At 43.6% G+C, this 118,145-nt stretch overlaps 2 protein-coding genes and 1 long non-coding RNA gene across 18 annotated transcripts; 1 reads left to right on the top strand and 2 right to left on the bottom strand.

Moving 5' to 3' along the window:
* Positions 1-10,912: 10,912 nt before the first annotated feature.
* C2CD5 (C2 calcium dependent domain containing 5) lies at positions 10,913-66,388 on the bottom strand. Of its 15 annotated transcripts, XM_059472278.1 has the most exons (28): positions 66,292-66,388; positions 62,401-62,487; positions 60,681-60,852; positions 58,606-58,701; positions 57,995-58,150; positions 57,074-57,272; positions 54,421-54,572; positions 51,395-51,589; positions 48,848-48,933; positions 43,900-44,008; positions 41,779-41,844; positions 31,911-32,025; positions 30,057-30,245; positions 28,294-28,485; positions 27,173-27,359; positions 26,030-26,194; positions 25,568-25,708; positions 23,812-23,875; positions 21,710-21,771; positions 21,154-21,252; positions 20,658-20,747; positions 19,839-19,926; positions 18,750-18,836; positions 17,101-17,151; positions 15,990-16,091; positions 14,998-15,188; positions 13,583-13,729; positions 10,913-12,327 (listed from the first exon to the last, which is right to left on the bottom strand). In XM_059472278.1, exons 1-28 carry the CDS (start codon positions 66,379-66,381, stop codon positions 12,196-12,198), a joined length of 3,510 nt encoding a protein of 1,169 aa, XP_059328261.1. In that variant the 5' UTR covers positions 66,382-66,388; the 3' UTR covers positions 10,913-12,195. The 15 variants fall into 15 exon arrangements, with proteins under 15 accessions (XP_059328261.1, XP_059328264.1, XP_059328267.1 ...); XM_059472281.1 differs by lacking the exons at positions 51,395-51,589; positions 54,421-54,572 and adding an exon at positions 55,482-55,606; XM_059472284.1 differs by lacking the exons at positions 51,395-51,589; positions 54,421-54,572 and adding an exon at positions 55,482-55,606 and having other exon boundaries at positions 30,150-30,245.
* A 6,883-nt stretch (positions 66,389-73,271) lies between these two features.
* LOC132073557 (uncharacterized) lies at positions 73,272-83,065 on the bottom strand. Of its 2 annotated transcripts, none has more exons than XR_009418503.1 (3): positions 82,756-83,065; positions 80,431-80,696; positions 73,272-76,314 (listed from the first exon to the last, which is right to left on the bottom strand). It is a non-coding gene; the product is annotated as an uncharacterized LOC132073557 (long non-coding RNA). The 2 variants fall into 2 exon arrangements; XR_009418502.1 differs by lacking the exon at positions 82,756-83,065 and adding an exon at positions 81,191-81,675.
* Positions 83,066-89,382: 6,317 nt separating this feature from the next.
* Positions 89,383-117,137, top strand: ETNK1 (ethanolamine kinase 1). Its single transcript, XM_059473361.1, has 8 exons — positions 89,383-89,598; positions 97,424-97,683; positions 98,378-98,518; positions 99,206-99,348; positions 105,056-105,139; positions 106,568-106,728; positions 108,647-108,720; positions 110,423-117,137. The coding sequence occupies exons 1-8, from the start codon at positions 89,443-89,445 to the stop codon at positions 110,493-110,495; spliced, it is 1,092 nt and encodes a 363-aa protein (XP_059329344.1). The 5' UTR covers positions 89,383-89,442; the 3' UTR covers positions 110,496-117,137.
* The last annotated feature ends 1,008 nt before the right edge of the window (positions 117,138-118,145 follow it).

Raw genomic sequence — 118,145 nt, 5'->3', positions numbered from 1 at the left:
GGAGCAAAGCGGGGCACGGCAGAGCCATGGGCAGAGCGAGCCCGTCCCTCAGCGCCCGTCCCTCAGGGCCCGTCCCTCAGGGCCCCTGCACGGAGCGCTGAGGGCGCTGGCTCTCGGCAGGCTGGAGCTGAGGGGGCTGGAGGACACCTCGCAGCTCCCTGTGAGGGGAAGCACAGGGACAAGCACCGCTCTCTTCCCCGCGGTGCCCCTGAAGGAGCCGAAGGAAGGACACGGAGCTGTGTCCGTGTCTGTGTCACCACCCAGAGGGAGCTGGGCCCTGCAAGAGGCTCCCCGGGATGTGCTCATGGGATCAAACCCGACACAGCTCAAGAAGCGTTTGGACAGCACTCTCCGGCACACGGTGGGTTCTTGGGGCTGTCCTGTGCAGGAGCAGGATTTCGATGATCCTTTTGGGTTTCTTCCAGTTGGGGATATTCTCTGGTTTTCTGCCCACTGGGGCGGTTGGGTCTGTGAGGGGAGCGCGGTGAGGGGCTGGTGGTGCCCCAGCACTCTGGGGCTGTGCTGCCGTGCTCAGAGAGAGGGAGAGGAGGCAGGGAAGCCACCCACAAACCGAGGAGCAGCAGCGTGACCCTGCACAGCTGTGGCAGTGCCCAGCTCAGGCTTCCCTCTGGGAATCCCTCTGCACACCAGTGCACAGCCCTCCTAAATCCCAGTGCCATGGTTTCATGCCAGCAGAGCCACCCCAGCCACAGAAAGCGCCTCTCTGATAATCAGGCTGAAACATGGGAGGCACGCTCAGCTCCTCTCAGGGCCTCAGTGGCAGATCCCACCTTCAGAGCCACTCTAGTCCCTGCACGAAAGGCAGATCCATCTGGGCTCACCATGTCAGCCACACCTTGCAGAGCCCCCGGGGAACGCTGCAGCCTGCCACGGACCCTGAGTGAGCAGCCAGTGCTCTCCAGGCCCTCAGCACACGGAGCCATGGCTCTTCTGGGGCAGCTTTCAGGGCTGAGCAGTAATTTAGGGAATTAGGGAGTGATGGGGTGAAGGAAGGAAATCACAAAGAAAGTTCGATATGGTTAGTTTGATATCTCCTGGCTCTAAGGCAGCTGTACAATACCATAAATACCAGCTGGGTGTTTCGACAGTGTTTTCAGGTAGAGATCCCAACATGCTGAGTTCTCTGTGCAAAAATAAACCTGGACATCTCAATGCACTTTCAGTGCTTGAGAGAAGGAACAACATTCTCATTCACAGGGTGTTGCTGTGCAGAAACACACACTGACAAACAGAACACTTCATAATGTCTGATGAACATAAAAATGCCAGAAATGTGTAATTGCAGAAGAAATATTGTTTTCATTCATATTTAACATGCTACAGTTTCTGGAGTGTTATAGGTGTTCTCTAATGATAAAAAATGGGAAAAGAAACTGAGCAAGGCATTTTGGTTAGCCTCTAGGAAAAAATATTTAGAACCAGGTAAATATTTTCATTTTGGTGAGCAAATTATTTACAAACAGCAGAATAAACCAGAATCTGTTCAGTCATGTCTGTTAAAAACAAACAGAACCATTCAGTCTCTGGAGACTAATTCAAAACATAGTGAGCTAGAGCCATTAAAAGTAAAACAGAAAAAGTGATTGAAAATAAGGTGAACAGAACTGTATCCCAGATTAGATCCTGACTGTTTGCTCACCTTTGGTTGAGAGGAGACAGACTGGAGGCTCTGTGCTGCTTGAGAAAGTGGAAAAGAGCAAGAGAAAGCAGGAATGACTTATTCTTTCAGCGTGCAAATGAATTAAGTTAAAGTACACCCAATATACACAAGACTTTGGGATATCTTTTGTTGGTGATCCTGTGAGACGTCCCTGAGCGTTTCCTGCCCTGTTTACAAGCAAACAGCCTGAAACACTGCAGTGACACTCCGCAGCTATTGAGGAGATACAGATATGCCGTGATCAACAATCCACATCTTTAAACTGAAGCGGAAAGTTGATATTCAGGCAAGATTGCACTCTTTTGAACTCCATTTTAGTGAGATTGACGGTGAGTTTAAGCTCATGTCCGTCACTTGGTTCCAAGTAAGAGCCCAGCCAGAAGGGCCAGGTAATTCTGGGCAGGGCCTGTCCACAGCAGGAAAAAGAAAAAAAAAAGATAAAAAAAAGATAAAAAAAAGTTGTTCTGAGAGGTGCCTTTAAGAAGCAGCACAGCGGCAGCATGGAATAAACGCCTTTTAAACGCTCGGGTGACACAGCGTGGCTGTTCTCGGTGGGAAGGAAAGCGCCGTGCTAGGAGGATTTCCCGGGTCACCCCCAAACGCGGCAGCGGCAGCGGCAGCAGCATCCCCTGCGGTCCCTGCCGCGTTCCTGCGCTGACACTCTGCTCTGCCATCGCCTTTCCAGCCACAGAATCCAGCTTTCCTTCCTGCCCTCGCTCCCGGCCCTGAACCCTGGCGAGGGTCAGAACCGCATCCTCCAGAAGATGCAGCTTTGCCTGCTTTCATTCGAGGCATCGTGCACTCCCACAGGCATCCCCTGTACCTCGTCTTTGCACTCCCTCAGCTCTCTCACTCCCAGAATAACAGGGAATTTCCCTCCACTGCAGCATCCCACACACTTTCTGCTCTGCAGAATTTAGCAGGGGAGTTGCACTGGAATCAGTTTTCAGGGGATGGCTTCCTTTTAGTGATGAGAATGTCACCATGGCCTGTTCCTGGCAGATCCAGTACCTTCCCAATGCATCCATTACCACCTGGCTAAAATCCCTTGCTCTGTGCTGTGCCCTCTGTTCTGCAAGGATTTCATGCTGTGTTAGTAGAGTCTGTGTGAAATTTGGATGTTATTTTTCAGGGGAAAACGAAGCTGAAACCAAAGTAAGCTCTCTGTGGAACCCCAGCCCTTATTTCCCACTGCCACAAATAACCAGTGCTCCTCTGGTACAGGGGTTTTTTTACCCAATGTACAACACAAAAATAATCAGAAATCATCACTGCCTGAACTGTCATTGTAGGACAGCTTTGGTGTGGTGTCACCTGTGAACAGGCTGATTTCTCTGAACTCCTTCTGCTCACACAGATCTGAAGGTGGCACCTGAATCTCACTCTGTAAGAGCAGCACAAACACTGAACTGTGTGAATGGGTGCACAGCTGCCCTGTTGGCAAAATCCCACTGTGCCTCTCCCTATCAGAAGTGACTCAGCAGCTCTGTTGAAAACACTCACAAATGTATGTTCTCACTGATAAAAATGTATGTTCTCACTGATAAAGCATTTTAAGCCCCTGATTTGACAGACAGTTTATATATAGTCCTGTGAAAGGGGAGAATTGCAACTATGATATCAAATTAATTCCTGCAAAGTCCTGGTGTCCAGAGGCTGATCAGTTTTTACCTGGCTTGTACCAGTTGTACCAGTCCTCTGAGAAAACATGACCAGTTTTGCCACATGTTTTCCCCCCAGCTGTCATGCTGTGACAGTGCCATTGCTGTGGCAGCATCTGCAGTCACCCTTCCAGCTGCACACAGGAGTCAGAATGCACAAGAGTGAAGCACAAAATGGGGGAAAACACTTACTGATGAAAGACAGAGCTCATTCTCTAAAACTCAGAACCTCTTCTACAAGAGCATGGAAAGCACTTTCAAAACACCTTTTTATGCCAACAGTGATGCTGCCTGGTAAAAAGGTGGAACGAGAATGAGTGAAAACATGCAGGAGTAATGACAAGGAATGTGTCAAGGCATTAGCCACAGGTACTTTGCTTTTTGGTTCTGCATGGAAAGAAGGCTTTCTCATAAAATGGAATTTTATGTGTTTCTACACAGGCAATTTTCACAACCTTTCCATCACTGCTGTACATTATTGAAGTAAGGCATAACACCCAGACTTCTGTTCCACAGCTCTGGCTTCAGGATGCCTCTTTAGCAAGTTTTAATGCAGGTGAAAGTGCCCATGTAGGATGTGGGTGGGCAGGAGCACCAGTAAGGTGAAGACAAGCAAGCACAGGGAAATTCTGGGTGAAATTCCTGCCTGTGCAGCTCCATGGGTTTGTGCTCACTGTTAGCAGGAGGGAGCTGTGCTGCAATAATGAGATTACTCACAGAAACAGCTCCTCAGAAGGGTAAGGGACTTGCTGGGGGAGTACCAATCCAGTTCTGTTCAGCCTAGAGAACAGGAGGTTGCATGAACGCCTCATGGCAGCCTTCCTGCATCTGAAAAGGCTGAAGAGGAAGCTGAGAGGGACTTGGATGAGGAGCTGCAGTGGTGGGAGAAGGGGGAATGGGTTCAGACTCAAGCAGGGGCAGAACTGGGTTAGGTTTACAGAAGAAATCCTTCCCTGTGAGGGTGGGCAGGCCCTGGCACAGGCTGCCCAGAGCAGCATCCCTAGAAGTTCCAGGCCAGGCTGGATGGGCTCTGAGCACCTGGGATGGTGGAACTGGATGATCCTTTAGGCTCTTCCAGCCCAAACTATTCTCTGACTTTGTGCATTAGAACTGACATGCCAAAGATTGTGGCTGGAAGGTCCTGTGGTACAATGCACAATTTGTGAAGGCAATACAATGCACATAAAAGGCACAATGGAACATGCACACCCACATGCACAGAGACTGCAAACACATCTCTGAAGCACACAGGCTCTTCCCTTGTGAGCACAGCTCCTTTTCCTTAGGAGCTCAGACAGACCCTGACCTCAGTCTGACATTTGCTGAGGTTTCAATTTGAGCAGTTGCTGTCAGGAAGCCATCCTTCACCTCTCAGTGTTGGTTAAGAATCCTGTTTGTGAGAAGGTTGTGTCTGATGTAGAGAGGAACATCATAAATTTGGTCTCACAATGAGTAATCCCTCTAGACCAGGAGGAAGTGGGTAGAAGAAAAGCAGAAGAGAGGAAAAAGCTTGTTAGCGTTGTTGCTGTATCTTCTCTTCTTATCACAAATGATCCTTAGTTCTGACACTTAGTGAAGTACTTCAAGATCATCATGATTTTTTTTATGACTCCAAATTTAGGCACATCACTTCATTGGGACCCAGGCAGAAAATTTAAAGTTTGGTTAATGGGCAAACAATAGTGAAAATGTATTCTGTCTCTTCACAAATACAATTAAGATGGAAGCAAGGCTCGACACAGACATTGTCCATCGAAGGACAACTGAAAACTGAATGGAAGTGAATGAAACTGAAAACAGCTGAGTATGTTTTTCACGCTGGGTGGCAATACAAACTGCGAGGGAGGGAGGAGGGAGGCACCCGGGCCTGTGTGGTTTCCAGGGGAAAGCAGCCTCCTACAGGGATCTGCGGTTATTGCACAGACACAGCAGCGACACCGCGGCTAAAGCCCCAGGAAAGCAGCCAGGGACCAACCCGCACATCGCTCCGCTGAGCCGGAGCCGTGCTTTGCCTCCCAGCCCACAGCAGCCCTTTCCCCGCTGCCAGATACCGCGGTCCCGCCCCGGGCTGCAGACACACGGGCATCTTCAGCCGGGGGCTTCGCCATTCCTGTTTATCTCAAGGTGCTCGCTCACATGTGGATCCCTTGGAAAGATCTGAGGGGCTGTGCTTCGCCTCTGTTTTGAGATTAGTCCTGTAAACCATTTGAGAGGCAGGGAAATAAGAGTTTTCTCTCTGGAGAGGAGACCCGGGAGATGGATGGCTTTGTCTCACAAAATGTCACCCTGCCAGGCGTGCCAGGCAGGACAGGAGGTTTCACAAGTCATTAGTTCATCCAGCTGGTGGGAGAGAGCCTAAGAGATAGCATAAACTGCTTGGGAAGATAAATATCAACAAAGCCCTTTTACTTGGAGACTCAGCATACTTTTCAAACTGCCTGGTCACTTTGTGGGGAATATGACATGATAAGTTTACAGTATTTTAGCAGTGTTGCACAAAGAATAACCTTTGGAGAGGGTAACAGAAAATTGCCAGTGTATCAGCAATTGAGCAAAGAACAAAATCTTTGATGTGCAAATAATCAGTCATCTGGTAGGCGTAATTCTGCCATCATTAACATGATTTCTACTGAACTGGAGGGATCAAAATACACATTGCTGTGTAAAATAACCAGTCTGAATTAACACATTATTGGGTGCCATTCAAAAATCAATTATTAAAATAAAGCCCTTACTTGCATAGCACGATGACTTTTGCAGACCTGAAGATTCAGACATGAAAAAAAATGCTGGGAAAAAAGCATAGTGAAGTGCCTTGAAACAGCTTTGGGATGTAGGCCACTCAACCAAACTACATGAAACCCCCGAGCTCCTTCCTGTCAGGGTATGGAAAGCTGTAAATTGTGGCAAAAGCTATTGTTTTAGTCACTGTCATCACAAATTGAGGGAAAAGAAAGCTCCAGAAAGGGATATCCATGTCTGCCTTCAGAGAGGAAACGGAGATGCAATCATTCCCTGTGGATCCGCAGGCTGGGTCAGGGCACAGCAGGGCTGGGGGGCTCGGTGCCCACACCCAGGGCTGGGCAGTGCAGGGGGTGAGGGAGCCTCAGTGTGCTCCCAGTGCCAGCTGTGCCACAGCTTTGGGACAGGAGGCTGGAGCTGGCATGGGGTGTCCCGCCAGGAGCAGGCAGCATTTCCAGAGGGTGACAGTGCCCAGTTTGGTGCCAGCTGTGCCACAGCTTTGGGACAGGAGGCTGGAGCTGGCATGGGGGGTCCCGCCAGGAGCGGGCAGCATTCCCAGAGGGTGACAGTGCCCAGTTTGGTGCCACAGCTTTGGGACAGGAGGCTGGAGCTGGCATGGGTGTCCCGCCAGGAGCAGGCAGCATTTCCAGAGGGTGACAGTGCCCAGTTTGGTGCCAGCTGTGCCACAGCTTTGGGACAGGAGGCTGGAGCTGGCATGGGTGTCCCGCCAGGAGCGGGCAGCATTCCCAGAGGGTGACAGTGCCCAGTTTGGTGCCACAGCTTTGGGACAGGAGGCTGGAGCTGGCATGGGGGGTCCCGCCAGGAGCGGGCAGCATTTCCAGAGGGTGACAGTGCCCAGCCCCAGCGAGGATCAGCTTCCCTCCCTTGGCAGTGAGTGGCAGTGTAAGGAGGTGTTTCAGCAGGAACGTGCTCACATGCCTGGGGTTTGTGGCAAGCTGGAAAGGCTCTCCTCAGCAGCAACCAGAAAACACAGCTCTGCCCACGTGGAGTTCCACACCGTGGATGGAGCTGTCAAAACACTTCCCACAGCTGAGACCTGGAGGACAGAGAAACTCTGCTGCTCTGAGAGCCTTTACTGGAGCAAACAATGCTGTGTGCTGCACTTACAGTAACTACAAACATCTTGCCTTTCTTCTCCTTCCACCGATTTTCCAAACTGCAAATGTTGAATCAGCAGATAACTCCTCAGATGGAAATCTGGCAGCGTTGTTGCATCTGTGTGTAGCTTTACAAGGATAAGTTTGCTCATGGAGGCTGAGGAGGTGAATGTGGAAGGACAGCTGGGTCACTCTGCCAGTGATGCTGGTGGAACAGAGGGTGTTCTGTCACTGGGCTCAGAGGATTTGAGATTGCTGGGTTTGGAGCAGGGATCAGGGCTACACTCAGGCAAAATTCCAGCCCTGGGATTTAGCTATATCCTTGTGCTGCTCTGCCTTGGGTGCCATCTACATTAATTCAAAACCTGTTTTTTGTCCCGCATGACACAGATTGCAGGAGCAGTTTCCCTTGGGTTTTCAGTCACTGTGTGTCCAAACAGCGTCTCCAGATTTTTGGGTGATGAGTTCAAAATAATCCAAGCCTAATTCCAGTGATTCATTTTGTGGTTATTCAACATGAAATGCCCTCAGGTGTCAGATTTCCAGAGGGGTTAAACACTCCCAACTCAAACGATTCAGTAGCTCTAAAATACTGTTACAAAACCATGGGAAGATCATATTTAACCTAGAGAAATTCAGCAAGACATTTCTGAGCTAACTACCCATCATCCCTTCTAATAAAGGAAGGATCTGTTAGACCAACTTCAACCAAATGTATTACCCAATTTCACAGGGAACTGAAACATTGGTCACAATGTGGGGAAAAAAATGGGGAGCATTTAGAGGTTAAGCTGATTTTCAGTGTGTCTGTTCAGATTTTCTTTCCCTGATTGTTAACTGAAGAGCACTTCAGCACTGTACAGCAGTGTCTTAATTCACTTAACTCTACTTTCTCATAGGATAGAAATGAACCCAAACATAACTTTCAATATTCCAAAAATAACACAGTTACCATTATATCAGCCACTCACTGTTTTATTGGCTTCTGTGTTACCTCTGTGTCCGACCTGAGCTTGATTCCCGATGTCTCCAGTTCTGTGCCCTGGTTTCCAGCGATACATACTTCTATTCTCTGCATGGCTGCATTTTTTTCACTAATTCTGGCTGTTCTGAGGCTTCAGGTGCCTTCAGTCCCCTCATTTTAGCAACTGAGGAATTATTTTGGACATGATTCCAGAGAGCAGTCAAAAAATATTTGAATTCCCTGTCATTAAGGTAGTCAGGGCTAATATAATATGAGATTTTCTTATGGGAAAAGTAAGCATAGCTGGTAAAATGCATAGAAGTAAAATTTAATTTGATTTATTTCTTGTCATCTCCATATATCATACTTTCCTTTTCTCTTGCTGCTTCACTCCCACCTATTCTCATAATCTGCAAATTACTTTAGTCTGAGATATTTCCTGTGTGTTAACTGCATTTCATTGGCTGCCAATTCAGTTTTCTGTTTCTGCACTTGCATTTGTATTTAGGAAACATGATGAAAATTAATATCATAATTATAGCATTCAAGCAAATCATATGAATTAGATCTGTGTCTAGCCAGCCAAAAATATCTGTGGTTGTCATCGGAGTGTGCATTTTTCCCTCCCAGCAGCATCATCAGGCAGTGCTGTGGTTTAAGGGCAGCCAGGAGCTGAGAAACAGAGTGCCCCATCCCAGATGGAACCCGGGCAGGCAGAGGGAAAAACTGCTCCCCGTGTTACTCCACGGCAAGGACTGCAGAGAGGAAGAAAAAAACCAAACTCTTTTCCTTTTTAAGTACCTTTTAACTTGCTCCCAAAATATTTATTCTGATTTCCTCACAGCTCTTGCAGAACTGTGGCGCTGTTCATCCTGAACAAACTCCTAACCAAACAAGGCACTAAAGCCACACGCCTTTTGTACTTGCCCAGCTGCAATGTCCTTTTTACCCAAACCTGGATAGGAGGGCAGCTGCTGCTCCCTCGGCGGGCCCGTGTGCTGCTGCTGTGGCTCCTGCACTGGTGTTTCCTGGGCCGTGCTCGCCGTTCTGCCCCAAGCCAGCCCCCCACACTCACCCACCCAGCAGCACCTGGAGCCACTTGGCTGTGCAACGGAATGAGCTGCAGGGAAATCCATGGAACCCTGCTGGAACCTTCCCCAGAGCAGCTGCTTGATGTCAAACAGATCCTGCGTAACCCACCCAAGCCATTCATCGCTCCCAGCTCCCGGGTCAGGCCTCCTAATGGCCTGGGCAGCTGCTTTGAGACATCTCACATCATTTCGTGTCAGGTTTGTCTCCAAAGTACAGCCAGGCTGCCTGAGAGATCAGCTCTGTAATTGCAGAAACTCTGGACTGTGTGCTTCTTTAAATTCAATGAGACAATGTAGCTGTTTTATTGCACAATATCAGGGAAAATCAACCAGGTGAAATTTGAATTATTGCTTGTGCTGGGATCTGAGCAGATTTCTGTCGAGGCTATTTTCACATTCCCATTTAGTTTGGACTCGGATTTAATTGCTGGAGCACAGACCCCTTTTATTTCAGAGGGGCCTGCTTGCATTTTTTAAAGTCTAAAGTCTATGATGAGTTAAGACAAATCGTAACTAACCTTTCTTCCAGGGAAGTAAACAACAACTTCATTGAATTTGATGCCACACTAATTACGTTATTAAAATAATGTCAGACTGTAAAAAGCAATGTCCATGTGGTGGAGGTTAGGATTTTTCCTTTGTCATTGCACAACTGACAAAGAAAGTAGAAGTGACAATTTTTTGACTCAGTTAAAAACTGAATCTGTCACTTGTGGAGTAATAATTGGAGAAGAATTAAAATTTCTAGAAAAGAAAGCTCGTGTGTGTCTGCAGAAACCCACTAGAGGAAGCTGTGACATTTTCACAGCCAGAAGAGAAAAGATGGCATAGAAGCAACCAGCACCCTCAGAAGGGAAAGAATCAAAGCCAGCTACTGCAGTGTGCTCCTGCAGATACCTCATGCTCAATGCTCATGCTGCACACAACTTTTTGTGCCACTCCAAGACCTTTTGAAGTTACTCACATTCTGCCATTAGCTTCAAAGGGAAACAAGATTTGCCTCGCAAAACAAACAAGAGCTGCAACTATTTACTGGCAAATTAATTCAGGGCAGCTTTGGTTGCAACAGCTACAGAATTTAGCAAGATGATTTAACTGTGTCAGTGATGTGTTCTGCAAAGGGCCAAATTCACACACTTCAAACACAAAGGATAATGAACCCCCGACCTATCAGAATCACAGATCTTGAATGGGTTGGGTTGGAACAGATTTAAAAGTTCATCTGTTGGGAGGAGAGGGGAGGTGCGGAGGAGGTTGTTGGTGCATGTTGGGAGTGGACACCCTCACTGTCCCAGGTTGTTCTGAGCCCATCCAACCTCACTTAAACCCTTCCAGGGATGCAGGGGCAGCCCCAGCTGCTCTGGGCCCCTGTGCCAGGGCCTGCCCACCCTCACAGGCAGGAATTCCTTCCCAATATCCCACCCAAACCCCCTCCTGTCAGTGTGAAGCCACTGCCCTTGTCCTTCACCCCAGGCCCTTGGTGAATAGTCCCTCCCACCTTTCCTGTAGGCTCTCTTTGCAGCCCAGCACACAATTTGCAGCCCAGGCTGTAACATGCTGTACAGAACAGATTCCTCTGAGGTGAATGGGGCTGGGACACCTTTTGTACATCCAGCTTACACACTTACCTCATGCACATACATTAAGACAGCGAATTTTATAAAGATATTTATTGTGCAAGAATGATCTTCATGCTCATTTACAATGAAATAATTAGTTTTAACAAATAATCATGCCATTGCTTAATTTCAACTCTAAACAGAATATTTACATTCAAGTTTACATCTTTGTTCAAGTTCCATGTACAATGTTGTCAGAATTAAGCAAGAATGCATCTTCAAATCAATGGTTTTCTGTTGTTTTTTTTTTACAATAGACTATCATCACCTTTCAGACTTTTACTGGAAATGACAAATTTCCTGTCTGTGCAGTACCCTTATTTCCCAGCTACAGCACTGGAAAAGAACAAAAAGACCCCAGTGGAACCAGTGTCAGACACATAAATCAATCTCCAATTAGCCAGGCACTCAAACAGGAAGAGGCTGCAGGATAACCTCTGCACAACTGATTTTTGGGGGACTGTTTGTGTCATCCTTGAAACAGATCCTGCCTCAGGAAAATGAACCTCAGGACAATTCTTTCTCAAAGTCTTAAATAACGAAAAGATCTGCTTTGTCAATACCGAAGGGAACCTCTTGTGTTAGCACCAGACACACTCTGAACTCTTGGTTGTGTTCTGGGGTTTTTTGTCCCACCACAGGGATGCCCAGGATCACAGCATTGTGGTCTGGCAGCTTTTAAAAAACAATTAAAGAAACAAACAACAGCCCCCAGCTCCCAAATATAAAAACAACAACGAGGTAAGAAAACATACTTTCAATGAGCAGAAATTCAAGCTGTAACTTTTTGGTACTGCTTTTTCTCTCCACACTCTATGATGTAAAGGAATTCCAGAGTCCAGCCCACGTTTCCTTGGCCTGCACACAAATCTCTCCCTTGTTCATCAAAGGTTTCCAGCCCAGCCTTCTCAGGCACCTCCCTCCCACCCTGACCTGAGACAGACAGACAGACAGACAACACTCACACTCAGATACGGTTCCAAATGACAACTCAGCATGGTCCCACTGAACAGCTCAAAATGGAACAGAATTTTTCCTTCCTTCCTTCCACAGTTCCATGAGATGCCTGCTGTTCTAATCCATGTTCTCCTGTGAGCGCTTCACGTGCTGCCTGGTTTCACAGAAGCCAGAACAGGAATGAAGGAGCAGAGCTCAGCTGCCAGCTCCTGCTCTGACTCGTCTCAGTCGTACGACAACAAAAAGAGTGATTGTCCTGGGGTCGGGCTGTGAATCCGTGGACAGACACTGACTTTGAAGATGCAAACGTAGCGATTCCCATTGCGAGTGGCCTTGGTGCTGGGCAGGGCAGCGCTGTGCCCTCACGTGGTGACGTCCCCAGCAGAGCCCGCGGGCTGGGCCGCGGCCGCAGGAGCCGGCACGGGCAGCGCCTCCAGCTCCGACTCGCGCACGAAGATCACGGCGTCGCCGCTGACATTGATCAGACACTGCGCCTGCAGAGGACAGCACACAGTCACCCAACGCCAACCCGTCACAGGCACCCAACAGCCACAGTCACCCAACACCAACCTGCCACAGGCGCCAACCTGCCACAGTCACCCAACACCAACCTGCCACAGGCGCCCAACGCCAACCTGCCACAGGCGCCCAACGCCAACCTGCCACAGGCGCCCAACGCCAACCTGCCACAGGCGCCAACCTGCCACAGGCACCCAACACCAACCCGTCACAGGCACCCAACGCCAACCCGTCACAGGCACCAACCCGCCACAGGCGCCAACCTGCCACAGGCACCCAACACCAACCTGCCACAGTCACCCAACGCCAACCTGTCACAGGCACCAACCCATCACAGGCACCAACCTGCCACAGGCGCCCAACGCCAACCTGCCACAGGCGCCCAACGCCAACCTGCCACAGGCGCCAACCTGCCACAGGCACCCAACGCCAACCTGCCACAGGCACCCAACGCCAACCTGCCACAGGCACCCAACGCCAACCTGCCACAGGCACCCAACGCCAACCTGCCACAGGCGCCAACCTGCCACAGGCACCCAACAGCCACAGGCACCCAACAGCCACAGGCACCCAACAGCCACAGGCACCCAACAGCCACAGACCGTGCTCGCTTACAGCTGCTAATGCACCTGCACAGAAAAATCAACACAGATCCAGAGCAGGACAAATTACTGCAATTCATTGCTGAGAGAACCTGTGCCAGCTCCTTTTCTATGTGCTCCCTTGTGTGCTACCAAACATGCAGATGGATTCCTGGGAGACCAGCACAGTGAAATATCTGCACATCTGTACCTGCTTTCCTTACTGTTCTGAATAAATTTAATTTACTGAATATTCTGCTATTGTCTTCACAAATCAAGGTTTGTCCCTTTATGCACAAAATGGAGCATTTTACATCACCAACTCCAGGTACTTTACATGGAGTTAGGATGGAAATCCTACACTGCAACATCAGAAATATCAAGAAAGCTCTGCACTACTGTGCAACTGTCTCCTGCAATTCACTTATTCTAGCAAGCTTGGTTCTTTTATCTATCTGGGTATTTATGAAACATCCTCATAATTTTGTGTTAATACAAGAACACTCTTGGATTCTTCAAACGTAATCCAAGATATCAAGAAATGTTGTGCAGCTCTGGCTTTACAGCACTACTAGTTTTTTAAGACATAAAATGCACGTTTGTATCATACTGACCACAAGAGCACTTGTTATTTCACACCCCAGTGTACCTGATTTTTGTTTGGGTTCTCCATGAAAACACACTGCTTCATTATGTAGGACACAACTGCATTCCCTCCCAGAGCTGCAACGTGGGCTCTCACCATGGCAAACACTTCAGCAATGAAAGCGTGCAGGAAGCCACTGACACCACCCTCCTGCAATGGAAAAAAGACACATCACAGATGGCACTGGGCCTGGCTACAAGATGCTGGGTACTTCTCTTACACATCTATCGGCTGAAAAACTCAGTGAGTCCCTCATGGTGGGGAGAGCTTTAAAGCCACTCCCTGTTTGAAGGGTCAGTCCCCAATCAGATGGAGAGAGACCATTCACAGGGGCCTGGAGTGACAGACTGGATGGGATCCTTGCTGGGATCTGCTGTCACAGACACCGAAGCTCATCAGCTACTGAATCTGTACCTACACAATCTGCACTCAGTCCAGGAATGTCCTGTGACCATTTCCCTGCTGACATCCTTTTGAAAACACTGTCCTTTTCACGCATGGATTTCTCAAGTTAGAAGGGGAAGGTAAAAGTAACTTGCAAGATCTAAACAAAATGTTTGTCTGATCCAAGTTTCTCTACAGAGTTCCCAGCCTATTTTCAGGAAGACTGATCATTTTTATTAACATCTGCTGTGTAATTTCAGCAATGTGTAATTGGGAAAAACCAGCAAACTCTTCAGCTCTGACAAGCCAGGCAAGAAGTACACTCTTCTTCTGTGGCCAAAAGCAAAGACACAGCTACTTCCCAAAAGGACAGGAAAATTAAAAGGAACATGGCTTGCATTTTGACATGCTCAGAGATTATCTGTTTTCCCAATGCAGAATGGAGCTCAGGGATTGAACCTCACCTCTAAGCTGGTTGCATGGTCACAGGCTCATGGTGTAATTTTTGATGCTCAAAACACAAAGTTTAGTTACAGAGAATGCACAGAATGTAATGTTAAAAGTCAGCATAACATTATCTATGATATGGGCAATGATGTATTAACCAAAGAATTAACCAAATACACTGTGAACCTTCCTCACTGAGCTTGTTAAATGAGAGAAGAATAGATGACTTATGTTTTTCTTTAGCATTTAATTTGGGCTCAAATGATCCTAACTTCTGCCACTGCTGGTCAAAGACACATTTTTTCCATACAGTTCTGTTTAAGAACTCACTGGTTTAGTGTTCTACCCAAATCAGCAGCAGTGGCAATTGTTAACTAACCCCTTCCTAACAGTGCCAGACGGAAAATGGCTTCACGTGCTCTGTGACAAGAGCAGCACAAAGGAACTCGTTCTGCACTCAGCACCTTCCCCCAAGTGACACAAGCTCTACTCCCCGGCTGTGCCACAGCTCAACTCAAACCTCTGATTCCCACAAGTAACACAAACTTGCTCCCTGGCACAACAGGCAGCCCTGCCACGCAGCTCACCTCGCGCAAAGAAGTGGTTTCTCGAATAAAAAACATGTTGATTATCCCAAGGTATTTGGTTATTTTCGCCCCAGGGAGGAAGGAAAGAGGAGTCATCTTAACAACTGAGACAGTGGAATTGGTGCCCGACGGGACAGAACGGTGCCTCAAGTACCCCTCAGCCAACGGACTCGCCTTTTCAAGGGAAGTAGCTGAAAAACGGGAAAAAACGGCAGGAAATAACTATCGAGATCCATCAGTGCTCCTCAAAACACAAAAACTCTTCTTTATGGTTTTCCAAATAGCTTGGTGACAACATTCAGCTGCCTGTGATGCTCAGCCACATACGTGAGAAAGGAAATCATCATGCAAAGCATGCAAAAGGAGACAAGAAGCTGGAATGGCATTTATTGAGAGAGTGGCATTCCTGCGAAAGGAAAACATTGAGGCGAGCAGCTGCACACACAACCGTCAGTTATAATGTGAAGGTAAAGGAAAAAGTGCCAACATTTTGAAACATGTATTCTGCTGGAAGAACAAATTATAGGAAGTGTGAAAGTTGTTGTGTTTCCCCAGTGCAGCATTTTCCATTAAAACAGGTATTAATCTCTGCTAATTTAAGCAAGATAGTCAGACCTGTGGCCAAAGAACTGCTGAAAACCAACTCACCACTTGCTAATTTAGTGATCATTGCCTTGACTGTCCCCTTGGTGATTGCTTCCTGTTTCTCACCCCCAATTTTCCAAGATCATACATACACCTACATCCATGCAGTGGATGTTATACAATTAGTAGGCGTACACACATATGGAGAACTAATTACAGCAAGACTTCATTTGGCTTTTTATGCTACGGTTCATCAACCCTACGTGAGGTTACAGAACAATGCCAGCAGTTTTCACCCTCACACGAGATCTGCAGTGCTCCTGCCGGGCAGGGCACTCCCCTAGTCACCACTGGGAAATCAGAGATATGTCTGAGATTATCAGAACGGGGTAGAAACAGCCGCCTACTTGTCTTAATTGATCCGCGCCTTATGGTCTGAGCTTTCAGTTTAATGAGCTCTATCCAGCTGTTGCATCTGTCTGCAAAGGAACTGTAATCAACTGACGTTGCTGGAAACACAGACAGAAAAACAAAAGAAAAAAAAACAGAAAAAAATATATGGATGATGTCTCTTGCTCTTCTCAGCGCTCCTTTTTGAGGAGGCAATGCTTCCTGCCTAAGAGAGAACAACCATCCGTGTGCAGCTCTGGCTAAGAGCAAAAGTTACAGGCTGGGCTTGGACTGCTCCAAACCAAAGTACCAAAGAACCCATTTCTGGTGGTGTCCCAGCTCTGAACCACTGCCTGAGTGGGACTTCAGCACTGAAAAAACATGCAAATACAGTCAGTAAGGACTTATGCTAGATTAGGTTTTTTTATAATCTCAATTTAGGATATAAGTTATGGCTTTTTAAACTTGATTTAAGCCTTTTTTAATTTTCATTGCTTTTTTTCCCTTACAAAGAGCTGCTGATCAGGATTTAAATTTCCCAAATGTCTTTATCAATAACTAACCTACAGAGTGAAAAAAGAAGAACCTTTGGTGATGAGGATAAGAGTCACAAACTGAAACAACACCTCTGTTTAAACACAAATGAGTTTGCCTTAGAGAACACTCTCCCTTGCCCCACATCCTCCCTCCAACACCCCTCCCACGAGCATTACAATAAGAGTAAGAGTTGTTTCTGCTATGACTTTTGGTATTAGTTGCAGGGGTGTTTGCACATCTTTAAAAAAAGGGGGGGTTGCAAACACCGTTTCTTCATTACCCTGAAGAAACGGGAGGAACACATGCTAACTTCAAATCAACACAGGCAAAACAGCTCTCTGCCCAGGGACTCATTGTCTGTCACATCAAGTTACATCAATGTACCCGACAGAGAGGCTGTCATTACCACAAATCTAACTTTATAATGAAAAACCACACCAAAATATTAGGATCTCATTAAGCCACACCAGAGCATGCACTCTCAGTTAAGTAGTAAACACTTCCTGGAATAAGACTCGTCCAAAAAGAGTATACCAATATCCCAAGAATGCTCATTGTGTTCTGGCAGATGGCTACATTAAGGAAACTCACCTCTCTGAGCAGCAGGAATACCTGTGTGGGAACTTGCACCCTCCAGGGCTTCTAACAAAACAAAATTAATTGCATTCAGATCATCTGTTAGGCACAGTCACAGGACAACAGCTTCCAAGAAAGATGGCAGGGACTATTTCCAAGGGCCTGGAGCGAAGGGCAGGGGGAATGGCCTCACACTGCCAGAGGGCAGGGCTGGATGGGATATTGGGAATTGTTCCCTGCAGGGTGGGCAGCCCTGGCGCAGCTGGGGCTGCCCTGCATCCCTGGCAGTGCCCAAGGCCAGGCTGGGCACTGGGGCTGGAGCAGCTGGGACAGTGGCAGTGTCCCTGCCATGGCACGGGTGGGATGGGATGGGATTTAAAGGTCCCTTCCAACCCAAACTGCTCCACGATTCTGTGACACTTCTAAAAGATTCTAAAGTCAAGTATGAAAAAATCCCACCTTCTACATAGTATCCTGTGTACTTTGATAACAGAGTTAGTGTAAATAATTCACTTTACTAAATCTACCTTGCAATTTTAATATGTTTATTCATCAAAGGTCACTACTGTATAAGACTGTAAACCAGTATTTCTAAAACAACAATCCTACAGAAAAGTAGAGATATGTTAAATAACCTGTTAAGCAAATGTAACTACAACGAGGTTGTGAAGAAATGACAGATGGAATAATTTCCAGGCTGAACTGCTCTGCCTGCTGCCCGATACGGGATGTGGAGAGCAGAGGAAAAGGGGTGCATGGGAACAGGCTGCCCTCCTCTGGTCACTGCCCAGCAATGGCCACAGGCACCAGCAGCAATCTCTGGAGAGCTTCTCGTTTTGAGAATAAAAAGTGCAGCAAATTAAAAGGTAAGCATTAAAAAAAAATCAGTAAGAATCTTTTTGCTGAAACTAATCTGGCCTCTGAAAATACAAGTAAGTGTGGAAGGCACTCTTCTTTACACAAAAAAAGTAACAGGCAATAAAGGGAGCTCAGACATTTACAGTAATTCCCAGATATTTAATTTCCTCCCAGTAACCATTTTGGTAGATAATCCAACAAGGGAGAAGGAATTAAAGACAGCTGATTTCAATGAACTGAATTTTTAATGCAGCCATAGAAGAACTGTGACAGCCATTCTTGAACTGCAGCTCTATCTCAGGAAAAATAAAGCAGCTGTTTAACAGCTGCAGTGTGCTGCACTGGACAGATTATTTACTGTACAAGGTTAGGCTCCTTTCACTCAAAGGAAATTTGCATGCAATCAGTATCTGGCAGATAAAGTATTTCCCAGCATGAAAACAATGAGATTAATTCTGAGAGGCTAAGAAAACATGAGGTACTTTATATGGCCATTTCAATATGGGACAAGGCTAATTATCAGGTAATTGATAGTTCTGTCAGATGACACCCAACACGCAATGCCTTGCAGCACCTTCAATATTCTAAATGCAAAGACAGAAAATATAGACAGAATGATCAGCCAAGCCATCTTCTGTGACTCTCAAAAAACTCCACAACAGGAGTAAATGTACCCATTATGCTGAGGCAGCAAAGCACATTTAAAGCCTGTGAAGTACAGATATTTTAAAGCCTCTACAACTATGAAAGAGCAGAACTCAAAACCCATAAAAAACAACAGTTCAATATTCTTCCCCTTAACTGACCTTTAGCTGGAGAGAATGATTGAGAAGAAAGGGGATCAGAGGAAAGTTCCAAGGGAAACTGGAGCTGTTCTTCATTGTCTGTAGATGCTTCAAGAAATAAAACATGGCCAACTGATAATTAACCCCAAAATAAGATTTGCCAGTAATTACAAGCAAAGTCAGTTTAGCCAGGTCTGACTTGAGCAGGTATTTTCAGCATGTGCATGAAGCGATGCAGTTCTGCAAAAACAAATCCAGCTGCAACACTGAACAGAGCCTGTGTTCCACTGAACAGGATTTGAAGTTTTTAGGAGAAAAATGAAGGCCATTCATGCATGTTATTTTGATTCTGCAGTTGGATCTATGTCAGCTATTAGAATAAAGGTTACCACTTATTTCACATGAAAGGAAACCCCCCACTCTACTGAAGAAGTCAGCTGTAACTAATGTTTTAGAAACATGTGGCTCTGTTGCAGTATTTAATTCCAGTCTGAAGACTGAGTGTGCTCAGAGCTCTGCCTGAAGCCCCACTGCACACTTGCATTTCCAGCAGGAGCTGCTGCTTCACTGGCAAGGTGACATACGCCCACCACAGCAGTCTATTCCACGTGCTCCACTGAACTCCAAAACTATTTCTGGCCTGCCTAAGGGTTTGCAGAAAGCTGGGGTTTTTTAAAAGTATTGCAAATAATTTATTTTCCACCTTCTTCAAGTACAGACAAAATTTATACTTATAAGAACAAGTATTCCCTGATGAGTTACACATGTTCCAAAATACAACAGAAATATCATCATCTGTTACACCAACCTTTTAATCAAAGTAGTATCATAGAATAAGAAAGTATTAGAAATTTGCTGATTATTGAAAATAAATACATAATACTTGATAAGTAAGTAATTCTGCTGGAGGTCAAGTACATGAACTCTAAAAAACCTCTATGTGTTGAAAGACCCTCTCTGAAAAATATGTATATTTGAACTTGATGATCCTTGTGGGTCCCTTCCAGCTCAAAATATTCTGTAGTCTGTGACCTGTACATGTAACTGAAATCGCAATCCAGACTCATTAGGCACTGGGGATAAAAAGGAAAGATTCCTCACAATATTTACCTCTTTGCTGTGATTTTTCTGTAGGTGCTTTGTTGGCTTGTAGTGCTTGGTTTTTGTCATATGTAATGGCAACAGCTGTAACTGCAATCTGCAAATCAGGAATATTTGGCATATTAGCTAAGTTGATCTCTTGTGCAATCTAAAAAATAATTTTGCAAACAAGCAGTTCTTTGCAGAGAAACATAATAAAGAAAAACCATCTAAGAATTCAGGAGCCATTTTTTGCTGAAATTAGGAGGCAGCAGTAAATCAAACCCTGGCCCACGTTACCCTGAGCAGCAAACACTGCCCAGGGCTGTGCCTGGAGGCAGCAATTCCCTCAGCTGAACCCGTTCATCCTAAATCCCTCACCTGAACCAGTCCACCTGAACCCGTTCCCAATCCCTCACCTGAACCAGCTCCCCCCAATGCCACACCTGAACCAGTCCACCCCAATCCCTCACCTGAACCCCAGTTCCCCCCAATGCCACACCTGAACCAGCCCATCCCAATCCTCACCTGAACCCCAGTTCCCCCCAATCCTCACCTGAACCAGCCCATCCCAATTCCCTTACCTGAACCAGCTCCCCCCAATCCTCACCTGAACCAGCTCCCCCCAATCCTCACCTGAACCCCAGCTCCCCCAATCCTCACCTGAACCCCAGCTCCCCCCAATCCTCACCTGAACCAGCTCCCCCAATCCTCACCTGAACCCCAGCTCCCCCAATCCTCACCTGAACCAGCTCCCCCAATCCTCACCTGAACCCCAGCTCCCCTAATCCTCACCTGAACCCCAGCTCCCCCAATCCTCACCTGAACCCCAGCTCCCCCAATCCTCACCTGAACCAGCTCATCCTCGGGCAGAGCCACGGTGAAGTTGACGTGGCAGAGGCAGCAGGGCACCATGGAGCGCAGCTTGAAATACAAACTCTGATGGAGACAGGAGAGCATTTGTGTTACTCAGGGAAAAAGGGGGGTTTATGTCAGGGAAATTAGGGATCACAACTCTCTTCATAGCAGAAGTCATCTAAGGATATTAATCTGTTCTTGAAGAAGAACTACATTTGTGAAGTCAGGGCAGAATGCCATTTACTGTCGAGCTGTCTATTTCTAGAGTATCCTGCTGGTCAAAGGACTCCTTCAGGTTCCACAAGCTCTGGAACTCCCTAATATACTGAAACAGGCTGAACCTATCTTTACAGAAACCCATGAGCTAATTACAGACACTCTGCAGTCTATTTCCAAAATTATGAGGCACATGTTAATTTCAGTGCAGCTGAATTTTCCTTGGCCCCCATTTGAACACATAAAAAAGTATTTGAAATAAGATTCTTACCTTCAGCAGATTCTCACAGAGATCATTAAAGTTCTTATTGAGTGTTTGATTTGTTGGGTTAATGTTGCTTAATCTGGACACTCTAACTGCTGTGAACATCTGAATTAGAAACAAACATGGAGATTTTTGGCCAACATATGCAAATATATTTTATCCACTGTCTTAAACCCACATTCATAAAGAAGGAAAATAATGTAAAATATGTTAACATTTATGTTCAATAAGTATCAAAATAAGTTAGCTAAGCAACACAATCAACAATCTGTTCCCTTTAAAGGGCTTCAGACTCAGCCAAACATTTCAAAAAGCCAAATTCATGAAGTTCAAATTTACTGTAATTACTTGCGTATTTCCATATTAGATTATTTGTTACATGACAGCATTTAAAAAAATCAACAAAAGCCCAGGTTCTCATACCTTATTGTTCTTACCAAAATACTACTTTTATTTCTGTCACAAGGGTGTCCTTTGAATTTAGCTTTCAAAATATATATTTAAATTACTACAGCATATTTCAACACAATTTAGCAAAAGTTTCAATTTTGAATAACCTTACTTGAATTTCTGGTGTCCAGTTATTTATACCAGGCATAATTTCTGTGTTGCAACTGTAGAAACCTGTGAAGAAAATATTTGTGAAAAAATTATATTTTATACACTGCAACATAAAAATACTCAAAGGAAACACATGTGACAAGGCTTTGCAAGTGTTTTCCCTCCTGTGGTTTTGAATATTAGAGCAGAAATGAGATCAACATTCAAGAAAAAATACAGAATCCTTATAGGAGGGGCCAACACCCCAAATCCACAACCGCTCCACCTATTTCTATTAGATAAACTATGCACAAATGAGGAAATTTTTTAAAAGGTGTGATATGAAAAGCTCAAAAGCCAACCTTTACCAGAGAGCACAGTAAAGGCTGTAAAGGAGCTACAGAAGTGACTGATTGCAAATGAAAAACAGAATTATAATGCCTAAACAGCAGAGGAAAATAATTTATTAACAGCAAGTCAGTGATTCTGAAATCCTGAAGATAAAGTTAAATAAGCAGAAAAGAGCCCAGTCTGGTAGGGCCTACATAAAAGCACAACATGAGCTAGAAAAGAAATTGTGTAGCAGCTTGCAGAGCGTATAAATATTAATGGACTGTCTTTCAGAACATCAAAAGCAAAAATTCTGTTGAGGAATCAAATAAGGTTTAGAAAGGATATGCAGAAACAATATAATGAAAGCAGAAAATATGCTTTTAGTGTAGTAGAGCTTTCCACAACAGCAGAAAAGCAGTGCCCTGTTTATTTGTCTTGAACAAGTGTCTGAGGGAGATACTGAGCAAAAGGCAAATGCGAAATAAGGGTTCCTATGAAGCACAGAAGAGGCAAAAGCAAACAGCTCATGCTTGGACACTGAAGTGCCAGCTCCCCCACGGGCAGAGGGCACGGTTTCATCCCCAGGGACGCTCCCCCGGGCAGGGGTGAGAGCGGCACCGCCAGCCAGAGCCGCCCAAGCACTCCCAGCCCCTCACAGGGCCTCGAACACACCGGCTGCCCCTGCTCCCCCGGGCAGGGGTGAGAGCGGCACCGCCCAAGCACTCCCAGCCCCTCACAGGGCCTCGAACACACCGGCTGCCCCTGCTCCCCAGGGCAGGGGTGAGAGCGGCACCGCCCAAGCACTCCCAGCCCCTCACAGGGCCTCGAACACACCGGCTGCCCCTGCTCCCCCGGGCAGGGGTGAGAGCGGCACCGCCCAAGCACTCCCAGCCCCTCACAGGGCCTCGAACACACCGGCTGCCCCTGCTCCCCAGGGCAGGGGTGAGAGCGGCACCGCCCAAGCACTCCCAGCCCCTCACAGGGCCTCGAACACACCGGCTGCCCCTGCTCCCCCGGGCAGGGGTGAGAGCGGCACCGCCGGCCAGAGCCGCCCAAGCACTCCCAGCCCCTCACCAGGGGCCTCGAACAAACCAACTCTGAAGCACCACCAAATGAAATGTAAATGCAGCACTAGGCAAAGAGGGACAACATGCTTCATTTTCACAGTGAACGCATCTGTAATTCTGGATTTTGTGCTTCACACACGTTCGTAACGCACATGCAGGAGAGGATAACGCAGGATGATGGCTGATGGCTTTAATTCGGAGCAGTAAAATCAATTGCAGCACAACTGGATAATCAGCGAGGAGTAAAAGAACTGGTGATAGTAATGGATAATACAAGGACAGTTCTGAGCTCGATACAAGATCAACACTGGTATCAGTTATTAGGAAGGAAACCAAGACTTTCTCAGAAGAAACACAGGGAAATTCACAATGAAAAGCAGAAGGACAAGGACAAATCAAATGTCCAGAGCAATTCCTACATAACAGACACCTATATTTGCCTCTTATCCTGATCCAGCAGTTCTGGAAAGGAGGCTGGGAAAGGTATGACATATCTATACAACAAGAAATAGCATAAAGACAACTGATAGCAGGCAATAATTAGTTCTCCAATCTACTTTCATTACCCTGAAACCTGCAAATCCATAATTCAGTCTAAAAACCTTCAGAAACAGCAATATTGTCAGTTCTCTTGGAACTTTTAAAATAATTTTTAATAAAGCTATAATATTTTGTCATTTTGCAGCCTACAGCATAAGTGAGAAAAATATGGTTGTAACTATACCAGAAGGTGGTGGAACATCTGTCAGTAAAGAATGTACATCTTCCATTGCATCCGTGTCATCAATCTGCAAAAAGGGAATAATTGAGAAAATCAGGTTGCTGTGCCAGTAGGAAGCTTCCAAAAGAAATCACTCAACCTCCATCCCCTTCACCCTTTAACACTCTTATTTCAGATCTGACTGAGACCCCTGCTAGCTGCTGTAAGTATTCTGGTGTGCCTTTACATCCATCCTGTCTTACTGTCCTCCAAGAGATCCACATTTACCAATAGCTGCCAACATTTCCTTATCCAGTGTTTGAAAAATGGTTTATAATTTAACTCCAGTACTGAAGGGTTTTCTGTCAAGTGATGTGTTTCCTTCTCCCTCTCCATGTAAAAGGGGTTGTCTTTTTCTTTCCCTCAAAAAACAACCCAAAAACTAACCAAAACCAACCCAGGTATCTTTAGCTCTCATAACTGCCTTCTCAGCCTCCTTCAGCACATCCTCAGCACAACGAAATTTTTATTACTTTTTCTTATATAGCTCAGTGAACAATGATTTTCCTCTTGAAAGCTTGGTCAGGAGTTCAACTAAATCTTCTGGAATATTGTTTCTGATATCCAATTAATCATAAACCAAACTTCTCAAATAAGACAGTAGTGAATGATTCCACAGATAAAAAGTAATTTTTTTCTATAAACGCCTTACAAAAATCCTCCATTTTTTACAAAGGTATTTGACCCTTTTTGCAAAAGCACCAACCAATCTAAATTTATTATCCCAAACTCTCCCAACCTGTTATTTTTTCACTCTCCTTTCATACTTCTGTTTTCAAACAAACCCCTGTTATAGTGCTCCCTCATTCCTCCTATGTACAACCTTTCTTCCAGATTATTTTCCATGAGGATGGTGATTTGTGAGGATTAACAAAGCCTCAGATGTACCTCAGGCTGCAATTGCAGGCTGCATTTTGAAGTGGATTTTAGTCAGTGATAGGCATTTGTACTGTCTGTCTCTACAGGATGACCAAACTCCAGCCCTTTTTCAACACTTGCTGGAGTATTGAAGACTTCAAAGCACACAATGCTCAATTGTCTTTGAATTTCACTGAAGAGAGAGGTAACAGAAATCTACACCCTTTATTTGTCTGCAGGTGTTGCTCTTTCTGCTTGCAGCTGTAGAAAGAACTGGAAGGTATTGTCACAAGCTGTGAATTCTTAAATTGTGAAAAGCAATAGCTGAAATTCACAAAATCTTCTTTTATGTGCTGTCTTGGCACATGCAGTTTTTTGAATGCTTTGAATACATTCCATTCTGGAAACTAATAATTCTGAACGTTCATCTACCACAGTAAGAGGTTTGAAACAGGAGGAAAATACAACCTTGTTATTTGCTAGATATCAAGTGTGGCAACACAGAACCTCAGTGTTTATGAAAATAGATCTTGAGTTTTTGATTAGTCTGATCTGCTGCTTGAAGCAAGCAGAAGGACATTTCTTAACAGCTCTTAATTATTAATCTAGAGACTGCTACATATTCATGAACAGCAGGGCAATCTTTTTTCATAGAGTCTGTAGACAGAGCTGTGCTTTAAGCAAATAGAGTAAGGAAAAGAGAGACAAAGCAAATCTAATACTTCCCCTTTTCTATTGATACAAAAGGGAAAAAATCATATACAATCTAGGAACTGTTCTTGGAGATGAGCAAGAAAATTTTTTTAAATATATATTTCAGGAGAAGAAAAGCATAAACATGAATAGGGCAAATGTTTATCACCTCCAAGACAAAAGCATCCTTCTTCCCATGTGAAAGGTCAAGCTCCGTCACTTCATCAGAGCTTTCTGACTGAGATCTCAACAGCCTGGAACGCTGTCTTGGCTCTGGAATGGGAGACCCAATAATTTCTTCAGGTAACTCCTAAAAAGAATGTAAGAATTAACAGATGTTCTGCCCAGCTTAAAAAAAAATTCAACTCTCCACAGGTTGTTAACAATTCTAACGATCAGATCATTCTGAAAATCATTCTACTGAGAAATACATCTAAATAATACCACAGCGGTTTGGCTATGCGGCAAAGGGATCTGAGAATTCCAGCAGCTTTCCAAAATCCAGTGAAAGTCTGTATCTCTATTTGGAAATAAATTTCTGTTCTGAATGGCTCAGTAAGAAAAAATGGATATGCAGTGCATATATTTGAATCAGAATGCTTTATTTTTTAAGAATCAAAGATTTACTTACTGGAGGATTAATCTCATAGAGTTCCTTGTTCTTTGCTATTGTATCATTTATTTTCTTTTGCATATGGGATATGTGCTGCTCGTAGGTGCCATCATTTGGAGTCTTGCCAGCAATCTGAATGCCTCCAGGTGTGGGCAGAGCTGCTAAATACACACCTGTTGCAGACTTTTCAGATGTCACAAAGAAAAAGACAAGTATATGAGCATGAATTCCTGATATTTTCATATAAAGCTTTCCATAATCTTTGTGCTACAACAGCATTGTAACATGCAAATCACAGCAGCACCTCTTGTAAATAAACAAATGGATCTTTCTCTTCTGTTCACTTATGAAAAAACTTCATTATTCTTTTGGACAACTCCCTCTTTTTCATTTCTCACGGTGGAACTCTGAAACTTGCCTAAAAATTCCAAACAAACTAACAATTAAAGCCCCTGACCAAGTATGCTTTGCATAAGTAAATAGTTTGAGTTTTTGAAGACCTGAAATTTGGCCAAACCATGTACAGCATCAGTGAGGTTGTGAGAACCCCATTTCCATTTTCAGGAGACAGATAGTGGAAGACAAAAGAAGATAGCAGCCAGAATTACCCCAGCATCCCCTGGTGCAGGAAGAAGCAGCAAATTCACTAGTCTAATCTAGCATGAAAGAATGGGGTTAGAAAATATTGTTAATGAACATCTCTTGATTTTCTCAAATCTATAATTTATTTCTTCAGCTCCATCAAAGAAGAGGCAACGGAACTTCCCCTTGTTGCCTTGTAACCAAAAGATTTCCTGACAGGCTTAATTGACCTTATTTGTCATGGAACTGCAAATTCACTTTGAGAAACAGGGACCTCTTTGATAGGACCTTTAAAGAATACCATCTTTTTCTACACTTTGTGCCAATTAACTGTTTGAAGTTTCTTTTTCTCTCATCCTCTTTTTACTCATCTTATCTTTTACAATTTTCAAGCTATTTGAATCTTCTTCTGCTGGTTATGAAGGACAAGTCTGTCCTGATTTTACAATAATTAAGATACTGGCTCTTAAAATGACATTTTAATATGTCTGATGACTCTGAATCCCACAACACTTGCATGTTTTCCTGAAAAAATACTGTGATAAAGCAGAAGCAGCCCAGGATCCCAGCAGTACTTACTGCCAAGCCCATCAGCATGTTTTCCCCCACAGTGATCTGAATTCTGAGCCCAAAGAGGGCATTCATTCCCCTCAGCTTGAGTTTGTTCATCAGCTGTGTGTGCACTTCGTACTCCATGAAGGGCAGCAGGTTGCTGATGGAGGTGGCGTTGGCCTCAGCCTGAGCTTTCTTCTTCAGCCGGCACAGCCTGGAACAGGAGCAGAGACAGGGCTCTGGCAGGGCTGGGGAGGCCCAGGGGGAGCCTCTGCAGCTGCCTCCCCACTGGATAACCCAGGGCAGCTGCTTTAACATCTGCAACTCCCACTGGATAACCCAGGGCAGCTCCATAAACCATCTGCAGCTCCCACTGGATAACCCAGGGCAGCTGCTTTAACATCTGCAACTCCCACTGGATAACCCAGGGCAGCTGCTTTAACATCTGCAGCTGCCTCCCCACTGGATAACCCAGGGCAGCTGCTTTAACATCTGCAATTCTCACTGGATAACCCAGGGCAGCTCCATAAACCATCTGCAACTCCCTCCTCACTGGATAACCCGGGGCAGCTTCTTTCCAATTCCTCTAGATTGCTGCAGCAGTACAATAAAGTGCCAGCTCTTTACAAGAACTCCTTGAGACAGTGCCATCTGAAAACTTCAATTTTCAGCTTTTCTTCTAGTAAGAGCTCCCATGCAAACATCTGCTTCTCTTGCTGCAAGCCTCAAACACTTCAGGCACAAGTACAGAAAATCACTACTGTAATTTCTAGTGGTACAACTTTTAAAATTCCTATTAATACAGTTATTCAAGTCACACATTGGAAAGAAGAAAAAATCCCAGACTCAAGTGTCCTCAGAGCTAAAGCATTAGCCATATTTATCTGAAAAGAATAAAACAGAGCATAGCAATCCCATCTCTGACTATATGTTAATCATCTTCCTCTCTTTGGGTTTAGTCCTACAAGCTAAATTCAAAGCCCACACCAGTGCAGTGATACTTTGAGAGAGAAATGTTATTTAGGAACACATGCCAATTGTATGTTTTATATTATAAGGTTTGATGACACATTGGATTTTAGCAACAGCAATTCTTTCAGAGGTCTCCAAAACTTTACTAGACTAGAAGGAATTATTTAGACAGGTACCTGGCTTGAATGAGACATCCCTTCCCAACAACTATTGCCTCTACAGGAAGGTCGATTGTGGTGAAAAGGACATCAGGAACTTTTTGCTTCCTGCAGTTGTAACAGTAGGTGAGGTGGGCAGGAAATGGCATGTTCAATTCATCATATGGGATATGGCAAAATCCACAACCTGGTGGTGAAGCTTCTTCAATCCTAAAAACACATTACGGAGAGAAAGCTTAAAACATCCGCATCTTGTTAGCCATGCTCAGTAAGTGCACGTGTGAACAAACACCTACAGAGAGCTGCCCCCATCATCCACCACAACTGAACTCTGCTCCATTACACCAGGCTGACAAGTATTACAACACACCAACCACAAGAAAAGGGTTGCTAAAATGCTACTTGCTAAAATGCTATCAATAAAACTTGCATTGAAACTTCTTATGCAGGGATTGAGAAAAAGGACATTCAGTGACCAACAACTCATAAAAACATCACTGTAACATCACTGAGCGGGCTTGAAGCAGTGTAACTTCCAAATATAATCCATGATACAACACTTGTACACAGAATTTGCTGTACCAAACACACCAAAAATTCTCTTTTTCTCATTGTGTCCAAAACCCCATAAGAGCAGAATACAAACAACAAACCAAACATCCTTTAGAGAGGCAGCACAATAAGGTAAAATGAATTATTTCCTTATAACCCAGGAATGACCACTATAAAATTATGAACAGGGAAAGCACAGGCCAACTGCATCACTGCAAATGGATTCTGTTTCACATCAACAATTCTCCTCAGGGATTCTGAAGAGGTGCTTAATCAAGTCTATCAGATTTGGAACATTAGTTATCATAAGACTTTGGCAAACAGATTTAGTGTTGAGCATGAGCTTTGTCTGTTTTACCTCCCTCTGGCACTTCTAATCCATGCCACAACTCTTAGTAGCCCCAAAATACATGTTTTAAAAAAGTGATATTTTCTTTATGTTACAAACACGGTATTTCTTTCTCTCTGTCATATAGTGACTACAAAACCAAGTATTTTAGTTCTGGCTACAGTTTTTAAAACTGTATCTACACTAGAAGACAATGGTCTTCTGCTAACAAAATAAAAGAATAATAAATTCTAAATAAACCATGTCAACTGGTTTATTATGGACAAAGCAGCGCAAGTGCTAAAGCGTAAGGAATAGCCTTGCTTACAACTATAATTATCCCCTGAAATATTTGATTCCTATCCTGATGAATACATAATAAATTACCAATAAGCATTAATTAATCTTTTTTCCCCCAAAAATAACTTTGTGGCAATGCTCACTGTTCAAATTATATTTGCAAGAGCAGAAACAAAGGGAAACTTCAGTTTCATGCTTTTGTTCATCAACTTCAACAAACACATACCTATTTTGGAAAAACCTGGCATCATATTTGTTTAATAACCAAGCTACTTTATCTCCCACAAATAGATAGTATTTAATGGAGCAGATATACACACATTACAGACGCAGCCACTTTTGGCTTATGTAAGTTATCAAACATCTGTCATTTTTTATGGTGTGATACGAAACAGAGAAAAGAGACCTGAAGAGCAGCGAAGGAGAAAACTGAGTTATGGTCTGTGTTAGTAGTCAAACGTGTTACCTTATTGAGACTGTTAGAAATAAAAACAGAGTATCTAAGTGGGTGCAGAGCTCCATTACTCCTGCGGTGGTTGTTGTTAGTGAAAAGCAGTAAAGTGGTTGGTCCCGCATCCTGCACTGTAACACTGTAACCTACCCTAATAGAGAAGAACTATCTTGGCTCTGAGGAAAAAAATCAACCTCTCCCTTCTCTGACCCTATGGAAAAGAAGCCAGGCTGCCATGACAACCTTTGTTCCAAACAGCCTTCCATGGTGCCATCCTGAAGGAACCTAGGGTTCAGTACAGCTGCTGTGCCAGATGCGGACAAAATACAGACCTCTTCACTATAAGAGAAAAGAACAACAACACAGTGAATTCCTGCTGCTCAGAGGCTGCTTTCACAGCAAATCATCAGAGCCAAAGGCTACTACAAGTCTCAGTGGAGTTCTGTGGACTTGTGCAATTTTACCCATTAAAAATATCAATCCTCTTCTGGTACTTAAACCATAACCATTGCCTAAGTACAAGGTGAAGGAGGATTGCACACAGAGACTTGAGAGCTTTGTCTCATGTCACAAATGATATAACAAGATAAAGGCTAACCAGGTTTAAGTATGGTTTTCAGTTCTGTGGCTAAAAATGCAAAGAAATACAGCAAACCAAGTAAACATTAAAAAAAAAAGCCATAATTTTTTACCAAAGTAAAAGGGAAGTTGAGAGCCCCAGCATCTTATTAACTTTCAATTTTCAAAATGAACTTTCAATTTTCACAACTGAACACTGACAAGGGTGCTTCTTGAAGGATAAAAAGTGGCAAAACAGTAAAATTTTACTAGGAAGAATTACAAAAATGGTACATTTTGCATGTAAGGTAAACAACCATACTTAGGATTTAGCAGAGTTCAAGCTCTCAGAGTGACCACAGAGCTTTAATAATTCTCAAGTTGTTAAATAAACATCTAGCATTCAGTATAAAATACTATATGGAAAAAAAGAGAAAATTTTTCCCATGTTTTCTAGAATGATACACTTGTCTTTTTATTTTTTGTTCTTGTTTCTCTTTCCAAAATAATTTTTCATACATAACACGCCTGGCAGACCAGAACTTACACAGGTTTGTGCTTTGAGCATGGAATAAAGCTGAACTGGCAATACAGTATAGGAATTCCAATAAATATTTTATCAATAATCAAACACTACCATATTCAATTCCTTTCGAGAAATGCAAGCACCAAATAACACAGTACCTGACTGCCTCTGTTCTAAACATTCTTTCCCCATAGTTAGGGTAGGAAAAAGCCTACAAACTATTCATGCTTATTACAAGGAGACTGACAAGCAAAGGAATAAATGCTTCATGTTGGTGTGTTATCCCTCAGTGATGGAGTAATTGAGGAAAATAAGGTAAACCAACACTTTTCCAACTCCTCTCCTTAAAAAAGCAAATTTTTAGGGCTTTTACCTTAAAACATTTAGGCAAAATCAATTTGAAAGGAAATAATTTCAGATGTTGGAATTTGCTTGCTACTTCCCAAATGCAATTCAAAATAGTGAACCAGAGTAATTTTCTGTTTAATATCAGCAGACACACCTGGCTCCAGGACAAGCTTGTTTTGGGCATGAAATGTGAAATCTTCCATTTAAGTTCTGGTCTGCCAGTTGTTATCCAATAATGAAACTTCAATACATAAACTTTTAGGAATAGTCTTAATTATTTATGTAGATTAATTTAGAAAACTTCATGGATAAATTAATACTGATACTACAAAACAAATTGTAAGTTCTAGTTTAAAATAAAAAAATTGTAACATTTATTAGAAAAAACTTAAAACCCAGATCTAAACATGTATAAAAACGCCTAATACTGAAATTCCATAATCTCACTTAAACTCTGTAGTTATAGAATAGACAGTACCAACATCTGTACTGGAATAGTTAATTCTTAATCCACTGATGATGAAATACGTTTTCTGTGGCATTTTGAAAATCAAATCATCATCATGATTTACCAAATGCTGGTTGATTCACTGTAGCCCACTACAGCATGACAACCCAATGCCTTGGCATGGGATTTTATCTCTTGTCTGATTTCTGCCCACCAGGCATCTCGTGTCTCTGGTTCATCTGAAAGACAAAGCATAAATCAGTTCACTACTCTGGGCTGGGCTGACACAAAGCTGCATGCAATTAATTCACCTGAAAAGCTGAGGTTTTCACATTCACATGCTTTCAATGCGGACGCTTTACTTCCTTCCTACTTATAAACTTCAAGGAAACACTAACAGGACTTTTGCACTCATCATCTTGTTTCTCCCCGCCACGAGCAGACTCTCACAAATTACTGCATTCTCCTTGTTGTCCAGATGCCAGGTAACACTAAGATATTGTAGATATTGTTCCAGTCTCTACCTGGTTTTAGCCCCAAACCACAGCCTCAGCTTCCCACAACACAAGAGCAGCGTGTAACATCAGATACTCTGTAATGCTGAAAAACTAACAGTAATAAAACAAAAAAATTTCTAGTAGTAAACTTAGATTTTACATTGCTGCGCACTTGCTATCTCTGGAATAACCCCAATAAGTTTTCCTACTGGAAGCAGTTCTCTCTTAACCAGATTTTGAAAATATTTGTTCCAAACTGTACCACTAATCAAGCAGACAGTTCTGTGGCACTTCTAGCTGTGAGAAGCCAAAAGGATTTGAAACCACTTCTACATTTACAACATGAAGAAATACAGGATGCATGCTGTCAGTGCTTTTTTGAGTCAGTATCCTGGAAACTGCACCTTCCCTCCACGGCCATGAATGGATTCAAATTACCTTTATTGTCCCCAAGGTTACATGTTAAATATATCCTGCCCGCTTTTCTTGAAAACTACAAGATACAAAAATACAAAAAAGAGTGTGCTGCTACAATAAGTTCATGCAGTCCATTTATTTTTTAACTGCTCAGCAATTAGTTCCCACAACTAAAGCTCTTGTCTTACAAATAAGCCAACAAACACTGAATTCACAACTGGAATTTGTCAGCTGTTTCTTCTCTCAAAACTTACCTGTTACAATGAATTTGGTTAGCAACTGTGTTAATTGTTGATACAAAAAGGGAAAACCGGTAACAATCATTACCAAGTGTTCTGAGTAGAGAGATTCTTATGGAATTTCTCTGAAATTAACTGAACTTAGCAGAGATACAAACTTCTGGCTACTGAGTTCTCCTTGCTGAATCATAATTTAAATATCAAAGTCAAAACCTGGAATTTATTTGGAACCAATTTTGTACTACCAGGAATATTTACCAACACAGTGTATGATAACCACATTATCATACACTTGCTTCTCTGACAACATGACAAACAAAAATGCAAGATGCAGATATACACAGAATTTAAAAGTTACTGAAACAGAAATATTGTAAAGTAAGATGTATTCATTCATGACTTTACCTCAAGTTTGCATTTAGAACTAGGCTCTAATTTCTCTAAACTAAACTAATGTTTTTTTCTAATTCAAAGGAAGAGCAGAGGTCTGTATATTCAATTATACCTAACTTCAGATGGCAGTGCTTGTGTAACTCACAGCATTACAGCAGCCTGGATGCTCAGACTGAAGTTTATTCAACCTTTGCTTTAAGAAACCAACACTGAACAGAAAAAACCTTACAGTGAGAGTTCCTAGGAACGTTCTCTGCAATGAACAAAAATATACACATCAGAACACAAACCAAGGGGTTTCCATGAGCTGTACCAATCGTGTTCTGCAATCCAAGGTCACTTCAGCAGGCTCCAGGGCACTGCTGGCAGACTCTTGAGGGGCTGCACTTCACTCTCAGGGTGAAAACACTGTTCAATCCTCTCAGTGACTGGGGCAATAAATGCTCAGGATGATACTCAGCAATCCTGACTCAGAGTCCTGGAGCACCTGCTCATGCCAGCTTTGGAATTGCTGGGATTCCTACAGAAATAACCCATCACACACAGGGCTGGAGCTGCCCAGCTCAGCTCTCAGGACCAGCTGTGGTACAGAAAGGGGGAAATGCCTTCTCTGCAGGGACCCCTCTGGAGAGAGGCTGCTCTGCTGCCTGCAGGGAGCTGCAGCAGGGCTGGCTGAACCAAGGGAGGTCTCTGGGAAGGGATTGTAAGGCCAGGCTGCAACATCTGACAAATTCAGGGTATGGAGGGTGGGAGAGCACAGGCACATTCTGTCAAAGTTCTTTTTAACTCTTTTTGGTGACAGGGACACGGATCTTGGGAGCAATTCCTCCTCTGCCCTCCAGTCATGGGCCAGAGATTGTTTGGACAAGCAATGTGTTTCTCCTCATACATGAAAAGTCTAAGCAGCAGCAAAAGTGGTTCTGTGACTGTGCAGAAATACACTTGCTCGATGAGACTGGGTCACAGGCAGCTGGCTATAAACACTGACTTAACAGACACACAAATTCTTGTACTTCACAGAAAAGCACCTGCAAGGAAGAAATACCCTTTTTCCTAGAGGAAAAAAGTGCCAGTTTTCAAAACTACAACTTTTTACACCTTTTGGTTCCATGTGGCAAAAACTGCTTCTACTTATCACCAGTGACATTTCAAAGTCAAAGTGCAAGAAAATGTGAAGTCATGATGAGGATTTGAGAGTAACAACAGGTGAGGTGACTGAGGACGAACACAAAAAGTGCTAGTGCTGTGAAATAAAGGTAAGAGTGATAAAGACAAGAATGACATCAAAAAGGAATGTAGTGAAAACTGAAATGGAATGAGATGTTGAAAGGAAACAGGGATCCTTAAAGTGAACATAAAAGGTAGAAAGTGACGGGTCCCAAATTCTATACAAACATTTAGCTTTCCTCCACAAGAAGTTATAGTTTAAATTATTAAACTTAAGAGACTTAATTTCCTTACCTAACATGTACAAGGACACCTTACCATTATGGCAAACACACTGTTGTGCAGTTGCTCAACACTGTCTTGCTAAAACAACATTTAACCCTTTAGTCTAAGAATCTGTTCAATATCCTCACTAACAAAACTATTAACTACAGAAATATAATGGATCATTTTCATTCTTTTGAGATGCAAGAAGCATTTTCCAGCCATTGTCTTCAGTGTTAACAGGATCAGGCCCAATATCTTTCAAAGAATCCAACAATTTCTTATCATACAGAACAAATATTTCTGTAAGTCATGCAGAAACAACTGTTTGTAAAGAAAACTGTGACCTCTGCTTAAGATATTTGACTGTTTTTTTCTTCCAGAAAGAGGCCAAAAAAATATTATTATATTTATATATAAACACTATACATTCAGTTTACGTGAACTTACCTTCGCGTATTAAAACACAAAATAATTGTCTACAATTATTATCACTCAAATCAAACACCATGACATCGCAATAATAGGTTGATACGAAACACTGAACGCAGTGCAATGTGTAGCATTCATATTCCTCTGACAAATATTTTCACAAGCAGCCTTTTTGACACATGAGCCACACGATTTCACATGGGGATGCCGTCGTAGCACTTACAAGTTTAGTAAAGCTCAGGATTTACATCAACAATTAGAGGAGTTAGGGAAGCAGGATGGCATGTGTCCAGCACACTCCATGGAGTGCCTGTCGGTTGTTGGGCTGAGGCACAAGCTCAAGAGCTGAGGGTTTGCAAAGCAGATTCAGCAGACAGGAGCCAGAAACGGTGGGTACTTTGGCGCATGCTTGGATCAGGTGACAGTACAGACTGAAAACTATGGCAGCTCACTGAAATGGTTACAGAAAGTAATGGCCCTGGATTCTAGGTGGAAGCAAGAAGGCAAGCATACAGAGCACTCATCACAAGCTTTTCTAGCAAATGTACCCAGTCCTTGGGACCAAGGGTTCTCTACAACTCGAGGCAGAAAGGTTTGCAGGAGATTCCACTGCTAATTACGTCCCCTTTGTGGGAAACCAAAGGCTGAACACTAAACTTACTGCATTAATGTCTCCAAATTGGCAGGATATTTATAACCCAGTGGAAGCAAAGCACACTGTTTCTGTGGTTGAGGATTTGAGAAACAACGCTGTCAAAAGTACAGTGTTCTATAAAAATTGTGCCAACTCAAGCCTCCTCCAACTGGAGCTTTCCAAAGTGATTTTATTCAGCAGTTTTATAGGACACAGCCAGCACTTCTGTACCTGGAATGTTCTTTGAGCTAGCTCTATCCACCACCAAGTCACCCTCTCCCTTAGAATACAGGCTGGAGCTGCACTATCCAGGGGACAATATTCTGTATAAACCTTTCACCCTAGACACTATCACTGTCTGATTCATAAGTTTTCCCAAGTTTATTTGCTAGAGGCTCACTCATATAGGTTCTTTCAAGATTTACCCAGAAGCTGCATTTTGCTGGTCCATATAGATTTTTGAAACCGAAGACAGATTAAGAAGTGTGGCCTCTTGATGACACTGTTCATACCCAAGATCTGCTGTATTCTTAAAGCTGAATCCTTAAACAACTTGAGGAAATTGCTCCAAAGTAGGCACTGTCTGATTCATTTCAACCAATTTTACATCAGATAATTTAGGAAATATTTACATGTATAACACAATGCTCTGACAGAAGGAGGACAACCATCTGAGGAAAATTTTCACCATCTACAAATGGGTCACCGTTCTGTTTCAAACATGGCAATGGAGGTCAATATTCTATCAAACTCAATCTTTGAATCTTTCACTAGGTAAAGCCATTATCCACATGTTCAGTGTTCCCTTATTTTTATATCTTCTTAATTAAAAGCCTACTAACAGCTTATACAGAAAGATGTGTGGTATATTCCTGTAGGTTTGGCTGGTTGGGTTTTTTAACAGACACCTTTGTTAGGTTTATAAGCAACCTTCCCAGGACCTTATAGTTTCATTTAATCCTCTCTGGTTATCCCATTAACATTGACATTATCAATTTTCTAAAACATTTAACAACTAAATAACTGTACAGAAACACAAATCCTCTGGTTTTTAAAGATTAACACAAAATTCAGGTAGCAAGTAATTAAACCTACAGCAGATTATCCTAAAAGTTTCAAAACAGTTTCCAAGCCACTCCATCCGTGTTTAGAAATACTATTCCCCATACTCATCTTTAGGACTAAAAGATGTACAAATGAAAACTTTGTTACAGCACGTGAAAGAAGCAGATTTTAGGGATACATCAAAAGAAAACTAGGACACACTAAACTAGCAGGAAATAGTGTAACCACACCCAAAGGGAACAGGCACTCGCTGTTCACACATCCCTACATGAGCACCAAGACTCCAACAGAAGCCATACACAAAATTCCATATATCATTCCTTTCAGTGGGAGCTCATTGTTGGGGAGTGATAGCTTTAATCCCACATTATACTCCAAGATGGAGAAACAGAAGGATTGTTCCCCTTATGGCTTAATAAAGCCACAACAGTGGCTGTAACTTTTCCTTTTAATTGTAGATGAAAGTCTGATAGGAAGAGCACAAACTGAAAAAAGTATCATCTAAAAAAAAAAAAAAATCTTGTAATAACGTGAAAGCAGCAGTAATAATTTAGTGCAGAGCTAAAGAAAAGAAACCACCATGAGATACAACTTAAATAAAATGAAAAATATTATGTCAAAATATAAGGCATTTGAAGCAAGAAAGATTTTCAGAATATATTAAAAATTAAACAAACATATATTAAAAATTAAAATACTTAAAAATGAAGGTTTAAATTGCATCATACTTAGTATCATAAAAGCTCAAAAATACTGCCCAGAAATTAGAAAACATTAAATATAGGAAATAAATTTGCCTCTGGAAAATAATTTCCATGCATAAATATGTGCCTTTGTTAGTCCAGCTTTTAGTGATTATTTCAGTCACACATCCAAGAATGGTGACTCAGCAGGTAATAAAGAAACTACTTATTCTATTCTGTGTCTCTGTTGCTTTGTGACCTTGGCACAATCAGTACAACCTACTGTAAACCATGAGCAATCTTCAAAGAACAGCCTCAAGTGACTACAACTGGGGCTGTTACCCAGAGCTGGGGACTGTATTCTGTAACAGGACAGGGCTTCCTGAACCCCATTTGATCCCTCCATTGCTGCAGGAAGGGGATGGCATCAGCTGGTGTGCAAGTTTGCTATTCCTTGTCTGCCCTGCTCAGGCACGCAGAACCCCCGCGTTCATTATCTCTGTGCACTCACAACTCTTTATTCTGCTTTAAGACAAACTAGGCAGAGGAGCCTCTTGGAACTTCTGGATGCAAGGACACTCGAGAAGAAAATCTCTTGTGCCTGGTATTTATTATCCATTGACATTTATCAGATACTCCTGTTGCAGCAAGAACTTGTGTATCCTCCTACCAAACCCCAGCAGACATTTTACAAGGCCACGTTTAGCTGTAATTGTGTAGCACTTGGGAAGGTGCTGGTTCAACCAGAACCATTCTGGTTCTCTTCTGACAATAACACATTTTGAGCCAGGCAGAAAGTTCTACAACTCTATCTTTGCAATCACAGAAGCAAATACCAGAAGGCTGAAAAAACTCAATGCAATCCATGAAGGAAATTTTATGAAGACAATAGTTTTAGTCAAGCCCTGTATTTTAAAATCAGGACAAGTTATGTGCAAAAATGCAATTTTTGCCAGACCAAGGTTCTCTCTCCTGTGTACTATCAATTCAAAACCAAAGGGTAGTTGTGCAATAAGGAATGGCTTTTTTGGAGCACTTGTGCAAAAAAACCTTTCTATTGGCTTTCACACCATTAGCCAGAATTTAGGGAGAGTTTCAAAGCAGTATGAAATAGCATTACTTAGGTAGGCAGAGAATTCTAAACAAGGAATTGAAATGCCAAGTTCATTAATGAATCTCTAACAGAACATGTGAATACTGTACTGTGCTCAGTGACCACCCTTTCTTCAGCTACATAAACACCTACTTAGAGCTCTGAAAAAAAAAGCACAGTCCCAATGAAAATGATTTCACTAGCATAAGGGTGTATCTGCTTCCAGAAATAATATTCAAACACCATTCACATTAACCATAGAAATGACTTGGCAATATTCAGTCCTCTGCAGAAAACGAGTCAATTATTACTGGAGAACATCACACCCCTCGCTCTTTTCAGAAAAAGCCTCTGACAACTGCTTGAACCTCCCATTTTCATTCAACACGCACTGATGGGCAAGAAGCCAAGCTGGAAATTCTCCAAGCAAAGGCAAGAGGCCAACCTTCAAATGCTGGGGCTTTCACTACTGGGTCTGAAGGATAAGCACAGCAGACACCAGCAGGCACATTCTGACATTTCCTGCTGTACTCCCACAGCTGGGCCACACTGACACCCCAGAGAGCAGCTGGAAATGTCATTTGCACAGTCTCTGTATTTCTGTGGAAGAAAAGCATTCAGTTACAGAAACAAAACAGAGCCAAGCTTTCCTCTTGTGTTTCCTCATATGCAAAACTGACTCTGGAGAATTTCACACTCCAACAGTGAGAGTGGGTATCGAGCAGGGAGCTCAGGAGATGCTTAGGAAGGTTTTAGCCATCTTTTGTTTTCCCATATTTCTGACTGCTGGAGCAGCTTCCCGAATGAGGAGTATAAAATTTAACTGTGTGAGAAATGATAGGTTGGTGCTGTGAAACAGCCACGTGGAAAAGCAGCCTCCATTCAGCAAGTTCTGGCACTGCCTTCCTTTGTGCTCTGTGTTTAACCTCAGTGCCACCCTTGAACAAAGACCCAGCCTCCTGCATTGAGGATTCCTGCATGTTTTTATCCTGAGAGTTGATTCTTTCCCTGAGACAGCCCCTGGGATTATCTCCCACTGTATTTATGTGCCCTCTTTTCTATCAATTTTTGCTCAACTCTTTACTTCCATTTTGCAAATTCATCTTCATATCCACCTTTTTGTATTTTACAAACATTTAAGCAAATCTTCATTGAACTATATGCAACTCCCAGATATTCAGGCAGCTTCTTTTCCATTCATGAAGTAGTCAGTCTTTACTTCCATGTTTGATTTTCAAGCACCTTCAAATCTCTGACATCTCACTACCACTGGATGCTCCTGCTGTATCTTACATACAATTAAACCATGGGCAAGACAAATTAAAAAAAAAAAAAAAAAGAAATCTCCTTCTGGACTACACAGTTACTGAGCAAGCTGAAATGAAGCCTGAACGTTTTCCAAAAGGAAAATAATTTTAGCCCACTTATGGCTGTGATTAAAGCCCCTACACACGTGCAGGACCCTGCTCCTCCCAAAGCAGCAGGGCTGACCCGCTCTCCTACAGACACCAAGGCTACACAAACACTGCTCTCAGCAGGGATTAACTCCACACATACTCCTTGTTTGAGAACTCTCTACTCCAACCAACACCTCTGGGGAAAATGCTTTATTTACATAGAAATGCACATTCATTTTCCTGTAATCTCTAAAAAATTTAGACAACAGTTTTGGATATTCTGCCAAGAACGGAATTCCTGACTTGCACTTTGCTCCTCATCTTACATTGTGGATCACTTTTCTAGCCTAGTTCAAGGCATGTTTAGCGTCAGTACATAAACTCATTTACTCCATTATTCCAATAAAATTCTTTCAATAAAAACATCCCACTAAATCTGGAAGAAGCAGCAATGAATTCCAACTTTTCAAGGTTGCACACAATACACAAAAATTTCAACACATTTTTAACACCTTGGATCAGACTATGCCATACCAGTCACAGACCTGAGAATTTGACAATATTTTTTTTAAATACTGAAAGTTAATTTTAAAAGATTATGACTTTAGAACAAGCAAAGGAAACAAAATCAGAAAAGCTCACAATCATAATTTTAAAGGATGCTTACTATAAAAGGAACAATAAAAATGAGCCAATGGTTTTAAGCTCTCCCTACTTTGAACAATTTGCAGTGGAAAATGTCTGGTTTTTAATAACTGCATATTTAAAGTGAATTTTAGAGCATGACACAGAGCTGCATGGCAAGAGTGAATTACCAAGAAGGAAAGTGTCTGGGGGAAGCAAGCCCTCAGGAGTCAGCTTTGTACCTTTAATGGTGCCAGCTTTATAAACACCAAGTCTGACAAGGCCTACTATATAAGGAAGTTACACACTGTGATTACTAAAACTGCATAAAAATATAAGAATATTGGGGCTTTTTTCTAGCTGGGTAATGAAGTGATTAAAAAGTTCAAATACTTATGTTTAAAGTCCTGTAACTGGCTGCATTTTACAATACAAGCTTTATGAACCAACAAATCCTGGGCTACATACTACCCTTCTCTTTAAACAGATAGTTCTCTATTTTTCTTGGATATTTTTTAGATCTATCATTATCTATAGTACAAATATTATTTTAGAGCTAGTATTAAGAACAAACACATTCATTGATTTCCTGAAATTAACAGGAGGAAAGCCTTTGTTGAAGAAAGTGCAAGGCAATGCAAAACAACAAAACTAACCAAGAGTCCCCTCAAATCAAACCAATAGGGCAAAATAAACACCCAAAACTCATTACACAAAAAATCCCAAACCAAAAAAAAACCCCCACCTGACATGATCCCAACTGTGCAGGGAAGGATCCCTTCTCTTACCCTAAATTACTCCCTTCATGGATGCTGAGCTGAAAGTGATTACTAAATAAACATCTGAACATTCAGCTTTCCAGATGGATATTAAATTATTCTTAGCAATACTATATTATACTAAAACAATGTTTTGTAATTTTAAAGAAAGTTTTTAACAGCATGAAAATGTGACATTTAGGCATCTGATGATTAAATAGTTTTAAATTTGAGGCATTAACCTAAATATCCTAGAGCATTTCTAATAACTTCACTGAGCTGCCATAATTTCTGTCAGCGTATGTAGTACTGAATGACTAATAAAATACCTGAATTGAAACTATTCCAGTCTAGCAGTTTGTATGATCTTGTGTTACCCATAATTCCGACAAAGGCTGAGTTCAAAACAGCAAATTAGTAGATCAGTTATAGAAGCAGAATAGTGAAAAAACTACCAACAAGAGCACAATTGACAACACCACTCCACAGGAACTGGAAAGACACAGACAGCAGAGTTAATCAGAGCTGAAATAGAAAGGGAAAAAGGAGCATGCTGTAGCAGTCTGGCACTGGTGACCAACATGGACAGTGTTTGGCAGTTGGGTCCTATCAGCAAGCTCTTAATGCACCTGCAAATGTTCTCTCCTCTTCCACTTCTCCTGATTCATCATTCTGCCAGTTTGTTTGCTTCCTTTAATATTTTACACACTTATTTGACTCAAATGCTTCACAACCTTAACTATAATATCAGAATTTTTCCCTACTGCTCCACCTTCCCTCCCACAGCCACGTGCCTTCCTTCCCCTTTGTTCCTGCTGTTTTGCAGTGTGAGTTCCAAGGACCATGCCTTTTGCATTCACTGGTCAGGAGCAATGTGCAAGTCTCACAGAAACACTGCAGCTCTGCAAACACACATCTCTTCTTGCCTTATGGCTTATACTGCCTCCAGTCAGCTGGCAAAAAGGAAGGAGTGCATAATGTAAGAAATTAGTTTTTAAAACTTCTGAGCAAAATTGATTTTGTTTAAATATTCTGTCTTCCATCTATCCCACAGTAAATTTTGCACATAAGAGACCTGTGTCAGAAATCTATTGAAAGCACAGAATCATAAAATAACTTTGTGGCAAAGAAAGACTCATGTATTAATTATTAATTAAAAGACTAGTTTCTTTTTTTTTTTCATCTTTTCTTCATTGTGTAAATAGATCTTAGAGTAGGAAAACAAAAGAGCAACATTGTGTACTAATATACTTGAAAAAATCCCTCAAACAAAGAGGATCTAATTCAAATGAAGTCTTGGATTTAATTACATGTTGCCAGTTTACTGGATCTTCAGATCAGCAACAATCTGATCTTCCTGCCTGAAGAATTGCTTGCCTTGGGCCATAGGAAGAAAAGGAAAAGGTTAGATTTTTTGTACTTGTTTTTAGGGATGTATTTGCATAAACTTCCTTTTATTACTCCTGACTAGTGCATGCAAAACCACTACAGGTGCTATTTTTCTCTCCTCTGCATTTTTAAGTGCACTGTCAACTCCAACTTTTTGCTAAGCATTCCTCATCTGGTCTCAGCGACTAAACCACCCAAGTCTTCAGAGTCAAAAGTCACTCAGCTCTACCATTAGAACTAACATGCAATCCACAAATGTTCTTGTGCCGGGGATCCCAGGAAAGAATAAATAAAAATCTTCAAGTACTGTTCAGTAAAGGCTTTTAAGAACAGAAACAACACTGTAAAGGTTAAAAACCACGTTGTGAGCTGTAGCCATTAGTCCTTAAAGATTTCAAGGAGCTGAAAATGGGAAAACATTCATAGTTAAGATCAAGCATTTAATCTCATTTTCGTTTGAATTGAAAAACTTGCATCAAGTTTTAATCACAAAAAGCAGCAAAAAATTAATTAACCCCTCAATAATTAAAAGCTAGTTTTCAGTGCAGAGTTACTGATTCAAAGCATTTTTTTTTCTAGTTTAATTTGCTGAAAGGTTTCTCACTAAAACCTTTGAGTAACTCATTTTTCAAGCCTCCATGGCTCTCTGCAATGCACTCCTGGAACAGCTCTGTCCCTCCCCCAGGTGCCACCAGGGCAGGGAGGCAGGCTGTGCCCGTGCCAGGCAGGTGTGCACAGCTGGAACAGCTCTGTCCCTCCCCCAGGTGCCCCCAGGGCAGGGAGGCAGCTGTGCCCGTGCCAGGCAGGTGTGCACAGCTGGAACAGCTCTGTCCCTCCTCCAGGTGCCCCCAGGGCAGGGAGGCAGGCTGTGCCCGTGCCAGGCAGGTGCCCCCAGGGCAGGGAGGCAGCTGTGCCCGTGCCAGGCAGGTGCCCCCAGGGCAGGGAGGCAGCTGTGCCCGTGCCAGGCAGGTGCCCCCAGGGCAGGGAGGCAGCTGTGCCCGTGCCAGGCAGGCGTTCCCACGTGCTCCCGTGTATTCCCAGGTGCTCCCGTGCCCACGTACCGGGGTTGTGGATGCGATCCAGGAGCTTGACGGAGCGCGCGCTGACGACGCCCCCGACGTGCACCAGGAAGCCGGGTGGGAAGGAGGTCAGGGTGAAGAAGGGGAACTCCTGTGGGCGTTAGAAACCAGCGTTAGGGGCCTGCGAGGGCTCCGCGTGGCAGGGACAGGCGCGGGGCTCCCCGCATCGCTGCCCTGGCGCCAGCGCGGCCCTGCCCTGGCAGAGGCGCCCAGAGCCACGCGCGCCCACGGACCCACGGCACAAAAGCACAGGTTACGCGCTCAAACGATACTTTTCCCCCACAGAGTTGTTTCTCAGCACAACAGACATAAACAATCAAAACTTTACACATTAAGAGATTAATAAAATCTCTATTGATCCACTTTCACCATGGCTGCTAAACACCAGAATTCTTCCTTCATTAGCTGATAAAAAAATAAAATTTTTCTCCATTTTTAGGTGTTCTCGTTCCAACTGACTGCAGTTTGATTCTGAAGCACAGGGTGAAACAAACTGTAGTCTTGCAAGAATGAGGACTGTCTTATTACAGGAAAACGTACCTAAAAAATATCAAAGGACTGCTCTGCGAGTAAGCTCTAAATATAACAAGTCAATATACATCTTGTAAAATAAAGCACAGGTCTTGAAACACAACTGTAAATTCTTAAGCTAAAATAATTCACTTCCAGTTAATAAGTAAATAAAGAGTTAACTTTCAGTAACTACTCCAGCTTTTAATTCGTAAGAGGGGCAAAGTAAGTAAGTAATAATTGCAATTTTTCAAGACACATTTGATGAAAAAAACTGAGCCCAAACCCAGATTTTAATTGCACCAGAGATGTTCTGTGATATGTCTAATATCTACATAATAGAACACTTATGGGGGAAAGGCAATAACTCATGTTCAGCAATCCTAAATGCAGAAAGCAAAAAAAAAACAAAAAAGAAAAATCATGCAGTTAACTTGAGTCACAGACAAATCTGGGTAACAGACTCACTGAACCATTCTGACAGAATTCTGTTAATCCCTCATTCATTCTGACACACATTGAACTCCATCACTTCATATGAAGACTTCTTTCTTTTTAAATTTAGAGGTTTTTAAAATGTTATTATTATATCACTTAAATACAAGTTCCAGCCTCAAACACACGTTGTAAACTGTGAGAGTTCAGAATTACTGTGCCACCCCCCAAGGTGGCCAAACAACCTGACAGCTCTTCTCGACCTGAACTGAGGGGATGGGTGGGTAAGAAGTCACTGAAAGAGAAGATGCTCAGGTCAGGATTCCAGCCAAACCAATCTCCCACAGAACACATTTCCTGCAGTGCCCTTCAGAGATGAAGGACATCAGATCCCTGCTTTGAAAAGGCAGCAGAGGAGATCACTCAAGCACTTGCGGAATGTAAAAACAGCAAGAAACCAGAATTTGTCCAGAATTTGTGGAAGTGAGACAAAAAAATACCACTGACAGCAGCTTTTGGTCATTTCTACAAAAATATAGGCTAATGTTTGAGGAGTAAGATAATACCAAATTTTCCTACTGATGGAAATGCAGCATGGATTTCTTTTTAGTTAAAAATATACAGAGAGACAGCTGTGCTACAGTTACTCTTGCTATCTACAGATGTCCAAGGAATTTTTGCCAGTTATTAATGTACAATATAACATGTACCTGAGTTTTCCACTGCTGTATTTTCTACAGGTTTATTTTCAGGGAAGAAATTGAGGAATATGATCCTTCTAACTAACTGTTCAGTTTGCAGTTAGGGTTATTTAAGTAATAAATCAAAAACACATTTGGTTAAAAAAAAAACTCTTGAGACATGCAACTAAATGAACTTATTTTCAGGTACTTTAGCACTACCATATATCCCAATAATCTAGGACTCAAAAGAACTATTTGAGCAACCTGGTCTCGTGGAATGCGTCCCTGCCCAAGGCAGGGTGCTTGGAATAAGATGACCATTAAGGTCCCTTAAAGTATTCTGGGATTTTATGATATATCTAATACCTGTGAAACTGCATTATATACACTGAATTTATTCTTGGTTCTCCCAAATACTTGCTATCCTAAGTAATCCAGACAAGTAGAGTGCGCTGTCTATGTGTGTAGCACACTAAAGCTGACAAAATAACTTATAGATGTTATTCATTCCAGTTAACTCAACTTCAAGGTAACCAAAAGAGGTAACACCACAGGAAAACCACATCCAATGTGAAATTTTCAGAAGACAGAATGAACGTATTTTGCTTTGCTGTTACATCAATAACAGACATATGTCTCCATCCCATTTTACAGTATCTTTTTTCTACTAGCTGATACAAAGACCTTGTCAAAATAACATGCAAATAATTCAGGCTCTAAAAATACATTAAGGGCTCTTAATTTACATTTTTCTTTGTCTTCAAAGAGCTTCCTAAGGAAATAAAAACATCAGCCACGGAAAGTCTAAATGCAAGCAAAATCAAAGACAGACAGAAAAAAGGCTTGCTTTAATGCATTACTTCCACCAAATTAAAAAATTAAAAGCAAAAAGCCATGGACTAAAACATGAACTGAAATGTATAAACATGCAAAATACACTGATCTAAAAAATGCTCTTAAAACCAACAAATTAAAACAACTCTGCATGAACAAAATCCCAAAGGAATCTGCAAAGGCTCCCAAGCCCCATATGTGAGCTGGTGCTTTAAGAACCCCCAGCAGCAGGGAAGGGCTGAGGGGTCGCATTTGTTCCAACGTACCCGCCTGGCACAGAACCTGCGGGGCAATCCTCCCTTAGCCATGGAGCACAAGAGAGGAGAGCAGAGTCACCCTCACTGCAGGCAGGCCCCAGTGTCTGTGTGTGCACAGTGCCCATCACACCCCACAGCTGCAGGGCTGTCACCCTCACTGCAGGCAGGCCCCAGTGTCTGTGTGTGCACACTCACACCCCACAGCTGCAGGGCTGTCACCCTCACTGCAGGCAGGCCCCAGTGTCTGTGTGTGCACAGTGCCCATCACACCCCACAGCCGCAGGGCTGTCACCCTCACTGCAGGCAGGCCCCAGCGTCTGTGTGTGCACAGTGCCCATCACACCCCACAGCCGCAGGGCTGTCACCCTCACTGCAGGCAGGCCCCAGTGTCTGTGTGTGCACACTCACACCCCACAGCCGCAGGGCTGTCACCCTCACTGCAGGCAGGCCCCAGTGTCTGTGTGTGCACACTCACACCCCACAGCCGCAGGGCTGTCACCCTCACTGCAGGCAGGCCCCAGTGTCTGTGTGTGCACACTCACACCCCACAGCTGCAGGGCTGTCACCCTCACTGCAGGCAGGCCCCAGTGTCTGTGTGTGCACAGTGCCCATCACACCCCACAGCTGCAGGGCTGTCACCCTCACTGCAGGCAGGCCCCAGTGTCTGTGTGTGCACACTCACACCCCACAGCCGCAGGGCTGTCACCCTCACTGCAGGCAGGCCCCAGTGTCTGTGTGTGCACACTCACACCCCACAGCTGCAGGGCTGTCACCCTCACTGCAGGCAGGCCCCAGTGTCTGTGTGTGCACAGTGCCCATCACACCCCACAGCTGCAGGGCTGTCACCCTCACTGCAGGCAGGCCCCAGTGTCTGTGTGTGCACAGTGCCCATCACACCCCACAGCTGCAGGGCTGTCACCCTCACTGCAGGCAGGCCCCAGTGTCTGTGTGGGCACACTCACACCCCACAGCCGCAGGGCTGTCACCCTCACTGCAGGCAGGCCCCAGTGTCTGTGTGTGCACACTCACACCCCACAGCTGCAGGGCTGTCACCCTCACTGCAGGCAGGCCCCAGTGTCTGTGTGTGCACACTCACACCCCACAGCCGCAGGGCTGTCACCCTCACTGCAGGCAGGCCCCAGCGTCTGTGTGTGCACACTCACACCCCACAGCATGGTTATCTGCTGCTGTGGAATGCAACAGGTGCATCTGTGATTGGTCTCATGTGGTTGTTTCTAATTAGTGGCAAATCACAGCCCAGCTGTCCTGACTGTGTCAAGGCAGTCACAAGCCTTTGTTATCATTCTTTATCTATTCTTAGCCAGCCTTCTGATGAAATCCTTTCTTCTATTCTTTCAGTATTGGTTTAATATAATAAATACCATAAAATAATAAATCAGCCTTCTGAAACATGGAGTCAACATTCTCATCTCTTCCCTCATCCAAAGACCCCTGTGAACACCACCACACTTAGGTGCAATACATTTATTCCTGAGTAAGAATATACTCCCATTTCTTCCTCCAAGACACCTCATTATCAACATTTTGATCAAAGCACTGTATAGCTTATAAAAAAAAGTTGCAATTACTCATTTTAAATGTAAACAATTAAAACCACTATTTTCATCATATATTCTATTCAGTATAATGACAGATGGCATTTTTAGTCCAATAAAGGAAAAATTTAAATCTATAAATGCCTTTTTACTGCTTGTCAGGTAGCTCAGATTCAAGTTCCCAATTAAAGGCTACCTTCTACTCCATTGAATGGGGCACAAGGTAACAACTCCATTCCCAAAACCTGAAACTTTTCCCAAACCTAAATGGGATTTTCAGCTTGTTTAAAGCTATGCCAATGTTTCTGAATTTGGCTTTTGTAAACACTTTATCATCATGTCTTTTCTCAAGTGTTAAACTTAACATGCATCAGCACCTCTCAGAGACCACACATCAGTAATTTCTCCCATAACTTCTGAATACCACTGGAATTACTTGAGTACTGTGCATAGTTAATTGCTCCACTTTTCCCACTGCTTTAGTAATAAGTATTTAAATAATTTGTGTATAAAAGGGCTATAAAACAGTCAACACTTGTACTAAGTTCAGACCAAAACTTACATGTTTTCAAACAGCAAGTAACAGCAAACATTAACTTACAACAAGATAAATTTTCACTTCAGTAAACCAGAAATGAAGTATACAATGCCTTACCCTTTGTTCCAGAGCTGACTGAGTCTGTTGTCTTAAAAGAGTTTTAAATGGCCCCCCTTCTTTTCCAGCACTCCCACTGCCCATTCCTGAAGAATATCAGTACAAATGACATTCAAAGAAACATAGATTATAATTTGTAATCAAAGAGTGAGTTCAAAATAGACAAAAATGAGTCATTGAAAACAGTCTAATTTTCCCCATAATTTTAATTGCTAAGAAAAAGAAAGCATCAAAAATTTAATTTTGATTTGAGGGTTGTTGTAGGTTTTCCTTCTCACACAACTAGCAGTGACTTTATAGTATTTGAACAAACCCCCCCGTCTAAGATTTTTTTTTCCTGCTGTCAACCTGAATGAAAATCAATTTTAAAATATAAAAACTTAAAGATGTGGGTTTAAAATTCTCTCCTACAACATAGAATTTTTTTGTATTTTTGCCTATGATTTAAATAGAGATCTAATTTCCACTTTAAGTTTTTATATAACCAGATTATCTGCCCTTATCAAAAAGAGTCTCTCTGTCAGACTACTCTATAGTTGTATATTTCTCGCTAATATTATTACAATATTTTTATTTAATAAAAGTAATAAAAACCTGGTTTTCAGAGAGTTTCAGGTAACTAAACTACCTTTCCTAACTACAAGTAGGAGACTGTACACATAATTACAGCAGCAGTTACATAATGCATGTTTAGGAGCAAGAAGAAAGCACAAAGGCAATGCATATCCTTTGATTTGAATATAAACTCTGAAAACAATTCAAAATTATTTTACACTATGAAATACTCATCTGATTTATTCAAATAGGGGCTACTACCGCTCAGCATTTAAAACTACACTTATTTGATGACTAGATTGGCACACACATAACCTGCAGATTATGAACACAAGATAAACTCCAATTTGGCATAACATGGTAATTCTTTCTTTCCTTCTTTCAGAGTTTCACTTCCAGCCCTCCCCATAGCACAGGGGGTTTGTGCAGAGGAAGGTGCTCGGTGCACTAACATCTGCTTGTGCACAAGCACCTTTGCTGGGGCATCACCTGTACACAGCAAGCTGCTCGGTGCAGCAACATCCTTGCTGTGGCACTACCTGTGCACAGGGGGTTTGTGCAGAGGAACCTGATGCTGTGCACTGACACCTTTGCTGTTCCATTAGCTGTGCACACAGGTCTGTGCAGGGGAAGCTGCTCAGTGCACAGACACCTTTGTTGTAGCATTGCTTGCAGGGACATGTCCCCTCACAGAGCGTGCTGAGCTGCAGGTTATGTGCCTGACAGTGGCCTGGGGGCTCTGTGCTCACACGGCACTGCAAACACATGCCAAGGTGTGCTTTCCCTAAAGCAAACACAGTGCTAGTGACTCTTGGTAACATGTCATGCCTGAAACACATTCTCCTTGCTATTCCTTGTGTCTAAAGCCATCAGAGCTAAAAGAAGCCCCTAAGCAGCAGAGGAAAGCAGAGCATAAAGAACAGAAAGGTGTGAGGAGCAGGATGAAATACAAACAGCACAGTGCAAACAGTTAGAAATGAAGCCAAGACTCTCTTCTCCAGAATTTCTAACTGATTCAACATAATAATTCCTTGCTAGTTTCCTTTCCCTTCTGATCAAGAATCTGGTAAGGATGAACAAGAGTGTAAATATCGATCCAAGTGCAGTTATTTGTTTTACCAAAGACTGGGAGATCTAGAAATAATACCAGACTTAATAACGTATGTAAATTCATTCCTAACTTGATTCATTCATTTTCAAGAGTTACTAAGCTACCATTACCATGTAATTAGATATAAAACCACTACAATTTTCAGTGAGTATTTTTAGCTGTTCTTGGATAAGGAAACAAAACTATTAGTATCTGTATAGTCCCATTAAACAAGATTAAATTGCTTTTACTATTTAGCATTGGTTCTAAACATCACTGTCAGGGACTATACAAGACTAAATACAGACAAACGTAGCATAAATACTACACACAAAACAAACTCAAAAAATACAAACTAACCAAAAGAGTTTGTACAAAAAAAGCGAATATCAACAATTACTTAATTGAAATCTATAAAAATAATCCATGTCAGTGAAATGAAAAAGTGGGCAGTAAAAATAAAAAGCATGGGCTTTGTTTAAAAGGTTAAATTAAAAAGCAGAGTTGGTAGCATCTCACAACCATTATTTCAGCAAATTATGAATGAATTCACGAGCAAGTGCAATGGGCAGCTGCTCCACGCAAAATGCAGGAGCAAAGTGAGGACAATGTGTGGGATTACAAATAAAGCAAATTATTTCAGTCCAATTAGCAAAGGATATTTGTCAAGGGTAAAGAAGTAATTCTGTAGCATAAATGACATTGTTTCAAATCCTCTGAGAAGTTCTGAAGGTGTTTCAAGCTTCTGGGGCAGAGGTGAGAGATGGAATGCACAGTCATGTAGCCAGCAGTTTTCAGAGGCTCACTGAGCAAGCCCAGGGTTACAGAAGCAGCTGTGTGTTAATCAAATAACAACATTTCCTTCAGAGTTTGTTCAAAAGGCCAGAATAGACAGATCCTACCAGAAGCAGCCAGAAGCAGCTCCTCAGTGAAAGAAACACTTTTCCTCAGAACAACTGGGCTGACATGGCTACAGTGCAGAGGTTTAACGCTAGACCCCGAGAGGAGGAGACAGGACTTTTTTAGATGTGGGGAATCACAAGAGAGTGTAGGGGAGCTGGGAAACAGGAAAATCCTAGGTCCCTGTGGGGAAGGTGCTGTGGAGGAAAGTAATAGAGACAAAGATGCAGGTTCAGAAGATGACCAAAGAAACGGACAAAAGAAATCAAAATGAAGCATTTTTGTTTTCTCTAAATGAATCAACACTTACTGCAAATTATTTCTTGACATACAAAGAAATGGAACGACAATACAGCTCCACAATGTACATGAGAAGCATGTCTTTAAAAATCATTACTTGATTAACTTTATGTTGAAATTAATTTTTAGAGACATGGTAATTAAACATTGTAAATGCCAATCAAAATTTGATAGCAAACAGTATGGAGTAAAACCCAAACACCAGAGTCTCTGCACACACTTAATCTGATTACTTGGATTATCTCAGTAGAAAAGGTTATTTTCCAAAGGGGCCATGGATTTGTTTTATGATTTTCTAGAGTAATAAATCTTGTAGAATTTTAAGTTCCCATCAGGTAAAGGAGTTCCCACCTTACCCATTTCCTCCAAACATATGCTATGGCACATCAGAATGTATTATCTGATTAAAAAATATCATGCTTTTTGTCAGCCTGATTCTGTCCATTTGCAGTGGCATAAAATATATCCCGGCTCCCAGAATTCTAACTTCAACCCCAAATTCAGCAAATGTATTTATAGACCAGAATGGATAACACAAGCACAAGTGCATTTCACAGAAGACATCAAGGTAATATTCTCCACATTTGGAGCTATAGAAAATGAGATGCTTAAGCAGATCCAAGTTGCAGCCTCCAGTGTTTTGTTACTCCTACTGGAAATGGTGGTATCTGCACTGTTCCTCCAGGTTAATGTCCATCCCAGACATGTCAGCACACTAACTACCTGACTGAGAAATGAAGGAGAATACAATATACTGCAGAAATAACAGAAAATACTTCTTTTTGCACATCAGCCAACCTGAGTAATGGCTACCTCGAACCTGGTAACATCAGATGTGTCACATGAGAAGACTGCATTTCTTTAACCTTATTTAACTACTGAGATCAACTTATACACTGAGATACCTGAACTTGGTAACAGCCTCAGGAAATGAAAACAGAGGTCTAAACATATACAGTAATTGTTAAGAACAGCATACTGAATTTAGTATGTTATGGAAGTGTCTTCTGCATATCACCAAATTTTGGGTAAAACAGATTACTCATGAGGTGTTGTCCTTTAATCTATTAGGATTCAAAATTGAGTTTGTCATAGCAAGACACAGGATGTTTAAATGTAACTAGAAAATCCTCTCTGGACAAGTTTCAGCAGCATAGTTAAAAGTTGTCAAAAAGGCAGTGCTAATAAGCAAAACTATGCCCACTGTTTGCTTTAATACTAGAAAGATAGCTAAAAATATCTTTACATACTTGAAAAATCCCTCCAAACAAGAGGCACCAATGACAATCTGTTTCAGTTCTGAAGGAGCTGACTAAAACCAGCGGGATTTATCACCTACCTAACATTGCCAGGAAATATATGAGGCTGCTGCTTTAAAACCTTCACACATCCACAGTGAGCTGCACATGCCTAAACTCACAACTCTTACATCTAGAAAGATGACCACCTATGTCACATTTAAATCCTGTACATGACATCATCTTTACCACGGAAATCTGATCAAAAGAAACAAGTTTTCAAACGTTCAGTAAGCCAAACACCTGAATGTGGGGTGCTCCCAAGAAATAAGCATCCAGTTATACCTGTAGGTCCTTTAATCGAGTGACCACCATAGGTTACCCTGAGGACAGACACCCTTTGAAAAGAACAAAAACTAAAGTGTACTTTTTCTTGCTTGTTTGTTTTAAAAATGGGATAGAGAAGACAGCACTAAGAAAGACAGCTTGCTAATTGGGAATATTTTTAACACATATAGGGAATAAACTACATGAAATATTTAATACAACTCCATTTGTATGTAATATTCAATTCACCTGGTAGGAAAAATTCTTGAAAGGAGTGCTATCAACTACCTTAATATGCTTAAAATTTGACTCATTATATGGAGCCAAGGATGTTCTGGGCTTCAAACACCACAATTTAAAACATCATTTAAAAACTAACCATATACTTCTATATACAATTTTACAAAATACTTTGCCCCAGGGTAGCAAAATTCACAGCATTGGTCATAGAATGAAAAATAAACATACAATAATTCTTTGAGTTTTGCTGACATTATTACTGACATGATTTTAACCACAGACTAAAAAATAAGGAGGGAGAAAAAAACAAGTTGAAAAAAATTATGATAAAGCAATGGGAAAAAAATGCTTTTTGAAGATGGCTGGATTACCTCTAATGTAATTTAAGCTACCTTGAAAGTGTATGCTGTGTATGTAAAGCTATTTCCATGTACCAAGAGAATAAAAAGACAGTGGCTGCTACATTTCTAGTTTTGAATTTGCAAAAGGGAGTTCAAAATTAGACAAATGCATGCAGTTAGCTCAGGGCCCAACACAGCAGGCTTGAAGGCTACATGGTTTTAGTAACACCATCCTTAACATATGGTGGTGAGAAATACACTCCTATGGTCTGTGATATGAAATGGAGGAAATAAGGAAAAGGCAATTACTTAGGACTCCCTTAATGCTCTGAGATGTTTTATTTTGACTTCAACACAACACAGTTGTGTTACAAAAGCCATTTTCATGTTATCCAGGACAGTGGAAATACAGGCAGGACTGAAATTTTGACCCTGCAGAAACCTTTAGAGCTTGAGGTGTGCTGCATGGGGTCTCCAATTTTCACATCATTTTGATAACTTAAATGCCAAAAAGCAAAAGGGGTTGAATGAAAATATAAAAAGAGAAACAACTTAAACAAAAAGTGGGTGGAAGTGCCTTACCAGTTTTGGGTGTCAAACTCAAATCTGTGTCAGAAGAAGAGGACTGTCGACTGTAGGACTTGGAAGGTGAAAAGGAATAGGTTTGGTTTTTCAGAGGGGTGGAGGGTCCTGATGAATATGTATTGGGATTGGGATCTTCATTGAAAGGAATCCTGCCAGAAGAAGGTGGAAACATATTCAGTAATCCTGTGCCAAAGGACCTGGCTGACAGCAGCATGATCCAAACACCAGGATGGGATTGGGGCAGGGCCAGCAGCTATTCCTTAGGAGCGAGGCTGGGAATGAGGCCAGAGGCAAAGAAATGCTGTTTTACCCTCTCAGCATCCTACACACAGATGCTCGTCATCTACAATGAAACAATTAAGCCAAATGAAAGGCATGAGATGTGACAAAAAATATATATATATGCAAAATAAAAAAATTGGAGAAATTTATGGCTTAAAAATCTGGTCGAATACACAATGCTTTGAGTTAGTTCAATAAAGAAAAATGATTTCAAATTATAGCTGTGTTTATACATATTTATACACTTATGTATATACACATATGCATTGTAAGGTAAAAGAAAAAGAGATATGTTTCCTTATCCTATAGCATCAGCAGCATGCCACAGCTAAAAACAGAGCAAAGAGGAGAATCTTTATGGGAACAACTCTATTGACAAACAGTTTATTTATGCACAGCTTGACTTACCTGCTCCCTAAAACCATCTCTTCCACAAATGGCACAGACCCTTCCTAGAACCCTTTCAAAGCCTACTGTATGTGAATGATGTTTGAAAGCAATTAGGAGCTCAAATCACCGTTCCTCAGTCACATCACCTTACTGTTTAGTTAATTTCCCAGAAGCAAGAGCGTGTGAAAGGGAAGAGCGTGGCCTTGTGGAAGAGACTGCAGGCGCGTCCAAGAGCCTCTCCTGCATTTCCATGAGCCGCAGCACGCCGGGAGCAGCAGGGTGTCCCGAGGAACGGGAGCAGAGAGGGCGGTGCCTGCCTGCCCTGCCTGCCTGCCCGGGGCACTGTGCCCGCGGCTGCCCGGCTGCGAGTGTCAGCAGACTCGTACCGGTGTAGATGAGAGTGGGAACAGACACAGAGAAGTTCTGAGTGAGCCGTGAGCCAGTAGCAGTGTGAATTGGGCTGTTGTGGGTCGAGCGGCATCCATGGCTGGGCGCGTGAACCAGCGGAGACCTGAGAGGGTTTGCGGCCAGGGCGGGAGAAAAGAAAACAATACACACAAACAGGTTGCAGAGTTATGTTACCAATGCTTTCAGGGAAGTTTAGACACAGGAGATCTCTTACTCTAAGCAGACTCTAAGAATTGCAATTCCTAGCATGCAAGAGTCCAGAGGAAATAAAAGGAGGGAAAGGAACAGCTCAAGCACTTGCTTGCGACTGCATCACTGATTTCTGGCAACAGGCCATCGAGTTAGTAAAGCCAAGAATAAGAAGAGTCAAATTAGTTGATTTTGCTGCCTTAGACAAACTTTCCCATTTTTTGAACTGAGACAATATCCATCACCAAGTTGAACATGGATAATTTGGGAGGTGGAATTTCCACATTTTGCTGCAGAGTGAAAGCCACTGGTTTATTTATGGGTGCTTTTTAAGTTGATAATTACTAGGTCTACCTTTTATGTTTTTAAACACCATGCTGTTGCTCTATGCTGCACTGCATCCTGAAGTTCTTTTAAAGGCAATTTTTTAAAATCGAGTCAAGTCAAACAAGCTATGCCGTGAAATAGAAACCAGTAATTTTTAAAAGGCAGCTCATATTTTGCAAATTTTGCAGAGCAATTGATGCCTGCACAACAAAAATGCCTCACCTCTCTTGCAGTGACGGAACAGTTCAAGTTAATGAAAATGGCTACTTCAATTAATACATCTAGAAATACAGGATATGTAATACACTTCTTGGTGCGGTTTTTTCCTTCCTGTATTGCTCTACCAAGCAGAAAATAACTAATTTATCCATGCAAAAATGTAGCAACAGTTGAAAGAAGACTGCAAGTATATTTCTATTAATTTGTATGCATATCAAAACATTCAAACTGTTTGGTGCTGCAGTGCATATGACAAAAATCACAAAATTCTAATTCTCATCGTAAAAAGATTTCTCTGCAAGTTCACTGTCTACCTGTTTTGCCATAGTCCTCCTTGTTTTATAACAGTAAAAAGGAAAGCACACAAAAGATGAGACCTCTGAGGTCATTGTCTAAATCACTGACAGAACAATCAGAACTCAAAATTTATCTTCTGTTATATAGTTAGAAATACACTTATAAACATTTAAGCTTGAACCAAAAGTATATTTGTGAGAGGTCCTCACTGAAATGTTCATTGCACAAACACAGCATCAAAGCAGAACTAATTAGCGTTAAACTGGTGGATCACAAGGATATGTAGTACTATTGCTACATAAGTACAAAGAAAGTCATCTTAAGTAAGAACTACCACTCCAGCCTCTACCGAAGTAACTCATCCAACCTAAAACATTTCAGAACTGTGGAATAGAAAATTTATTGCAGACAAATAAAACTACAAAAGAAAAACAAATTCTGGGGAAAAAAGAAATCACGCTGGTTATGAAAAACTGAATGAGTATGAAAGGAAGAGAGGTGAAACTTGTTTCCCTACAAGCTACTAATTCATACTTACTCCTTCATTTCTTTGGATGGGGAGTTACATGCAGGTAAAAATGCTGATGTGTTACTTAATTTATCCAACGTGCAGGCTGTTCCTATGGCTCTCACTACGAGTCCAGACTCTCCCTCCAAATCGAAACACTGCAAATATCCAACAACAGCATTTCCTCTCATTTCAAGCACCTTCAAGCCAATCTTCCTTTGCAATTCACCTACAAAACAAAAGGTAAAGAGCTCAGAGTTGCAGTGAATTCCTATTCTCTTTTGTAGTCTTTGACCCAGCTTTTGGAGTGCCAGCCAAGTCAGCAGAACAGGTAATAAATCCAATCCTACATGGCTGGCCAAGGAGCCAGAACAACTTCTGTTTCCTACAACACTGTGTGATACCAATCCCTTACACAGCTTTTTGCTCTTCTCTCCAAATCCACTCTGACTGCCAAAGCAACATGTCATTTCAGAGGTTTTTCCCACTAGTCTTTATTTCCAGTAGGCTTTTTTTTTCCTTTTTTCTACTTATTCAGAGAGAGGTCAAGATGTGCTGTGGAACGCACGTAAGTTTCTAAATACTTCATATTTAGTGCTTCAATACAACAAAAATACATAATATAATAATACATAATATATAATACGTCAAAACAATGCGACATCTTTAAAATCTATATGAACAAGCACCTATAATTTCTTCATCTACCAATTTATTTAATATAGTTCATCTTATTTCCTACTTTTCGCCCCTCTGCTGCAAACCAAACACTGCCACTCCTACTAACTGCACACAAGGACTGAAAGGCCGTGACTGTAAGAAACTGGTTTGTGGCTGATGCTTTTGTAGGAGGACGTAACTAAAAACCTAAGGGTTCTGCGTAGCTGGATTGCCTCGGTGCTAACTGAAGAGGAGAAGACGATCCCTGCACGCTGAGGGCAGGGGCAGTACCTGACATGAGCGAGATGAGCCTCTGGCGGGCCTCGTTGGAGGCGCGCGGTGTGCGGATGCGGTCGATCCACTGGTACTCGGGGTCCTCGTTCACCACCAGCTCCTCCACGAAGCCGTGGATCACCACGGCCCGGTAGCACTTGGGGATGGACGTGGCTGGTACAGACACAGCAAAGGGGTGAGACAGCCTCTGAGCCGGGCACAGCAACAAAAGCATCACGTTACACCTCACAAGCATTTCATCCAGACCGTGTTCTGTGGAAACGTGGACACACCCTGGTAAGGTAACTGTCCAGCGTACCAGTTACAGCATGTACCTTTATGGAACCTTGTCACTTTGGGCCTCTTTAAAAGGACATGGACCCAAAATAACACCACAGGCACTGAAATGCAACTTCTGCACATTAAAAAATCCCATCAGTTATTGACATTGTTTGGAAACGTGAACAGTAAAAATGTGTTACAAAAGAAACACCATTTGTGTTAATGTTATCTGCACTAGGTCTATGCAATGAGCTCCCTTCCGTGCCATGGGGAGGGAGACAGAAGAGGCAAAGAAAGAAAAGGAGGGACAAAGTTTTTGTTCAAATAAACTTTTTTCCTCTACTTACTGCAAAAAAATTTGACGCCACAGGATGACTGCCTAAATCTGTTTAAATCATTGAAGAGATCTACTTTCACCACCACGTTGATCTCCCCACGTATACCTATCAATAAAAACCATGCAACACCAGAAGTTACAACAATGTAACTGCATCAATACAAAACCAGACCTATAAATGATTTCCTGTTATGAGTAATTCATGCCGGAGGAGCGGGGAGCCATAGCCTTGCCTCAGGTCTGCTGCACAGACACTGGCTCAGAGGAAGTTTCTAGTTCTGCCCAGCCTGTGGCACAATGAAAGCAACGCTCCCCAAATGCCTGTCTGCACCAAACAGAACTTTATAAATAAGAGGGGACTGGGGAAGGAGAAGCCATCAGCTTCTTGATGCTGCAGTGGCCTCTGCTGCAGGGGGCTCTCTCTGCTCAGTTTCCTGCCTGAAACAATTTCAGAACTGCAGCAAAGCTCCCCTCTGAAGTTCAGCCCAAGGAGAAATATTTATGGTTCTTTCTAGAACCACAAAGCGACACAGGAAGTGTTTGTAAAATACTTTAACTGGGACAAGAAATACATAAAAATAAGGTATTATACTCCTTTAAGACAAATGTTAATTTTCAACTATGATTAAACCTTACTAGAAATGGAATATTTTCTAACACAGAACAATTCCTTTTCGACGTCTCTACTTTCCTGTTCTGAGCTTTTTCTTGTTTTCCCCACCCAGTAACAAAATCATTTCACACATTACAGATTCTGACATATTGAGGGCTAAACTTCTTGATGAGTCTGATCTCTTGTGTCTTCAGAAGCCTTTATGACACCAGCACATGACACTGAAACAGCAGCACTGGATTTGTTGTTCAGCTCAGACATTGCTGCAATAAAATCAGCTGCATCTCCCTTCCAAAATGCCAACAGGAAGAAGCCTTCAGTTATTGTAACAGAAAATGCCCCAGGGTTATACATTTTCACAAACAATCATGTTGAGGTGAAAGAAAAAAAATTAAATACAAACTTATGAACATCATATTTATTCTTTTTTAAGGAAACTCAATTAATGTTTGCCAAGAACCAACATAATTAGAATCTAGTGCTATGAGCATGAAAATGAAAGAATTATAATTTTACTTACATAGAAAAAAGCCATGAAATACCAACATATCTGGAAAAATATAGAGAAATCTAACTCTCTAACCTACCAGCTGTACACATCCTGAAACAAGTGTTTGCATAATTTAGCTCCAGAAGAGAATGTGTGATAGGAGAATGTGCATAGGATAAAAAGGTAATTTAAAAACCCCAGTATTTTTGCAATATTTCTTAATATTTCTGCTCGCTATAACTGGTTTAAATGCAAAAAATAGTGTGCATCAGTTACGATGAGCATCTGGTGAACACTATTAATTACTTCCCAACAATGATTTATAATTAGCTTTGAACATCATTAGGTCATTTAATTCACCCTGAATAACAAAGGAGGGGGACAATGGCAGCCACAGAGATGTTCTGCACAAAGGTATCCAAGTTAATTGCTCTAAACTGACATTGGCTCTCTGAGACAAAAGCTGTTCCATCCAAATCAAAAGCAAAAATATTGTGTTTATTTTCTCATGCCTTCAAAACATTCTGATGAAATCCACCAGTACTGAGAGCACTTACTGCAGGGAAAAGGGATTTCATCCTGCCGAAGATATCTCACATCCTTGTCCCTTCATCTCAAGTGAAGGTTATCCCAAATCCCAGGAAGGCACACTTCAAGTAACCCCAGCAAAATTACACTTGTTTAGCAAACATGTGGTAATTAGACAAATATGTCTGAGTCCTTTTTTTAATCAGAAATCTGCAGTAACTAGTGAAGATGTTTTCCCACTTGTCACAACTCCTATGGAAGGCATTCTGCCAAGCAGCAGTCTTTACTCCCCTGCCAGAAATTTGGTCATGTCAGAAAATACAGGGGAAAAAAGCCAGGAAAGTAGTTTTCCAACTCCAAAGCTGAAGTTATTACAATTTCTGAACGCAGCTTATGAGATTGTACGAAGCAGATTAGATCCCAAAGAAGCCTGTTTTAAATGAGCAAAGCTTACCATGAATGGTATCATAAATTGGAAACCAGCCTGAAATGACCGTGGCAGCCTCACTGTAGAGCAGAGGGTCGATGTCTATGTACACCTTGCCAATGGCATCGTTGGCACTGTACGTGTCGTGGTCGAGGACTGTGATCTGCAGGGGCTCGTCCTGCAGCTCCTCATCATCCACCTGCAACAGAAACAGAAACCTGAGAATTGCAAAATGTGCAGGGGAACACAGCTGCAGGGGCTCGTCCTGCAGCTCCTCATCATCCACCTGCAACAGAAACAGAAACCTGAGAATTGCAAAATGTGCAGGGGAACACAGCTGCAGGGGCTCGTCCTGCAGCTCCTCATCATCCACCTGCAGCACAAACATTAACAGAAATCTGAGTATTGCAAAATGTGCAGGGAAACACTGCAAAACCAACGCAGAGGAGAGAGTTAGTAATGAACAGTCACACAGATAGATCTGTAATGTCAGCTTCTGAAGCTAAACAGCACTCTCACTCATTTTGGTTTTAGCCTTCAGAGACTGGTGAGATCCTGGAAACTGAGCTATCACTGGCAGAGGAACAGAAAAGCACAATTACAGAGAATATTCATTTTAAAATTCCACAATATTGTAAGTTGCACTTAAAATACTGTCCATCTATCTCCATAATGCATACTGATAGACAAATAAATAAATAAATAGGAAAAGAAAGGAAGGAAATTTAAGATAAAATACCTCAGAGGACTACTATGCTCTGAAGTTTATGGTGTTCCCATCACTGGTCAGTGGCTTAACAGCAGGTATTTTACACAGCCTGCAGTAAGAGTTCAGTAATTCTACACATGCAGTTTCCTAAACAAATGCAATAATCCATCTACAGATAATGACTATTTTCTTTAGAACAAAGACAGCCATTTAACCAACTTTTGTGTTCAATGTCACAAACCAAGAATTAAGTTTGCTAGCTGCAATGGGATGACTCATCTAAGTGTTTGCAGAATTGTGATATTGCCTTAGTGCACAGTAAATGAACCAGAACTACACATTCAAGTGTTGCAATAATTAATTTATTCTAAACATAATCCTCATTTTTTAAGTAGTAAAAAAATGAAAGAAACATGTAAACACTTGTTCAGGGCATCATGTCAAAGGACACCAACAAATCAGATCCTGAAAAGCAACAAGCAATTACAGGAAAATGCTGTGTGCCCTCATTATTACATAAGGAAACCAGAAGAGAGAGTACAGCAATTGTTGTCCAAGCTCTATTTTGTCATCTTCACAGAGGAATTTTCCATTTTCTCCTCTGCATTATCCTTGCCACCAAACGTAGGACTTCAAACACCAATTAACTTCCCTTGTTTAAAATTAAAAGAAGCCCACAAGAACAGCTGTACTTTCATATCTATGTGTTTATTTACACAGACTTGTACTGATAACTGCACTGAAAAGGCCTTTCCCCTGCTGCCCTTCCCCACCTTCACAGACAGTCACAGAACAACATTCAGCTGGATCCAACCTGGCAAGCTTTTATCTTCCCAAGCACTCCTCAAAAGCCACGGAGGCGCCCTTGGCAAACAGGGTCTGGCCAGAGCTGGGTCTGCTGCAAAGGTTTGTGCATGCAAACACAAACACACTTCAGTGCTCACTCTCTGCTGGAAATGCAATCACTTCATTAAGGCAGCTAAACCAGAGTGTCTATACAGTTATACAGTTACAGGCCAACTCTTAAAAAATACTTACTTCAAATTTGAACCACTCAGAATTCCACTGAGGATTAAGCGATTTGGGATACACATCTGTCTTAAATGTAATATTTCCAAATTTCACCTAAAAACAAAAACATTCAATTAGCAATTACAAATATTAATAAAAAGAGTTTGGAACTCATTTAATTGACATATACAAGTCAATATACAATTTCAAATACAAATTTCAACAAATCGTTTTCTTTTCACTGAGTGGCTTTTAAATTCAATTTATATATATCAGTATCCACATGTCAATGACATTTCCAATCAACCTCTCTCTCATCCTGTCATACTACTAAAATTGTTTCTTTTCGTCCTCTCAATCATTTGAGAGGCAAAAATATCACTTATATTGGCTATTCAAAGTCACTTTACATACTCTCCTTGCCTTCCACAAGGAAAAATATTCTAAACACTGATAGTTTATTACTCTCCTCTCTAGGATTTCTCAATTAGCTTCACCAACAATTGACGAAATAAATATAAAAACAAACTGGATTTGATATATACAGAGAGAGGACTACTAAAAATTGAATATTTTCCATGCTTTTATCTCTTATTTCACCTGCAACCACATAATAACTCATTTCAGCAGTACCCATATGGTCTCCACAGGCATCTATTTCAGGCTAAGCCCATTTGGGTTTTGTGGGGGCTTCTTGTTTCCTTTTATAAAGTGAAACTGAATTTCTGTGATGCTCCATACATCAGGAAGCCACACAGCACATGGAAGAGCCTTTATTTCTCTGCAGCTCTCATTGCAAACCATTCCCAAACACCTGTCATTCTCTGAATGCTGCTTCTCAAAGAAATGAGCACCGCACCTCATACCGGGCACCTACAAATACTCCAAGTTACATTTTCTAATTTATTCAAGATTCTTAAGGAAAACAATGCCTAGGCAGATGGAAAAGAAATGCTGGAGTTAGAGGTTTTGACAGCTTTTATCATTTGCAAGGCCAAACACATTTTGGGAAGGAAATCCAGGCCGGGCTGCGAGCCCTGCGGTGATTTTGCTGAGGACGGTGTGAGGTGACCCCGGCCCGTTTCAGTCACAGCTCATCCTGCACAGGGGCATCCCCCAGCGCTGAAGGGACTCTGCACTCGCTGCAGGCAATCAGGGATGTCTGGCAGCACGGGCTGCAAGGCAGCTGCCAATGCAGCGCCAGCTCTGGCTCCGGAGGCTGCCGGATCCAACACCCTGAGCTCCACCCAGCCTATTTTAAGGCGTTATCTCGGGAGTAAATCAGTTCCCTCAGAGCCCCAGGCAGTCATAACTGAATTTCCCCCGTGCTCCAGCCAGGGCACTGAAGCTGGTACAGATAATAAAACAGCACACTGCTGGCTGCTGTGCAAAGTGAAAAGCACATTACGGAAGAAATTGTAACAAAATATTCTGAGCTGGGACAAGGATCATTGTGCTCACACTAGTGAAGCCCAAGTTTTGCATGACCTGAGCCAAGTAAGAGCTCTGAGGTCTCTTCTCATTTTCCTTTCTAGTTCTAAGTTCATATTGCAATATTTAACAAGGAAATGTAAGGTTAGTAAACAACTAGAACCTTAACATCTGCTTTTCATTTTTATTTAAGGAAAAACACATTGTAGCTTTTCAGCAATCTCACACAGAAAAACGAAACAAGAGTTTCAATCCCAACTTATTTTGCAATAAATCTCACCTGCTGCATTGCCTACTCCATAGAGGGAAAGGGAAGTTCCTTCACACTGTTCCTAATTAACAATCCTGAAAGCAAGGCCCCCACCTGGGTATTTCTACACCCTTCTCTGTGCCAAGACACCCATGGCACTGCAGGGCAACCCAGCTAAACTGATCTTGATTAAAATGTTTATTTTCTCTCTTTGCCACACTAGCATTTTACTATATAATTTCAAGAACCTGCTTTGCTACACTGACAGTAGGGCTGGGAGCTGTGGGATCTCAGCACATCAGTCCTGATGTGCAGAGACACCGAGACCACCCTTGGGGGGCTCGGAGGTCCTGGAACGTTGCCAGAAGTGTCTGGTGGCTGGACTTTGATCCTGCACAGGAGACGACAGCTGTATGAGGATGGGAGGATTTCACTGGGGTAAATGGTGAAGGGATAGGTTAATTATAGTGTGAAACACAGGTTTTAGAATTTCGGTACAGGGGGGTCTAGAGAAGTAAGATGGAGGAATTGGGGCATGTCCTGTCCTCCTTCTTCTTCTTCTTCTTGGCCTCCATCTTCTGTGGTGATGTTGGCACTTTGGGATTGGTTCTTACTAAAAGTGCACTGGTCAATAAGGGTGAAAGGCATTGGGGGAAATAGGTAAATATCTTATAGGTAGTTTTGGGTATAAAGATAAGTGACCACCCCGAGGGCTCTCAGTGTGCTCATGGCTGGCTGCTGTGCGGACCTCTGTCGGGCTGAGAGAAAATCTTGTAGACAAAAACTAATAAACACTGAAGACCGAGAAAAAACCTGAAGCCTCTTCTCGTCCTTTGGAGCGCGGGCTGTCCAAGGCCACCCCAGCCTTTCCAGGCCATAAAAACAGCCGAGAACGGGACAGGAGCCAGTGACCCACAGAGGAGGAGAGATGTTTCTCCTGACACAGAGTAAAACCAGGCCAATGAAACTCAGAGAACTGCATTTGCTAGTCCTGTTTTCCCTGTCTCCTAGTAGCAAGCATCAGAGTTGTTGTAATTTCAGACTGGATTAACGGGCAGCCTGCAAGAGAAGCCTTTAAAAATTAAAACCTGACCCGTGAAACAGCTGACAAAACAGTGAAACACTAAGTTCCATTTAATAAAACAAAACTATGTACTATTTCTGCTCCACTGAAAGTCTGGAATACATCCCCACTTGACCACCAGCTTACTCTCCCATTAAGCAATGTCCTTAGAGTCTAACAGCAACCAAATTTTTCAGCACCAAATTAAATCAGGACTTACATACCCAAATTTTATTTTTATATTAATAGCATCATATTTCTCAGTGTATAAAGGTCTAGAAAGGCATTCTGTCTTCCTATTTAATTCCAGTATTGTGCCAACCACTCATTTGTGATACACTTCAATCAGTATTTGGGGTACAAGACATGCATTTCCAGAGCACACCATCTTTAAATAGCTCTGATTTTTCTCAGAGTCCCAAACCTATGGGATGAAAGTCCATGTCATTCAAACCCCCTGGCACAGGATGTCACCCATTGGAGCACATGGCTCAGAGCCCCATCCAACCTGGGCCTTCAGTAATTCCACTTTGCACTTCAGCTTATTTCACAATCCCTTCCTAGTAAGACCCTACATATTGCCTGCAAACTACGTGACTGCAAAGAAGGTTAAAGCTAGATACTCTGGGTGCAATAAAGTGATTTAAGCACATAAACATTAGTGTCTGTTGATGAAAAGCCCCCTTTGAAAACATTTTAGTATTTCAAATGTTTTAAAAGGAAAGACGAACATTGGCCTTAAAAGTAAAACCTGTCCAAGTAAAGCACTGGTTAGTCATATACTCAGCAACACAACTGATTCAAAGATGGTTTTGTTACTTGGCCACCCTCCTTGCAACACGTCTGTCTGATCAGAGACCCGGTCGGGCTGGAAATGCCCTGTGGGATCACCGAGCCCGAGCTGTGCCCGACCACCACGGGCACACCGGCACCGAGTCCCGGGCATCTCCAGGGCCGGCGGCCGCACCGCCCGGGCGTTTGCTCGATGGCCGGTCCCCCTTGCCGGAGCGGCTCCCGCCCCTGCAGCCCCGGGCGGCCCGTTCCGACAGCCGGTCCCCCTTCCCGGAGCGGCTCCCGCCCGTGCCCCACAGCCCCGCTCCGCTTCCCGGAGCGCCGTTCGGGCCCGGCAGGTGCCTCGCCGCGCGGGCCCGGCCCGCCGTGCCCCGCCACCAACCTCCACGAAGGCGTCGGTGAGGTCGCTGGCGCGGTCCATCACCGGCAAATGGCGCCCCGCCACGATCTTGACCTTCAGCTTCCCCGGCATCTTCCTCCCGCCGCGCCCCCCCTCTCCTCCTCCTCCTCCCGCGGCCGCAGCGGCAGCGCCACCGCGCCTGTGCCATGGAGCGCCGGGCGCCGCTGCGCATGCGCGGGGCCGCACCGCCCCGGCCGGCGGGAGCCGAGCCCCGGAACCGGGGACTGCCGGGCGGGAAGGGAGTCCCAGAACGGGGACTGGAAGGGAGCTCGTTCCGGCGTCTGATCACCCGGGGATCGCCGGGTGGAAGGGAGCTCGGGCGAGCACCCAGGGCAAGCCCCCCCCGGAGCACGGCCACCCAGAGCAGGGGACAGGGAAACTGGCTTGGGGGTTTTCCTGAGGAGAGGGAGACTCCGCGATAGGCGGCTGTTCCAGGGCTCTGCCACCCTCAGCATAAGGAGGCGCTTCCTCGTGTTGAGATTAAACGTGTGCTTCGCTTTATGGCCACTGCTGAACTCCTGGTGCTTCACTTCCTTGTTCTGCCACTGGCACCCCTGACAAGTCTGGCCCCGTCCTCTTGGCGCCATCAGAGATATTTACATGCATTGATGGGATCCCCTCTCAGTCTTCCCCAGAATAAACAGGCCCAGCTCCCAGTCCTTCCTCCTTAGGGATCCTCCAGAGCCCACATCATTCGCGTGGCCCTCTCCAGCAGCTCTTTGTCCCTCCTTACCGGGGAGCCGTGCAGGTGTGCCTTGGCTGGGGCTGAAGGGCAGGATGCCTCCCCTCACCTGCCGGCCGTACCCCGGACGCCACCGGCGCTCCCAGCTAAGGACAGGCTGATAACCGTGCTTAGCTCGTGCCCCAGCGCCACTCCCAGCTCTTTCCCCGCAGAGCCTCTCTCTGGGCGCTCCCCCGCCCACCCGTGCCGGTATTTGAGGCTGTTCCTGGCAGGCCCGGCCCCTAAGCCCGGCTTTATTAAACCCGCGGGGCCGCCCTGCCCGGCTCCATGATGGCGCCCGCGGCCTCGGGGCCGTGCTGCGCTCGGGCTGCTTGATGGGCCCGCGGCGGGCACCGGTGGAGTGCCGAACTGTCGATGGCCGCGCCAGAGCGGACGGGACCCCGAAACCCGCACCGTATGCGCCCCGTCCCGCACCCTGCGCGCCCCATCCCGCACCCCGAAACCCGCACCGTATGCGCCCCGTCCCGCACCCCGAAACCCGCACCGTATGCGCCCCGTCCCGCACCCCGAAACCCGCACCCGGTGCCCCCCCGGGATGCCCTGCCCGCCCTGGGAAGGAGCTGCTCCCATGAATCCCGGTTCAAAGGGAGCCGGGAGCACGCCTGCATCCCCAGGCATTCAGTGGGAATCTCCTGTAAAGGCTCCAAAAACAGCACCCCGACCCCCCCTGCCCGCCCGTGGGATCGCTTTGTTTTGTTTTCTTAACCGAAACACAAACATTTACAGTATTTGCGGGATTACGGGTAGATTAGGTGGAGTTTAGCTATCAGAGAAGGAGGATTGTAACTTTGTGATGCCTGAAAAAGCCCTTTGTTCGGGCATAGCACTGCGGGAGCTTGGCACGGAGCGGGGCCGGGGCTGGGACAGGGTGCTCCTGCAGGTGGGATGAGACCCTGGGGGCTGTGTCAGACCTGTGAAAAATGCATCTATTTTATGATTGGCTTTTCGCAAATTTTAAAATTAATATTATGTGTGTTGTGTTACAAAGTAATGCTGTTTCAATTCTCTTAAGTGCTATGGCAAATATAGTTTTAGGTAATAAAAATTGTTAAGATAGAAACGATGCTATGTAGGATACTTTTTTTAAAGAAAGGGCTTGCAGGGATATAGCAGCCACAGGACACCTGAATCTTTCAGAGAAGGAGAATTTATTGCTCCATTATCAGGAGAAACGAACTTCTTCCCGCCTCGAAGGCGCTGTTAGGGTTCAGAGGAAGAAGCTGACACTGACCAGACAGAATCCTGTGTTTGAATGGAATTTATGCATCATGGATGAGGTGTATGAATATGCAACAGGCTGTTGCTTTTAAGGGTTAATCCTGTGTTAACGGGGGTCCTTTTTTGGGCTCATGCTGCCCAGAAAAAAGTACCTGGAGGCATAGTAACCCTTTGTCTCTATTATCTCATAATGTTCAAATTGTTATTACTCTGATTGTGTTACTATTTTTTAAACCATTTTATTACTATTAATTTTTTTAAAAAATTAAAACCAAGCAATTGGCGTTTTCCCCAAGAGCCCTGGGGCTGTGGCTGCGCCGCTGGGCTGCTCAGCAGAGGAGCAGAAAGGAGCCCTTGTGCTCTGCCTAAGCGCCCCTCAGGTGTTGAGCCAGATCTGCTGGGATTGTTTCCCCTTTCTAATCTTACAAAAAGACTCAATAATGCTGTGGGCTGGAGTGTGATACACCAAGCAAACCATATCACTGGGAACTGGGGGAAAGGAGGCTCGGAGGGACCCTGTGGCTCTGCACAGCTCCTGGCAGGAGGGACGGACAGGGGGAAATGGCCTCAGGCTGGGCCAGGGAGGCTCAGGTTGGGCATTTCTTCATGGAAAGGGTGGTCAAACATTGGAATGGGCTGCCCGGGGAAGGGATGGAGTCCCTGTTGCTGCAGGTGCTTGAGGTGATGTCACAGACATCTTTTATGAAAAATCTTTTCTTTAAGATTTTTCTTCCTGAGAAGCTGAGAGGCTTCAGGAGCAAAATGTAAATAATGATTATTTGCAGCTGTGGAATGCAACAGGTAGAGTTCTGATTAGTCTCATGTAGTTGTTTCTAATTAATAGCTAATCACAGTCATCTGGCTCGGACTCTCTGAGCCACAAGTTTTTGCTATTTTTTTAAAATTTTATTCTTAGCTAGCTTTCTGATGAATTTTTTTTATTCTTTTAGTATAGTTTTAATGTAATATATATCATAAAATAATAAATCAAGCCTTCTGAAACATGGAATCAGATCTTCGTTTCTTCTTTCATCTTCGTACTCCTGTGAACACAGTCACAGATGTGGCACTCAGCACTCTAGTCTAATTAACAAGGTAGTGATGGTCCAGGGTTTGACTCAATCTTGGAGGTCTTTTCCAACCTAAACGATTCTGTGATTCTGAGACTGCTCCTAATGCAGGTGCCTTGCTTCGAAAGACAGGTGTGTGCCAAGGAAGGCGGGAATGCAGAATGTGACCCCCTTCCCTCGGAATATTATAGCTTTAAACCAGGGCGCTTTCGGGCAGGCCGGGCAGGTTTTGGCCGGTGCAGCCGGGCAGAGAAGCGCGGCACCCCGGCGGGCACGGCACGGCACGGCACCCCGGCGGGCACGGCACGGCACGGCACGGCACCCCGGCGGGCACGGCACGGCACGGCACGGCACCCCGGCGGGCACGGCACGGCACGGCACGGCACAGACCCGGCTCGGCCCGGCTGCAGCTCCGGCCGCCGCCGCCAGGGGCGCTGCGGGCTCGGCGGCGCTGCTGCCCCGCGCCACCAGGCGGCGCTGTGCCACCGGCGGCGTCCGCGGGGACGGACGGACGGGATGGATGGACCGAGGGACGGGATGGCGGCAGCGGGAGCCCCGGAACGGCGGGCCGGGCCCTCCGGGCAGAAGGCGAGAGGCAGCAGAAACTCGGCAGCTGTGGCCGGAGCTGCGGGGGTCCCCATGGGCGGGGGTGCGTGGGTACGGTGCAGCAAAACCGGACACGGGGAGAGAACCGGCGGGGCTGGGCAGCGGCTCCCGAGCACGGCCGGGAGAGGCTCCCATAGAGGGGGAAAGGAACCGGGGCTCTCCCCGAGGCCCCGAGCAGATGGTGAAGGGTCCTTCTCAGTGAGGTGGCGTGAGTCAGGTTCCAGGGCAACAGCTCCACTCACGGGGGAGAAGGCAGCAGGAACCTGCATCCAGCCCAGATACCCAGCCCGCATCCCGCAGTCTGTCCGTCTGTCTGTCCCCCAGGTGAGTTCCCAGCCAGCCGCCCCCATCCCGTGGCCGCTCCTTTCGTCTCTCTGCACTATCGCTCGTATCGCTCGTTGTGGTTTCGACCTTAGCGACGGACGGAGCAGAATTCCGTGAGAGAAAGAAACGAAAGGAAAAGTCCCAAACTCCGACACCAGGACAGCCGTGAAGAGCAAAGACCCAGGAAGGAAGTCAGGAGCACAAAACGTGCTACTGATGTGAAGGGTTTGGTTTAGAGCAGAAATGAACTTTTTGAGTGGAATCCCCTGATCTCACCTACTTAAATGTTGTTCTGGCATAGAAATGTTGTTCTAGCATAATCGGGCAGTCCCACAGCATATCGACCGAGGAGTGTGAGGCAGCAGTACATCAAATACCCTCTGTAGGTGTTTTAGGGCATTTGGGCCCTGGCACCAAGTTAAGCCAGGCTTAAATAATCCATCAGAACTGTGTGTGGTGTGGGTGGTGGGTCCTCAGCACTGCTTCACCCCAAAAGTGGGGCCACTGATCCACTACACTACTTGTGAACACAACCATTATTAACTTCCCTGTTACAGTAAATATCTGCCAGCAGGTGGGACCACTAAAACCCCAACATTCCCTGTTGTCCGTGTTAGGTACAGCGTTGTTTGGCATTTTTTCATTTCTGGCACACTGTTGTAGTGCCCAAAATAAGGGAATATAGAATAAATTCTCGACTTCAAACAAGTAAAAACAACATTAAAGTAAACTTTGTCATGTCTTCTTTCTTTCTGGCAAAATTCATGTTTATCTGCTGCTTTTGCTAACTGGCTTCACAGATGTTGCCTAGTGAACGTCTCCTTTTGTCTGGGATTATGAAGTACAGGGATTAATGGAATGCATATTTCTTTCTTGAAAAATTTCTGAGGATCCAGCTTTTTTGATGGAAGATTCTGTTAGCTGAAGGACTAGAAATCAGAAATTGCCTATTTTGAAGAGCCAGTTCCAATCTGGTTTTCAGGCACTTGGAAAGATGGATTAGATATGATTTAATGAAGTGAGAAACCTGCTTGGTGTATTAGACCTTCCTTGGGGCTGAGGATTTTCTATACTGGCAGATTTTCTCTACTGGCTTTCCATAAATTAACATGTTACTTTCTACCTTTCCTACCAATGGCATTCCAGTTCCCTAGGGCCAGCAGGGACTTGGGAAAGGTAGCAGGGGCTGCTGAAAGTGTACTCAGACCCCTAGAATTTATAAATTACCTGGGGCTTCCAAAACAGCATTAAACTCCATTGGTTCTAGGCAAACATAATGGATATACTGGACACTAAAGCTATAGTGCGTACATGCCAGAACTCCACAGAAAATACTAAAAGGCATTTCTTCATGGTAAGGAAAAAATGAGATGTGAGACCTGACTTTGCATTTCAGTACCTGGCCTCTTGACGAGGCCTTTCCCTTCTGCCCAAGTGATGATGTTTTACTAAGTCATGGCCATGGAAGTCCTGTTTCAGCTACTGTGTGCTTAAAGAGCAGCACTGTCTCACTTGAGCAGGTGTTGCTACGTATTGGATGGCACTGTAACTCAACTAATCAACCAGAATATTGCTAATCACAGCATTAAAGGCATCTTGTGTGGAATGGTGAGTGTCAGAAAAATAGCAGAGTTTTTTGTGGGTGATTTTGCCACTTAAAGGCAACGATCCAGGTGTCCCTTCTTTTCCAGTTTCAAGTAAGAGTTTGTGGTAGATATGCATGCTGAACCCTTAGTTTGGAAATGGACACTTGAGAGATAAGGTTTTCCTTATCTCTGGAGGTAACTTCAGTCTGCTGACCCACCCCATCAGGGCAGGTGTCAGTTGTATTGGTTTACCACCCTTCAAGATGCAGTTCAGGAGGTGGTGCTCTGGGTTTTCCTCAGGTTACAGCAGGACCTGGGCTGTGGTGGGCTGTCTCTTCTCCACAGGGAAAAGTGCTTTTGGATATCATTGCCTTGAGATGATTTCAACAGAAACAAATGAGAAACTTTCTGGAGGGGTTTTAGTTTGTTGAAGCACAGAAAAAATCCTTTTTAGCTCTGGCCCACAGAAGATGCTGGCCCTGTTTCTGCTGCAGTTGCTGTCCTAAGTACTCTTTGAAAGAGCAATCTCTCAGCTACCATCAGCACAGGAAATTGCAGGGTCAGATTTTGGCCATTACCCTCACACTGCCAATTCCACCACAAAATAGTTCCACGCCTATGTGTCTTTTAAATACCCTATAATATGTAGGAAAAAAGCTTATCCAATGAATTCTAATTCCAGTAATATTCACAGTAATATTCCCATGAAGATCTAGTGGATTAAATAAAACACAGTTGTCCTTTAAGGAAAAAAGAAGCCAAGAATTATTCTCAAGGCTTGCATTCAAGGGGGTAAAAATAAAACCCATATGTCATAGTCCTAAAATTATATTTCTGGGGTTTTTTTTATGTACACTTTTTTCCTGTATATCAAAGGAAATTATTTCCTTTGGAAATGAGATCTCAGCACTCTGTATTCCTCTGAATGTGACACCTTTCCAGCAGTCTACTCATGTCAATCCATGTGGACTTCAGCAGTGTGGGGTTTGGTCCATATCAAGCAGTTTGTAAAACTAGAGCCATTCAAATAATAATAATTATAATTCTGTTTCATTGTACCATTGCTGTCTGAAGGTCTCGATTTCCATCTAGCCTTGAAAGAGGTTGGATAAAATAAATATTCAGTAACACAGGAATGAATGCAGTTGCCTGCAGGGGAATCAAGCAATGGATCTGATGGCACATTCTCAGGCAGTTATGTGATCTCATTTCTCCTTCTCCCAGTTCTGTGAGGGAAATGAGACTGCTCATGGCTCGGTGCTGGTTCTGAGTGGCAATGGCATAACGGGGGTATCAGTTCCCAGAGAATCAGAACCACGGGCACGTGCTCCACACACGTCTTGAGTTACACCAGAATAATAATAGCTGCTCAGAGTCCTTCCACGTACAGTGTCCTAGTTTATTAGCCAACACCTAGTAAATAATTTAATTTCATGCACTTGTCAGCAGCAGTATTTATAGCCTTAAAATATAAATAGTCCTTCAGTGACACTTTCAGAATTTCTGCCTTTTTTGCTTTTAAGAGTCGAGACAAATGAGATATTTAATTGTGCCAGTAAAATGTATTACACTTCCACAGTTATTGAAACAGTTACATTTGCTGGTTATGTTACATTTCACTGTGTAATGTTATGTTATGTTGGTATTTTTCCTTTTCCTGCCTAAATGTAATAAATATATCATTTATTCAGGTCCCACACCAAACCATGGGCATATTAATGAATGTCTGTATTTCTATATTGCAATTGATGTCACGATCAAAGGTGATGGTCCTGCACTTTTGAAACATTGTAATGCTGATTAAGCCACTGTCCCCGTCTCATGCACAGCTGTGGCACAGGCAGGAGGAGCACAGGAGTGCTGCTCCTCAGGGCTGCCAGGGAGATTATTTTAACTGAGGTAACTGCATAAACTGTCCTTAGAGTGGACTTCAAGATACTTCACAAGATATGCAAGCTATTCTCTGGTGCATTAAAGACATTAAGCTGGATTATAATCTTATTCAAAACATGGAGTGAGAGCTGCTCAATAACCACGTGATGCTTTTGCTTCATGTGTTCCATTTGAAATGGACATGGTGATGTGAGTTATTAAATGTTCAAGTATCAAATGTATCAAAAATAAAACTCATTAACAAAGCAAAGCACTGAGTTCTGGTTTTAGGAGCCTCACATGGGATGCCTCACATCCAGCCGCCGACAAAGGTGGAATTCAAGCTTGTGTCCACACAGCGATACCTGTTTGTTGTCACAACGTGATACAGAGGGGTTTGTGTTGTGCCAAGCCAGAGGAGACTGGAGAGGCTCAGGATCTGAATTCTGAGTCTCCTTATCCAGGGCTGATGGGTTAACGGAAGGAATAATTCTAACAGGAGGAATAACTCTAACAAAGCCAATGTTCACTTTGGACCTATCTTTATTCCTGAATGCATTCCCACCTGAGGTCAGAAGGGACTGTCCATTCACAGACAACGCAGAAAAGTTCAAGAGCTGCAGGATAACCCCACGAACCTTTTAAAAACTCTTAATTTATATATCTCTGTGCATTCATAGAAGTGAGTTGTGTACAGCGGAAAGAAGGTAGAAGGATCATCCCTTGTTACCCAACAGGAATTACCCAGTTCACTTTCTTGGTCATTAGCCATTTGAACAAACTCTGTTTACCACCCTAATTCTCAGGTAAAAGCTCCTGTGCAGTACAAGCTGCCAAAGGAGGAACCTCTCATTGGTGCTTGCTCTTTGAGCAGCGTCTCAATTCACTGCAGGCAGAGCTGTCTCCAGTGCTGCATTTGACCCTGGTAGCAGAAATTTATGGGGATTTGAAATGCAAGGACAGGGTCTTCAGACTGCCTTCAAAGCACCAAAATTCTCATTTGTCAGGCCTGTGCTGCCTTTCTCTGCTTTTATGTAGGGAGAATTATTGTCATCACCTTGGAATCATTTCTTGATAACCGCTGAGGGAGATGCTGCTTTGATTTTCTTAGCCAAGATTATTATGAACAGCACGACTTGAGAAATGCTTGCTAAATAAATTGTTTAATTATACAGAACTCTGCTAAGTGACTGTGCATCTTCCTACCCCCAAAGCACCTAGCAGCTGGGAAAACTTTACCCAAATTAAACTTAAACTAATATTAAACCAAAATAAGGAGACACACGACTGTATTTTAAGAAGTAACAAAAAAAAGTCCCTCTCTACAGTAGCTACCTGAGAGTTTTCATGTACACAGGTATAGGACTGCCATTCTGAAGAACTGTATCCCAAAATTTAGGCTCTTGGAGTAAGAAAGATCTCCACTATTTTGCTGTTATTAATATCAGGACTAAGAACAGACCACCCTTTGCTAATTTTAGCACTCTGAAAAAGGCAAGGAGGAATAAAAATACTCCAGTACATCCATCCTCATTTTTGAACACGTTCACTACATTTGTGTCATAATTTTACACTCCCAGTCTTGAGATATTTCACAGATGACTTTTCAGTGGTATGAAAACTTACTGGGCTCCTGATCTTACTGCTGTGAGTGAAGAAATGAACATAATCAGTTTGCAAGGGACAACCATTCCAAGAATTGGTTACAAAGCAGAGCTGTGGTCTGTGGAAGCCTAATTCTAAATCCAACAAATTAACTGCTAGTACGTGGAGCTTCCTACTTTATCTGTGTCTTTCCTTTCCAGTGATTTTCCATTTATGCCAGAGATTATCTCAAAGCACTGTGTTAAGTTTCAGTGCCTCAAATCAATAGATTAATCACTTCATCAGCCTTCACTTAGTTTTGGAGGATTGTTTTGAAATGAAGGCAGACCCAATATTATTTTAACCTCGTTTTTGTTTGCATGTGTGGGGAAACAGCTTGATAGCATAGATCCCCAAGTCTAAAAAAGCACAAAGTGTCTCAGATAAGATTTGAAGAGTTTTTCTTGAGTACCTGCCATGTACAGAATGTCTTTGGCAGTGATGCCACCAGGGTGGGGAGCCAGCAGAGAGGTGTGCAAAGGATGATGACCCCCCTGCCATGCAGGTACTTGCCCGTCCTCTGCAATTCACATCTTCCCAGGGTTTTGCTCAGGGATTGTTAGATAAGCAGCATAAAGATGGTTTCCATGGACACTTTTTGTGATCTGCTTGCAGCAGAGGAGCAGCAGCTCAGTCTTTAGATGCAGGTTTTGCAGCTCTGCTCCTTCCCAGCTGAGGCTGTGCTACCAGAGCAGGCTGTTGGAGAAGTTGTGTCTCAAATCTCTCTGTGATTCTGAGTGGCTCCTTCCCCTCCTCAACCAGCTTTGTGCCACTTTCATTTTCTGTTCATGGTGGTAGACACCATGCCTTTTTCACACAGCCACTGAAAAAGACTTTGTTATGCACTAAAATGCAATCCTCACTCACAGCCTTGGTAACTGGCAGCATCTAAATAGTGATGAACAAAATCAGGTTGTTGAAGTTGGTGCAGCTAAAAAGTAATCTGGAAAAAGAATAATTCTGTTACAACCAGATGGTCAGATGCACAGAAGTATCAAAACCCTTGGCTGGGGCTGGGCTGGCTGTATGCTGGGTTATGCTTCTCTGCATAGATCTCCTCATTCCAAATTCCAACAACTGAAAATGTTGGGATGCTGAATTTAAAACACAGCTCCAGCATTCCTGGGAATGTCTGGTATTCCTTACAGATGTTACACTGACCAGCATGCAGCAACCTGCAATTTTTGACTCAGTCTCAAAGAGGACACAGTGATTAGGATTCTTGTGATTTAATCATGCTTGCTGTTTGGTTGGAGTTTTGGTTTTTTGTTTTGTTTTTGGGGTTTTTTTGGTGTGTGTGTTTTTGTGGTGGGTTGTTGTTGTTATTGTTTGAGACATTTCTTGTCCCCAGTGCTCATATCTGAAGTCTGTTTTAGGACCTCTGTGCACAATTAGAAATTTCCTGCAATACCCCAGTATCAGTTTAGGTCTGGTTTGTTTTTTGCACGCTAGTGTTGTTTTATGGCCCAAACGTACATTTTGCCTTCAGGACACATCTGTGCATTGTGATGAATGGTTCTGTCCCCACAGCTCTGCTGCTCCTGGGTGGAACCAGCCAAGCTTCTCTTCCAGGAGGATAGGGGGTCTGCATTTAGTTCAGTATGCTGTTCTCCTTTATCCGTACTTGTTTTCTATTTCTGGTTTGTTTTTTCATGCATGAGGCCTGAATTGGGCCTGGTGTTTCATGTGAGGTCTCAGGAGTGTTTGTGCTACTTCTTTACATCTGGATTTGCAGGTAGTCCCTGCTGTGAGCACCTTTTCCAGCACGCCCTGGGATTCCCTGTGCCTGTTTGCCCAGGGTACCACAATAGCACACCTGGGATTCCCTGTTTGCCAAGGGTACCACATTAGCACACCTGGGATTCCCTGTTTGCCAAGGGTACCACAATAGCACACCTGGGATTCCCTGTTTGCCAAGGGTACCACAGTAGCACACCTGGGATTCCCTGTTTGCCCAGGGTACCACATTAGCACACCTGGGATTGCCTGTTTGCCCAGGGTACCACATTAGCACACCTGGGATTCCCTGTTTGCCAAGGGTACCACAGTAGCACACCTGGGATTCCCTGTGCCTGTTTGCCAAGGGTACCACATTAGCACACCTGGGATTCCCTATTTGCCCAGGGTACCACATTAGCACACCTGGGATTCCCTGTGCCTGTTTGCCAAGGGTACCACAGTAGCACACCTGGGATTCCCTGTTTGCCCAGGGTACCACATTAGCACCCCTGGGATTGCCTGTTTGCCAAGGGTACCACATTAGCACCCCTGGGATTTTCCCTGTTTGCCCAGGGTACCACATTAGCACACCTGGGATTCCCTGTGCCTGTTTGCCAAGGGTACCACATTAGCACACCTGGGATTCCCTGTTTGCCAAGGGTACCACAGTAGCACACCTGGGATTCCCTGTTTGCCCAGGGTACCACAGTAGCACACCTGGGATTCCCTGTTTGCCCAGGGTACCACAATAGCACACCTGGGATTCCCTGTTTGCCCAGGGTACCACAGTAGCACACCTGGGATTCCCTGTTTGCCAAGGGTACCACAGTAGCACACCTGGGATTCCCTGTTTGCCAAGGGTACCACAGTAGCACACCTGGGATTCCCTGTTTGCCAAGGGTACCACATTAGCACACCTGGGATTCCCTGTTTGCCCAGGGTACCACATTAGCACACCTGGGATTCCCTGTGCCTGTTTGCCAAGGGTACCACAGTAGCACACCTGGGATTCCCTGTTTGCCCAGGGTACCACATTAGCACACCTGGGATTTTCCCTGTTTGCCAAGGGTACCACAATAGCACACCTGGGATTCCCTGTGCCTGTTTGCCAAGGGTACCACAGTAGCACACCTGGGATTCCCTGTTTGCCAAGGGTACCACAGTAGCACACCTGGGATTCCCTGTTTGCCCAGGGTACCACAGTAGCACACCTGGGATTCCCTGTTTGCCAAGGGTACCACAGTAGCACACCTGGGATTCCCTGTGCCTGTTTGCCAAGGGTACCACAGTAGCACACCTGGGATTCCCTGTTTGCCCAGGGTACCACAGTAGCACACCTGGGATTCCCTGTTTGCCAAGGGTACCACAGTAGCACACCTGGGATTCCCTGTTTGCCCAGGGTACCACAGTAGCACACCTGGGATTCCCTGTTTGCCAAGGGTACCACAGTAGCACACCTGGGATTCCCTGTTTGCCAAGGGTACCACAGTAGCACACCTGGGATTCCCTGTTTGCCAAGGGTACCACATTAGCACACCTGGGATTCCCTGTTTGCCCAGGGTACCACATTAGCACACCTGGGATTCCCTGTGCCTGTTTGCCAAGGGTACCACAGTAGCACACCTGGGATTCCCTGTTTGCCCAGGGTACCACATTAGCACACCTGGGATTTTCCCTGTTTGCCAAGGGTACCACAATAGCACACCTGGGATTCCCTGTGCCTGTTTGCCAAGGGTACCACAGTAGCACACCTGGGATTCCCTGTTTGCCAAGGGTACCACAGTAGCACACCTGGGATTCCCTGTTTGCCCAGGGTACCACAGTAGCACACCTGGGATTCCCTGTTTGCCAAGGGTACCACAGTAGCACACCTGGGATTCCCTGTGCCTGTTTGCCAAGGGTACCACAGTAGCACACCTGGGATTTTCCCTGTTTGCCAAGGGTACCACAGTAGCACACCTGGGATTCCCTGTTTGCCAAGGGTACCACAGTAGCACACCTGGGATTCCCTGTTTGCCAAGGGTACCACAGTAGCACACCTGGGATTCCCTGTGCCTGTTTGCCAAGGGTACCACAGTAGCACACCTGGGATTCCCTGTTTGCCCAGGGTACCACAGTAGCACACCTGGGATTCCCTGTGCCCGTTTGCCACCTCAGGGAGGCAGACAGGTCCATAGAGCAGAGCAGGGCCCAGGGGCAGTGCAATCACGGGCACAGAGGTGCAGCAATGGAGCCTGCTCTGTGTGAGCTGCACACACCAGCAGCAGCCGGTGCCAGCCGTGCCTGGGCATGGGAAGCTCAGGGAATTGTCCCTCTGCAGGGCTGGGAGCTCATTAAGGCAGCAGAAAGGGCTGGTGGCAGCACTCTGCTTCCCTCAGATCTCCACGCCAATGCTCACAGCACTTGCTCTGAATGCTCAATGGAGGAAAGCTTCCAGAGCTTACACAACACCAAACCAGGAAATTTCAAATGTGCTGAAGATGGCTACGTGGGTATTTTAGCATACTTTAGAATATATCCACAGTGCAATATATGGTGTCACTGCAAATTCCTGCAGAGGTGTGTTTGCACCACAGACACCAAAAGTAATCCAATGCCAGATGATATCAGTGACCCACTCTGCTATTACCAGCTGTAGCCAAGAGGCAGAGGCTTCCAGAAACAGGTGAACATATTTTAATATTCCCTAAAAATATACAGTGTGCAATAAAAAACTTTGGAGGAAAATACTACCTCCTGAGTTTTGACAATTTAATTTATACTATATGAGAATGACTTTTAATCACCCTTATCTTAATTATCCTAAACTTGGTACGTGCAATAACTGCATGTATAACCATCAGCTCTAAAATTATTCAGCCACAAAATTTACCTAAAGTGCCTGAAGCACTTTTTTCTATATGCCAATTTCAGCTTCAAAAATGCCTTTCTTTAACTTGTTCTAAATTCTTTTCACATAGATTTTATTGCATGAATTCCCTGTTTTGCTGATAAGGGCCACAGAAGTAATGACTGGTTTTTGGAAAAGGTTTCCATAGACTATACCTGTGGAAATATCTTATTTTTTTAAGTGCCTGTAGTGCTTTCCCTCACCCTGTGCTCCCACGGAGCAGCTTTTCCTCGTGTCCAGCTGGGATCACCTTTGGGCTTTTGGAGAGGAGGGTCACAGACACGGCTTCTCCATTGCTGCCGCCGCGCTGTTTCAGCTGCTTCCCCAACCCAAGCCTAAGCTCTCCACCATGCAGCTTTTCTGCCATGCCCCTGCCCCATTAAGGTTGTGTTTCCCAATAAAGTGTTCAAAACCCCCAAACCTTGTACTAATTACATTTAATTTTCTTACCTTTTTCTGATCTTGGTTGTAGTTTCAGCGACTGCATCAAAAGTGCTTTGTCTTGTATTTGTGTTCTACTCTGCGCTACTCTGTGATTCTCCAATGCTCTTTTGACCAGGTAAAACCTCTTATTTGTGATCTTTTCTGTCCAAGAGAAGAATTCTTTTTTCACTTTTCTTTTTTTGTTATTTCTTTTCTTTTTTTTTTTTTTTTTTTATGAAAACATCCAGGGAATTATGAGGATCAAATGTGAACAGCTAACTGAGGAAAGAATGCTGAAAAACAACACAGAGATAAAAAGGGCAAATTAAAATACACCAGAGAGAAGCAAATGCCCAGAATATTTCTGGAAGCAGTTAAGGAGTTGCTGTACAAAAGAGTAAGCAAAGGAGATGTTATTGTAGCGAAAATAGCTTTGGCCAGAGGTTTAGGTTTTGGCATCAACTTTGGTGTTGGAAAGGTTTTCCTTCTTGGTGGAGGAAATGTAAAACCCTGACTGGCACAAAGTGAGCCACCAATGGGCTGTGACCTGAAATTCATCAAGGAGATTTTAAAGGTGAATTTTTTGTATGTTTGGTTTTGTGGTTTGTTTTTTTTTTTTTTTTTTTTTTTTTCTTTTTTCCTTCAAGTAGCTTCTGAAGGTTCAGATATTTGGGTTTGTTCTACTTCCTTCATCAATCACACTGTGGTGCTGCTCTGTAAGAAAGATCTGACTGAGGCTGTGTCAGAGCTGGTTTGGGGACACTTTACGAAGCACACAGAAACTGACCTTGAACCAATGACTTTGTGCAACTTGGCAAAGCAAAGGAAGGCAAAGATTTACTGAACTGGAAGTGCTTGTCCCAGAGCTGCTCTCTCACCAGTTCCACTGCGATGAGGGGCTATGAACAGCATTGCAGGTTTTATATAAACACATGAACCTGGGCAATGAATCCATCAGAGGACAGCATCAGTCCATCTACCCTTCCAACATTCCTTCAGCACTCCTGCCTTTGTGTACCTGGGGGTTTTCACTTGGAGCTTCCTGTGCCCAAAGACAGTGGGAAAAATTATGTGTCAAGGTAAGCAGGGAGGTCAGTGTTCACTGAATGCTTTGGAAGCTTTTTTGTCACAGTCATGGTAAAAAGTGGACAGATCAGTGGACAGCTTTGAGCCTTTCTCTTAGTAATACATTTTGATAACAACATCAATAACTATGTATTAATGGCTTCCCACTGTGGCTTCCCACTGTAAGCTGTTGCTGGTGGGGGCCAGAAAGATTATTTCCTGTAAAAAAAAAAAAAAAAGAAAAAGAGGAGGAAAGATGATTATCAGGAATGCTGTTAGAATGTAAAACACTTCTAGAGAAACTAAAACAAATCTCTCAAGTTCCCTACTTTTTTGCATTATAATGACTTGTAGCAGACATTCAAGAAAGCTGCTGACTGGCTGCTTTGCTCCCTGTAAGCATTCCTTTAATGCTGAAGATTAAATAAATACAAAGATTAAATTGCTACAAAGCATGAGCAACTGATTTTTAAAAATTATTGTTGCTAAGAAGAGGGAGATGGATTAGAAAAAGTCATTCCTCTGAGAAATAATACCTCCAAAATAATCTTTCAGTGAAAACAAAAACCACAAAACAACAAAAGAAAACGAAACAATTCAAAACCAGAAAGAGCCTTATTTAGCAGAGCTAGCTGACATGCTGTTCTTTAAAAGTTAAATATGTGCATCAGTTGGAGATAGGATATCAAATATCAGTAGGGAGAGCAGCAGGAAACTTTTTCCACTGCATGAAAGGGATAAAAAGAAGAAAAACAAGTCTCAGTTGCAGGAACAGCTGACTAAGCGCCTGACATACTCGAAATACAGCCAATTGTAACAAATACCAGGGAAATCTGTATCTTCCAAACAAAAACTCTCCTGACTGAGGAACTTCAGATCTAGATAAAAATGGAGCTATCAGAACGACACCGAAGCCATAGACACACGGATCACACAGAAGCAAAATGCTGCAGCTCCAGCTGCTTGCACAAGATTTTCTGTGCTCAGCCTTCAGGGAGTGCAGGCAGGGAGGCCCAGCTGACACAGAAATGCAAAATTCCAGGAGCCAGAAAGAATCAGAGGCAGGCTCCACACCCCTGGTGCCCGGTGGGGAGCTGGAATGAATATTCCTTGCCTTTCACATGTTAAAAGCTCGGTGGATTCACAAAGCCACAAACCTTGCTAGTGTTCCACATCCTCAAGTGCAGACTGCACAGCTGGATCTGCTACTCGATCCAAAATATTTTAAGGGAAGAGGAGCAAGAAGCAGAATCTAGGAAAGCCAGTAAAGATTCTGTGTTTGCTTACACTGCCTGAGACTTCAGCTCTCTTTCAAGCTGTTTTGAGAAAACATAGACTCTGAATTTCAGTAGCGCTGGGAACTCCCAGTAAGACACAATGTTCTCGTGGCAATTCCTGTATGCATTTCTCCTTGATTACCCTCCTGATTGCCTCATGCTGGTGTCCAAGCTGCAGGAGCCAGGGAAGCAATTCTCCTCCCCAGCAGTGCTTCCTGTGGCTGTAGAGCTCTGGAGCCCTGTGGAAGGGAAGAAGAGAATTGGGCAAAGTTGAGCCCTTTACCTTTGGTATAGTTGCAATAATTTTGTTATATTTTATTTATTTTTTAATCATAATATTGTTTTACTTTCCCAAGAGGAATACATAGCTTTATTATCCTTAAACCTGAAATGTAATGTAACTAATGTTCCAAGATCTCCCTTAAGAAAAATATAAATGAAGCTGACTAATTTAGTAATTGTCTATGATTAGTGACAGTTGCAAACAGACAAGTCTGTAAAAGATATTTCCAACCTATGATTAAATATCAGGCTGTTCTGAGCTGTTCTTCTCTTGTGCCCACGATACTCCTTTTGCCAGCCCCCTGAGAACCAATGCCTTGAGGTAAATAAAATCTTTAAGGTGAATAATGAAATAATCCTGGAAACAATAATAATAATCTGTAGGCCTTTCAAAAGCAGCCTGAGATGATGACCTACAGGTTGTAGGCTCTGCCTGTTCAGTAATTCCCAAAGATAGGATTTAAAACTATCCTTGGTATTTAATGACCTGGTAAAATTCTAAAGTAGCTCCTTCTTGAATCAGTAATGGAGGGCAGACACAAAATCTGGTCACATTAACCTTAATTCTGTAGGAAATGGGATTTGGACAAGGTGGGAATGAGACCTGGAGAGAAGGTGCACACAGGGGCACCAAAGAGCATCCAGATTGGACACATGGGCCTCAGCACACCAGCTGGAATGCTCATGGAAAGGGTGTTGTGGTGCTGGCCAGAGTCCTCCTGGTCATCTGTCCATTTCATGGAAAGGAGCTGGTCATAAGCACAAGAACACAGTGCACCTTTTGCATCATTGCTGGTTTTTTAGTCCTTGACTCCTTGAAACTACCAAGAAAATTGCTGGGAATGGTGTTTTGTGAGGAACACACATAAACCAGTTTAGCAATTTCTTCTCTCATTAACACAGAATTGCAGCAATTTCCTGCTCTTTCCCTTCTGTCCCTCATCTCCCCTCTTTGGCACCTTTCTTTGCCTTTCACAGAACCACAAAATGGTTGGGGTTGGAAGGCACCTCTGGAGATCCTCTGGTCCCACCTCTCTCCTCAGCTGGAACAGGTTGTACAGGATCGAGTCCAGGTGAGTTTTGAGTATCTCCAGGTAAGGACACCCCACGGTCTCTCTGGGCAGCCTGTCCAGTGCCCTGTCACCTCCAAAGCACAGATTTCCTGTGTGTGTTTGTGCCACTGCCCCAGAGCACCAGTTCTGTCCTTGAGAGGTGTTGTTGGGGTCCCCCCTGAGCCATCCCTTCTCCAGGCTGGACAGACCCAGTTCTCCCAGCCCCTTTTGGAGCTCCCAGTGCTCTGCACAGCCCTCCCCTGGGCTGTCTCAAGCATTTCCAGCCTTCCTTGTCCTGGGGAGCCCACAACTGGTCACAGCCCCCCAGAGGTGGCCTCAGCAAGGCTGAGGACAGGAGGAGAAGCCCCCTTGACCAGCAGAGGTGCTGATGGTCACCCAGGCAGGTCCCTGGGGAGTGGCTTGAGCAAGGCTGGGCCTTGGGGACACCGAGCTACAGACTCTGGTCCCCAGCACCTGAGATCTGCCCCCAGCCAGCTCCCAGCCCATGAGGTTTCTCTCTCCTTTCTCTGACTCAGGCTGAATGTAGAGTGGCAATCATTTATGTGTGATAACCATGCTCTCAGTCCCTCAAGATAATTCCCTACACAGTTTTTAATTGTTTTAATTTAGTTCAGCCATCTCCCCCCTGCCCCCCTTTATACTGTAAAATTGATTAGAGATTTCACTGGAGAATACACAATGACATTCTGGTAGTACCTTAGAAAGAGGAAAAAGTATTCTAGGCTTCTTTTACAGCTTGCATGACATTTAAATGCATAGTTGATATTGTTCTTTTCACAGACAGTGTTTTAAATTGCTGATGTTTGTAATTTTTCATTGTAGGAGAATGTTTGATTAGTCAATAAAATGTTAGAAAAGCATAAATTTCTAAAAAGTACAAAAGCCATTCAAAAGCCTCCTCCTGTATTGTTGCAGGAGAATTTATTCTTGAATGCAAGAGATTTTAAATGTGCTGAAGTAGACTCTTTGGGGCACTTATGCAAGATGTGTACTTGTTGCCCTTGAGAAAAACACCAGCATAGGGTAAATCATTGGACACATGTAGAGTTCAAGTTAGTCAAGGATCAGTCAGCTTGTAACTGCTTTTCAAATACAGCCTTATCTGCTAAAATGAATACAGGCACTGGCCTTAATTATGACTTTGTGTTGCTTTGTTTAATCCCTATTTTTTGGTACAGGTATTTTTTGAGTAGTGTAACTAAAATGAAGATTTTTATTTTCTTCTTTCTTTTAACGCCATGGCTATATTGTTTTATAAACAGCCCTAACAAACCTACAGCATGGAGAAAATGGAGGAACTGCAGAATTCCTTTTTCAGCTGCTTGTTTGGATTTAGCAGCTGCTTCAGTGCAAGCATGTCTCTGTTCCTGTGAGCTGGGCAGGTTTTATCAGGTCTGTCTCTCACTGTTGAGCTGAATTGGCAGGCCTGGGGCAGGGGCTTGTTGAGGTTGCTGAGGTGTCCAGCAGGGTGTGACTGGGTCACTGCTCACACCCAGCTCATGAGCAGGGACAGCACAGAGGGAACTCACCTGGAGAGGCCCTGCAGGTAACCAAGGACATTCACAGATGTCCAGGCTTCCTGCAGAACTCCCGAGATTCCCAGTGAAACCCCGAGCAGGCAGCTGGAACCCTGTCCCCTGTGAGCACAGTACCTTCCTGCAGAACTCCTGAGATTCCCAGTGAAACCCCGAGCAGGCAGCTGGAACCCTGTCCCCTGTGAGCACAGTACCTTCCTGCAGAACTCCTGAGATTCCCAGTGAAACCCTGGGCAGGCAGCTGGAACCCTCTCCCCTGTGAGCACAGTACCTTCCTGCAGAACTCCTGAGATTCCCAGTGAAACCCCGAGCAGGCAGCTGGAACCCTGTCCCCTGTGAGCACAGTACCTTCCTGCAGGACTCCTGAGATTCCCAGTGAAACCCCGAGCAGGCAGCTGGAACCCTGTCCCCTGTGAGCACAGTACCTTGTGCCCCACACCACTGCCATGCTGGAATGGGCTCAGGTGGTCAGGAGCTGGGTTATCTGTGGAACCTGCCACATGAGTGACACTCGGGAGCCTGCTGGAAAATCCAGCTGTGAAACTGCAACGAGCCTTGAGGCTTTTTACTCTGTCTCATATGGCTTTCAAAGTACACTTGAAAAAGCTATAACCTATTATTGTGTCAAGCAACTTGCACCAGAGAGGACTTTCTACCATTTCAACAACATACCTAACAGTATGCAGCTTTAAGAAATTTTTAAATTGTCAAGATTTTATAAAGTAAACTATTTCAAGCTCATCTTCCCCGAGACTGAAACAAAATCTGTTTATGGAACACAATAAATATGACAGAATGATCAACTTTGTGTGGCAAGAGTTGTTGCTAGGATGCTGTTGAATGCTGCTGGATGGATGCTAGGCCACCAGGCACTTCAAAAATATAATAAATAAATAAATATGTAAGAGCTGACTTACAGTTTTGTACCATGTGTACAGAGATGTGATTCATCCTGACACAAGTAATACACGTGGGACAATGAACACAAATTATATGCTTGAATGCACTGAAGAAATCCTGGGATCAAAGGACAGGACTGGAAATCAGAAAATTATGTCCAAGCCCACTGTCTGGTCTGATGGCACATTTAAACCTTTTGGTGACTCAGTTTTTCACTCATGAGATTGGGACAACATAAAGCATTCTGAAACACTGCTCTGCAAAATGCTGTTAAAATTACTTATGGCTAGAAGGGGTCCTATTTCTGGTCACTTTTATGCAGTGAGGCCTGAAGCAAGTACTGAATTACTGGCTCTGGAAAGCAGAGGTGAACTGCACCTGGGAAGTTAAAACTGGTTCTCATCCTGATGTTGCTCTTTATGCCTTTTTTTTTTTTTTTAAAGTATTTATAAACGTCCAGCACTGACATAAAGGCAAGGTGAAAAGTGTAGGAATAAATTAAACGGCACAACCTGGTTCCTGAATAGCCGAAAAGGCAAGGAGGATAAGCAGGTCAGACTGGTAGGGCACAGGCCTGGGAGAGAAGCAAACGTCCTGTTTTCTCCAGTTCCTTGTAGTGAACATCTCTGCCACCCTTGGAATGGGTTTGGTTTGGTGGGGTGTACCTGCAAACGTACCAAGCACGAAGAGAAAACACATTTCTTTGGGGTTTGATCTGGACACAGCAAATATTTGTGGGAAACAAAAGGTTAAAAGGGAAGGAAACCAGGTGAGTAACTAACTGTAACTTTTATTGATTAAAATAACAGGAAGTAGGAAAAATAGGAATTTTTTTAATAAAACCCCAGGAATTAAGATTTCCCAATGCACCATGAGGACAAGCCCAAAGGATATATCTTTATAACATGACAAGAAAGATGAGAGTGCCGCTGCCTAAATGTTCAAAGTTCTTTCACATCCTTTGTAAATAGTTAGCATGCAGGAGTTAGCTCTGATCATTCCTGAGCAATCTAAGCACCAGAACTCCAGCTTCCCCCTTTTCTGTTAAAAATACACTCACAAACAACTTATGGAAATCTAATCAGACTTGGGTAAATTCACAAGGCTTCTCAGAGTTAATAACTGAAACCTTCTGGTGGGTGTATTTATTATTCTCAGCATTAGCAAGATTGAATCTCTGTTTAGACCAGCTCTTGTTGAAATTAACATTTGGAAGCTGGAGCATTCAACCTTTTTATTTCAACAAAATATCTCTTTGGACCTAATCTATAAATAAATCTTAGTTTATCATCTACCAAACTGCCTAAGCAGAAGCAGAGGCCACTATGAATCATATGTTTGATGTAGTAGAGTGATATCATGCCTCTATGGCAATATTGACTTATAGGGCTAAGGAGTATATGAAGGTGAATGTGTTAAAACAAAGCTATTTTTCAAAGCATTGAAATTTCAAAATATCCTTACTTTCAAAGAAGAAAAAGTGAAATGGGCTAGTGGAAGAAATGGGTCAAATTTTATGGGATTTGAAATTTTATTCAGATCCTGATGTTCTTTCCCCTTCAATGCTCGATAGAAAAATCCTATAAATGTAGAATAACATATTTACACTAATAACATAAACCCATAAACATTATATTTTAATTTAAAATACATCATAAAGAAAATTTATTTATTGAGCTCTCCCAGGCAGATTCCTGGCTCTGAAGATTTTAAATACCTGGTCTGAATCAAAGTTTAGATGGAAAAGAATACAAAGATCAAAGATTTGCTGACCTGGGTCTGTTTCAGAGTAACAGCTCCTCAGGGCTCTTCAGAGCCCGACCATTACTCTTACATAGTTTTTGTGTCTTCGTCCTGCTCAATTCAGTTGTACTTACAGAAGAACTTCTTGGTCGGCGCTTCCTCTGCGGGAAAATCACAGAATGTGAAAGGAGGCAGGTACTCGTAGGACTATTAGGGGCAGCATTAAAATATTTCTAAAAAAAAATGGGATTTCCCCCCCCGCTTTTTTCCACCACACAAGCTATGGTGTAATCTGAGGACTTTCATTTTTTTTTTTCCGCCGAAAATAACTTCAAGGCAACAAGATTTCCAGCATGAAATAAGTGAGGGGGGAAAAAAAAAAGAGAGAGAAGGTAGCTGCTGTGTAGGAAGAGCGGATCAAGGCACTGAGCAGGTGCGCGCCCTGAGGGGAGGCGCGGTGAGGGCTTCCAAAAGCCGGGACCAAATTAAAGAATTTAAAAATGAACCGCAGCAGGTAACTCCGAGCCAGCGAGGGTCAGCCGGGAGCTGCCCGCATTCCTTCACGGCCGCTGTCCCGCAGGAGTCCTGGGTAAAATCGGTAAATCCCCTCCTGGGCAGGGTGCCTGAGGGGACAGCGGGACCCTGGAGGGGACGGGCAGGACCCTGGAAGGGACAGCGGGGCTTCAGAGGGGACAGCGGGAGCCTGAGGGGCCGGGCGGGCGCCTGAGGGGACAGCGGGGCTTCAGAGGGGACAGCGGGAGCCTGAGGGGCCGGGCGGGCGCCTGAGGGGACAGCGGGGCTTCAGAGGGGACAGCGGGATCCTGAGGGGCCGGGCGGGCGCCTGAGGGGACAGCGGGGCTTCAGAGGGGACAGCGGGACCCTGAGGGGCCGGGCGGGCGCCTGAGGGGACAGCGGGGCTTCAGAGGGGACAGCGGGAGCCTGAGGGGCAGGGCGGGACCCTGGAGGGGCGGGCGGGGGTCAGACTCCACCCGGCTCCGCCCGCTCTCCCAGGCTGCTCCGCGCCGCAGCCGGGGAGGCGGAGCCGCTTTATCGGGAGCCCAAGTGGAAATTTCCCCGTCAGTTGCCGGCTCCGCCGCGGAGGGAGCACCAGCGAGGGCCGCCTACTCTCGTGTCCCCGCGTCGCGCCGCGTCCTGCCCGCTGTCATGTCCAACTACATCCACGTCCCGCCCGGCTCGCCGGAGGTGCCCAAGCTGGACATCACGGTCAGCGAGCGGGAGGGGCCCGGCTACCGCCAGGGCGCCCTGCAGCTGCTGCGCCGGCTGCGCCCGCACTGGAGACCCGAGGAGGTGACGCTGCAGGTACGGGGGTCCGCGGCCGCTTGGCTGATAGGCAGGGCGGGGAGCGGCGGGCGAGGCAGGGGCGAGGGCGGGCGGCCATTGTGCGGGGGAGCTGCCGCCTTGTTTCCTCCCCTCGCTCCCTCCCTCCTTCCCCCGCTCGCCGCCGCAGCCCCCTGCGCGGAGCCCCATTTGCTGGGCGGCCCGGCGGCGGGGCGGGGCGGCGCGCAGCATCCCCGGCTGCCTCCTTCCTTCCTTCCTTCCTTCCTTCCTTCCTTCCTTCCTTCCTTCCTTCCTTCCTTCCTTCCTTCCTTCCTTCCTTCCTTCCCTCCCTCCCTCCCTCCCTCCCTCCCTCCCTCCCTCTCCTGCCGTGGCCGTGCCCTGCCCGCCGCAGCTCGGCTGCCCGTGCCGGCGGCGGGGAGCGCTCCGGAGCCGGCCGAGGGAGGGAGCGGAGGCGCTGCGGTGAGGGAGGGAGCGGGGGCCGTCGTGCCCGTGCTGGTGAGCCGGGGCACAGCGGGGCACGGGCCGGCCCAGCAGGCCCCTCCGCCGCCCCGGGCGCTCCCACGGGCGGTGCAGCCCTGTCGGGTGCTTCCTGCAATAAAACCAGAATAAATATCTGCCTTGTGCTCGCATCCGGGCTGGGCTTGGGCCCCGCTGAGGCCCGCGCTCGCTGCTCCTGGCAGAAGCGCCGCTGCTGTCTCTGCTGCTCTCTAGGTGAGCAGGCACTGGGACTTGTGACGAGTCATCTGCCGGAGGATTGGCTGCTTTGTGCTTCTAGAATATGCTGAACATGGCCCCTGGACTCACAAACTCTCGCCGGTTTGCCTGCGGAAATAGCGGTTCAGCCTGTGGTTGGTCGCGCATTTTATTATATGCTCAGCTGTGTTATTCAGCAGTTGTTATTACGCGGAGGTGTCTCATTTCAATGAAGTTCCTCGTTGGAGAGCTGCTGAACTAGTTTGTATAGGAAAGCTGAGCGCGTTGAGGTAATGGTGTATAATTGGACTGAAATTTTCTGATGTCTTGATAGAAGAATGTTACTTGATGCATGACAGTCCCGTTAGCATGAAAATAAAGCTAATGAGCTTTTCCTAAGTAATCTGTTTCAAGTAGTGGCCATAAGTTATGCACAGTCCCAACATCTCGAGGTGCAATGAAAATAGTTTTTTCAACATATGAGGTTGTTAAAGTTCATAGAATATCTTGATTTGGGACAGGTCCATAATCTAACTTACTGGTCCTTGCAGGGCTACATAAAGTTATTAATAGTCTTATTCTTTTGGTTCTCTGACTGCAGTTCTCAGCAAAAAAATTTTATGTGTTTCATTCAGAATTGGTGAAAAATGGAACCAAAACATTATTTTGTTAAGCAGGGTGGGTTGTGTTGGTAAAGGGGTAGTAGCTTTAAGAAAAAAAAAAATGTTGCTTCCTTCTGGCACTCCCTTTGCAAGAAACAATAAATAAAAACCACCAGTATCATTGGTGTGGAACAGAGTCTCTGTTGTCTGGTCCCACGGAAGTAAAGCAGGAGATCGCTGTCTGTGGTTAGAGGTTTCTGTCTACAGAATACCTTGAGTTCAGTTTTTACCAAGTTACTGTGAGAGCACAACCTCTCAGCTCGGTGTTTTCCCTTTGACCAGCGGGAGAGCGATCCATTCCCGTTCTGTTCACAGCGCCCTTGGGCCGTGGGCTGCTGTTTCCGGCCGCTGCTGAGGCTGCAGTGGTGTGCGGGGCTCATCAGGGGCACCTGCGGGGCACACGCAGCCCTTGGCTCCGTGTCACTGAGCAGGAGGATGCCCTGGAGCCCTCCCTTCGCAAGGGTGTGCTCAGCAGGCAGGCGAGCCTGCCACTCCTGTCAGGGAAATATGCCTGACTAATCTGAAACAGCAAATGGACAAAGAATAGGTTTAATGATGGCACAGAGATGGGTTTAATGAACTACTGCTGCTTCTTCAGGTGGACTCTGCCATTCGCTACCTTTGCTCTTGGTAATTCTTGGGTCAGAACACTTAGTAAGCAGTTGAAGAGTCCAGAGTTTGATTTGAAAAAGTTAATTAACTTGCAGAAATTTACTGTTGTGAGATAATTTGTTTAGTCAGCTAAACAACTTTTAGACTGTAGTTAGTAATGGTTAATGCTTAATCCCTAAGATTTATAAGTACCTGAAGTCAGGGATATATTTTAACGTTTGAATTACTTTTTTTTGCACCATGGCATAAAACACAAATGTAGGATGGAAGATGAAAGTAAGCACTGAAGATAGTAATTTTTATTGCATTATTTATCAGCAAGGCTATAACATCAGAAGCATCAGCTGTTACTTTTTGCAAAGGAAGCAGCTATACTGTAATGTGTCTCCTTTATATGAAGTTATAGGTGAGTTTTGTCCCTACAGGGCAGTACAAATGTTCAAGTTAACCCACATTGCTAGGGAGAAACAGAATTTTTCTGCCCGAACACTCATCTTCGTGTATGTTATGTACTTGTCAGCTGAAAATGTCCTAGGAACTGCATAGAACTGGGTGCTTGATTTTCTAACTCCTGAGCATTGAGGTTTGCTTTCTCTGCTTTTTGCAGCAGACACTTTTGGTTCTGGAATGGCTGTATTTTAGTAATTGCAATGTTGAGTAGTTCTGGTTGGAAGCAATCTTTGGAGGTCTCTCCCAAACTTCTGCTGAGAAGCTCACTGCTTGCTAAATTCAGAAACTGGCTCTTGTGAACATGAGAAACGGAGTTTTTTAAAATTTCAATTAAAAAAGCTTTTCTAGCTCAAAACAGGCCTTCTGAGTTTTGTAAACTGCCTGAATTTTGACAATGGGCACTCCAGTTTTTATATTCTGCATGATTCTTAATGAAATATGAAAACTGAATTGTCTTTACTCTTTACTTTTTAAAAGAGGTTATATTACCCTTCCTATGTAAAAATGTGCTCACAGATTGGATTTTTTTGCCCACCTTACAAATTCCTTATTTTGTCTCTTTTGTGGAGATTCAGTGAAGATCAATGTTTGCTTACAGTGTGGGAGAATTAGTTACCACTTCAGCGGTGCTGATCCAGGATTGTTTTGTCCCATGCCTGTCTGCCCCTTTCAGGTCTGGTGGCAAAGAAGGGTTCAGTAGGGTAACGAACAATTTCTGCTCTGCAGGAAAAACCTGCACTCTATCAGAATTTCTAACCATTCTGAAATAATATTTAGTGTTGAGAATAAAGGCTCTCTGTTTTTATTGGTGAAAAGGCTTAATACTAATAATGTTAATTTATACCATTATTTGGGTAGACCAGAATGGTATATGTGAGAAGAAATTTGGTGAGGAATCATTCAAAGATCTAAAATAATGAAAGTGTTAGGCTGGCAAACAGTGCTCCTGTCCTGGATGAAACCTGAGCAGAGGTGGAAAGAATTTGTTTTGCAAAGGGGATTAAATTTTTCATAAAGACACTCCTTAACCTCCCCATGCAAATCCTGCAAGCAGCTATCATCTCCAAATAAGTTGGATTCATTTGCTTTTTTTAATTCTTTGAAATATTTGGGCGTTCCTTGTTTTTTGGTAATATGTTTTTTTTTTTTCTCCTGGATTTACATGTCTTTGCACTTCTCAATATTTGGCATGATTTTGCTACTGCAATACTTTATAATTTGCAAAGATTTGTTCCTGCAGCTATGAAATGTGAATGGGATGGACCCAAGGCTTACAAAAAATTGTATTTTTGCCAGTGGAACAGCCACCCACCTGCTGCTGTGTTTACCAGCTTAGCTTTTGTCTTTTTTCCCTTGGATTTTTCATCCTAACTTGCGCTCAGTAGCTTTTCTTCAGGCAGTATTTTCTGTATTTTCTGTCTGCTGATTGAATTTATTTGCTTGTGCTGATCCTGATCTTCTTTCAATAACAAACTGTCATTTGGTTCAGAGTTCTGAACTTGTTGGAATATTTGTTAGTTTATTTAAACAGGCTGAGCGTGGGTTTAAAAGCATTGAAATAATTGCAAATGTTAATGTCTGGGAAACAAAGTAAATAAACCAACTTTATTTTGTATCTCAGTGCTGTTAACATTTTTCGAGTGAGATGTTTGTTGCTCAGCTGGTTTTGGCACATCACCCCCTTCCTTCAGCAGTTGCCGCATGAAGAGGAAGGGCTGAATGCACAGAGAAGTGCTGATGGCTCCAGATGGAGAAGTGGTGAGTGAGGAGAAGAGTAAGAGCAGTCAGAGCTGCAGCCTGGGCTGCATTACTGCTGTTTTGTGGAAAAGCTGTAATTTGAGGTGTGCCTTGAACACGGTGCCACAGTCGGGGGGAATGCCAGCAGGATTGGATGTCCTTGAGGCTGGGTTGGTTTCTACAGTCTCTTTCAGTGTCTGATGAAGCCTGATAATGTCCATCCCTGTTTCTAAAGGTGTGTGTGGTGTCTGTGGGGCAGGAGCTGTGGTGGCATTTCATGTGAGTGATGTGCCTGAGGTAATTCAGCTGTGCCTGGTGCTGGCTGAGGCTGTGATTGCAGGGAATCAGTGTTTGTTTGGGCACAGCTTGGAGGGGGCCATGGGAAGGGAGAGAGCCTGTGCTGCAGGCTTGGGATGGGAATTGTAGCATTGGAAAGGAATGGTCCAGGACAGCTCAGCCCCAGGCATTGCACATCAAAATCTTCTGGGGGAGGAACAGTGAATTCATTCTTTGGTTTAGAATCAAGTCTTAGGCTCCTTTCCTATTAGCTTTATAAACTATTATTGTTATTTAAAAATCTGTAGCTGTTTTAGTCAGTACCACAAAATTTGTAAAGCCAATTCATCGCTTTCAAAGTGTTAACTAGGTACCTGATGCTGTTTTCAGGTAGAAGAATATTCTTCAGAAACAGGGTGAAAAATAAGTAACTCATTTTTTCCCCCGGCATTAAAAAAAAAAAACAACAAAAACAAATAAAAAGACCCAACCCCAAACCAATCCCCCCACCAAAAAACCCACAAACAACCCAGGTGTGCATGGTTTGCAGGCCAGGAGAGCCCTGCGAAGGTGGCAGCAGCTCCATCTGCTGCCAGCCCTGCTGTGTGTCCATCCTGCTGCCCTGCACAGCCCCCAGGAGCTCAGCAGGAGCTGTGCTCAGCCTCTGGCCGACCTTGGCACACAGCAGCGGGCACTCCTGCTTCCTTCCTGCGTTTCTGGTGTTTGTAACACCAAATGGTGTCGCTCCTGATCATCTGACCCCCTAAACCCTGCAGACAGCCACTGGCACCTGCTGAGTGAGATGGCCTGGAGGATGTGGCTCCAGAGCCTGGAGAGCTCTCCGTGAGGCTGCTCATGTGGGAATTTACCCAAGGCATGTTCCTGCACTTGTACTTTGTCCTTCTTTTATGAATAGCTACAGAAAGACAGCTACAGTAGCTACAGAGAGAGAAATAACTAGCCTTGTTCCAAACAATTCAGTTCTTGACCTGTATACCTGTGGATGTGCCTGTGTAGACTGTACTTTTCCAGAAAATAGATCAACGTGGATTTACAATACAAAGTTGAAGGTTTGTGAGCATTAAAGAAGCATGTTATTGAATTCTGCTCCTTTCAGGAGATCCTAAAGGCAGTCTGGGGTTCAGCAGCAGAACCTGGGGAATTCCTGCTGATTGATGCTTCAGTTTCACATCACTGTTGTGTTTTTATGGCACTGCAGTACTGCTTCCTGAGTTCCTCCTCCTGTGGATGTCATAACTCAGTCTGGAAGGGAAAAGTCAGCCCTTCTGAGTCATGAGTACTTTCTACTTTGCCCCATGGCACTTTTATTTCTGTCTGTTTGTTCTTGTTACATGTGATTGCAATTTCGTTTTCATTCTTCTGAACGCTTGGAACAAAGGGATTAGAGAGGAGCTTTTCATGGAGCACCTGCTTATGAGATGGAAGCAGATGCATCATATGTCCTTTCCAGGAATCTAATAACCCAATCACAGTGCCTTTAGGGTAGGCTGTCTCTGAGGTGCTGTCTGAGACTTGAGTAGCTTAAGCTTATTTGTAGCTTTCTCACCTTAAGTCTGCATTTCATCAAAGAGTTTCTTTTTTTCTAGAAAGCCTTGGATTCAGGCTAGATCTAATTGTGGGCAGTATAAATATAATTTCCAGAAGTGTTTCTGAGTTTAGTTTTACCTTTGTATCAGCTCATGAGAAAGTATGTATTAAGCTGTGATAAGCACATATCAGTAATTAACTTTGTGGATTGCAGCTGTGTCAGAACCTTGCTGCTGGAGGTTTTTTATGTGTTGCATTGTGTTCTAAACCTCTGTTATCTCTGTTTTTTTAATTTATTCCCAGAATTCGCTACTTTCATTGCATTCTGTAGTTTCTTCCATCCTCTTCCACGTGGCCTTGACACTTTACTGATTATCTTATCCACATCATCACAGTCTGTTCTCTGCTTTTCATGCTCAACTGACACCTGGGCTATAGGACTCCTGTGTTGCTCTGCTTCATTTCAGATTGTTTTGGGCAAGGCCTTTTAAGCTGATTCTTTAAATGGTAAAGGCATTCTGAATAAAAGAGTAAAGTGACTTTTGTTCTTTTACTGGTGGTGGCAAACACTAGATGTTTTCTTGGGATGAAATATGGAAATTGTCTACTTGGAATTATGTTATTAGAAAAGTAAGTGAACCTGTCTGCCTTTTTCAGAAGCAAGAGCTAAAGTGCTCCTGGGTGTAAATAATTATTTGTAGCAGCATGTTACAAATAGATGCTAATCAGTAGAGTTCCTAAATTAACAGTTGAGGGAGTCCAATTTCCTTGTTGCAGATTTCTTTTTATTGGTGCTAATGAAACTTGTTTTAAGGGGATAATAGACCTATGACAGAAGGTGTAATGTGCCCAGAAGTTTCTGTTCAACTGCAGAACAACTCAAATTCTTACTGTTTCTTTGCACCACCACTATGAGCATATTTTTTTGTAGTAGCACTGTTTCTGATTACCTTAGAGCTGTCTCTTTTTCATAGTACATTTTTTTTTTCTTTGAAGTACATTTTGGAAGCTTTCATCTAAGTATGGCAAAGAGATTTTTTGACTTGAACAGCTCAACACGAATCGCTTCTGCTAAGTGAACTTCATACTTTTAAAACAAATTAATTCTGGATTTATGTTAAAAGGCACCTCCCTCCCCCCAGCCCATAACAGAACCCCACCCAGACTTTCCAAGGTTCTAAAGAATGATGATGCCTGTAGGTATGTTTGCTGTTGTTGGTGGGTTTTTAGCAGAAGTAGTTTTTCACTAAGTACCATGGCTTAGAGTAATGTCTGGCACACAGCAAATCTCTGCATTTGTCAGTATTTTTGTTCTGGGCCTGACTTAGGGCTTGAGGCAGAAATCATATCAGAGGGTGCATGACTGGCCAGGAGTAAATAAGGAAATCAAACTGTTGTCATTGAACACTTAGTATTCTGATCCTGATAAATTGGTTTCCTTTCTTCAGCTGGCTTTCTGACCTCACTGCTATTAACAATTAGAAAATGTTTGTTATCCAACTTGAAGCTGCTTTTGGCTGCTTGCTTGTTATACTGTGAGGATGTTTTGTGGGAGGGTTGAATTAAGAGTTAGGGTTTTGAGCCTGCAGAGTGGAAGAAGAGCCATGACTGTAAATACAAAACCCACCCCCCATTTATATTCAAGTGTTTTCTTCATGATACTCCTCTGTCTTTAAGTTTTTATTTCCTAGTGCTCTGTCTAGTAAGCATGTGTATTTGGGGAGCTGAGGGATAACTCAGCATTCCCTTCATGCTTGCTGGGGATGCAGAGCTGAGTTGCTCATGGTGGGATCAGCAATAACTCAGCACTCCCCTCCTTGCTGGGGATGCAGATTTGGGTCGCTCACCGTGTTGTGTGTGCTTTGCAGCTGTTCACTGATGGCATCACCAACAAGCTGATCGGCTGCTACGTGGGGGACACGAGGGACGACGTGGTGCTGGTGCGCATCTACGGGAACAAGACGGAGCTGCTGGTGGACAGGGACGAGGAGGTGAAGAGCTTCCGAGTGCTGCAGGCCCACGGCTGTGCCCCACAGCTCTACTGCACCTTCAACAACGGCCTGTGCTACGAGTTCATGCAGGGAGAGGCCCTGGATCCCGAGCACGTCTGCAATCCTGACATCTTCAGGTGAGCTTTGAAACTCTGTGAAATCTCATTTCATTGTGTGTTTAGGGAGTTCTGCCTGGCCTGAAGCGCTTGGAGTTGAGTTTGAGCAGAAAATGGTATTTCTGTAAGCCTGTGCTGAGCTGACGTTCACACTGCCTTAGTTCTGGTATTTCAGTGCTGAACAGTGATCCCTGCTGCCTCCACAGAACACTGTACTCATTAAAGGTCTGGTTGTTGTGTCTGACACTTGCACATTACCATTACAGAGGTCATTGAATGTGCTGGAGTTGTAGGGGGCTTGACTTGGTTAAAGTATTTCCAGCTGTTTCCAAGACATTCCTTTTGTGAATAGATACCAGAAAGCTCCACTGAGAAATGATTTTAAAACCGTTAGCAGTGAGCAGAAGGTGCTGATGTTGTAAGATTTTAGTTTTTCATGTGTGCGCTGAAATGTATTTGCCTAAAAATAGCAGCTAATTTAAACGAATACTTGGAAAAATAAGCAAGAGTAGACTGTAAATGCAGGTGAAGTTTGTGTGCTGTAACTGAACTCCAGTCCTTCCCCCTTAGGTAGTGACCCTAATGAACTCTGAGTCTCGAAGTGTGCTGCCCTATGGCTGTGCTCCTCTTGTTTAAACCCTCTTTGAATTCCTGAGCTGTATTTTTTAGAGTTTTTCTGTTAAATATAACATTATTTAATTTTAATTTGTTTTAGACTCATTGCTAGACAGCTTGCTAAAATCCATACTATTCATGCACACAATGGATGGATCCCTAAATCCAATTTGTGGCTGAAAATGGGGAAGTACTTCTCTCTCATACCCACAGAATTTGCAGATGAGGAAGTGAATAAAAGGTGGGTATTTCATCATGTTCTTTCCAGACTTCACATTCCTTCTGCTGCAATTTGTTTTTGTACAATATCATCAGACTTTGTTGCTCAGAAGGTAGACATCAGCTTAAAAATATTCTTCATGTGACTTTGAAATCATGGACTTGCTGCATTGTAATTAAAGAATGCTCTAGCAAAGTGGTTTTTCTTTTACAACATCAAATTGTTAAATGGAGAGAACATGAATAGGTAAGTAGAAACGTAGAGGACAAAATGGCCATTGAAGTGTGTACTGTGACTAGACTAAAACTTAGTGCTGATTTCCTCAGTACAGATCCATCTGGTACCTAATGCTGTTGTGTGTTCTTCTTGGAGGAAGTACTGGAATGTGAATGAAATTCATGCAGTAATTCTTTTAATCTTTGCACCTTTAAGATGTGTGGGAGTGTATTCATATCCTGCTCCTGATTCTTGGACTGCTGTTGTGTTTACAGCACAGATCATCTTCAGAAAATTGTTTTCTGGGGAGGACAGAGAAAAACAATTGTCGTAATCTGAGTGCTGTTGTGCCTTGGGCAAGAGTGCCCTGATTTGGGAGAGGGTCTGTTGGACTACTGGCAGGAATAATGTAGAGACAAGGGCTTCATTACAAATGCTTGCTGTGAAACCCAGAGTGCTCAATGTTAACTCTGTTTCCTTACACCTGGAAAGGTTCTTAAGGGACATTCCGAGTCCTCAAGTTCTTCAGGAGGAGATGGCCTGGATGAAGGAGAGACTGTCAAATTTAGGATCACCAGTGGTGCTCTGCCACAACGACCTGTTGTGTAAGAATATTATTTACAACAAGAAGAGAGGTAGGTGTGAGTAGTGAGGCCTTTGTGCTGTACTTGCTGTGCTGCATCAGTGGTAGTGTTTTACTCACTTGTTGGGGTGAGCTCAGTGGGAGCTTTGGAGGCCCAGTGTAATGGCAGTGATACCTGTGCTTAATTAGCTAATTCTCATCTGTATGCTGCTGTATAGAGGAAGAAAATCAGTGTTCCTGCTTTTCTTTAATGACCTTGTGAATTTGTTAATCCCCAGCTTGCCTGTATGCCTGGGCTTCAAAGTGTGTGACTTTTTTACAGAATGCTAATTCTGTAATTCTGTTGTGGGTGTATAAAGCTTTTAGGAAGAAAACAAGATCATGCAGGTATAGAAAATAACATGGAGATGGTCTCCTGCAACATTTTGTCCTGGTTTGAGGTTGTGGGGAATACCCTTTGATAATGAAGTATCTTAGTGATATTCATTACTACATTCAGTAGCTCCATTTGTTTTCTGCATGAAGTACACAGACATCTTGAAAGATTCCTTTTGTAGATCCATGCTTTGTTTCAACAGTTGTAGGCAGCACACATCTTGGCAAAAATGAATTACAGTTGTGTTTCTATTACTGTACATTTAACTCATAGTTCATGTTACTGAGATCTGTTAAAGCTTCCATATAAACCCACAGCTTATTGATTTTAGTGGTTAGGGGCTCGGTTACTAAGGGAATCCATCAGGAATTAAACCTAACAAGGCAAACTTGTGACGCTAAAATGGCCACTGTGCAGTAAAAATATAGTTTTGCTCCCATTTCAAATACCTGAGCTCAGCTGAATGTGACTAATCAGATTACAAGGCTTTCTCCTGAAATAAGGATGACGCATTCCTTCTAGTAGCTGCATATTTTTGTGCCAGCTGAGTAGGATTGTTGGTATGTAAGTTATGTGCCTTAACTCCTAAAGAGCAAGAACAAAACCAAGCTGCTGCTGGTTCCAGTATGAAAACTGCTGTATGTGCTAACACATTTCTGCATCATGTGTGAATTCTGCATCGCGATGTGAACTGAGGGAATAAACTCTTTTGGTGATTTGTGTCCAAGTTCCCCTCTGAGTAATGCCCCCTTTGAAGGGAATTGCTTTCACTTATATATGCCTGTATGTGTGTATGCATCCTAACAATGCTAGCAACATAGATTTTGAATTCTGTGAGTTCAGTACCAAGCTTGAAAGGTTTTACTGAGTTTCAATTATGGACTATAGCTCTGCTTAAACAAAGGGGGGAAAGCATGGAAGGTATGCAGAAGACCAGACTTGTAGTCTTTAACACTTGGAGTTGTGATACTGTAGTACCAAAACTAAATCTCTTTTTACCATGTGGCTTTTTTTAGTGCTGAAATTACCTGAGGTTTTAGCATCCCAGAGCAGACCCACTGAGATAAAAGTAATTTTTGTAGTCACTTTGCATAGCAGATCTATGCAACAAAAATAAAAGGATCTGAGGAATTCCTTTAAAAACTTCCCAGTTGTGGTGGATAGGCTTGAAGCTCCTAATTGGAAAAACAAATGCTGTGTGCTTTTCTTTTTGTAAGCAGAATGGGGGAGAAACAGTGCCAGCAGTGCATCGCTTGTGAGCAATCCTGCAGTAACAAGTGTGTAAGTGTTTAGGGTTTGGAGACTGGGTGGGGAGAGGGAGGTTTGTAAGTACTGAGGCTTCAAGCAAGCTGTAAACAGCTGGGGGAAACACTTGGAGATGTGAAGTAAACAGGTTATTAAACTTATGTTTGAATACTGTACGTGTACTGTGTTGTGAAACTTGTGCAATCTGGGTACAGCAGGGACCACTTTGATAGTAACCAATCCTCAGTGACATCTGTAGAGAGGATGGTTGTCATTTGGAAGCTGTTTTTTATGGCACACTTTTTACAGAGCATGAGCAGGAAGCTCAGCTTTAACTGTAAAGGAACATGTATAACTGGAATTGTGGTTAGCAGAGCAAAAGCTTTTCTTGGTATAAAAGAAAATTGTGCAAGAGCACAAAATGTAATCTTTTCAAAGATGAGCCTCACTAAGCATGGCACCAAATTGTCTGAAGGTAGTTAACATTTTTGGTGAATATAATACTCTGACTAAACTCACTCTTCCATCTAGAAAAGCCTCTGTGTGTCCAAGGTCCAAAAGACCTTAGTGACCCTAAACTGAAAACAAGAGACAATGGATTTTCTAGATTAACTACCTTATTTTTTCTTTATTCCTCACTAAAATCTGTGCAAAACTGGTAGTATTGTCTGGCTTTTCAGAAGCTGTCACAAAGGAAACAATTTATTTGTTTTAGTAATACTGTACTTATAATTTTTTGAATGCTTAATTTGCACATTTACTGGTTGGAGGGATGTGTGGGGATGTGTTAAGGTACAGACTATCAGGATGTACTGGGACTTGTGTCCAATGCAGTGTGAATAATTTTGGCTTGTTCCTGAGCTTTGCCTTAGCCTTGTCCTCTGCATTAAATTCACATCAAGTTTTCAGAGTTGCAAGAAAAACCATAGTCATGCCACATACTGCTTCTAAGGAAAATCAGTCTCCTGTCCTTGTTTATGAGCCTGGAAGAGCATGTTGAGTGTTAACTTCATTTACTGGAGTCTCACTCATCTGATTTGAATTTGTTCCTGCTGTGGCTGAGAGAACTCTGCCCCTTGCTGTTTTGCTAATGTCCATTCTCAGTCACGCAGGATATGGAAATCTGCAAGTGGTACTTTACATAACTTATAATTATCACTGTCATCTACCCCTTGAAGGATATAGTTCAGCATTTCACATTGCTTTTATTGCAGTTTTGACATTGGGAATATTCAAAATATGCTTGAAGCTTGGTGCCGCTTATTTATAGACCTTGTGTTCTGATGCTCCTAAATTTGTTTGGTTTTTTTTTCCCCAGCGTGACCTGGGAATTTCCAAAAATACCTGATATTTTAAGAGTATTCAGACACTTGCTGTTCAACAAGATCCAGCATCAGAGGTTTTTCTGTTTCTGTGTGCTCTTTTTGCATATATGAAAATCAGCTGGCAGGGAGTTGTGTGTAGGTGGATGGATAGTTTTGTTCTGTTTATTCCCTCTGCCCACCCAATGTTTTCTGTGATCCTTGGTAGGAGTGCGTGGGTGCTCAGTGCTTCTGAAGATGGAGGCTTCTGCTTTTGAACTAAAAATCTGTTTTGTTTTGCAGAGCTCTTTTGGGCATTTACAGCTAAAATTATCCTTTGGGTGGGTGAGCTGTTTGTGAGTTTACAAGCGTGTTCCTAGCACAGATCCTTGACTTTGAGGCTGTTTTCCAGGGGCTCAGTGAGCAGGAGGGGACACAGCTCAGGGTACATCCCTCGGCTCTGGTAGCTACAGCCAGGACTTGGCAGGGGAAGTGCTTTCCCTGTGAAACCATGGCAAGGAAAAGCAGCTGGCCAGAGAGGTGTCCTACCTGTCAGATCCCTGAGGAGGTCCAGCAGATGCTTTGTTGGTTCCTGCTTGGTCTATGTAAAAGTCCATTTCTGGGATATGGAATTCTGCATCTCCCTGTGGGTTTTGTGGGGTGTGTTGCATGATGCCTGCAAAAAAGAAATGTGTTTCACCTTGAAATATTCCCCACTCTTGACATGCCTATTTCTGTCAATAGCAGTCTCCAGAGAGCTTCTTTTCAAATTTTCTCATTTCAATAAAGCTCAAAGACACTTAGACCAGTGTCTCTTGCTCTCAGGAATATTGATGGGATGTACAATTTGTACATCTTTTGGAAACCTTGAAACAGCTACCTGCTAAGCCAGTAATGTAAGCCAGAGCATTTAGAAGTGGCTTTCTCATATGAACTGCAGTAAATCTTTAAAAGCACATTGATTGTTTAAACAATGACTGCAGACTTTCTTCTGCTTTTCCTAAAGCAGGGCAGATGTATGTGTGTGTATGTACTATATGTATATGTACATCTATATGGCACATTTTTGAAGCAGCAAACTTCAAAGTTTTTGCTTTCAGTTCCACAGAAAGAACTATGCAGATTTATTTTGAGCAGTTGTGCAAAAATTAATTTAAAAGGTTGAGTTGCACAGTAGTGTGAGTCTGAAGTGGATCAGTGCAAATGCAAAGCTTTTTTGCTTTGAACTTTTGTCTTATCAAATGGGAGTTTGCCAGGTTTTCTCCATCTGCTGCCCAAGGGCTGGGTATGTCCTTGTTCCTGCTTTGTGAGGACAGCCCCACCCATACCTTGTCAGCTTCAATTTCTGCTTCTGTGTAATATTCTTTATATCTGGAAGTAAGTTGTTTAAATGTAATTAAAAATTAATGGTGGCACCTAGGGATGTTCTAGGTGAAATCTGCTAATGAAAATTTAAAGTATTTATGTCCATATTTTACTAGCAGACTTTCACCTGCTGTGTTTGGATTTTAGGTGAGGAAGGAAGAAAACAAACCTCTCAATACAAGTGATATTAAATGTCTGGAGGGCAGGAGGGGCTCAGGAGATCACCTGTGTAGCAGGACATTAGCCAGGGTTGGGATTTTAACTGGCTTTAGAAGAGCACTTCTAACAAACTTCTTCTGTGCTAACTTGGTCAGGACATGGTGAAACTATTTTACTTGAGCTGTACAATATTCCTGAATCTTACGGAGGGAGTGTAACAGGCACTTAAAATCCTTAGTCTAGGAAATACATACATAATGTGCTTAATTTCAACATTGTTCCTGATTTTCTTTTTAGCCTAGAGTTTTAAGTCATGTTAAAAGATTTTTCATTATAATAGACTGAGTGCTTTGTTAATTAAATAATGCAGGTTGTTAATTAAATAATGCAGGTAGTGATAACAAAAAGAGTATAGAGAAGGGAGAAAGGTGCAATGGTGAAAATTACATATTTCAATATAGCAGTGAGAAATGTAAGGTTTTACTTTTTAATCTTCTAGTGCAAACAGATCTTATGTTAACCCACTGCCTAATTTCCTGTTTTTTTTAGTATTTCTGCTGGTTTCCCTCATAATACAAGAGCTCTAGTTTTACCTGATCAATCTCATTTACATTTTGACTGTTCCGTGTGCTGTGGACACTCTTGAGCAGCTTCAGTGCATTTTCCCCAGCTTCAGTGCAGGTGAACAGAATTTGGAAACATTTGGGGCTGTGTTTGCTGCTTGATCAGCCCTTGCTTGCACAGTGCTGCATAGTTTGGTAGCTTTGGCAACCTCAGTCTGATGGCTTATGGGGCTGGTTGAATCCAGCCTAAAAAAAGCAACTTTGGAGTAATCTTGCTTTGTAGGAGTGGTAGAGGAAACAGGAAGCATCAGCGTGTTGCAATGTGTTAGTCCACTGTGGCTGCACATTTGTGTGGTGAATAAACAGGACTGTTACTTGGTAGTCAGGGAGAAATTGATCTGCTATTTCTACATAAAGTTTAAAGAAAGAATGTGCTCCAGTACTTCTCCTTTTGAGAGTAAGGGAGGCCCTCATGTGGTAGAATTTAAAATTGAAATTCTCCTACTCGGACTTGAGGCAGAGAGAATTTTGAGCTCTAAATTTAAGAGCTTTGCTGAATGAATGTTTACCTTTAAATATCTCATATTGTAGAAGTCACAGCCTTACCCTGAAATGTCTGAGTGCACACAACCAGGTACAAATGAGTTTGTGGTTTGTTTGCCCCAAAACTCTTCAAAGGACACCAGAGGATCAGGGCTGGTGCTTGATTTGATGTGGACTCTGATGTTGCTGCTGTTGTCTCTCACACAGGTGATGTGCAGTTCATAGACTATGAGTACTCTGGCTACAACTACCTGGCTTATGACATCGGAAATCACTTCAATGAGTTTGCAGGTAAGAATTGGTTTCTGAGGTGAGAGTTGGCTGGTTTTACTGAAAACCCCAGTAACCTCATTCCTGTTTTTGTTTGTGTATCTGGTTGCACGCTTACAGCTGTCAGCTCAGGGAGTGTTGCTGTCTCATTGTGCAGAGCAGCTGTGCCCTTCCCTTGCAGGTGTTGTAAGCCAGGGCTGGAAGCATCACATCCTAGGTTCTGATAGTTAGATGAGTTCAGAGCACACAGCTTTCACCCTGTCCTCCTGTGGGGAGGCACAGCAGACAGCCCACTGCGCTGAGGTGCTGTGGCTGTCACTCTAGAGGTGCTGTGGTGACAATGTCCTGTGGGAGTGCACGGTGCCAAAGGCAGGATGCTGTGTTTGGGGGTGGATTTCAATGTCTGCACCAAGTACTGGGCCTGTCCCAAAACCACAAGTAAAGGCTCAGACTGTGTCATAGGGAAAAGGTGGGGTTTTAGGAGTATGGTGCTTTTAGAGTAATTTATTAACTAGTTAAAATTTTTTACAGCAAGTGCCCATTCATTCCCCTTGCTCCATGAGGGAGAAATGACCTCATGTGTGTGCTGTACTATTTCAGAGCATGGGCCAGCAGGGAAAACCTACATAATGATCAGAGCAGATGGAAAGCACACCCTGGTGAAATGAAGAGTCTTCATCTACTGGTTACTTTACTGGTTACTTTACAAACAATGTTCAGTTTAGATAACTTTTAAAAAAAGAAAAAAAAGTCAGTGTGTGCTTGGTAATTTGAATTGTATAGTTGGTAATTTAGCGATTTGGAAAGCAAGTTAAATTAATGAGAATTCCTGAATTCCCTGAGAGTGACAGTGAAAGTGAACTGTGATCCAGGCTTGGGGCTCCTGGCAGACTCCCTACAACCTGTGACTAAGCATCTCCAGTATAGGAAGAAAAATAGGATAGAAATGAGTTATGGGCTCCTAATTCTACCAGTGCCCTGTGGAGGAGAGAGGCAGACTCACAGGAAGTTTTCTTCAGATGTGGGCCCAGTGATAACTGGGGATGCATCTGGATTTGGCTTGGGATGTTGTGGCACACAAGTCTCTTTTCCTACAAAATATGTCATATTTGATCTATTTGTGAGGGGTTTTGTTTCATAAAGCAAATACTTTTTCTTAAGCTTTTTCTCAAAGCCCAAGGTGTTGAATCCCAAAATACAGGCAGATTCTATCTGACTGAAAAAATAAATTTGCAATGTGGAACACTCTGATTTGTATGTGGGACATTCTTGGCAGCATGTAATTGAAGGTGAGGTTAAAGTGAAAATGTGGTTATTTGTTCATATCAATCTGTGCCTGTGTGTTGGGGTGGGAAGGGGCACAGAAATGAACTACTAGTGGTAGTACTAAAAGGTTTCTCATGGTCTTTGTATGCAACATAAGGTTCTGATAGTGTTGTCTTTTCCTAGGAGTAAATGAGGTAGACTACAGCCTTTATCCCAACAGAAAATTACAGGAGCAGTGGCTGAGATCTTACCTTGAGGCATACAAAGAATACAAAGGATTTGGCACAGAAGTCAGTGAAAAAGAAGTTGAAGTTCTGTATGTCCAAGTCAATCAGTTTGCACTGGTGAGTAACAAACACTTGATTAGAATATTTTAAATGAGGCAGAGAAACCTGACATTCTTTGAAGAAATGTAGTTGCTATTTTCTTGAATTTGAATGTAGTGACATGTAAAGAAAACTTCCATGAGAAATAAAGCTTTGCTCTTCTATGGAAACTTGCTTCTCTGTTGCCTATTAAATATTCTCTGTAGAATATTCCTGGTGTCGGAAGCACTGCGCATTCAGAAAATGAGGAGATGAACTTTGAGGGAGGATTTCTGTTGGCCTGGCAAGTTTAAGTTGGCCACAGCTTATGGTGTATTTTTGTTGAATTTTTGTTTGTAGTGGTGATAAGGCAGAAGGACACGGTAGTGCTTCATGAAGACATAGAAGCTTTAAAAGCTTTTCAAAAACTAAGATGATAACGTTCTGTTAAAGTAGAATTTATGGGTTTAATTTATTTTGTCTTTTGCAGAGAAGTAGGTCACTCTAGGGTCTCTTGCTGATCTTGTTTTGCCTAGATGCCGTGACAGGAAATGTTACAGCCAAAGTGCTTGCATGCTTTTTCTTCTGAAGAATAACATTTGTAGGAGGAGTGAGGCTCAAGCAGCCACTTTGGCCTTATTTTAGTCCTCCTTCCTACTGATTCAAGCACTCCTCTGTTACTGTAATTCCCTGAGTTTTCTGGCACCAGCCCCTGGCTGCAGTGAGGAACAGGAGTTCACAGGAAGCTGATTATTAAACCAGCTTTAAAACCACTGGCTTGTATGCTGCTGTTCTTTTACAATGTTGGTTGTTATGTCCAGTTCAGCTGGCCCACTCATTCAGGACACTTGGAGCTGCAGTTGAGCAGGCTGGGGGCCTGTTTGAAAATAAATAGTGCTCTTTGGTCAGTTTCTGACAGTGGCCATAGTCATGTTTAAGAGGATGGAGAGGTGTTTGGAGAGCAGGTCAGGGCTTGCCTGTAGAACACCTGTGGTGCACAAACACTCTGACTGCTGCGTCAGGTCATGTGGGGAGCTTTGGTAAGGAAAACTTGACACGAGTTCATGGATGTTGGTGTAGGGTGATGAACTGCAGCTCTCTGGCCAAGGTATCTGAACCAGAGGCACAGGACTCACTTGGGCACAGACCAGTTGCTGTTCTGAGGTGTTTTCAGCTGTGTCCATGGATGGCTACTAAATTCCTGGTCAAGTGTTCCTTTTGAGCCTCAGGAAGCCATTTAGGTAATCAGTGTGAGCAGTTCATCTGCTGAAGGTCAAGGTCTGTTCAGAAGTGTCTTCCACAGGACACTGCCAAGCTTATGGCCATCACATGTTCATTTTGAGGTGTATTAACAGCATATCATTAATATGATCCATACTGTCAACCTGAAAGTGAGCAGAGGCCTCCAGACTGCTTCTCTGGGCTCCTAATGGAAGTAAGTCTGGACCAGATGAGAAATTTGTGTAAATGCTGATGAAATAGAGCTTTTCTTAAAGCATTATGTCTCTCTTTGTCCAAGCCAGCAGTGAAAGTGAGTGTAATTGTACAGGTCTCAGGATGTAACTGAAAATTCAAAGGAATTTCCTGTTTGCACTGGAGTTCAATACATGTGGAGTAATAGAAGTTTACAGCAGTAGAGGTGGTGGTTACATTTCTGTGCATTTTTTTAGCATGGTGTATATAGTCACACAACAATCTGCTTAATAGGTGACATAGTTTATAAATGGAACATTGTTTCTCTTGACAAGCAGCAATCAGTTGGATTTCCTTGTCTGCTTGTGAGTAATTTATTCTGTAATACTGCTTATAAATCTCTTTGGTAAAAAGAGCTCAAATGACTTTACAAAGATTGGGGTTTGAGTGTTCTCTTATAGATGAAGTTTTGTCTCTGTGAGAATGTTAATGTGTTAGATTTAAGGTAAGGTTAATTTTTGCTGCTATTGCTTTTTTCTTTCAGGCTTCACACTTCTTTTGGGGACTGTGGGCTCTAATTCAAGCCAAATATTCCACCATTGATTTTGATTTTCTAGGGTAAGTGTGCTTGCTGTGTACAGTCAGTCATGGAATACTAGAGGGTGGAAGGGACTTGTGGGGCCATTTATTCCAACACCCCAGCTGTCAGAAACTGAGATCTGAGCAACACACCTGACCTTGTGATCATACAGTGAAACTCTTCATTTGTAAGGGAGAGCAAGGCAGCAAAACCTGTCTGTCAGTGTTTTCTGTTGCTGAAAGCTCTCTAAATTATGTCCCCCTGGGCTAAAGCACATGGTTTACAAGGCAAGGAACATAATGCTTTTGGGAATCAAGTGTTTTTTTGCTGGGGAGACAAAGGCATGGAAGCCAAGGTGGTCAGTAAGGTGTGCTGTCTGGTGCCAGACCTACATTTCCAACAGTGAGGGTCAAGGGTATAGTGCAAAAGAGCTTGATTACTTATTGCATGGAATATTGATCCTGGAGGTTGCTATTCTTGTTTTAAAGAGTCTTTGTACCACCAATGAACATTAAGTTCTGCTTCAGGTAGGTACCTGTCTCTGGCCGTTTTAAAATGGTCTTTCATGGCGACAAGCAGAGGAATTAATTTCTCCATTGGGGACCGAGCAAGGTGATAGGGTTCATCGTTTCACCTGTCAGGAGGTCCCACCTGGGGTTTTCTGGGCTGGATAATGTCATTTTTGTGCGTGAGGCCGATGTCGGCCCCCGGCTGGCTGCAGTACCCGGCGGTGACCGCTGGAGGGCGGGAAAACACCGGCGATAACCCAAACGCTTGGGAGATTGGGGATTGTGTGTTTCCATCGGGATCCAAATTCCTGCGGCACTGCACCTGGGGACAGCCCCAAACACGTGTGGGCTTTGGCACCTCTGTGTAACCATGGGGATCCAGTTCCTGTGGCACTGCACCTGGGGACAGCCCCAAACACGTGTCAGCCTTGGCACCTCTGTGTAACCATGGGGATCCAAATTCCTGCGGCACATCACCTGGGGACAGCCCCAAACACGTGTCAGCCTTGGCACCTCTGTGTAACCATGGGGATCCAGTTCCTGTGGCACTGCACCTGGGGACAGCCCCAAACACGTGTGGGCTTTGGCACCTCTGTGTAACCATGGGGATCCAGTTCCTGTGGCACTGCACCTGGGGACAGCCCCAAACACGTGTCAGCCTTGGCACCTCTGTGTAACCATGGGGATCCAAATTCCTGCGGCACATCACCTGGGGACAGCCCCAAACACGTGTCAGCCTTGGCACCTCTGTGAAACCATCGGGATCCAGTTCCTGCGGCACTGCACCTGGGGACAGCCCCAAACACGTGTCAGCCTTGGCACCTCTGTGTAACCATGGGGATCCAGTTCCTGTGGCACTGCACCTGGGGACAGCCCCAAACACGTGTCAGCCTTGGCACCTCTGTGTAACCATGGGGATCCAGTTCCTGTGGCACTGCACCTGGGGACAGCCCTTCAACAACAGTCAAACACTAAACCTCTACCCTTGGTAATCCTGGAGCTGCATCTCTTTTGCAGGCTGGGACTGGGGGTGGTAGAGAAGAATATATTCTATAGAATGTATTCTATATCATCATTGCTCTGTTCCTAATTTCCTTCGGCAGCTGCTAAAAGTCAATTTTCTAAACAGGGTGCTGGGTCAGTGGAATTTTGACTAGTCCTGCTTAGCATGGCTGTTGTCATTGAAGAGTTAGCTGCTCCTAACCTGGAATGTCTCTCTCTCTTTGACCAGGTATGCAATTGTTCGGTTTAACCAGTATTTCAAAATGAAACTGGAGGTCATGGCGTTAACTCTTCCTGAGTAACGAAGAGGAGGACTCTTACCAAGTGGATAGACAACCCCTGAATCTTTTCTCAGAACAGATACTGGAAAAAAGCTAAACATTTGTTGAAGTGCTGTAATGCTCACTTGGTGGTTCTTGCTTTATAAATAATGCCTCTAGACAGTCCTTCAATGTTAAATTTATTATGAAGAACCTACGTACTGCTGTTGATATAAAACAGATTAGAAACTTGCTAAATCTATCAAAAGTTGTAGAAATGGCAATTTCATCCTTCTTTGTAATTTAACATATGTTGTATGTGAATTATTTATTATACGTTTAACATGATTCCATTGCTGCTTTCATCGGTTTGTGTTAAAGTTGGGTGCAGACAGTGAACTTGTTCCAAAGGATTTGTTTAACAGCTTATTGAAGTTGCATTCACTTATGCAGAAGAAGACGTGTCAGAGACAATTGTTCTTTTAGAGGCCTGTGAGCAAAAGGAGTGACATAGACTTGTGAGATCTCTAGGGTGGTGTAACTGCGGAGAGGGGTTAGGATGATCTGTATTTCCCCCCCCTTTTTTAAAGGTAGCTTTCCATAGGATGGTACTTTTCTTTTGCACAAGAATCAAGCAGCTTGTTGAAATGATAAATAAGATTTTGATTTTTTTTTTTTGGTCTGGATTGGGCTGTAGAAATGTTGAAGTTCTATGGCCACAAGGTTCTCTGAGGATATTGTACCCACCACTGGTGTTGGGCGGACAGCCTGCCCAACTTCTGGGAAAGCTGCTTGTTTATTACATGTACTCTTAAAGCACCACTATTGCAAATCTCTCCTCCTCTTTGCAACTTGGTCCTGGGTTTGAACTCTGCTGTCTGTGTGTGTCGTGCTGCAGTGGCAGAACGGACTGTTGGACCCGAGATAGGAGAGCAGAGCTCCCGGTGAGCCTCAAGAGAGGTTCACAGCTCCTGTACCGATGACAACCTACTGCTTTGTCCCCTTCTCACCTTGGACTCTTAAGTCTTAACTGCCTGGCCCGTAGTTGTGCAAATTCTGGTATGTCTGGTGGTTCTTTTTTGTTTTCTGTCAGCAAATTGCTTTTGAAAGCCTCCAGTGTGAAGGACATGATGGGGAAAGTGCATGACTTTGGCAGTGAGGCTTTGATCATCTCACACATTTTATTTCTTAAAGCTGTTATACCAAGAATGGTCTGGATTACAAATTGCTAACTGAAAAGAAAATGTGTACCTAACAATGCGTAAGTTTGTGTGGAAAAGAGGCTTTAAGTGTGCAAGGGAGGGTGGGGCTGGGGGCAGGAGCTGGGAAGGAGCCCACAGCAGGAAGCTCAAGCCCAGCAAGCGGTTTGGGGCCAGGCAGACTCTGGTGATACTCTGAAAAACTTTGCACTTTGGTCACATAAGTGCCCACGTGTACAAAGTCTGGCGTGTGCACGAGCACATGCAAACACAAACTTAGCTGGGGAGTCTGTTGTACAGACTCCAGCAAAGATATTTATTCAGAATTGCTTTATGGCACATGGCAGTGTGTGTACGTGTGTATAGCGTGTACACACCTACATACACGTGTGCTTTACAGAAGCTTGGAGTGAGGCAGGACAAAGACAACTCATGTGAATGAAAAATCTTCACCAGTAAAGACCATTTCCAATGGTATCCTGTTGTTTTACAAAAGCACCGTTTAGGATTTTTTTCCTCTTGTTTGTATTAATCTATGAATGTTTTCATTTTATTTTTATTCAGTCAAAACCTTAAAAATTTTTATACAAATGGGAGAGCTGGGAGTTTTTTTGTAACTTGAAATGAGGTAATGGTTTTCATTAGCTGGAGGCTACTATACTGGACAAACTCTCTTTGATTTGAAACAAATAGCTTAAATAGACATTTATCATTTACTTTGTAGCAGTTATCAAGGATGTTGCTAGAGCTCATGAAGGCACTGAAGTCCTTAATCTACTGTACTTTCTCCCTTTACTGACATTTGATGAATAATACCCTGCTGTCTTGTATTTCCTTTAAGTTCAGCAAGATATCCCTGGAACTAAGATTGCTAAAGATTTTTGAACTCTTTGTTACTATTTTCTTCCAAGCAATGGCTTTATTTCTGACAGTGTTGCTTTGTATTTATGAAATATTTTGAAAGAAGGCTGTGAAGTTCTTTTGGTCTTGGGAAATCCAACAGCTGACAGATCCTAAGTTTCCCAATGGCAGAACACATTCCCTTTTCAGGTACCAGTACTACTTAGGTTTGGAGTTACTGTAGTTTTTGTCAGTAGTATTTTGTTTGTACAGCTCGAGTAGCAATAACTGCAGGAGTGGAAGTTTGCTTCCGCAGAACCAAAGCTTTTCCTGAGTGCAGCTCAGTCTGTCCCTGTGGAGGGAGCCCTGTGAAAGCACTTTGAGGCAGGTGGCAAACAGTCCCAGCCCTTCCTGAGCCCCTTTGGAGCACAAGGACTGTCCCAGCTTGCAGTGCTGGTCAAGGCTTTCAGTTTGCACGTGTGAATTCACTTCTGCACTGCTCTGCATCAGCTGTCCCTCCAGAGGAGTGCAGGTTACATCCATTTGTGATAGCTCTGAGGAAATACTGTAAAGCATCTCCCAAAATGCAATGCCAGTTGCCTTGAGCCTTGTTCCACATCCTTTTGAGCCAGTGGCACTCGGATATCCTCCTTTCCCGGGGAATATCTGCAGATGCATTCAGTTGGAAGCAGTAATTTGCATTGCAGATGGTAAGGTAGCTTGAAACTGTGAATACAGGACATTCTGAATGTAAGTTAGGTACTAGAAAACATGTACTTGTTTCACTTAATTTATCTGGGTCTCTGTAGTAGCAACATGAAATACTGGAAGGAGGACACAAAATGACTGAGCTCTAGTAACATCCTGTAGTAGTTTTGACTGTGACTTGCCAAGAAGATACTCTGTTGCCTTCGTTAAGCTAAGGGCACGAATGCCAAAATTAATAATTCTTGCTGTAGTTAGAGCTATATTGTAAATATGAAGAGGATCATTAATCTGGGCATTCTTGCAGAAATAGCATCAAGTCAATAGACTGTAGTGGCCTGGTTGCTTTTGTAAAGCAGAATAGTGTGATTTTTTTTCCTTCTCATTTCTGCAGTCAGATCTGGCTAATCCAGACCTAATTTCTTAGGTCACTCAAGCACTAAAGCTTTCTGAACGGTCACTAGTCTCCTGTCACATAATGTTAAATCCCTTCATTGCCACTTGTTGATTTGCTTTTTAAAAAGATGTGAAGTTTGCATTGACCAGGTCTGACTGTAATGTATATACAACACTGTAAATAACCATTTGTAAATTAGTGTGAATTGTACTCTATCTTGCATTTTTGGACTTGTGTATTGCATTGTATTCTCTCCTATTTTGTAGAAATCTTGTTGTAAAGAAGAAATCTAACTGTGTGCGGACTTCTTTTGTTAAATTGATTTATAATGCAGCATAATACTTTCATGTTAAGATATCCATTTATAGCCTTGGACACCCAGTGTCTTTCCCCCCCTATTAGCTTTTTTGAAATCTTGCTCTTGGGAATGATTCTGGGAATGAAGAGATCTGTGCAGTACTTAGATGAAGAGAAAATCTGTTCTAATAATAGTGCAAACCATGTGTCAGAGGTGTCTGCAGTACCAGTGGGACAGGGAAAGCTGTTAAAATTGTTTCTTTAAACCTCCAAACGTTTTTTATACATTACTGAATGCTGTTGACTTGTAAACTAAGGGTTGGATTGAAGCCCTCCTGAGGTGTGTGCTCCCATGGGGAACTGATTGAGGTAGCTGTGGTAGAGGCCCTCCAATGCTTCTGGTGGATATAACCTTCTAATGGCATTAGTTACTAACTTGTGAATGCTTGTACTGAATGCCCAAATCACTCATAGAGTTCTGTGAATTTATTTACCTCGACATTAGAACTGTTGGTACCCCTTCAGAGTGTTTAAAACTTACAGCTGAGATTTTCCCTGTGTGTGATTCCTTTCCCCTTCCTTCTTGTGCCCACAATCCTACTTCTTTTAGCATAAACATGAATCTAAAATCTTCCTTTACATATTTGGCTTATCACTAGTTCCTTTTGGACTAAAATTACATTCTGCTTTGTCAGTGCATGACTTCTGACCTCATCAGAATTATTTTTTGTGTAAAAGTCCCTTTCTGAAGAGGCCTTTAACCTTGGAAACACAGACATAACAAAGGTTAGTTTTTCCCGACTGTGTTTCATCACTGTTGCCTTTCACTGTCTGTTATGAACTCCATGGTGTCCTTCAAGCTCTTAGTTTCCTCTTCTCACTGGTGTGTTGAATACCTCAGCTGGAGAATTCTGGTTTGCAAATCTTGCTCTCCATCTGACAAATTGACCTTGGTGCAGTTTGTACAACCTCTCAGCCTTACCTGCAGTGACACTTGAGGTTACAAAGGTCCTGGGAAGTGAGTTTATCCAAGGAGTGCTAGTCAAGAGGAGGGATGGGCTTGATCAATGTGAGTAAAAGGAAATCACTCACTTGGAATCTCAAGTTTGTGCTGTAGCAAGGTGTTGAATATGCTTGTTTACTCTCATGGTTTAAGGACAAGAGCAAATTACAAAGCGTGAAGCTTGTTTCAGAATGAAGCTCAGATTTTTTAAAGCCTTTGGTATGTAACAGAAGATCTCAAATACTCTTTTGTTACTCATACCAAAAGAAATCTTGGAATTGGGTAACTTTTTGCTGAAATAAAGCTTTGTTCCAAACCGCAGTGACACTGTGATCTCTTGTTTGGGGCAGTCCCTGCTCCAGCTAGCAGAGCAGGTTGAGCATGTCCCAGTGTCTGCTTCAGGTGCTTGTGTGTTCCTTGCTTTCATGGTTTTTGTTATTGTTGTGTGTTAAGGTTGCTGAGCTGCTGCACTTGGCAGCTCTGCTGTCATCTTGCCCACCCAGCAGGCTGTAATCATGGCAGTGGAGCAGAAAGGGTTTTTTCAGACCTGGAGGGAATGCCAGGCTGATGTGGAGCAGTCTTGCAGATGATTTCTCCTCCCCTTTTATGACTGTGAGTGGCAAACACTGATTGTTTTCGATGGCTGTGAAAGGCAGGAGGAACCAAGCCCTTGAGCCTGTGCAGGGTAGATGTTCTGGTAACCAGGCACAGGGCCTTTGGGAAGGGGGCTCTCAGCAGTGGGAAATCACAGCACTGCAGATGGGATGGGTTGGATCAAAGCAGGCTTTGTGCCTTAGAGACCCTCAGTGCGAAGGCAGATGTGTGAAATGTCTGCACAGGCTGGTTGTGAGGAGGTGCTCCATCCAAGTGAAGTGCTGAGACACTGGATAAGGCATTGCTTGATTTTAAAGCGTTTTTCTTTTAAAGTGACTTGTACAGTTGGTCTGATCTGTAGAGATTATGTAATTAGGACACCAGTCAACCTGTGGAGAGAGGGAAGAGACTGTTCCAAAAATCATTTGTACAAAAGGAAGCACCTTTGTAGCTGATTAGTTTGCAATTCATTGTGGTTTGGGCTTTTCTGTGTATTTAATAACGTGGATGGTGCTCTGCACGGGATTCTGTCATAAAGGGTTTTATTACTGTTGGGAAATGTCAGAAAACTGACTGGCATGGCCTGGAGACCACTGGGACCTTAGATGGCCAGACTTGACCAGATGACCAAGGTTTTGGTTCAAGGTTTCACCCTCTGATCTGCAGCCCTCTGAAGCTGTCAGGCTGCCATCACAGTTCCCTCTGCTGTGAATTTAGATCATGGACTTCCCCAATGTCTTTGGTTTGGTGTTTGTAGAGAGGTGACAGAGGGAAACTTCATGGGAATTGAAAGGAAAACAAATTACTTGAAATCTTACAAGGAAACTTTGACGCTAAATGCTGAAATAACTTCAGGTGCTGCACCAGCCTATTTTTGTGGCATTGCAATTGTGTTTTTCCTCTATTAAGTGGGTTTGGGTTTTTCCCCACATAGAGGCCCATACAAAATGCAAGATGAAAGAGACCCTGGAAGAGAAATGTAAAAATACCGTATAAAATGGATCAAATACAGCATGAACTGGAGAAAAAGTATCTGTTTCTAAATTTTTGGTAGTGGTAATTCCTAAGTGTTGTCAGAAAATAAGTGTCCAGCCTTCAGTGTGTGAAAGAGTTTTTATTTTGTAGCAAATTTCCATGTTCCATTTTGTATCACAGTGTGGTGGTTACTGCTGCTGTTTGTGCACAATGCTTTGATAGTCTGAGCATGGAGGATGTGCCCAATCTTTGAGCTGTGGCTCCAGGTTGGAGCCCTTGGTTCTGAGCCTCTCCCCTGAAACCTTCTGAACACTTGCAGACACAGGGCCACAGCACAGGAGGAGTATTTTCCATTTTGTGTCATTTTCTTCGTTACTGCGGGTTTTTCAGTGTTCTTTTAAACACAAGTCCACTCGTGTCCTGTGAGTGAACTGAGCTCAATTTGTAAAAGAGCCTTTGTCATCCTCCAGAGAGTCCCCCTGCCTCTTGTGTGTTGTGGTGTTTAGGTGCATCATCTATTCATTGGAGTGAATTGTATTTCTTTTGAGCTAAATGTGATTGAAACTGTTCTAAGGCCTTCTACCACTGATTAAATGAAGTAATGTACCTTTCAAAGAGATTTATATTGTGTAAATAATTTCAAAGTGCAACAATAAAGTTGGTTTCTAATGGCACTGTTGGTATGTTTTGTGATGATTTTGGTTTCCCCAGGTTTGGGAACTGTTGGTACAGAATAGGCAAGAGTTCTTAAAGGGTTTTGGCAGGTGCCCAAATGCATACCTCTCCATGGGATTGACAGTGCAGCTAAAAATAAATATCTTGAGCCAGAATTTGCCTTGCACCAAGTGACTTGTTAACAGTTTTGTATGTTCAACAGGCTTGGTCATTTTCTGCTGAAATTTAACATGGGAGACAGGATTTAGATGGATCATGGCTGTCAGGAGGCATCACTGCCACCAAGGAAAAGGAGGAAAGCATGCAAAGTTAGGGCTGCACTGTAGTTTAATTTATGCCTCACGAGTGCTGTTTTACCTCTGGGGGACCGTTTTATAGGCTGATCCATGGTGCTGGAAGCAAGCTCTGCATCCAGTGCTTCCACCCACAGGAGGGGTCTCCGAACTCACCCCAAAATGGGCCCAGCCTTTATGGGCACAAACCAGCAATCAAAGTGGCTGGGTTGCATTTTACCACAGAAACTCCTGGATCTGATAGCACACATCCCAACGCAGGGACCAGGGCGTGGCTGGGAGAGTTTCCCATAAAGTACCCCACAGCCAAGTCTCTGCTCATGTCAGCTGGGAAAGGTTCTTGAAATGCTGCGTTTCTTGCAGGTAACTGCACAGGTGATGTGAAAGTCTCTAAAGCGGTGGGTTTGGTGTTAAACAGAGAGCCCCAGCATGTCAGCCGTGGATTTTTAGCTCAATCATACTGGTGGTGTCAGCCACACATTGCCCAGGGTGCATCGTGTGAGGCAGCTCTGGCTGAGGCCTGCTGCTCAGCCTCAGCACATCCCCAGGCTGGGTTAGAAGCATGGCTTTGACTGCACATCCCCAGGCTGGGTTAGAAGCATGGCTTTGACTTCTCATCCCCAGGCTGGGTTAGAAGCATGGCTTTGACTTCTCATCCCCAGGCTGGGTTAGAAGCATGGCTTTTACTGCTCATCCTTCTTTTCTGTGGGTTCT

The sequence above is a fragment of the Ammospiza nelsoni genome, chromosome 5 (assembly GCF_027579445.1).
Source record: "Ammospiza nelsoni isolate bAmmNel1 chromosome 5, bAmmNel1.pri, whole genome shotgun sequence".
NCBI lineage: Eukaryota > Metazoa > Chordata > Aves > Passeriformes > Passerellidae > Ammospiza > Ammospiza nelsoni.
This window is presented reverse-complemented; position numbering and strand designations above follow the sequence as displayed.

Bases quoted from the DNA above. Each gene is read 5' to 3' on its own strand.
- ETNK1 (XM_059473361.1), top strand. From the start codon at position 89,443: ATGTCCAACTACATCCACGTCCCGCCCGGCTCGCCGGAGGTGCCCAAG. The intron at 89,599-97,423 runs GTACGGGGGTCC...TGTGCTTTGCAG, and splicing joins CCGAGGAGGTGACGCTGCAG to CTGTTCACTGATGGCATCAC. The intron at 108,721-110,422 runs GTAAGTGTGCTT...CTCTTTGACCAG, and splicing joins ATTGATTTTGATTTTCTAGG to GTATGCAATTGTTCGGTTTA.
- C2CD5 (XM_059472278.1), bottom strand. From the start codon at position 66,381: ATGCCGGGGAAGCTGAAGGTCAAGATCGTGGCGGGGCGCCATTTGCCG. The intron at 58,702-60,680 runs GTAAGCTTTGCT...TTTTATTGATAG, and splicing joins AATTTATGATACCATTCATG to GTATACGTGGGGAGATCAAC. The intron at 13,730-14,997 runs GTGAGCTGCGTG...TTTCCATTGCAG, and splicing joins AAACCACTTCTTTGCGCGAG to GAGGGTGGTGTCAGTGGCTT.